The 117,382-nt window shown below is 37.9% G+C and overlaps 5 protein-coding genes across 13 annotated transcripts; 2 read left to right on the top strand and 3 right to left on the bottom strand.

Annotated features, from left to right (window-relative positions):
• The first annotated feature begins 476 nt into the window (after positions 1–476).
• Positions 477–61,884, top strand: mark4b (MAP/microtubule affinity-regulating kinase 4b). Of its 7 annotated transcripts, XM_007245965.4 has the most exons (19): positions 477–1,789; positions 21,790–21,987; positions 23,808–23,861; positions 37,394–37,442; positions 38,810–38,875; positions 40,511–40,581; positions 40,741–40,797; positions 41,334–41,570; positions 42,547–42,666; positions 43,863–43,962; positions 44,204–44,313; positions 44,534–44,723; positions 45,561–45,772; positions 45,977–46,080; positions 50,923–51,198; positions 52,359–52,441; positions 54,885–54,929; positions 55,659–55,692; positions 57,651–61,884. In XM_007245965.4, exons 1-19 carry the CDS (start codon positions 1,739–1,741, stop codon positions 57,982–57,984), a joined length of 2,391 nt encoding a protein of 796 aa, XP_007246027.2. In that variant the 5' UTR covers positions 477–1,738; the 3' UTR covers positions 57,985–61,884. The 7 variants fall into 7 exon arrangements, with proteins under 7 accessions (XP_007246027.2, XP_007246028.2, XP_007246030.2 ...); XM_007245966.4 differs by lacking the exon at positions 55,659–55,692 and having other exon boundaries at positions 478–1,789; positions 54,893–54,929; XM_007245968.4 differs by lacking the exon at positions 55,659–55,692 and having other exon boundaries at positions 478–1,789; positions 57,651–57,863.
• Positions 61,885–63,071: 1,187 nt separating this feature from the next.
• Positions 63,072–66,976, bottom strand: ckmb (creatine kinase, muscle b). Its single transcript, XM_007245961.4, has 7 exons — positions 66,858–66,976; positions 65,381–65,590; positions 64,687–64,841; positions 64,451–64,583; positions 64,034–64,329; positions 63,705–63,894; positions 63,072–63,586 (listed from the first exon to the last, which is right to left on the bottom strand). Exons 2-7 carry the CDS (start codon positions 65,568–65,570, stop codon positions 63,408–63,410), a joined length of 1,143 nt encoding a protein of 380 aa, XP_007246023.1. The 5' UTR covers positions 65,571–65,590; positions 66,858–66,976; the 3' UTR covers positions 63,072–63,407.
• A 10,784-nt stretch (positions 66,977–77,760) lies between these two features.
• On the top strand, positions 77,761–88,669 carry klc3 (kinesin light chain 3). Of its 2 annotated transcripts, XM_007245963.4 has the most exons (14): positions 77,761–77,995; positions 78,240–78,345; positions 82,153–82,380; positions 82,709–82,939; positions 83,108–83,183; positions 83,688–83,913; positions 84,014–84,101; positions 84,215–84,316; positions 84,954–85,127; positions 85,256–85,355; positions 85,847–85,896; positions 85,985–86,115; positions 86,291–86,357; positions 87,235–88,669. In XM_007245963.4, the coding sequence occupies exons 3-14, from the start codon at positions 82,171–82,173 to the stop codon at positions 87,319–87,321; spliced, it is 1,542 nt and encodes a 513-aa protein (XP_007246025.2). In that variant the 5' UTR covers positions 77,761–77,995; positions 78,240–78,345; positions 82,153–82,170; the 3' UTR covers positions 87,322–88,669. The 2 variants fall into 2 exon arrangements, with proteins under 2 accessions (XP_007246025.2, XP_007246024.2); XM_007245962.4 differs by lacking the exon at positions 78,240–78,345 and having other exon boundaries at positions 77,762–77,995.
• On the bottom strand, positions 88,453–97,984 carry ercc2 (excision repair cross-complementation group 2). Of its 2 annotated transcripts, none has more exons than XM_007245964.4 (23): positions 97,812–97,983; positions 97,545–97,644; positions 96,954–97,031; positions 96,782–96,844; positions 96,558–96,671; positions 95,775–95,891; positions 95,543–95,659; positions 94,600–94,723; positions 94,420–94,516; positions 93,740–93,873; positions 93,465–93,633; positions 92,771–92,889; positions 92,613–92,682; positions 92,328–92,397; positions 91,821–91,922; positions 91,149–91,212; positions 90,926–91,047; positions 90,715–90,807; positions 90,558–90,630; positions 90,392–90,462; positions 90,147–90,290; positions 89,912–90,055; positions 88,453–88,880 (listed from the first exon to the last, which is right to left on the bottom strand). In XM_007245964.4, the coding sequence occupies exons 1-23, from the start codon at positions 97,814–97,816 to the stop codon at positions 88,788–88,790; spliced, it is 2,283 nt and encodes a 760-aa protein (XP_007246026.1). In that variant the 5' UTR covers positions 97,817–97,983; the 3' UTR covers positions 88,453–88,787. The 2 variants fall into 2 exon arrangements, 1 of the variants encoding a protein (XP_007246026.1); XR_002649862.2 differs by having other exon boundaries at positions 88,751–88,880; positions 89,912–90,077; positions 97,812–97,984.
• A 2,274-nt stretch (positions 97,985–100,258) lies between these two features.
• On the bottom strand, positions 100,259–102,705 carry zgc:154093 (CRIB and BORG_CEP domain-containing protein). Its single transcript, XM_015604963.3, has one exon. It carries the CDS (start codon positions 102,244–102,246, stop codon positions 101,275–101,277), a length of 972 nt encoding a protein of 323 aa, XP_015460449.3. The 5' UTR covers positions 102,247–102,705; the 3' UTR covers positions 100,259–101,274.
• Positions 102,706–117,382: the final 14,677 nt, after the last annotated feature.

Here is a 117,382-nt window from a genome sequence, read left to right as displayed (position 1 = left end):
CACCAGGAGTGGCTTAAAGTTATCCAAAAGCAGTGTGTAAGACTGGTGGAGGACACCAGGATGCCAAGATGCATGAAAACTGTAATTAAAAACCAGGGTTATTACACCAAATATTGATTTTGTTGGGGGGAGTATTTCAGCCATTTCGAATGTTCTGCAAATAAATGCTCTTAATGACAATATTTTTTTTTTAATTTGGGAGAAATGTTGTCCGTAGTTTATAGAATAAAACAACAAAGTTCATTTTACTCAGACATGTACCTATAGATAGCCAAATCAGAGAAACTGATTCAGAAACTGAAGTGGTCTCTTAATTTTTCCAGAGCTGTGTGTGGCGCCTGCTTGTGCTGAGAGAGGGGTCTTGTTGCAGGAGTGAGCGAATGAATGAATGGGTGAATTGTCTCTTTAAGAGAAAGGGAGAGGGCGTGTCCTTTAGAGGCCCCGCCCATCGGCGATCCCTGACGGCCTTCCTTGATGCTCGTGTCACACGCTGTTGGGAGGGACGGTTGGGAGTGCAGCCTGAATTTCATACTGTGAGCGGAGATGTTCTGACGAACGTCTGTTTGGGATTATATATACATATGTAGACATTTTTATTTTTTTATACATATTTTAGCTGTTTGGAGCGTCTTAGCCTCGGCGGACCGTTGGAGCGGCGGTAGCTAAGGGTGGGAGAGAGAGACATCCGTTTTCTTTCTTGTGTTTCTAGGTTAGCCTAGCTAACCTAACCTAAGCTGAGCTAGTTCACACATCTGCTGCTGCTGCTGGATCCTCAGCTTCTGCTGGGCTACTTTAGTCTTTTATTTATTTATTTATTTTTCCTGGAAATGGGCGCAGATGACTCTTCTGAGGGGACGCTGTGTGTGTGTGAGGGAGTGGTGTGATTTAACCGAGACTCCGCTTTCTTGAAAAAAAATAGCTTATTTTTTCCCCTTTATTTTGTTTGTTTTAATTATTTGTTTTTACCTCTTGTTTGGAGACGCAGGGACAGAGAGAGAGAGAGAGAGGGAAGAAAAGAGAAACCAGAGACACAGTAGAAACCGTGCCTGCGGACACAATAATGGAAACACTGGACTGGACTTGTTTTTATCGTTTGTCAGCAGAGAAAACGAGCCGTTCTTTCTCTCCAGGCAGATAAAGACGACAAGAAGAAAGAGAAAGAAAGGCACAGATTTAAAGGTTAAAGGCTGGACCCCTTCTTTTTCATCCTTTCTCTCTTTTCCCTCTTTTCTGGCTTTTTTCAGTATAGGGTGGTGACACAGCACTGTGTGTATAGCTGTATATATTGTATAGTACTGGAAATGCGGATTGTTTGAGCGTCTACAGCTCTTTTGCAGCTTCTAAAAGGGGGGAAAGATCCCAGACCACCTTCATTCTTCATACTCAAGCCTCCTGCATGACCAGCTGGCTAGGAGCTAGTTAACTAACGTAACTGACTAGCTAACTAACCTAGCCATCCAGCCACAGTCTGTCTATCTGACTGTCTAAGCGAGGGCAGTGGCTGCCTCCAGCAAGAACAGTCCAGCAGCAGCAGCAGTGGGTGTGAGATAATATGCAGGGGGGCAAATGACATCAGATCTGCTTTGTTGGTCCAAACACACACACACACACACACACATATATATGTATATCGTACATACATATATAAGTAGAAGGAGTACGTAACGTGTGGTCGTCGGGAGAGAAGACAAGACAAAAAAAGAGGAGTGAAGTAAAGAAGAAGAAGAGCTCAGGGACAATGTCTTCTCGTGCAGCCCTCCAGCCTGGGAACGACAGAAATTCAGACCATGTAAGTAAAGCCCTTATTGAAATAGTTTCCATTCACTTGCTAAGAGCAATCCATCACTCTGCAGCAATGGAATCGCATTACCTTTAGCTAATAAGTGTGTAGGCTTAGTGTAGAAGGACCAGCTAGCCAGACTATAGGAGGCCAGACAGCAAGTGCTGACAGTTCCAGGCCCACAGTACACAGACACACGCATATTGTGGAGATAGTGATGATTAATTTAAGCAGAATACAGGTTAACAGCCTTGCTGGAGATGTTTAAATGAACATCAGCCACTAGCTCTATCCTTTTCTGGCTTCCTTTTGAAGTAAAAAGGCCATTTACAGTGCTTCTCTCTGTCTCTGGAAATGCTGGCATGATTCAGCACACAGCTAATTATGTCTGGAAAACTGTGGTGGCTATGTCTTGAAAATGTAGTATTAGTGTTCATGCTTTTGTAAGGATAAGCTGATAAGTAAGAGTAAAGGTAATACTGGGGAATATTCAATATATTTAACTTAGTTTAACGTTATTGTCATAATGATAGAAGGTTAGAGGCAAAATCTCTAGTGCAGTAGAGATTTGAATTTGCACATTAGTGCAAAGACAATAGGAAAAACACACAAGGTGGGTGCATAGCCACGATATATGACAAAACACTGAATTTGAAAACAATATTTCAAGAATTCACTACTGCAACAAAATGAAAAGTACAATAATTTTATCAGATTTGTAACAGAAGTCAGTGATCCAGAATGTCATGATACTAATAATGCATTCCATATACAGTATCTCCATATATCCAGGACTGAAGTAAAATGAATAATACTGGACATATATAATTGGTCTCTAGTAGATATATAATATTAAATGAAAACAAGTGCAAGGGGTGCAACAGGGGTGGGTGATATGGCAAGATATTTGAGGATATAATATCATTCACGATATTGGAAAATGTTGGCGATATTATTGCACAGGGTACGATGGCACACCCCTATTAGACAGTACGTACAACATACAGTAAATACATTAAATATTACAAACAATACAATACCTACAACACTATAGTAATAAGGTGTAATGAATATATAGTCCACTTTTAATAATTGGGTAAATGTTTGCTGTTTGCATGAATTGAAGATTTCAGTAGAGTAGCTAATAGGGGTGGGAATCGATTACTATCTCACGATTCGATTCGATTCCGATTTTGGGGGCCACGATTCGATTCAAAATCGATTTTTGATTCAAAACGATTTGAATTATAAATATTTCTGCTTCTGGCTTATGAATCGTATTGAAAAAAAACCCTCCATAATATACACTGGTCCTGGAGCAAGTGGGTGATTCTCACGAAATCAGACTAATGAGGTGGCATTAAGGAGTGTGATGAACAGGTAAATGCTATCAATTTGGGAAACACTGGTTTATAAACATCTCATCAAAGGCTATATTGGAAGTGATTAAAAGTAGACATTGTGATATTTTAAATTATGTATTTTTTATAATTTAGTGTGAAATTCTCAGTACCGCAACGCGTCCATTGCTGAATCTCGGCTCTTCAATTACACAATTTTAATATTTAAAATAAATAAATAATAAAAAACTTAAATGTATCTCATAAAGTAAATTGTTACAGTCAATAAAAATGTATTACTTGGAATTCATTGGTAAAAGAAAAGAAAATATTTAGAAAAATAACTTTGGTCAGAACCAATGTTCTCAGCCTCCGCAACAATTTTCAAGCACCATTTAAGACCACAAGGAACAGAAAAAAAACAGCCATTTTGAGAGGGGGGACACCTTTTAGTATGACACCCAAGATGGCTACCAGGTAAGCACCTAATTTTATACCTCTCCAGATAAATGTTAAAAACTTGGTTGTCAGCGAGCATACACAACTTTTTGTTTCTCATTACCGAAACAGCTAGTTTTTAATGTTTAAAAAAATGAAAATGTTATTGTGTTTTGGGAATTTTTAAGGTTTTTAAAGTCTAAATACAAAAAGCTAGCAAAAGTTTAGCCAGGCATCATGGTGGCCCCACAGAGATCAAAGAAGGTTAAGGTCCCTCATACTCCGCAACAGCCTTCTCATACACCGCAACAATTTAAGGCCTGTTGCGGTAGAGAGATTCACTGTTGCGGTAAAGAGAAATTAATGTTTTAAGTGACATGAACTTATATACGTATATATATATATATATATATATATATATATATATATATATATATATATATATATATATATATATATATATATATATATATATATATATATATTGTTTCATAAAAAAGCCTTTATTTACTTATAATAAACAATATATAAAACAATACATGATGCAATTTCAGATAAAAAACAGATTTATGTAGCAGGGCAGTGACACCCATATAACTTTCGCATAAGATATAAAAATAATATATAAAAATAATAATAATAATAATATATATATATATATATATATATATATATATATATATATATATAAATTTCATATATATAATATATACATTTCATGAAACAACTTTTATTGTTATAAACTGTTAGTAAAGGTTGTTTCATGAAATTTATTTTTATAAACTTTTATTGTTATAAACTGTTTATATGTATATATATATATATATATATATATATATATATATATATATATATATATATATATATATATATATATATATATATATACACATTTTATGAAACAACCTTTATTAACAGTTTATAACAATAAAAGTTGTTTCATGAAATGTATATATTATATATATGAAATTTATATATATACACACATATATACATTTCATTAAACAACTTTCTTTAATTTTATCTTTAATTTTAATTTAGTTGCACATTGATGTTTACATTTTTCATGAGATTAATGCTTAATACAAAGATGTTTAATGAGATGTTGAATTGCTTGTTTCATACTTAAATATTTAATTTCAATTTAGTTGTACATTGATGTTTATATCTGTCATGAAATTAATACTTAATAAAAAAGTTGTTTTATGAGATGTTGAATTACTTATTTTGTATTTAAACATTCCATTTCAATTTAGTTATACAGTGATGTTTAAAGTTTTAAGGAATTTATGTCTAATGAGGTATGTTGAAATTTGTTTTATTAAAATACACAGTTCAAAATAGGATATTTTCACAGCTTGAGTCTTACTGAGAATAATTTTCAACAGCAAATACCACATTTTGTTCAATATTACTACTCCATACAAAACTCAAGAAGTACATCATTAGAATTTGTTATTTATTCACAGCATTCACACTCTGTGTTTGTTGTGTAAAGTGTTATTGTTAATTAAGTAGGAATCCTTGTAATGACTCTCTTTACCGAAACATTGACTCTCTTTACCGCAACACCATTCTCTTTACCGCAACACATATTTATTTACTAATTATTTTACTGTTATAAAACAAATTCTAGTTTATAATGGTATTTGGATAAATTGTATTTCTTCATAGGTCATCTGTACTAAATAAGAAATTATACATGTAATTTTTCAGTTAAATATCCTGAAAAGACAGGACATGAATCATGAAATCTGTTGCGGTAATGAGACAAATCATAAAATAAAAAAAAATGGGAAACTTATAAATATAATATTTTCTGGGTTATATACACATATGAGCACAACTGTTAATAATATCTATTTATAAAGTAACAAATGTGTAACTTTTAAACCATATCTGTTCTGTGTTATCATGTTGCGGTACTGAGAATGTGTGTGCTCTGACTGACTAAAATGGTGCAAAATATACAGAAAAAAATTATAAAATTAAAAAAAAAAAGTATTTCTAAAAAGTTCAGACCCTAGTCTTGCATAACAAAAATAAATTTTATATTTAAATGCCTTTTGAAATTTTTCAAGTGTGAACCCTTTTAAATCTGTTTTTCGTGAGAATCACCCAAGTAATGTGTTACAAAAACAATAAAATGTGCAGGAATGTGGGTCCTCAGTGACAGAGGAATCACTGGGATATCACAATGACGTTAATGAACAATAAATACATAAATAAATAACACTGCTTTATTACCAGGCTACTAGCGGTGGTGTGTAGGTGACGCTGCTGGGCTGATGTGATGATAGCAGTGGAGCGCTAAAGTTCAGGAGCAGCTGCTGATTAACTAGTTAATTTAAGGTGGTTGTATTTCTTCAGAAAGGGGGCAGGAGGTGGAGAAATTAATTCATATTGTCCATTCCTTAATTCCTCTGTGATGAGGAGCTGAAATTAGCTCTGATTAGCTTATTGTTATTTTTCCGTTCCGCCTTAAATGCTGCAGCCCGCTGCCACCTGTAGCGTTATTTAAGGTGGAACTGGAAAGTTAGCTAGTTAGCTAGCTAACAGTTACTGAAACTAACTACTAGCGATCTTTTTTATGCTTGTTATGAAGCATTCTGCCATAAAACATTGAAACTACACGTTAATCTAAGGTAATATAGTGCTTGTTCTGCCATCTTACCGGTGATTCTCAAACACCTACGCTCTGTGTGTGTCTGGAAGATCTCCAAAGGGACAAGCGCTATCCCCAGGGTTGCCAGGTCCAACAAAAATACCCAGCCCAAAATCAGTCTAAAACCCGCCCCTCAGAATCTATTTTGGGACATTTTAAATCGATTCTGAATCGTAGTAAATGAGAATCAAGATTCTTATGTGAATCGATTTTTTGGCACACCTCTAGTAGCTAATGTATAATATGCAAAGGTAGATACACACTATCGCAGTATTTAATTACAAATATGCCAATTGGCAAAATTACCTAATGGGGCCTTAGTTTGGGTTGATTATCTGTATTACAAGTACAAAATGTAAGGTGGCATCTTTAGCATATTACACTTTTGCCATGTTGCCCATCCCTAGTTGCATATAAGCTGGACTGGACACAATGCATAACATCAGTTTCACATGATCAGTGTTCTAGGAGTACTGATGATGATCTAGGCCTGGTCAGAAAAACAGCCTGTGATGTCCAATTCAGTTTACCATGACAGTGATGACATTTTCATATTTCCCAGCTTTACATAAAGTTATTTGCATATTAGTTTTGTTAAGGCATCCATTCTTTTTTTAATATGTAGTATAGCAACTGCTAGTATAAGTACTGGATCTTCTTGCAGGTTGCTTTATGTTCATGACATTAGCATTTAGTATAAACATTTAGCCTTTACTGTGCTGCTTCTATCACTGCACAGAGGAGATCAGCTTGTGCTGAGAGATGTATATCATATATACTATCTACCAAAAACCCTTTTTATATTTTTGCCCTTGGTTAGCAGTAGCTCACATTTTCCCACATATGTGCTTTTAACCAAAATGAATAAGTTTTGAACTATGCATTGCATTACATTAATGGAATGTATATTATTGTAGATATACTATTCAATGCTTCCTGCTTAGAATAGAGCTAATATTGCTGAATTGCTGCTTACAGATGGTTCTATCTTTGGTAGAAAAAAAAGCTAGGCTCTTAGCAGGTGGGTGTTGACTTCACACTTCATTTATAGCCAGTCATCATCAGCCTGCTTATAAACAAAGCTGGCAGGGGAAGTTGCTCCTCAAGACAATTTAAAACAGGTATTTCAGACTTTAAATCAGTTTCTCAACGTATTTTGGAACGTGCACTGGAACATCTGATAGTGCACAAAATATGTAACCATAAAACAGACTCAAAGGGGCCAGACTGAGATACATTCCTCTTAAGTCATGTGCATATATTAATTAATCAGATGCTCTTATCCACAGCAACTTATGAAATGAGTGGGAACCAAATGAATATAAATACTCAGTACCCAATATCGTACCTAAAAGACAGCTCATCAGGTCCTTACAGTCAGAACAATTAGCCAATGACTTGGATTAGAGATATTAAAACAGATTATACACTTAACCCAGCAGCAGAACTGAAGTTTGACCCTCATTGAAATACCTGCAGAAATACCTACAGCGATGTGTGAGGGAACAGCATTTATTTAGTTAACTATCGTAACCAATTTAATGTGATGTCTTAATGATGTGTAAACATACAATTTTCCTCCCTCTGCCTTCCCTCTAATGCCATACTGCCACAGCTCCCAGCGGTCATAATGGTATGTGTAATTAAAATGAGGCAAGAGACTAGATCTAAATAAAAATCCCTCTTATTGCATTGGGATTTGTGTTCCAGAAGAAGGCCGGCTGTAGACGTCATCCATTCATTCTCTAATCATATGCTGTGGGTTCTGAGAAATGCGCTTCAAGAAAGAATGAGGAAAACAATTAACAGGCAGTCGAGTATTTCACATTGTGACACTGCAAATATGCCAGTTAGTTGGTGTTTTACTGCTGTGGGTTTAAAGATGACTTTAGAGTTCAGACAGAGAACAAAATCCCCCGGGACTTTAATATCATATTTTATGAATCCTGTCTGTGGTGTTTACTTTAGTTATAACTTCTGCACTATACAAACTGAGTGTTCAAGTTTGTATTTGCCCGTTCTTTTTTACAAAATACATTTAGTCAGTGTTATATGCAACTCACTAGAAAAACTGAGGCAAAGTAGAGCTTTAGTGTGAAACTCAAAAGAAAGCAGTAGATAAAAAAAAATGTTTACTTACAGAGAGCATTTAATTGGATTCTGTTCGCACTTTAAAATAGTCTTGTACAACTGCAAACATAAAGATGTGTCTGGGAACTCAAGTACTTTTATTAACTGATTAAAATGCTAAACTATTCAAATTGTGAAATCACTTTTTAGGTATTTGTGTGATGTCATGTACTGTAACATATGTTAGATGTTATGATATTTTTGTTCAAGTTGTTGTGGTCGGAAACACACAAATCTCCTGGGGATAACTGCTTTTTTCTTTTGCATCTGTTTTTTGTTGGCATGTATATTTACAACCAAAGCAAACAAAACAAAACAAAGAGCAAAATATGAGTATTATACGCAAGTATTTTTTAAAAGTATTTTAGAATTTTATTTATTTATTTATTTATTTATTTAATTTTTTATATATTTTTTACTATTTTATTTCCTATTTTTTCTATCTAATTTATTATTAAATGTGTTCAATCCCTTTGATGTTATAAATGCCTGGCAACATTGTAAATGAGGGTCCGAGTGAAAATAAACGTTGATTGATTGATTGAATATTAACTACATTAAAAATATCAGTAGAATGTACTCTCACAAATATAAGCATGTGGTGCTGTTCGTTTGCATTTATCTCACAAATACATTATTTCCAATGTAAATTGAAGATTAGCATTGGATATGATTGGGCTTTATCTACTTGTTCATACTGTCGTACATCATACTACTGTCTAAAAATACTACCACAGTATACTGTAGTACTGGAGGCAGGGAGTAACATAAGCTGTACACCTAGCATTTATCTGACTTCTTTACCACAGATAGACTAAGTGAATACAATGCACACTTTTAGATCAGTTATTAAAATAATGTTAAACCTTCAGTCTGAAAATTACAAATGTTGCTGCTGTTAATCAATAGACAGAAACTGGTTAGCATTATAGCTTAGTGGGATCGCATTCTGTTTACCACACAATACATTAAAGTCTTGTTGACTAAAACATAATTTATAAGCATTCAGACTGCTGTGATGTAGATATAAGCATACAGCTGTTGTATGGACAGAAAATTTATATTAAAGTTGTTTTTCTTTTTTCATTTTTTTTTTTAGTTCTGTATTCCAATCGGGAGTTAGCATTTGCTTAGCTACAGAGTTTCCTGATACCTCATTGCATTTGCCATTGACTAACTGACACAAATAATGATGTCTCAAGGTTATGGCATGTTTAGACTTATAGCTGGCCAGATAAGCTAGATAACAGGCTGAATACCACAGTACAAACAGTGTTCAAGCAAACTAAGCCTCAAATCACCCATGTTAAGCAAAGGGTTTTTAAATGATAGATAAATAATCTAGCCGATTTTAGCTACATGCTAACTCCTTTAGTTGATGCTAGCTACATGTTAGCTAAATGTTACCTACTCTGTCTGACACTAGGTACATGCTTACTACTCCAGCTGGTGTTAGCTAAATGTTAACTACTCTATCTGACACTAGGTACATGCTAACTACTCCAGCCGGTGTTAGCTAAGTGTTAACTTCTTCTTCTGATACATGCTAACTATTCTAACTGATATTAGTGAGTTAAAAAAAAGAGTGAAAATGTTTCTTTGCTAGACTAACAAGTTGGCACATCAGCCACTGAGAGGGAAAAAGTCTAATGTAGAAGATGATGTGACCTCATTAGCGTTTAGGTTTGCCAGCTTTAATGAACTGAGGGAAGTAATACATATTCAGGTGGCTGGAGTGAAGCTGGTGTGAGATTGTTTACTTCCTAAACCTTTTATTTGAAGCTGAGATTATAGTCATTAGCTCGTACAACAGTAGGGCATGTAGATTATATGCTTATCATTAGATGATAATTACACAGGTGTCGGGTATTGCTGCGTGTTGTCTGTGGCAGTACTGCATTAGAATTATATTAAAGTTTCTGAAAGAAATTGCCATGTTGATTCATTGCCTTGTTGATTTAAGTCTGAGAGAGATTCTTTTTGTGCTGTATATTACATTAGCAGCACACATTCTACTTAAAAGTGGGTACCTCTTTAAAATAATGCACCGTAATAAAGGGTTCATGAATAGTATGTAAAGCAGTTTATTAATAGTTTTTAATTAGATTATAAATCATTAATAAGCAGTTACAACACATTAATAGAAATTGTACCAAATACTGATTCCACATTCGTTTATACTGTTAAACCTCTTAAAGATCTTACTTTACAGACTTATCTTTTCCATTAGTCATCATTAACATTTCTGTTAATAACTTTATTAATTTAACTATAATAACATATTCAACGACTAAACTGATTTTCTATTTTTTTTTATTAGATTAAAAAGTCATTGTCACTGTTGGTATTTCTATGTATGTGTTCTAAGTACTTATTAATGTTTTTAAAGTACTTAAACTTAATTTATAACCATTAATAAACTCCTTTATAAATTATTTACAAACTCTTTATGAAGGAGCCTTATTTTAAATTGGCACCCAAACGTGTATGAGAAACATTAGATTCTGCCATTGTTTATGTATTACCAAGACCATCTGAAATAACATATCATGGCCAGCACCTTTTGTTTTGTTAGTGAAGACTTTACATTTCTCCATTGTCTTTAAAAACACAGTAACAACATATAACAAAGAGACTCTACGGAACCCAGCAGAGACTAGTGGAAGTGACCAGATCCTAAAGAGAGAGGATCTAATAGCACAGAGCAAACACACTAGGAAGTGTGTCAGGGGAGAGAAACCAATCTGGCAGATTATGTAAACCCCCTTCTCTGTCCACTAAGAAAGAGCTAAGTGTCAAAACACAGAAGGCAGAGTGAGTCTTCACAGGCTGTGTGGGACAGAAGATGATCAAGTTATCTCTCTTGTGCAAGTAGCCCAAGACTAGTCAAGGGTGAACATCATGATGCAGGGGTCTAGACCTTTTGCCCTTATGTGGATCATCTGTCTCTGTGGAAACCGACTTGTCTGTTGAAATGGAACAGGTTTTGCTTGGTCAGACTGGCAGCCATCTTATGTCGTGCTCCATTAGCAAACTAAAACATTGTCTCTCTCCTTGCTTTACCTCAAACTTTGTTCTTGATGATGAACAGAAGTAGTGGTCTGGCTTCTGCTGCTGACAATTTTTTTAAATAATGCCAATAATCTCGCAATATACGAAACAGAGCCTTATTTAAAGCAATGTCCTTTTTTGTCTTAATCATTCGGGTTGTTTAGCTCCGAGTCAGTAAGAGCAGTAAGAAAATTAAAGAGAAGTTCGCAAGCAGTTGTGTAAGAACATGCATTATTACTTCACACTGTGGCGTAGTTACATGGGAAGTAGATACCAGAAACATTTTGACCATTTTGTTTTTCTCGACAAAATGCTGGTCCATCGTTCTAGTTCACAGCACCATGTGAGGGTGGGGGTAATGAACTGGAATGGTAAAGATTTGAATTGGAAATATATTTAATATGTCAGCTGTTTTGTTTTGTACTGTTATTTCCCCACAATAAAATTATAGTTGCAGCATTACAGTTATCTGTATAGTGTCCTTGATCCGTGTATTACCCTTTTCATAGTTTATATACACTCCATAGACTAAACTAACCAGTGTGGTCTGTAGTCTTTGTAGACTTTAGTTAAGAACTGCTTAAATTTGATCCCACAGTCTTTACGGCCTCCGGACCACGGAAAGCTAAAACCTTGACTACAGTCTGTATGGACTTATTAGCAGAACTGTGCAAAATGTGGCCAGCAGTTTCTGTAGAGTCAAAATCAAAACTATATAGAGTATATAGAGTGTAAACTACCAAATGTGTTGTGGTCTATATATGACCCAGCCCCCCAATTTGGAGGAAAGCGCAGTGACTTGGCTCTAATACATCAGCTCACAGATGCCTGTCCCGGCCGGTATCACCTTGTCTTCTCTCGGGCCTCCGGCAGCTGATGGCAAGCTGCATGACCAGGATTTGAACCAGCGATCTCCTGTCTGTAAAGACTCTAAATCAAGACTGCACAAATGGTGACCCACGATCTGTATGTATGCTTAACTAGGGCTAATAAACATGTGGCCTGCAGTCTGCATATGCTTTTAAAGAGGACTAAAAAAAGTGTGGCCTTCAGTCTACATACACTCTCCTCCAGGACAGTCCAAAGTGTGGCACACAGGCTAAAGTTAGCCTATGCTGACATTTCATTTGGATCACCAGAAAGTTGTCCTAACCACAATGGTGCTGTAATTCATCATGTTAAAAGAAACGCTAACATTTAAAAAAAAACTGTCCTACCTTTTTTATTCATCCAGTATATTTTTTGTGTTGTAGACCCTCTGCCCACCAGACACAACATCTGGCTATCCCTGCTCTAAACCAACTGTTAAGCATTAAAATGGAATAGCACACACACAAGAGTTAAAGCAAAGTAAATAATCAGGGATGCCTACCCAAGAACTGGGAATCATTATCTTTTTTTGTAAGTCTGTATGTGTAAGTTTGTGTGTGTCGTCCCTGGCAGGAAATATATTTAAATAAAACTGGACATTTTATGTCCAATTACCCAACTGGCAGAAGAGCCCTCTTTTTTTCCTCAGGGTTCTTCAGGAAAAGCCAGACAACCAGCCATTAGCTGCATACCTCTGCTAATCTAACACAGAGGTCAGACGGGCTGGGAAAGCATAGGCCTGGTGGCTTGTATCTTAGAAACCAATGAAACTATATGAGCTATTTCTGTTCTGTAAATAGGAAAGACAGAAGGTGCAGATCTATTGGGAGGAGGAGTTAGATATCTGTTACGCGAACATCTCGTAACTCTTCTTCATTGGTTGTTAGATTTTTTCTACAGTTTAAAAACACCAGCTGTCCTTTACATTGTGTATGCATTTCTGCATTATTGACAGACTGCTACAAATGGTCAATAATAACTTGCAACCCTCGCTTGCAACCATCTTCCTGATATTATGCAGGACCCACTTTTGCTGCCAGTGACACTTCTGCCAGTCTACCAGTTCTTCTTTCTTAAAACACTTTTAATAGATACAGAGCACTACATACTGGGAAAAGTCCACAAACCCTGCCTGGTGTTTTGGAAATGTTTTGATCCAGTTGTCTAGCCATCAGAGTCTGGCTTGTATTAAGTAGCTTAGATTCTTTCGCTTGCTTATTTTTGCAATTTTTCTGTGTAAGAATTCATAAACGCATATGATAAATCATAAAACAATGGAAAAAAACTGTGTATATATATATATATATATATATATATATATATATACATTGTACTCCCTTTTCTTTGTATATATGAAGTCTTAAAGAGCAAAGATGGGTAGAAGATGTCTAGTTTGTAACAAATACATGAGAAAATGATTGATTGAATTGTTTAAAACAGTTTTCAAATTTCTCTGTCTGCTGTTCATAAAATCATACTAACTATTTAAGGATATGGGCAGAATTCTAATGTGCTTCTAATGTGTGACTTCTCTGGATTGGAGGGTACTAGGATGGACCACACAGTGGAAACTAGTGTAATGTGGTCAGATGAATTAGTCCTTTAGATATATTATGGAATAAATACAAAAAAAATACTATCTTGGAGTTCTAAAATGCAGTATTGGGTGTATATTACCAATAAAATAAAGTTGTACAGACAAAACTTTACATATCTTACTATCTGCTACAAAATGAAAGCAATGTAAAATTGCAATGCCAAGCAGAAATTATTGTGCTTTTCTAGATTTTGCATTTTGTGAACTGTGCACTGTGTATTATGACAGCTCTATTTATTGTCTATGACTGATCTAGGGTTGCATCATGATTTTGCTTTCCGTGCTGATTGTGGCGATTGACAGCTGATGCTGGTGGCGTCCCTTTGTGTATTGGGAGAGCGGTGATGGTGGGGGATGGGCTCTCTGTGCACTGTGCATTTACCAGATGGGTCTCAGCTGGAGCTTTTTGTTTGGTCCTCTCATCTGATGCCAAGGTGAGACTTCTCAAGCTGCCCGAACGCTCTCTGTCACTGGCTGTCAGAGCCCTGCATTGCTTACCATGGCTGCTGGGCCTTGTTACCAAAGGAGAAAAAAAACAACAGCCCCCAGTCATGTGTACCGGCCTTTTAGACTGGGGCGTTCTAGTCACAAAGCATGAGTCAGTACAGAAGCAGTGGCTTAGCAGCAGACTTTATGGGTCATCTGTTAAACAGAGGGAGATTGCAGCTTTTCACAAATGGAGCAATGTTCCCACCCTGAATTTAAATTATTCACACCAAAATGAAAGCGTGAGCTTGCTGTAAACAACGGTGGTCTCGTCTAGACAACGACTGAAAGCAAAAGTCAGAACAGCGTAGCCCTAAATTATCAGGTCTAAAATTAAAGAGCAGTACAAAATTTGAGCTTTTTAGGATTCCTTGCACGTTCTCATGTGCTAAAAACAGTGTCCCTGGCTTCTCTTTTCAGGATGTCATCAGTTATTGAAAAAGTGCATTTTTTTTATTTTAAAACATTAGTTTATTTTAAACAAATGTACCAAATAAGGACCAAAATTGGAAATACACAATGATGTTGATATGACTGGAATCATATTAGAATCAACAGATTACTTTTTAATGTATACCTACATTAGATTAGGAAAATTAGGTTAATAAAAACTGCCTGTAATTCAGACACATGTATTATAGTTATTTTTTATTTAGCTGCACTGCTTTCTTAAACAGGACTGCTTTATGTTCTTTTTAATGAAACTAGCATTTGGTCAGAAATGTTCGTAGTGTGGTATTGTCTGATTTGGATGCGTAGCCCCTGTAACCTGTGGGCACGGCAATCTTGCCACATGTTGTGTATATTGACGTATTTTCATAATCAATTGATTATTGATTACATCATTGAGTCACCCTAGCTCTAATTGTGGTTAGTCAATTGTTCTGTGTTTTGTATATTACTCTGTATATATCTTGTTGTCGACAGATTCAAATGTACAAACAAACATTATTTTTTTTTTTACTTATTCTGGTGTACATTAAGCTGTTATTCTATGTTATATTTTCCACGTTTTCCTGTTTTAATAATGGTAAGGAGCAGTGTGTTGCATCAGTGACACTGTAATCTTTTCTGTAAAGAATAGTATACTTATTTATCTTATTATGCTGGAATTTGGATAAATGGGACAAAATAGATAATGCATATTGTTAACATGACTGAACTTCAGGCCACATATTCTGTATGAGACAAATTACATTTAGCTGTTTAAAACTTTTTCATTCGGTCAGTTGGAATTTTTGGCAGTGTTCTTTGAAGCTTGTTCAGCCTCACAACACAAAATATAGGACCGTCCCTTGTTTATTTGAAATGCATGATCATCATGGCATGAGCAAATTTCGTTAAAACAACTCTTGTTATTTTAAAGTACATAAAAGATATTTTAAAAATAATAATTTTACTTCTTTTATAAAGTTGCTGTTTTGGACATTTGAGGTTTTCTTATGATTGTACAGTCCACAGATATTTGAGTGGTGGCAGAATTCCTGTAATATTGCTTGTCACAACGTTCTGCAGCAATGGCTGCTGTAAACAAGCAGGTTGGTTGTTGTCAAGTCATCACTTTCAGGGAAATGGAGTTTAGAAGAGGTTGAAAAGAGGAACTGTCTGGATTTGGGTGTAACGCTGTTGTGGAAAACAGGACGTAGAGTGGAGAGAGTGGAGGTAGAGTAGATGACTGATGTGAAGGAGTAGCCGGATGAATGTGACAGGATGAACAGACCCTGACCTGTCCCCTCTCTCTGATAGTCCAGTCTTACCCGAGGCAGGATGCTGCTCAAAGGGAAGGTCTATTGTCCAGAGCCGGGTGGGTATGTGTGTGTACGGTCAGGGGACGTCTATGACCATGGGGCTTCAGTTAAGCGTTTAGTACTAAGTTTTATCTAGTCTGTGGCACCAGAGATGTCTTTTGGCTGCTTTAAGCCATTTGATGTCCTATGGTTCCTCATCTGTGGTGTAAAAAACATGATGTGGTTGCGGTTCGAGAAGATAATTGTGGAAAAAACCCAGAATGAAAACAACAGACAGACCATTGGGTTGGAAAGTACTAATGGAATTTAACAGTTGTGTTCATACATAGTTTAAGTTTGTTGATGAATAACGAAGTAAATGTTACCAGGACAAATCACCCCAGGAGGCTTTATTTAGAGAGCTAATTATGAATGTAAAAATGGTAGAGTCTTCCGCTGAGGCGTGCTCACATACTTTATAAGGCAGCTAACGTCATCCGTTTCTGCTCCACCTAGCGTGCCTTTTGTTCCCACACAATCAGCTTACATCTTTTCCATTTAAAGCACTGTATTCTCTCATTCGTGGACAGTTTTATGCCAGGCTGAGCTTTTGTAGGAACAGAACAAATGAACAGTTGCTGCCGTTTGTTTTTCTGGTTGTTCTGCCTACTTTGTAGTCAGCATTATCCCAAGATTACTCTGTGTGAATGTCAATTTTTTTTTTATTTCAGACGGATAATGGACCTATCCATTCTCCTCCCATGTATCTATGTTCTTTTAAGTGCTACTGTTGTGTTATTAGAAAGGTTTTACAAGTCCCTGGCAATAATCCCATTCAATGGGGAAACCGTAGTAAGCAAAATAATATAAATTATTCATATTGGACTACAACAGTGTGGATATAGTTTAAAGCTTGAAATGCTACACTACAGAGTGTGACTGTGTTGTTTGAGCTAAATAAAACCTATTCATCCATCCATTTTAGTTCTTATCCATTTTGTTCTGGTTAGGGTCGCAGTGGATCCAGACCCTACTTAAAATCATTGGGTACAAGGCTAAAATCCCCCCCTGGACATGGTGCCAGTCCATCTCACAGTTACACACACAGCCATCCATTCAAACAGTTTCGCAGTTTAGCACAGCTATTTCGCCTACCAACTGCATGTTTGGTAGGTGGCAGAAAACAACATACTCAGAAGAAACTCATGATGACACGTGGAGACAAGGCTCCTTACACACAATAAATAATCATATTGAAAATAGAAACCGAGTCCCTGGATTTGTGCGCCGCACTCTCTAGTCTCTACTTGCAGTGGCACCATTACACCCTATATAAAACCTAGCAAATTAGAATTATTCACGCAGTCTTTCCTAAAACCTATGCATACTAAGCTCGCAAAGGGTGTCAGCTTGGTTTATGATCCACTTGCTGCTGTTTCTAGTCTTGTGTGAAAAATATAAAGGCTCAGGTTTAGGTGGTGGAAATGACCACAGTTCAGTGGAGTAGTGCTTTGCATCAATGACACTATGTGATGTTGTCTATAAAGGACAATATTAATCTAATTTGACATAAATTTGTGTGTTGTGCACATGGCTAAAGTTTAGCCCACGCACCTTAAAATTATGTGTTTTAACCGAAATTGCTAGGCTCTCCAGTTTCTCATTAGGTTGAAAGGATTTTTTGGCAGCATTCTTCCAAGCTGGCCTCCCTCAATTGGAATGCACGGTCATCATGGCATCCCCTTGTTATTAGTGAGGTGTCACTTTGGGCGTGGAGATCCCACCCCCACCCCGCCACCCTAAACTGCGTTACTCCAAACCTCGTCCTGCCTGCAGTGAATGTCTACCCCCCACGTGCATCTCCCCACCCCCACCCTCCTGAATAAATTGGTGTGGCAATCAGAGAGGCAGGCTGTGGGAGAATCGATGTGCTCTCCTTGAAAGGGAAAAATGAAAGGTGGGGGGTGGAAAGGACAACCACAGACTGTAGTGGTGTGGTGGCTAGAAATGAGAAAAAAATAGCAGCGTGAGATAGGTGAATGTGTGGTATTTGTGTGTGTGTATGTGCGCACACGTATATATGTTTGTTTCGTGAAAGGTTGTGAAGGGCAGAAGGACCTGACTAAGCATTTTTGTGGCTCCTGTCTCATGGAGGTCAGAGCTGGGCTGTAGATAATTGTCAGCCCGGGGGTATGGGAGAGTGACACAGCAGACAGGACACATAGGACGCTGGAAGAATTAAAGGGCCGGTGTCATGGAAAACCTTTTTTTTCCCTTTCAAACAGAAAACTATTCATCGGCCATTCAATATAATCCATTTACGGAAACTAAGCTGCAGAAACAATCCATTTTAATGTTATAAAAGCAGTGTATTTACAGAACTCTTAGCAGTTTATCCCACCTATTTACGATGATGTTATATATGTTTCTTATGCTTCTACAAAGAGAAACAAATTGTTATGGTACTCATTTAAATATACACTATATGTATAGACAAATTAATTTGGGCATCTACTCATTCTTTGTTTTTTCCTAAATCAAAGGCATTAAAAATGATCCTGATCCTGCTTTTGTTGGAGTAACTGTATCTACTCTATCTACGCCTAGTTGAGGCTTTCTACTACATTTTTGATCACTGTTGTAAAAAATCTGATTGTATTCAGCCATAGTCTCAGTAATTTCAGGATTTTGGATGATCTCTACCCCATCTCATCCCTGTTCCAAAGAACACACTTCCACCTCTCCACACCTTAATGCTGGGGGCTTTATGCACCTCTAGTCTGCACCTGGCCTTAGGCATGGGTGGAACCTAAAGTAGCTGAAGCTTTCATTAGAAGGGTTGTTCACAAACTTTTAGACATATATGGGCAGTTTCTCAGATAGATATAAGTCTAGTCTTGGACTACACTGCATTTTAAATAGAGATTTTCCAAAATATAAACTACAACTAGGCCTAATCCCTGCAGCCTGTTCAATTCTGCAGATAAAAATATTAATTTTAAAATACAGACATGTATTTTACAAATCTAAAATGAAGCAGATGTGTTTTAGGTATTGAAACCTACATAAACATCATACAGGGGGGATGCACACACAAAAAAATCAAACGTTAATGATTTCCCCCTTTCCCCCCTTTCCCAAATGATCTGTTCATCCATAACATGATCAGAACCTGACATTGGCTTTTTCACATTTACAGTTCAGCTAAGCAGCTAATGTAGCAGACGAGTAATGGAAACTCATGTGCACCACTTAGCCCTGTGTAAACCTCAGTCCTCAATCATCACACACTTCACTCAAACCATATAGAGTTAAGTAATCTCACACAGGTGATGTGGTTTCTGCAAATGAATAACCTGCTGTCTATAAAAACATAAATGTAAAAATGGACAGAAGCACATTAGAAAGATAACAAAGAAACAGTAGCAGTGATGCTGATATCTGAATTGCATTCATATTTTATATATACTTATTAGTAAACAAAATAAAACATTTAATTTTAGTTTTAGGAAATTGTAGTTTTACCATAAGATCTAAACTAAAGAGACAAACTTTGGACACCAATCTAAGTAATTTTGAATACACATTTAGACAATTAAGTCAGTTAGAGAAATATTAGCATGGAGAAACAAGTGTGCAATGGGTTATATGCATTTTCACTAAATGCATTTTCTGTAAAATCAATATAATACAAAATTTAACATTGTATAGTAGTGTTACCTAAATGTTCTGCTTTTCCAGACTACACAAAGATGAATTAACATTTATTAGTTATATTAATCTGCACAATTGTGTTACTTATGTTAATCAAATTCTCTTAGTTTCATCCAAATCTGAGATGATTCAATATGTTTTGCCTTATTACATTTTTGGCTTAATCCTTACCTTAAACTTGTTTCCTCAATGCCTAGTGTTCAGTATGATTTTGCTAATAGCATAGAAAAAAAACATTAATGTAGAATGAGGTCTTCATGAGTATTCATGTCCTGTATCAAGTTGGAGATCAGTGCTATCAGTGAAAGAAGTGTGCTGCACGTTTATATATGTTTTTCTTAAATGTAAGGAGTTTGGAGGGACGTACAATATGAAAGGGGCTTTAGTTAGGGATGTTTAATTTGAACAGCAAGACCTACAGTGTGTTTGTTGTGTAGACACAACCATCCCCCACCTCCATCCACCATGGTCTCCTTTCATAACAAGCTTCAGATTCAAAGTTTAGAGTCTCTTACCGGCAGACCTAGACTCATTTAGCAATCTCTACTGCATTCAAAAACCGGAATAATCTTACAGAATTAATGCTTGAATAACTCCTTCAATATTTACTGCATGTAGACTTAAGAGACGTATGCCAAGCCATGGTGATGCACATAGGAGGAAAGAATGCTGTGGCGTCACTTAGCGTCAGAGTGCAAAGCAGTTTAATGGTGTAGCACATACCAGAATAGATTAGATCTTAGATGGCACTGAGGTCCTCTGCAGCATCTTCATTCTTGCTTTTTGAAATATGCTGGCAAACAGATCAGCTTGTCTTTCCAGGGCTGTGGAAGCTTATAACACCTGTGTGGTAAAGGCAGAGAGCCCTGTCTGTAATCCAATCAAAGAATGTTTCCCCACAATTTATACCCAGCTGAGCTTTGTGCCATGCTAATCAATTAATCCACTGGGCAAATCCCTCTATAAAAGTTGTCCTTGACTAATTAAGCAGCCATTACACCCGGTCACTTTATGTAGTGTGGTCTGCCAGATGTATAAACATGTGCTGGTCATGCCTCTTAATGCTTATGAGATCAAGTGAAAAGTTATAATGAAACTAAGAGTGCACAATATGGTACTTTGTGAAATGTTAATCCTGTTAAAATGACAAAACACACCACTTCCTCCCTGTCCATATAGTCCGTTAATGTCAACCAAACTGCATGTGGTTGGTGTGGTGCAGTGGATAACACCTCTACCTGCCAGTAAGCTACTATGTGGGAGGCTGGGGTTCAGTTCCAGGACTGGGTGACTATTCTGTGCTAAACCAGTAACCAGTGTCCTTGGGCAAGACTCCTAACAGTACATTGGCCCACTTCTGTAATAGGAATAACCTTGTAAATTGCTCTGATCGCTATTGACTGTTTCTTTGAGTTGAAAGTTTATCAGTAATGTTGCTTTCCATTCGAACACCGATGTCATAATTTCTGAATTCCCCCACATATCAGATTGCCTACTCAGAAAGTCAGCACATCCTCATCAACCCACAGTTATTATCACTTCTATCAATTTGTGTGTCGTTAAATTAGTTGTACAAACAGTGCTGTTCAACTATTCTATCTGTGGACATGTTTCCATGCTATTTAAATGTGCGAAATACTGTATAATGCGTTGTTATTAATTGATATCACTTTTGTAAGGTTAACCAGGAACGGTTTAGGCAGTTAAGGTTCTTTGGAAAGTTTTGGAAGTAATTTGCAGTTATTAGAGTGAATAACTGGAATGCTGTCAACTCTGATATAGGGGTAGGACAGTATACAGATATTGTGATGTATCGTATCATTTTTTTTCGATCATATAATATGGAGTTCATATAAAATGCAGTTTATCGTGATGATATTGTTAAAAGTAGTTAATTGCTTTGTTATCTCCAAGCTAACCACATTCCCTTACAGAAATTACCCAACTTATGCTAACCAGCAGTTCTCTATATGCTTCTCTTCTCTCCCCAGCATGCCTCTCTCTCGTCCAGTCGCTCGGAGAAGGGCTCAGCCTGGTCAAACCGCTCGCTTGGAGCTCGCTGCCGAAACTCCATCGCCTCCTGCTCAGATGAGCATCCGCACATCGGGAACTACCGGTTGCTCAAAACCATCGGCAAGGGTAACTTCGCCAAGGTCAAGCTGGCACGCCACATCCTGACTGGCAGAGAGGTAAGACTTGTGCAAAAATGCGTCATGCTACTTTGCTGCCTTTGTTCATTGTTCATGTGATAGATACACTTGTCATAGATTTGTTACAGGAGTGTCCAAATCTTGTCTTGAATGTTTTTCCCACTCTCATAAAGTATATTGGTTTTACTACTTTGAAGGAATTATTTGACCAGAAACAGGGCATACTTTTCCTTTACTGTGAAAATAGTTGATCCACCAAGCCATTACTTTTCTCCTGGAGCTACGAGAAATTAAAGTTTCCCCATTAACCAATTAGCACCATGTAAATACCTGCCACATAGTTGCCTCAAACTTGTTTTAAGTAAACATAACTGTCCTTTCAACCTGTTCCTGGAGGACCTTAGAGTCATAATCCAACTAATCTGCTAATTAACATGCACTTCCTCAGTTGACAGTAGTGTAATGGAGCAGGAAAGGACTAAAGGTTGCAGGGCAGGGGGTCTTTCAGGACTAAGGCTACACTTACACAGCCGGTGAAAGAGGCCCAAATTCAATCTTTTTCATCATATGTGACAGAGATGTGTTACGACACAAACAGAGTCGCAAGAGGTTTGCTAAAGCACTTTTGGACAAACCAGCTTTTTTTTGGAATAAGGTGCTGTGGACTGATGAAATTAAAATGTAGTTTTTTATGGAGGGCGGTTATTTATGCATGGCGTAAAAAGAACACAGCATTCAAGTACAAACACTTGATACCCACAGTAAAATTTGATGATGGTTCCATCATGCTGTGGGGCTGTGTGGTCAGTGCAGGTACTGGAAATCTTGTTAAATTTGAAGGTCGCATGGATTTCAGTCAATATCCGCAGATTCTTGAAAACAATGTTTAAAAATCAGTGAGAAAGTTGAAGTTAAAGCGCTGGGGCTGGATACTTCAATAAGAAAACGACCCTAAACACTAAACACTGCTCATGCAGAGGAACAAGTACAACGTTCTGAAATGATCATCTCAGTCCCCAGGCCTGAATATTATTGAAAATCTGTTGTGTGAATTAAAGCAGGTTGTTCATGCTCAGAAACCATCAATCCTGACTGAACTGGAGATGTTTTGTAAAGAAGAAGGGCCCAAAATACCTTCAACCAGAAGCCAGACTCTCATTGGAAGCTATAGGGAGTATTCTTTCTGCAAAAGGAGGATCTACTAAATATTGATGCAATTTTTCTGAAGAGGAGCCCAAATGTATGCACCTACTCAATTTAAATAATTATTGCTCATTTTCTGTAAATCATTTAAACTTTATTTCTCTTCTCAAATATCACTGTGTTTTTCTGCTATATAAAATATTTAACTTAAGTTGCTGAATAACTGAAGGGAAATCATGAAAATTATTAGGGATGCCCAAACTTTTTTGTACCACTTTAAATATTTATTCTTTTTTTTTGTTTGTTTACATCTAACAGCCCTTTTCAGTATTATATGACACCCTTTTTGTGTAAAGTGTAATAATCACATTTAAGCAGTTTTTTAAAGATAATTTTGGATCATTACCTTTTCCACTCATTTTCCATTAATGTCCAGGGCAGTACAGCTTGAATCTGTCTGTGCATTATAGTAACCTTTCAGGCCTTCCGGGACATCAATGATCATTCTTACGAAAACTATAAAGATTCTGACCTAGTTTTCTTACACTTTGACCAAGAAGGATCATGAATGAATAATCAGCAAGTATATGGGGTGTGCTGAAATTTTTACACCAATGTGAAATGTGACTTTTTTTTATATGCATGGTAAAAAAAAGTGTAAATCCAGAGTTCAGTTGCTTCCAACCTCTTATTACTTACTTTTATCCAATCTTTAGGTTGCAATAAAGATTATTGACAAAACCCAACTCAACCCAACCAGCCTACAAAAGGTAAGACCTCTTTGTTTTTATGCATTTATGCAAATGTAATGTCCAGCTGATAAGGAACCTTACAAAAAAATGTTTTTACACAAAAGGCAGCAGTGGAGGATACTGTGGACTGCTGTAGGATAAGAACATGAAGAATGTAAAAATGGTTAGCGGTAGTAGCATGTTGCAATAGGCCTTTGTCTTGTATCACAAGATCTGGATCAGAGGCTTTTTTGTACAGAACAAGACGTTTGCTTGGATACTTAGAAACACATTGCCTGTGGAAACATGAACTCTGACCTGTATGTTTTGACTGGAAATCACTCTATTTGGATGTGCCTGATGACTGTGATGGCTATTTTGAAGCAGTTTTATCCAGAGCTATCAGAATGCCACGTAGTTTGCATTGTTAATCTCTTCAGTTTGCATGAAATCTGGCCAGCTCAAGCCCATTGTTCACTGATAACTTTTACACAAGCTGAATGGGATGAAAGTTAATTCATGGGTACGGTGTCATTCCAGATCAAAAGAGGGAAATATGTTTTGTATGCGTTTATCTTCTTAGTTTAAGCTCCAGTACTTACAGTAAACCCACAGAGTGTATTCCACTCCAGCCGTACGTTGACTGAATTTGTATAATAGGCATGTAGCTTACGGTGACAGGTTTCTATAGAGGGCCAGCGAAGGTGCAGCTTAGGGATTTAAATACACACTCAGTTCTCCACAGCCACAGCTGAGTAACAGCCGTAACAGAATACATTCATTTATTCAGTGTTAAATATTAATCTGCACAGGACAGAATGCTCACACCATCCACTGCAAATATCTGCTAAAATCTATTGTTCTTCCAGACACAGCACTGGAAACAAGAAAACTAGGATTTTTTTATTAATTAGCTCTAGAGCATTTGTTTGTAATGTTGGACTTCTTTAAGCTAGCGTTTCCACTTGATCTGCATAACTGTAGTCTGACACAAGAGTATGGACTGGGAAGTGTGCGTGTGAATTTCACACTTCTGATGTGAGAATTGCTGTTAGTGGCACTGATCATTCATACAGCGTTTTGTTGCCAAGGGAGGCCTTGACTGTACTGATCCTGGTCTGAGTGATATTGTGAAAAAGTTGCATTGCAGTGCTTTACATTTCTAAAAACTGAAATTTAGCTGTGCTGTTTGAATACAAATATACACCAAATACTAGGGCTGCACAATATTTCAAAAGGCATGATATTTTTTGCATATTTTGACAATTTTTAAAAACAGTTTTTTAGATATACTACTATATACTAATATAACTAAAGGACCAAAAATCAGTATATTAAATCTTGGCTTTTTACTTCTGAGAGTTTTTTTGGGTTTTGTCAAAATGTCATAATGAATGGACTTAAAATGGAATAAAAATGTTTCAATGACGTCCATTGAAAGGTCATCTTCAGCCAAATGTTCATTGCTTTCCTAAAATCCATAGTTATACACATGTTACAACACTTCTGTAACGTAAGTGTGTGAAGATTTAGAAGAGATGGGATGGAGTTTGGCTGTGTTCTGGCTGGTTGTGTGTTGCTGTGGCTGCTGCAGTGGGACTGTGATCAGGGTGGTGTGTGAGCTCTGCAGAGGTATAGTTCAGTAGTGTTGCAGCAGCAGTCTGGCCGCAGTCTCGTCAGCACTATCTCCCCTGAGTAGAATATACTAGGTGACACCTCCTGGCCTGCTGCTCCACTCTCACATTTTCTCTCTCTCTCTCTCTCTCTCTCTCACTTGCTCTCTTTTTCTTTCTCTGCAGCTGATCACTCCTCCTGCTGCTCCCTGTTTTGTGTCTCACCACATTCAACTTCCCTTTCCTCTATCTTTCCTTCTTTTGCTTCCTTTCTCTTGCACCACCTGTGGTTTTTCCATAATGGTCTTGCTCTCCTTTATATGAAATTCTGTCCCTTTTTTCTAAATGTATCTTTGCTCACAGCAGCCAAAAAATCCGTCAATTTGCAGGTTTTTCCAAAATGCATCAAGCTTGTTAAGGTGTTTACCTGTAGATGCCAGATGCTGAATTTTGTTGTGAGGGTGCAGAAATGATTTTCTTTTGATGACTTATCCGTGAAGGTCATATTTGTGCAGGTGCTGCTACAGACAAATTCAGAACCATGCACAACCATTCTGCTAAATCTTCCTGAACTTATCCGCAGTACATTTAAAACTTTAACTTTTTGGAATAAGTTATGTACTATAAATACAGTAGAAAAACAGAAAAATTAGTTTTCTGTTTCACCAGTGCTGATTAAAACGGTGACTTTCTTTTTTTGTTGCTCAAGCAGTCTGTCCATCAAGACTATGTCATTGACAGCATCCCACAACTCGCACACCCGTCCGGAAACCTGAAGCTATTTAGCTAATGACTTATCTTAAACAAAGCACCTAACCCCACTGTGATCTACAGCCATGTCCGTGCACGATAAATAAATAAATTAGCTACAGGAACTTAGTAGGCACTTTTCTTTTAAGATTTATGTTTGGGCCGTCCCTCACCCACGTGGCCACGGCATTAGACAGTGCTCATCGCTGTCAGTTAGTTAAGGCCATGTCAGCCCCCTTTAACCAGCACGGCAGTAGCATTTGCCGTAATCTTAGAAGTAGCATTAATCTGACACGACCACAGGGCTGGATGTGGGCCAGCAGCTTTATTCTCTCCCCTCTTTCTCTCTCCCTCTTTCTCCTATGACCCTCAATTTAATCCCATTTAGGTGTGGAGGGGCCGGGCACAATCAGCTGACCGTGGACTTTCCCAGCCACTGGGTTTCTGCTAGGCCTGAGAGACAAGACTATTACACAGAGGGCAGGCAGGGGGTGATGCTGGTTTGGGGCCTATCATAGGAGTGCTGCTTTAATAAATAAAAAAAAGGAGTCTTTGGGAGGCCGCCAGGGTGAGGAGCAATGGAGAGGGGGTTGGGTATCCCTCATTCAAGTTCCTGCACCCAGGAGCACTGTTCCAGACAGACGAACAATGGGGGCAGCCGGACCCGGAGGGGGTGGGGAGGGACCTCCAAGGGGCCTAGACATAGGAACCAGCTCCTGTGTGTGCTCCTGAATGTATGTGTGTGTCTAAATATAAAATGTACACGTTCTGTTTACAGTTCTGTACACCTTTGTGGGTGGGAAAATGCTAAGTTTTTTTTATCTCTTTGGGTAAACACAGTACTGTATGTCAGTATGTTAGCAAGTCCTGTACAGCAAGGTTGCCAGTTTTATTTGAAGGCCTGGTGTAGTTGCAAGTTTGCCGAGGAGCAGCGCCTTATATACATATATCGAGTGTTTTAAGCAAGTGGAATAAGTTGTGCCTCTGCTTGGTTGGTATGAGAACCACAGAAAACCACATCAATTATTTTATTTCAATTAAATTAAAAGCTTTACAGAGATACAGGTCCAAGACTCGACGTGAGTAAGCACAAAACAACAGTGGCATGGAAAGACTCCCTCAGACCGAGGGGAAGAAAGAAAATAAGGGAGACCCATCCTCCTCCGGTCGACCCAGACAGCACAATAAGTAACATAACAAAATAACTGGACAGGGAGATAATGAAGAGCTATGGCTAATGTAAGAAAATGTTATGGTATTTTAGACCATATTAGGAATATATATACATCATTTCCAGGAGAGAGTTTCTGAGAATAATAATTTCTTTAAGTATTCCTCAGAATCAGGGTTTCTGTGTTTTTTCCTGTTTAGAAATGAGTGAATCAAGGCATATTCATGCAGGTCTATTTGGTGTCATAATAGATTGTTGAGACAGATACTAATGCTTTGCTTGGATCAGTCTGCAAGTTAAAAGGTTGTGTTCCCCTAGAATTTGATCTAACAAAAAAAATCATTGTTAATTTACTTTGATTTTGTGATGCATGAATTTGTCCAAACAGACCAACAACTGTTTTTTTTATTTAACATTTGTACAGCTTCTGTGACTGGACAAAAGTGACCAGTTATTAGGAATAAATGAACGAGACTTAAAACTGGGTTTAGGTGCATGTCTTTTTATCAGATGGACATGATTCCTCTCCCATATCCTCATCATGTTTGTGTTATAGATGGAGGTGAATCCAAGCTAACAGCAGGGAAAGTTTCTTAAGAGGAGACTATGTTCAGACGATTCTGGAGATTCTGGATTATTGTGGAAAGGCTTGTTAGCTGATTATACAAATATGCTAGAAGCATCTAAAACATCCACATTAGGTACCACAGAAGCAATTTAACAGCACGTGAGCAATTGCCAGAGCCACAGTTGCCTATTAGTAATTAATTCCAAAGCAATCACCTTCCAAAGCAAGACACATTTGATACTTGGTCATTATTGTGCTGAATTTTGTAGGATTCTTTTAGTTTTAAACTCTTTCCATGCAGTTTAAACACATATTGCCCAGTCATCAGTGTTGGAAGTTAGGGGAACACTGTGTAAATATAATATATAAGCTTACTGGCTTCAGACTGAAGATCAGTCATTGTGACACTCACTTGCTGTGAGAGCGATTGTTTCAGGTGCCAGATGCTGTGTTGCCTCTCCTTCATGCAAAACACAACTCGCTATTTGCGTTACCCAGGAACAGTGTGAGACACTGGAGAAGGACTGGGTTGTCCTCGGGTCATGTGATCGCATTGCATGTCGTTGATAGGCTGGAATGAGTCTTACTGATGCAGTCAGTGATTGGGTAATTAGCTTTAGTGCAGCGCTTGAGATGATGAATCGTCTCATTACTGCGGGGATCCCCTTAAGCATCACACTGCTGAAACTATAGAGCAGGAACTGTAGGGGGGCTTCATCTATAAGTGAACATGCAGTCATTTCTATAACATGGAAATTTATCACAGCCCATGACACACTCCTTCCATGCTTGTCTGGTTCTGGGGGCCTGTGTGTAGGAGCTCATGCCCATAAATGTCTAGATTGTGCTTGGTGGGTCATAGAGATAAAATCCCGTGTCAATTTGTTAAATATAATTTAGTAAAAATGTTCACAAACAGTTATCAAATACATAAACAGTATATATTGATTTTTTTTTGTGTGTGTAAGCTTAAAATATTTTTGCTAGCTTGGGGTTAAGTACTCTTGCTAATGCTAGCTACATGCTAAATATTCTAGTTTATGTCAACAACTCTTAACTGTTATTGGCTGGATGCCAATCAGGAATTATGTTGACAACTGTAGTTCATGTTAGCAACATCTCTGGGGAAAAAAATGAGACCACTTAAAAATAATGAGTTTCTTTGATTTTACTAAATTAAAAACCTCTGGAATAAAATCAAGAGGAAGATGGATGATTACAAGCCACCAAACCAAGCTAAACTGCTTAAATTTTTGAACCAGGAGTGGCATAAAGTTATCCAAAAGCAGTGTGTAAGACTGGTGGAGGAGAACATGCCAAGATGCGTGAAAACTGTGATTAAAAACCAGTGTTATTCCACCAAATATTGATTTCTGAACTCTTAAAATGTTATGAATATGAAGTTGTTTTCTTTGCATTATTTAAGGACTGAAAGCGTTTTATTTCAGCCATTTCTCATTTTCTGCAAATAAATGCTCTAAATGACAATTTGTATTTGGAATTTGAGAGAAATATTGTCTGTAGTTTATAGAATAAACGACAAAGTTCATTTTACTCAAACATATACCTATAAATAGCAAAATCAGAGAAACTGATTCAGAAACTGAATGAGATGTATACTACTTTAGCTGATGTTGGCCACATGGTAACCCGATTTCAGCCCAATGTTAACTACTCTAGCTGAGGTTAGCTAAATGTTAGCTACTTTTAGCTGAATGTTGACCATTATTAACCTTAACTAAACTGAACAGCACAGATGTTTCACACATGGGAGCACTTCAGAAACCAGGCTCAAGACCCACCGACATTTATTTAATGAGTCCATTTTAGCTAAAGGACCAAAACAAAAGGACTTAAACAAATTCCTTGTCTTTGGGGACTATTATTATATATAGCTCAAGACTCTGCACAAATGTGTACAATATTTTAATGATATTTCACTTTAAGAACAGATTTCAGACCCACAATCAATCATCAGGCACTGTATTCATCTATTGTTGTAATGGTTAATTTGCTGTTTCAGCAAGGTTCAGATGTCAAGAAACGTGTGCTTAAAATAGCAGACTTAATTTGTATTACATTTTCTCCCATTAAATCAGTCTGATATAGACCGGAAGTACAGCGGAAAGTGGACTACAGGACTTTCAGCTGTTTTAACAAGAGCAGGTTAAGCCGTATCTGCTGCCCTGCATGGGTGTCTATGTATTAATAGCCTAACAAAACTAAAGCTGTGTGTGGAAGTGATGCTATTGCGTTAGCATTAGATACTTTAGAATATGGAAAATTAGCCAAACCATTATATACAGTATATGAGCCAAACACACAACAGTTATAAATAAATTATTGATTAAGTGGTGGGAGGTATGGGACAATAACAAATATATGTGTCCATCCTGTCCGTGTGGTCACACTCCACTGACAATACCAGTGAAAAAGAAAGAGAGTATAGACAACTTCATAAGCTGCTTTGTGTAAATCCCTCACTCTGGTGGTAAAAATGAGCTTGGGGCTTGATTAGTACTGACTGGCTGTGAGTTTGGGGGGAGGCAGTTGTTGTCAGCCAGAGGACAGGGATGGGGGGGTGGGTACATGGTGTCCTCCCCTGCCCCCTGCTCTCCTTCAGCTAATGTCTAATGAGAGAGACAGAGAGAGAGAGAGAGAGAGAGAGAGAGAGAGAGAGAGAGAAGGGGGGGGGGGGGTGACAGGTTTACCAGCAGCCCCTGAGGAACAACACAGAGAGAGAGAGTACAGCAGGCCGACAAGGGGGCTGGTCTAAATACCAGGTGGCCATGACAACAGTGACGTAGAAGCAAACCGGGAAGTCCTGTCAGAGAGCGAGAGAGACAGACAGACAGACAGAGACAGAAAGAGAGAGAGAGACAGACAAACAGAAGGAGAGAGACAGACAGACAAAGCATGAGAGAGTTTAAACAAATAAAACTAAATCAAGAGCTATTCTGGGTTTGTTTACTTGTAAAAAATGCCTTTTTTATTAATCTATGTTGCCATATTCTGAAAAATATAATCATTACTACATGTTTAAAGGTTTGTGACACCCCAGCCTATTAGTACCAGGGATTCAGTTTCATAAACACAGCTTGTATAACATCCATAGAAAAGGGGTATAAAGTGACTATTTGACTGAAGTGCAGCTAATTTTGAATAAAATCACTGTACTAAGTGTGAGGAAATATTTGAGTAGAGCCTTTAGAGAATCTGGTGCTGCTGATGTATTTTGTCTGTGATCACATATATCGCACTACATATTGTATTTTCTGAAAATGTTCTTAAATATAGTAATATAATATTTCTACCATATTGTTCACCCCTAGAGAATCACTTGGATATTGGGGTTTTAGCATAATAACTCGTGGTGCTTTGCATCATTGACACTGCTTGTCCTTGTTAAAGGAATTTATTGATGTTAAAATCCAAAAGAATATCTGTAGCACAATAATATATTAACCCAAAGATGGAAACATTTATAATGAGCAAATCTGTTGTTTGTATGTTTATGAGACAAATAAGTAACGGATATGCCAACAGAGCTTACTGGCATCTTGAATATACAGGGTTTTCTCACATCCTGTAAAAAATCTGGAAAATGACCTGTTAATATTAGTTCACATCCCTGATTTGTGAAACATTTATCCGATTAGAGACTTGAACAATCTTAATATCCAAAATTCTAGTGAAATTTAAGCTTTATTTAATCAATTATAGCAGTTTTTATTAAATTGAAATAAAGGGACGACAGAGATTAACACCAGGCACCAGGTTATCGAGGCAGAAATAAAAAGAAAGGAGAAAGGAGAAATGGAGGCAGACTTATGTTGTTATTATCTTTATAGCTCAGGTGAACAGCTGATGCGCTTGCCTCCATAATTCAGTTAGAGCCTGTCCCAGGGGGACTGTGTGTAAATGTGTGTACATATGTGTGTTTTGGGGGGATGGAGTGTTTTTTTTCTCCAGTGCTGTATAATTTGAGGTCATGTGGATGGGGACGCTTTTGAGTTAGCATTAGCATTACACAATGGAGCCTGAATGCAGGGCTGCTGTGTATGGATGTTTTGTGTTGTTGCAGCATTAGTAAGAGCTTCACGTGTGGACGTCTCCCGCTGCTCACTCTTCCGTCAGGCTGGCTGTAATCCTCTCAGCATTAACAGCAACATTATGTAATATAGCTACCTGTCTTTCACAGCAGTGTGTGAGTGAGTGAGTGAGTGTGTGTAAGATTGTGAGTGTGTGCGTGTGTGTGTGTGTGTGTGTGTGAGTGTTAGCCATATGGGCATGACATAAACAGATTAGTGAGCTGAGGCCAGTGTTTAGTGTGAGTATGCACAGTATGTTCAGTGAAAGCTTTGACGCAGAGAGGTTAAATTCAGGTTAACCAGGGGCTCAGTTGCTCAGAAATTCCTCTTGTTGAAATAACTGAACTGACTCAAAAACAGTACATAATGAAATATTTAAAAGCTGTATTTGTGGCAGTGGCAGTCCGTATTATTTTGTTTTTAAACGGAAAGCAGAAGCATTTCTGAGTGGAGAAGAGACTAAATATTGTGTGTAATGGTACCAGTGTGCTGAAACGACCATAAAATCTGGGGTGCCGGTCGTTTCTGGCCACACCATGCGTCTTTACGTTCTTACGTCACATGTACAGCCTCTAAAAGAGGATCCGGCTCAGTTTTACTGATTGCGAGTGGCTGGTGGAGCAATGGAGACTTCAGAAGGGGAAATTCAGACCTCAGTAGTTCACCCATAGTAAAACTCTATGACTGAACATAACCTGGAATCGGATTCATCTGCTCTGAAAGGAGACCGCATCACACCCGCCCAGTTTAAAATGATTCTTCCGCATGCTCTGTGCAATTACCCATTCTCACCAGAGAGGGCGTTTATTCCCAAAATTTACAAACATCAGCTTTAAGTTACTGGAACACATGCTACTTTATACTACAAGAAAGATTAGGCTGTTGTGGTTCATTTTTATCATAATTTAGAATAATTGTACAACAATACTGTTTAGCTCAAGCTCTACATTTAACCTATGTGTTGCATTTAACATACATACACACTCAGTGGTGATAAGGGCATTAAGAACACACACCTAGTGAGGTGGGCAGCCACTTTAGCATCCAGGAAGCAATGATCAGTGATTATCAGCAATAGTAAAATAAAACTGCTAGAATAGTTTTTTTTAATCAATTTTAGGATGTTCTTTCCTGCCATATTGAGGTACAAGTAAATGATTCACAATAGTACAGAGTAACCTGTACACTGCAAAAGCCTGATTTTCACAAGCCTGAATCACTTATTTATTATGCATCTATTATCTGGTTACTGTCTTTTACCTGCAACTGTAACAGAATACAGCTACTTTCTGTATGCATCCTTTTTACAATGGATTTTCATATACAGTATATTGTAAAAATGATGGGTGCTTCACTGCTTTACAGTACAGTGCAGTTACTCTCATATGCCAAGTGTCATGGGACACCGGACTATTATCATGTCCCATCATGTGACTTTTGCCATATCTCATTGAAGCTAAAGAAGCTAAAGATCACTTCCCTGATGTGGATGTGTGTGGCTACCACTGTTGGGCCTTACTCAAACTAAAAAGTTAATTTACTATTAGCAAGAGAATTGCCATTACCAAGAGCATTCTAAGATAACACCTTACAACTTACGACAAATGTGGCTGTTTCCACGCCACCCTTGAGGTAACATTTTATGATATATTATGTGCATAATTGGTATTACAGTATAAAATCTTTTTTCGCATGGCCTCTTCATTATGTCCTTCATTCTGTATCCCCTCCATGTGAGATGAGACACATAGGCCCATAAAAAAAACATTAAAATGGGTTAAAACTGTTCAAATACCAAATCCTATTAGTTTTAGATAAATAATGTCAGACATACTGTAACAGTGATCATGTAATATTTTATGACCTACATTCTGTTAACATGCAGTCCTGTACACTGGAAAAGTATAGAGGTACTGTAGATGATAGCACTAGTTCTATGTGCAGTGTTACTTAGTAGCTTCACTGTAGAAGTGAATAGTTCTTTCTTTTGCACTGAAGAAGAGTGGTACGGACCCTGCTTTTGAAGTCAGCATAGAAAATGATTGCGATCTTTTATCTGCCCGTGATGTAAATAAAGAGCAGGCCTGCTGCGATACCGGTTTTGTCAGGTTAGAGTGTGCGTGTTGGCGTAAGAAAGGGAATGACTGTGTGTTTCAGAGACTGTGGGACATGTCATCAATCAGTCAGTATTTGGACAGACAAAGAGCTGCTATTTTAGGCCCAGAAAAAGCCTCATCATTGACTGGTCAGCGGGGAATTGCCATTAACAGAGTAACGTAATCCAGGAGCGGGCTTTGTGTCTGGAAAACCAGTTGTGTAGTGTTCAGAGCCAGAGCGCAGATGGAAAAGCAGTTGGCTGGTGAAGCGGCTCTGATCTTTAAAACAAGGAACTCGTGGGAAGTTCTGCTCCTTCGTGCTTGTAGAAGACTTGAAAACAACAGTGCCATGTGGGGTGAAGCAGAACAGCAAAAGCACAAGCTCTAATGAGTTTTAGTTCGTTTCTCTGGAACACTGTTTTCCAGCATCTTTCTAGTTTCACGAGAACAGTAATGCAGGACGACGCTTTGTGAACCTATTTTTGGGGCGACGTCCTATTCATTCATTCGTGATGAGCCTGACCGCTGTGGAGCTGTCTGCTGTGTAGTCTGAAACTGATTTTAAACTCTGGGCTACTGAATCCTGGCACATCCTTGTGAACTGTGGTTTTTGGCCCAAGGTGGAAACATTGTGTTGGCTGTGAAAATAAAAGCTGACTGAACAAATCTAAGCTCTCCAAAGCAGAAGCACAGTAACAGCCTGACGCTCCTCAGAGGCTGGAAGAACACTGCCTCGCTCTTCATCTCCTCAGTTCCTTGGGGAGTGTATATGGATGTATTCTGTCGTCCAGTCCTGAGGGAGCCCTGGGGTTGAGAGATTAGTGAGCTGGGATTGGGAGGCGTTGGATGTGTTAGTTGTGGTGGGGGGTTTTCTGTACACTGATTGAACATCAGTATATGTCACGTTATGAATGGTTCATTTACAGTCACCACCTGGACTGCCACACTGGATTCTCGTCGGCATATGTTGTTTTTTTCTGTACTGGGTTATATCCTATATATCCTATATATACATATATATTATCTATTTTGCTCCAGATGATATATGATCGCATAAGAAATTTCAATGAGTGATATTATATACCACTGATATATTAATAATAAACAAGCATAATAAAGCAGCTACATGCTTTAAAAGGGTGATAAACATTTAGTTAATAATAGTTTGAGTATGATTTTTGTTTTTTGCAATTTGTGCTGCGGCATAATTTGAAATATTTTTAAAATAGCTCTGTGTACTGAGGTATTGTTATTGAAATTTTTGTAATTGCCTTAAATATTGATTAAGTGCATTTTTATTAGGGGTGGGAATCGATTACTATCTCACGATTCGATTCGATTCCGATTTTGGGGGCCACGATTCGATTCAAAATCGATTTTTGATTCAAAACGATTTGAATTATAAATATTTCTGCTTCTGGCTTATGAATCGTATTGAAAAAAAAACCCTCCATAATATACACTGGTCCTGGAGCAAGTAATGTGTTACAAAAACAATAAAATGTGCAGGAATGTGGGTCCTCAGTGACAGAGGAATCACTGGGATATCACAATGACGTTAATGAACAATAAATACATAAATAAATAACACTGCTTTATTACCAGGCTACTAGCGGTGGTGTGTAGGTGACGCTGCTGGGCTGATGTGATGATAGCAGTGGAGCGCTAAAGTTCAGGAGCAGCTGCTGATTAACTAGTTAATTTAAGGTGGTTGTATTTCTTCAGAAAGGGGGCAGGAGGTGGAGAAATTAATTCATATTGTCCATTCCTTAATTCCTCTGTGATGAGGAGCTGAAATTAGCTCTGATTAGCTTATTGTTATTTTTCCGTTCCGCCTTAAATGCTGCAGCCCGCTGCCACCTGTAGCGTTATTTAAGGTGGAACTGGAAAGTTAGCTAGTTAGCTAGCTAACAGTTACTGAAACTAACTACTAGCGATCTTTTTATGCTTGTTATGAAGCATTCTGCCATAAAACATTGAAACTACACGTTAATCTAAGGTAATATAGTGCTTGTTCTGCCATCTTACCGGTGATTCTCAAACACCTACGCTCTGTGTGTGTCTGGAAGATCTCCAAAGGGACAAGCGCTATCCCCAGGGTTGCCAGGTCCAACAAAAATACCCAGCCCAAAATCAGTCTAAAACCCGCCCCTCAGAATCGATTTTGGGACATTTTAAATCGATTCTGAATCGTAGTAAATGAGAATCAAGATTCTTATGTGAATCGATTTTTTGGCACACCTCTAATTTTTATGCAAATAAGGATAATTGTCAATATTGAGGTCAAAAAATACTGAGGTCATGTCCTAAATTTTATACGAAATTAAGATTAAGATAAGACACAGTTATCGGCACAATCTTTTAACCAGCTCAAAACGTGTCCAGCTCTTTTTGCACATACAAATCCATAGGGTTTACAAGACCTTTCCCTGAAAAATCTCCAAGTAGGCTTAAAACTGCTTCAATTTAATGTGCAAATGAAGTCAATTCATGTAATGTTACCATATTATTATCATTAAAAAAGTGTCTTTTTTTAATAGATTTGTAATACAAATTAGTGTTTTGGCTTGGGCTTTGAGTGCCTCGGCAGACTCTGATACTGCTTTGCCATCAGCAGCCAGAGTCAGAGAGAGCACACTCAGTAATTCTCCCACTGTAATGCTGACCAGCACAGGCTTCAGTTGGATGATGTAACAGATCTAGGGATCTGGTGGGTTTGTTTTTATTGATGCTGCATTGGCAGCAGTTTGTAATGTATAAGTGTATTAGAGGAGGCATGTGCTTGTCCTCCATCCTTGTGTCGGGATCATTGACAAGCATTGATGGGGAGCGTTCTGGTGAGTGGGTGGATTAATTGGCTCAGTAAAATTCTGGATTCTAAAAATAAATAAAGTTGTTGACTTACATTTTGCTGAAATGAGATTGTTGGAAGTCAAGTTTTCATGTTTGTTAGCGAATCTTGTTATAAACTGAAAAAGCACAGATATTAGACATGTCTTGGCTGATTAACTGGCTGGGTGACTTTTTTAAACAGACATATACATCATGCTGTTTCTGGGTTCTGTTTCTTTGACTGGTCATTAGTGTTAAACATTCTATAGCTAAGCAGCTGTTTGTTTTTTAGTTTGATTTATTTAGTTAAAGCAAGTGTCACACAAGATTAAATGCAGAAAATGTTTTTTATTGTGTTTTTTGTTGAATAAGACTATAGTTAAAATGTTTATTACTTGCCTTTACATAAATTAGAATGCGTTTCTAACGTGTATTTTTTTTCTCCCACAGCTCTTTCGAGAGGTACGGATAATGAAGGGCCTCAACCACCCGAATATAGGTGAGTCCTGTTTTTCAGGCAAATATTTACAGCTTAAATCAGCATGAACCTTAAACCACTCCCTCCTCCATCCATCCTTCAAGCTGCTGTCCTGACTCAGGCTCAGGAGACTCCTTCGATGTATTGCCCCTGCAGTACTGTCCATGTGTGCATGTTTGTGTGTGTGTGTGTGTGTGTGTGTGTGTGTGTGTGTGTGTGTGAGTTTACAGAGTGTATCCCATTCTACTACCTCAGTGCACTCCCCTACAATCCCCTACCACACTCAACCGTTTTTTTCCCACACTCATCAGTCTGTTGGGCGCAGCCTGATGTATAATATTATGTTTCAGAAGACTGCAAATCACTGTCTGTATGTTACTATGCTACAGAAAGAGACAGAACTACTAGGGTACATGGCTCATGCTTATGTTCATAGTTACTGTTCACAGACCAGTGACCATGACTGTGTGTAAATGACTGCACTGAATACACAAGACTCCACAGTTCAGTAATAGGCGCTGTTGCTGTGGTGCTGCTTTCCCTAATAGACTGTTTAAGGGCTTATTCCACAAATATCCAGAAAAATACCAAAAACGGCTCAAATGAGCATGCAGGCTGAGTAATGACCAATAAAACATCTAGAAAATTTGATGACAAACACCTCAAGGTGAACAATATCTGCTTGTGTAAAAGCCAGAATAGAGAGAGTGAACCTAAAAAATTGAATTGAATTGAATGAATAATATTATTTCATCATATTTGGATGAAATTAGATTGAAATAGGGTTCTGGTGTTTAATTTTCTTCCTTGTTCCTTGAGAAAATTACAGGCAAAAAAATTACCTGCTGTTTTTCACTGAACTTTACTGATATTTTAACTAATCAAAAACAAAAAGCATACAGAACTTGGACATAAATTGTATCCCTAGTTAAAAAAAAAACTAAACTAAAGTTAGGTCAATAATAAAAATAATAAATAAATTAAAAAAATCTAAAGTTAATACTAAAATTATTTAAAAAGATAAAAGACGAAGCTACACTCAACTAAAAAGTTACTGGATCTCTAAAATGATTAACATTGATGAACCTAGTTTTAGAAACACTTGTATGAAAACAGCAGAAACCACATAATGCTGTGATTGCAGGTTTTTTTTATGAGGGTAGTTTTGCAGGGTAATTTTATTGTTTTATCTGTCAACATTAAAACAGTAAAAATAGATCTAGGATGTCTGTCCTGGAAGTGACTGAGACCTCAATGACCAAAAATGACAATATATTGAGAGAGGATCCACAAACTCAAAGCAAATCAGTAGAAATATGCCAATATATATATGAATTAGTATGTGTGCCCGAATTAACCTCTGAATTCTCTGTTTGTTTCTTCTACAGTCCAGCTCTTTGAGGTGATTGAAACCGAGAAGACCTTGTACCTTATCATGGAGTACGCCAGTGGCGGTAAGGAAATGTTCTGTCTATCTGCTTTCTTACAATAAATATACATGCAAAATCCAGACCAAGATCTTCCTATACTTCTAATTGACTGTGTAACTCCTGCCTCAGATTTAGTGTTTACCTTTATGTCAGTTTTGGAAAGCCCTCATTAGATCTCTGCACTTCCAACAAGCTTACTTCCCTCTGGCCCTACTTTGGGTGCTTACTCCACAAACATGAACTGGCAAGCCCTCAGACACACACACACAGAAATACAGCAGCTTCCTTTTATTTTCTGTTTATCCCCTCCAGCTGTGAAACATACATGAACAAACATGTATTCAGACTGAGTACTTGCCTTCACTCACTCTCTGCACGCACACTCACATACAATACATGCATCTGTCACATCAATCAGCTTCTCTGCCCTTAGAGCAGCTCTTTAGCCTATTTCCTCCTTTTTAGCCTATCTGCCCTCCACCTGCAGCATCACATCACACAGAGTCTGCCCTGAGCCCAGCCACAGCTCTCAGAGCAGCCCCCACTCTGACCATTAAGGATATTCTTAGTTACATGAAGCTTATTTTAACTCCAGTGTGTCTCACCCACTCCACTCTTCCACTCTTACTGCCGGCTTACCAGTCTGCTGCCAGCTTAGCCACCCACACTCTCCTGCTGTAAGCCCAATCTGTCCTGGCTGAGACACGTGTGTGATCACGCTAACAACTCTCCCGGCCGGCAACCTGTTCCTTCATCCGCTCTTAAACCTCTTTATGGTCACTCTCTCTCTCTCGCCCTTGATTTCTCACTAAAGATGGAGACCTGTTTTAGTGTACATGGAGGTTACAGACACTGATCTGCCATAACATTAACACTTGTTAACACCCTGCTTGTTTTTTTTTATTGTATTTTCAATCAGCTCTGTTTACCCTATGAGAGCACTTTGTAGTTCCATTATTACAACAATAACTTTCATCAGTTTATCTGCATTGTGTTGTTTAAAGATTTTGTAAATCATTTCAGCAGTTTTTCAGAATGTTGAACATTTTAAATGTTTCTTTATACCCCATTTTACATGTACAGGGGTTGGACAATAAAACTGAAACACCTGTCATTTTAGTGTAGGAGGTTTCATGGCTAAATTGGACCAGTAAGAGCAGAGTGTGAAGGTTGAATTAGCAGGGTAAGAGCACAGTTTTGCTCAAAATATTGCAATGCACACAACATTATGTGTGACAAATCAAAGTTCAAAAGAGGACAAATTGTTGGTTCATGTCTTGCTGGCGCATCTGTGACCAAGACAGCAAGGCTTTGTGATGTATCAAGAGCCACGGTATCCAGGGTAATGTCAGCATACCACCAAGAAGGACCAACCACATCCAACAGGATTAACTGTGGTTGCAAGAGGAAGCTGTCTGAAAGGATTGTATTCAAAAAACATAAAACCACGGCTGCTCAAATCACTGCAGAATTAAATGAGCACCTCAACCTCCTGTTTCCACCAAAACTGTTAGACGGGAAAATAAATTATTGTGGTCTAAAACCAGGTGTTTTAGTTTCATTGTCCAACCCCTGTATTAAACTGTTGTGACGAAGTGATTTGATACAAACAAAGCCTAATACAAATCTTTTGTTTACTCCTCTTTTCTCATGTATCAGGTGAAGTGTTTGACTACCTCGTAGCCCATGGGAGAATGAAGGAAAAGGAGGCGCGAGCTAAATTTCGGCAGGTGAGACATAGTAATCCCTAAGGCCTTTTTTTCCTTTCCTAAACTCCTGAACTGTCTAAATGTTTGTGTTGTTTTATTGTGTATTGTTTTTAGAATATGTACTGACTATGTTTATTTTAATAATATATACATTTTTCTGTGTTCGATTCTTTTTTTCAGATCGTGTCTGCTGTTCACTACTGTCATCAGAAGAACATTGTTCACAGGGACCTGAAGGTTAGTATTATTGCACTGCTACATTATTTTGCTCTACCATTTGACTGATTGTATATTGTTGCTGTCGGATCACAATATTTTATCTGCAGAAATCTTCTAAACCTTCAATGGAAGTCAATGAATAATATTGCACGATATTTTGGAGCAATTGTATTGGTGCATTTCTATCAAATTTGTGATGCAATTTAAAAAAATAACTAATGCAAATTATGTTGAAGTGAAAAATGGTTTAGGTATGATTTATTTCTTTATTTAGATAAACACTGTATTACAATTATGACTCTGTGTTAATGCACATGGATATTTTAATTATATAGTTAAGATAAAATTAGTGAATGTGCATCAATAATCATTAATCAGTTTACCAACACTTTAGACACGGTTTCATACTTCAGATTATGACAAATCCCCCTTTCTTTGTATACCATTAATTGATGTTTGATATCTAATCTCTCACTGTATTGCATTCTGTCTTTCTCATCGTTTCTTCTCTACCTTCTCTTCTCTTCTTCTCTCTATCACCACACCTTGCTCAGGCGGAGAACCTCCTGCTCGATGCAGACTCAAACATCAAGATTGCGGACTTTGGTTTCAGTAACGAGTTCACGCTGGGCAATAAGCTGGACACGTTCTGTGGCAGCCCCCCATATGCTGCTCCTGAACTCTTCCAGGGGAAGAAGTACGATGGGCCCGAGGTGGACATCTGGAGCCTGGGAGTTATCCTTTACACGCTGGTCAGCGGATCACTGCCATTTGATGGACAGAACCTTAAGGTGAGCAAGTTTGTATTTATCAAGTCTTGTTTGGATGTGATTAGTTTAACATGGGGAGGTGAAGAAGTCTAATTTTACTATAGGACATCTTTAAAAAAGTATGACCAATTTGCACGGAATAAGAGATCTCTGTATAAAAGAGGTGGGAGTAGCTACTCAATTTATCCTTTACCATGCTGCTATGCTTAACAATAACTGACCTAAAGCTGGCAAAATTGTTGCCCCCTTTGGCTTGACCTCTGGATTTTAATGTTTTTTCATGTACAGTACCTCAGGTATACCACATAATTGAGTGACCTGAGGTACTTGTGCCATGCAAAACAAATCTAAATGCCTCCTCAAGCAAAAAAATGCAGAAAATCTTCTTTTTCCACAGGATATGATGAAATATTTACTCACATGTAGATTTGCACACAATTAAAATAAACTGAGGTTATTTGAATGGCTTAATTTGCAAAAATAACATTGCACCAGAATACCTCCCATCTGCATGGATATGACACATTTTGTAATAATAAGACGAAATTTTGTAATAATAAGTGTTTTACCTGTACATCTCTCTATATAAAACTAATCCTGTCCAAACAAGGCTTTAGTCTAATATTTGATCAGGATATTAGTCATCGTTTTATCGTTTGTGGGAGTCCATGGTTTGATGGTGGGATTTTGCTTTTGAGTTGTTTTTTTTCCACGTTTTGTAAAATCTGCACTTGCTCATATGTCTCACAGCACATCTTACTGCACTCCAGCACTATTTCTATTTGTGGAATTTGTCTTGAGGCAATGCAAAGCATTTCTGAGGCACATGTAGACACATCTTGCATGAACTGCTTTGCGCTTGTCTGTTGTGTTAAACGTAATGTAGGTCAAGTGTGTTCTCTTTGTCTCTGTGTGCCTGAGGGACATGTAGAGGCAGGCCTGGTCAGAAGGGGTGTTGAATAGATGGCTGGACTCTTCTTTTCTTTTTTTCCATTAGGAGTTGCGTGAGCGGGTGTTGAGAGGAAAATATCGAGTGCCGTTCTACATGTCCACTGACTGCGAGGGCATCCTGCGCAGGTTCCTGGTGCTTAACCCCACCAAGCGCTGCACTCTGGAGGTGAGGACTTACTGCGAAACTTCTGATTATCTGACTTCACATTTCGCTAACGTCAGCTAGAGTAGCTAATATCTAACTAAGATTGTCACAACATTTCCTCAATGATATTTGATAGTCATGATATCATCTATTGTGTTTATTTGTATTTGAAAGATTGTATTGAAGAAAACAAGTTTATATTCATAAAGTTTTAAGAGTTCAGAAATCAATATTTGGCGAAATAACCCTGGATTTCAATCACAGTTTTCATGCATCTGGTCATGTTTTGACCTCCACCAGTCTTACACACTGCTTTTGGATAACTTTATGCCACTTCTGGTGCAAAAATTCAAGCAGTTCACCTTGATGTAATGGCTTATAATCATCCAACTTCCTCTTGATTATATTCCAGAGGTTTTCAATTTGGTAAAATCAAAGCAACTCAATAATTTTAAGTGGTCAGAGCTGTATATTATACACATTTACATGTACTCGTTACTAATTTCTAGAATTGTGTTTGTAACTGACCTAGCCTGTCCAGTTTAATTCCTGCCTGAAGCATTATACGATAGCTGGAAAGGGCAAAAGAGAGGCTACAAAGGTTGTCCACAGCAGGCCATGGCTCTCACTTGAACCAGAATCCCTGCAAGATTGCGAATACTACAGTTGTTTAGCATGAAGCAGATGGTGGACAAAATGCATTCAGAGTACTTAACATCTAGCTAACCTTAGCTAGAGTAGTGAAGGTAGCCAACATCTACAAGAGTAGAAACATGTAGCTTAACTAACATAAACCAGAGTAGTTAACATCTAATTAACATTAGCTAGAGCAGACAACATTTTAACTTACGTTAGCTAGAGAAATTGACATCTCGCTTTTATTTCACCTAGTAGTTAGCATGTAGCCAACACATGAATCTATTATCAGCAAGAATAGTTACAGCTGCATTATCTCTGCCTTCTCTGGCTGTTTCTTAACAACTCATGTTTCAGACAAAAAAAATCCATTTGTATTTGTCGTATTTTACAGTCCAAATGTTGTTTGGCCTGTAGATTTTCTTAAATGTCATGTGGTAAAACCGAACAAGTACCCATTCAAACACTGGGGCCTTGAATAGTTAATTAGTACCTACACCTCTAGTTCATGCTGTTCCATTGGACTGCATCTTTGCTTTTCTAACATAACTTAACAATTTGTCTTTCTGAATCACTCTTAGCAAATCATGAAGGATAAGTGGATGAATGTTGGACATGAGGGCGATGAGCTGAAGCCACATGTAGAGCCTGTTGAAAACTACAATGATCCTGACCGGATAGGTGAGTGGTGTTTATTGTTCTACATATGCCTGTGTTCTCTACTGCAGGTGCAGCCACACCTGCTTCTGAAGAGCTACCAAGCTTTGATCCAGGCTCAGTTTTTTTTCATTATCTGGATCAGAGAGTCTCTGAGACCTGGGTTGGCCACCATAAATGGCAAATGTTATTTGCCATGTTTTTTGTGCTTTTTTATTATTTATTATTATTTCCCTTAAATCTTTTTGCTTTTCTGTCATTACAGATGTAATGATAGGCATGGGTTATTCCCGTGAGGAGATCAGGGAAGCTTTGACCACACAGAAGTACAACGAGATCACTGCTACCTACCTGCTGCTGGGCCGCAAGAGTGAGGTGCGAGTCTTGGATTCAGACCAGCTGGTCTATACACAAAATCACATATATCCTTTTTTTTAAGCTATTTATGATTTGACCTAATCTGTAGCTCATTGCTTTACTAGCATATGGATTTACATGATTACCAGATCAGACAAAAATAAGCAGAAGTTTTATTCACTTTTCTGGCTCTGTCCAACTCTCGCCTCTATACCTATATTCTTTATTATTTACACAGGATGGCAGTGAGTCCAGGTCAAGCAGTAGTTTGTCTCTGGCACGAGTCCGGCCCAGTCCTATAACCAACGGTACCAGTAAACACTCATCCACCTCTACATCCAGCTCTGCCTCAGCTTCAACCTCAACCCACAGCAAGACCCAACGCAGTGCCTCCACCTACCACCGCCAGAGGAGACACAGTGACTTCTGTGAGTCTGCGCACTTATCACTAGTTTACTTGCACTGGCAAAGCTGAGATGATTGGTTGAGACTTATTGGCTAAGCAATAATATACTTATTTTGTAAGAGATTGGTTGAATACATTTGAGACAAGTCTTTCATGACTTGGAAGGAAGACACCTGAAGAAACCTGCTTTAGCTATGAAGCACCTTCTGACTCGAACTTGCACACTCACTTTAGATGGCTGTTTAATAGCAATCAGTAGCTTTTGTGTGCATCACTGAAAGGGAGGATCTGTAGTGCTTGTGTAGGATTACTGTAATACTATAATATTAATATTTAATATAGGACTTTTACCTTAAAGTAAATGTTTTAAACTCATTGTAATAATAGTGTCATTAATGGTGCTACATGTTGCTTGGCATGCTTGCAAGAGCTACGTTTACCTTTACATTTATATAATTTAGCTGACACTCTTATCCAGAGGTTATTCCTTAAACAGGAGTGGGCCAGGAGTTAGGAGTCTTGCCCAAGGACTCTAACTGGTGTTGCACAGTATAGTAACCCAGACTGGGAATTGAACCCCAGTTTTCCACATGATGTGGTAGCTCACTGGCAGTAGTGTGTTATCCACTGCACCACACCAACCAAGAGTCATATTTTATGAAACTTTAAAGAATTTCTCTCTCCCCTTAGTCTACATGCTGTATCTTCCAGCTTGTCCCAAAAAGCATGTATTCTAATAGTGGTGCAAAGCACACATTGGAGCCCAAGAGCAGAATGTGCACATTTTCCATACTGTTGCTTTAACCATACTGTGGCTGTCTGGGTTCTCTGGTTCACATTGTCTCTCTGTGTCTCTCAGGTGGTCCTGCAGTGCCGACAGCTCACCCTAAACGCAGCCCCACCAGTGCAGGCGACTCGGATTTGAAGGAGGAGCGGTTAACTACACGGAAGACTAGCTGCAGTGTGGTGGGCAGCCGTAGTATTCCCCCTTCCAGCCCCATGGTTAGCACTGCCAATAACCCCAACAAGTCAGAGATCCCTGACCGCCGCAAGGAAGTTACTGTAACCACGGTGAGGAAAAACTCTTTAGCATACTGTCTGTATTTAATGATGATTGGTGAAGAATTGTGTAAGATTGTATAAGAATTTTATAAGAATTATTTATAACTTGTTTTTAATCCAATCCTTTGGGGCCTACAGTAAATATTGTATTATATATTTTAATGGGACAAGACTATAAAAATGAAACTTGTTTTTTTTGGTTTCTTTTTTCAGAACAACATCCCAGCAAGTGCCATGACCCGCAGAAACACATATGTATGTACAGACCGCTCCAGCACTGATCGACACTCCTTACTACAGAACGGCAAAGAGAACAGGTAGGAGTGTCTGTGTGATTATTACTTTGTCTTTAGCCTAGTATTTACTCACTGTGGCCTAGAACCGCTTACTTAGACAGGAAGTGGCTATTTATCTGATAAGCAAAACAATCAACCACAGAATGTTATTTTTAATAGGGTATGTAAGGGTACACAGAAGTCATGGTTTGGTTCATACCACTGTTTGGACATCATTTATTATTAACATTTATAATAAATCGAATTATCCATAGTGTTTAATAGACTCCTAAAGTTTTGATAATACAGCCTGTAACTTTTTAAGCAGTAAAATGTAAACATTTGCGTATTCAATTTGTTTCCACACATGTGCACACATCCTCTACAACTGACACTCGTCCCTTATCTGAATCTACATGATATAATTAGAAATTTAGCTACAAATAATTGGTTTATTTACAAATGACACAAACTGAAGAAGATGCCTCTTTTACAGTGAAATAGTTGTCAGCTACTGGAATTGTCTGATAGCTCCTGTAATCCTGGTGAAGATGAAACCGAACTTTCACAGGAAGCGCTGCATTTTTGTTTGTGCACATCAGTTTAGGAGCATGAATTGTTCAGATGAATGTGGAAATAGACTACATGCCAAAACTATTTGCTTACCTGCATTTGTTGGTGTATGGCTTGCAAGCAGTGGCTTGGCCATTGAAACCCTTCCCGTGAAGCTGTCTAGGTCACATGAAGTTTGTAGTTTTGTAATGGTTGACTCTGCAGTAAGTTGGTGACCTCTGCACACTATGCTTCTCAGCATCCGCTGACCCCGCTCTGTCATTTTCATTGACAGAGTGAGTTGGTTTCATCGCTTCCAATCGCTTCCAATTTTTCATATTATATCTGACAGTTGACTGTGGAATAGAGCTGCAACTAATCATTATTTTGGTAGTGGACTAATCTAATGATTATTTTTTCAATTATTCAACCATTATTTATTTATTATTTCTGCGCTTCATCTCTAAAAATGATAGAAACAGCAAAATTAATGATTAGTCCACAATCAAACTTGTAATCGATAAATTTAAATAATTAGCATCGTCGATTATATTGACTAATAAATGCAGCCCTACTGTGGAATACTTAGTAGTGAGAAAATTTCACAACTAGACTTGTTGCAAGGTGCTGCAACCTATCACAGTACCACGCTGTAATTCACTGATCTCTTGAGAGCGACCCATTCTTCCATTAATGTTTGTAGAAGCAGTCTGCATGTCTAGATGCTTGCTTTTGCTGCTTGTAGCCAAGAAAGTGATTGGAGTTCTATGTTTTGGATGGGTGAGTGAATACTCACTAGCTAGTGTAGGTCACGTTAAAAAGATGAAAAATGTAAACACATATCGGATTTGGGACACTTTTACCTGCAGTGTGAATGCAGCCTAAATGATTTCCATTATTTGACAGTATATTATTGTGTCTAAGCTTGTGTCATGTTTAGCAGTGGTGTAGAAAAACAGCCTCCTATTTGAGGTCTGATTTACAATGATCTGTACTTCAGCAGTAGCAGACGGCATCTGTTCCACAGTTGGTATTCTCTGGCTCTGGCTCTCTCTGTCTGTCTCTCTCTCTCTTTCTCTCTCTCTCTCTCTCTCTCTCTCTCTCTCTCTCTCTGTCTGTCTGTCTAGTTCCCTTTCCCTTTCTTTATGTCTCTGGGGCGTAGCAGAAGGCAGTAGTCATGTGACCTTGACAGAGGGAGGACAAGTGGATTGGTTGGGCTGCAGCTCGTGAGGCTGGCTTTGCTGGCGCAGTGCCAGCCTGACCCAGCACTTCCTCCACAGCGCTGTCGGTCAAGCACATGTCTCACCCACGCGCTGTTAGAGAAGTGAAGTCTGTTGGCATGCTTAAATACAGGCTCTTTTATATACACGCGCACACACGTTTCCTGGGTCATCCGTGTGTCTTATATTTACTTAATAATGTGATAAGTTGATGCAGTTGATACAGTCTCTTTAATGCAAAAATTTAGAAAAATGTGCTTGAGAAGTACATTATGCATTTATTATTCCTGCATTATTGAATTTGAAGTTTCTGGATAAAGTTTAGTGAAAAATCTCACTTGCACTTTTATCTTTACACAAAAACTATACTCATTCATTTGGGACAGATTTAGTGTTTGTAGCCTGACTCATTCATTTGGGACAGATTTAGTGTTTGGACTGAAAGCAAGCAAAAATTAAATGTTTACCCCAAGGCTGGATCCTAAATATTCTATATCAAATTTCTAAAAACAATTATAACACTTTTTTAAAACATTTTTTAACATCCCTGCTGGTTTGATTGAGTCATCAAAAAATCATTGTTTAATATAAATTGTTAGGTCTTTTCACTTTTTTTACTTATTTTCACTGAAAAATTTAAGAGAAATATTTAGTTAAATCAGGTTATCACTAGGCCTGTCAAAAGAAAAAAATATATGTGTATATATATATTTTGTCAGGCCTGGTGATAACCTGATTGAATTACTTTTTTTTCTTAATTTTTAATTTGATAGCCACATCAACCATTATGAGTTTTTTCTACAGAGCTGAAGAATACTGTGTAATAAATGGAAAACGCAGGGAAGGGCCTAAATGGGGTTGTCCCAGAAAAAGTTCATATTTAAGGCTCTACTGATGTCTATGAATGTGTGTGTGTATATGTATGTGTGTGTTTGTGTGAGTGTGTGCATGCGTTGGGGCAGCTCTATTAGTGCAGGGTTATTTAGAGCGTTAAGTGATGTGGCCTCGGGCCAGTGGCGAGGCTGAGGCACGGTGTGAGATCTGTTAGCACAGAGCCAATGCCACTGAGGGGGCAAAGCGGGCCAGACACCGAGAGCTGTTCAGCTGAGACCTAAACTGAAGTAACCCAGCCTGGCTCTGCTGCCAAATCTGTTTCTCTCTCATTCACTCGATCTGGATTTCTCACCCAATCTCCCTCAGTCTGCTGCTGACCCATGTCTATCCCCTTATTAAGGTCAGATGGAAATCAAAATTGATCTTTGTTTTTACCTCACAGCTTATGACCCTGTATACCATTCATTGTAGACTTTTTTATTTTATTTAAAACATTAGATCAAATGCTTGTCATATACCTGTAAAAATATTAATAACATTTATCTGCCTCAATATATCTTATAACATTAGCTGTTTTTCCTCAAACCGCCCAATCAATAAAAGCAAACGGAAAAAAAACTAGCTGAGCTAACTCAGAGATTGTCCACAGTGTATTATTTTAAGAATATTACAATGCTACTTCAGCAGCAGTTTAAAAAGATGCGATGGCTGACTTCACATGTGTCGGAGGGGGCATGTGCTAGTGATAGGGGCCTGGGGCATCGCTAGTGATAGGGGAAGTCCTAATTGGGTAATTGGCAGTGTAAATTGGAAAGAAATTGGAAAAAAAGAATATTCTATGTGAACAGACAAATGACTGGCAAGAATCACATGTACGTTTATTATATATTTTTGTTTCTGTGTATTATATATTTTTATATAAGCTTTCTCCTTTTGTCATTTTCTTAACCAACACTTTCTAAGGATTAATTTGAACAGGTTTTGCATGCATGCAGTCGTGCTGAAAATATGCTGTATATGTTTCCACTGGAAACATTAAGCTGTAGTCTGTTTGCATCATGCATAAGATAATCTTAGATTAAAATGATGGGTGTCTGACTATGGTGAGTGCAAATGATTTAAGGGTGAGGCCAAGTTATTTTTATTATTATAAATCTGTGCAAAAGTACAATATACTGTATATACATGAATAAAATACATAAAAATATTACCTGTGCAACAGTGTGTGGTCACTGTTTTACTGCTTTACACACTACAGCCTGTATTGATTTTCTCACAGGGAACTTTTCGACAATAAGTGGAACAAAATGGAGCTTGCATGACTGATAAGAAACGAGCATTATGCATTTGATGATCTGTTGTACCAAGCTGAGATATCCAAACTGTGGTGTAAACCGACTCGAGACATCTACTTATTATTACACCTCTAAATATCTTTTCTGCTCTTTACTCTTTTTTTTCGTCATATATCTTTCTCTCATTGTAGCATTTTACTTATTTTAGTAAAATATTGTCATGTGTTTTAGTACTATAGATCTCCATGTGCCTATACAGAACCTATAAAGTTCTTAAAAGTACAAAAAGTTATATTTAAAAACATTTTTTCCTCATCGTTCCCACTGCATTCTCCTTATTTGCTCTCTGATGATCAGATGTGCAGCCATGTGCGCTTACTGCTAAAGGCTATGCTTTAATTCACCCAACTGGCTGCTTCTCTGCTCTGAGAGAGAGGGAAAAAGAAAGAGAGAAAGAAACAGAATTCGAGGAAGAGAGAGAGAAAGCAGGAGATGAAGAGAAAGAGTGAAATCTCATAGCTGGGTGACTCAGCATCCTGTGCTGGGTATTCGCGCTTAACTGCACAGCCAGCGCTGGCTCACTGTGGGCCCCATCTGTTTGATCTGAAAGCTGATCATATTGCCTCAGGCTTGTTATTGCACTCAGTATGTCATGTACCATTGATTAAAATCATGGCCCTCTCCAATGTGATGGAGTCAGACCAGCTGCATGGAGATTGGGATTGGACAGCTCGAGCACGGCCTCTAGATCTTTAGCACTCAGAGACCTGTTGTGACCGTCACTGTACTCAAATTGTATAAAAGCTCTGTCATTCCAGATAACACAATGCTGGGGGGATTTATAAACCTCTCGTGATAATTAATAACTCTTAAGTTTTTCTCATAAGAATTTTTTCTCATAATATTTTTATTATATCACCCAGCTTTAATGTACTCCAAATAAAATTTTAATGCAGTGTTATTTTCTCATTCTGTCTCCACAGCTCACTTTCACACCGGTTACCTCCAGCCTCCCCCTCCACCCACAGCATCGCCGGGGCAGGAGTAGCCTCTTCGTCCTCAGCCGAGCGTTCCCGCCTGACCCGGGGATCCACCGTCCGCAGCACCTTCCACGGGGGCCAGCTCAGAGAACGCCGGACCCCCACCCATGCCCCGCCCACCTCTCCTACCCTATCCCACGATGCTAGCCCCCTGCCCCACGCACGCAGCCGAGCCACCTCCAACCTCTTCAGTAAACTCACCTCTAAGCTCACGCGCAGGTAAGAGGAGAGAGCAGGATGCAGACCAGAGTCACACACATTCTAAATCCCTGATTTTACAACACTTAAGAGGTTTATTTTCAAAATATAATTTTTTGGGGGTCTTCACCTGTCATCTTATTCTCTCAAAATGTGACATTTAAGTTATAAAATATTTCAACACTTTGTGCAGAGCAGCAGTGTGTCTGCCTAATCGACTGTTTAAAACCGGCTCTTGGCAGCAGTTCTCTCTAATCGATTATCAAGTTTCCTTTCGCTTCTTTGCCAATTGTGGAGTGAAATGTAAAATAGTCAAATGAGCAGAGCTGCAGACATCTTGGATCTGCATTTTGAGACAGACAAGTGGGCGGAATGTTCATTAGGGTGCACAGACTGCAGTAAGCACTAACGCTCTGCTGGATCAGCAATGAACTCACTTACACTATTCCTTAAGCAAATGCACTATATTGATCATTGGCATAATACAAACCCTTGTGTCTCTAAAAGAAAAGAGAAACATTATACCTTTTCTATCTCTATTTTTGAAAAAGTCATTTCATTGTATACAGCAAGAGACAGCTGAAGACCTCTAGACATAAATCCTACACATAAGTTAAATAATATACCAAAACTAACAAATGATCAAGAGCAAATATATTTGAAATTATTTGATTATTGTCAGCATTATTGGCTAACATTGAACCATAACTAGGCTCTTGGCTCTAATAACCAGTTACAACAGTTATAATATATTAGTGTGATCTTTGGAATATTTTTCTGTGTTTTTAATTGGATTTAACCACTTCTAAAGGGTATTATTTGCACAATTCTTACAATATGAGAAAATCACCCAATAGACAGAGATCACTCTCGGTAGACAGAGATCACTCACAGCTGACAGAGAGCTGACACTCTCAGTAGGAAAGTTCTTTAGTCGACCTTCACTTTAGAGAGCTTACTCTGCATTAACACCTCCTGCACTAACTCTAACCAACAGCTTCTAACCCACAAATCCTCACATATCCCTTTCTTCCTTAGTCCTGGCTGAAGTTGGGTGCACTATATTATTTTTCTCCTTGCTGCAGTCTTATTTCTGTAAATTTTCCTGCCTCTTTCTCTCTCTCTTTCTCTTTTGCTTTCTGTCACGCTGTCCTCTTTCTTTCCCCTTTTTCATCTCTTAGGGTCAATCTTGACCCCTCTAAGCGTCAGAACTCAAACAAGTCCGTCTCGGGCTGCCCTCTACCACACGGATCGAAAACAGTTAGTAAGTCTTCTTTCCCATCCTTCCATCTCACCACCCCCCTCCCCACTTCTCCTCCTTCTATCTGCCGGCACCCCATCTTCACTGTCTGCTCTGTTCTTGCCCTGCTGGAGCTGAGTAGAGCTCCCCCTTGTGGCCGTTACCAGAAGAGCTTCCACTCACGGCAGGAAGTGCTGTTGATGTGCATGTGAAACACCATCCGCTGCAGTTTTAGAGGACAAAACAGCCGTAATGGCTTTAAGCTTGTTGTAGATGGGCTGCAGGCCTAGTTACCAAGGGGCACTCTACTACACAGCACCACGACCTGCATCCATCTGCTGTGGCTGTTTTTATTCATCTCCTTTTCTCCTCCCCCTCGCCGCTCATTTTCACACAGGTGGAATGCTGGGCTTAGCCCGCTTCATGTCATGATCCATTATGTGGCTTCCTTGTGAAAAAAACTCTACTGAACCATAAAGCTCTAAAGTTATCCATCCAGTTGAGTTCTTGAGTTCTTCAAAACTTACAGAGGCCATGCGTAAACTTCCTGTTTCAGTATGGTGTTCTGTATGTACCACCTCAAGAGTGCTAGGTTTAGTACACTTTGACAACAGCTTAGAGTATCCTGTGTCTCTAAATCTGGATTAGTTGTGTAACCAGCTCGCTTTTTGTCTTCATTAGGGCCCATGCACAGCTTGAGACTAATTAGAATGGCCAGACACATCTGTTTCCTCTCCGTACAAATACAACTCACTAAGTGAGCTTAGACATGTCCTGATAGTCTTAAACCAGAATGTCCAGAATGTGAAAGTGACCTTAAAAGACAAAAAAAAGGATATTGACAGGCCATGGAAGATGTAAGCTTTATCATGTTTACTGAAGCTTAAGCAGAGGCCTGTATGTGCTACATGGAGCACTGTTGACCTCAAGTGGCTGCAGGCAAAATTACACTTGTGAATGGCTAAATAAGTAATGGCCTGATTTACAAAAGGCATGGTGTTAAAGTTGGCACACATATATTTTGGTAATGGTTCATCAATACTTAATTTCAGCCTTAAACAGCCTCAAAGAATGAACATTTGTAGATGCTAGATAACTCCAGAGTTGCCTTTCCACACATGTAGCATATAAACAAAGCTTTTGCAGGTCAGACGCATTTACCCTAGGGGGTGTAAGAGAATACTGATTTAGAGAATTATTGTAATATTTTGTTTTGCAATACTGAATGAATAAAAAGAATGTTTTATTTTTAGTGTATTTTAATAGTTAAGATTGTTTTTTTTAGACAGTAGTTAATTTAGTGTTGTCTAAACTCCAACCACTAGATAGCAGTGTTGTACTCTGTCATTAGATTTTTCTGTTCTAATTGAATCAAAAATAAAAAAAAGTAATAGTGTGTTTTCATACTATGACAGTTTTCCTAAAATTTGATTTAAACACTCTCAATGTGTCACCTTGCTTACATTATTGAAATACACTGCCTGGCCAAAACAAATGAAGCAAAAACAAAGTCGCCACCTGGATTTAACTAAGCAAATAATCTGGTTTTGCTGCAGTTGTTCAGGTCTCGGTTCAGCAACAGTATGTGCTGAAAGAATGAGGTCAGCTAAATACCTGAATATACTGAATATAGACCAGGTTATTCCATCAGTGGATGTTTTCTTCCCTGATTGCACGGCCATATTCCAAGATAACAATGCGATGAGATCATCCTAGCATCATGAGATCATCATTTTCACACAGAGTCCAGACCTTAACCCCACTAAAAATCTTTGGGATGTGCTGGAGAAGACTTTGTGCAGCGGTCGGATTCTATCATCATTAATGCTGCAAGATCTTGGTGAAAAATGTAGCAACACTGGATTGAAATAAATCTTGTGACATTGCAGAAGCTTATTGGAACAATGCCACAGTGAATGCATTTTTTTTTTTTTTTTTTTTTGCCAGGCAGTGTATATTGCAGTGTATTGTATCTTAACGTATCACATTGCCAAATTCTTTCTAATGCAAAGCCCTGACAGGTACAAAACCAAGATCTAAAGTGAAAGACATATCTTACTAAGGCAGTAGAGTTATATTGTAGTATGTACACAAAAATACAATGAATATCAAGCAAGAATATAATGAATATTATTGCTGTTAGGTGCAAGTTGTACTATTGTTTAGGTAGCATATGCATACTGTGGTGATAAATGCTTTTACATCCCAGAAGCGCTGAATCATAACTTGTAGAACACACCCCTAGCAACAGTTTGTATTTGGCTCTTGGCTCTAGGCTGTGTTGTATATTGGTGATGTGTTTGGATTGCTGTTGTGAAGATGTCACTGTAGCCCTGCAGCGCTCTGGTGTGAGTGTCTCAGCATTAACCTCATTGTTCGGTTGGGTTAGTGGAGAGGGTGGGGGGAGAGTACTAATTTTGCAGCCAGTCAGCTGATTCCTAACACGAACCTTTGTCTTCCTCTTGAGGGTCACAGACGAACCTGAGAGAGTCTGCAGATCTCCGGTCACAAGGTGAGTTTGTGCAGAACTTCACTTTTTACTCCCAATTCAGCCTAATTTGAAAAAAATTGCCATTTCCTTATTAACATTACATTAAATATTTAGTTTTTTTTTAAAGCAAAATTTTAACTTAAATAGTTTGTTTTGTTTTAATGGTTAAATCAGAGCTAATATCAGCCCAGTTGATTTTAGACTAGCAAAATTCCTTCCGAGATTCTATTCACATTTTTATAGACACAGAGTATAACCTTTAGAAGTTTTAATGAATATTTTAGGAGCCAGTTCTCTAAACAAAGATTTTAAGAATATCAGGGAATTTTATGCACCTGTAATTGGTTTGCTCTGGTGTGGATTAGTTAATTTAGTGAAAATCTGAAAACATTTTCACACCTGTAGTTGGTTTGTTTTTACACAGGGAAATCTCTGTACAATATAACATGGAGCAGTGAAGTTATCTGGGTTAAACAAGGTTAAACCTAGCTACAAAATTTGTTTAATTGTTTAAAACTGAACCATTACTGAATGTAATAACTGTATTTATACCTCCCCAAAAGAATTGCATGAATTGAAGTGTGAAAAAAACAAACCAGAGTTCATTTAAACCAGATTTAAAAGTTCAGGTGTGAAAATGCCCTAAATTGACAGTGTAACTTTCAGATCAGCTTAAACCTGTATAACCAAAACTGTAACCAAATCTAGGTCTAACTATTTAAACTGATTCTCTCCCCTCCCTTTCCAAAGCCCCAGAAGCAAAAAGTCAGGTTAAAAATACCAGGTAACATCTGACTCGTGCTTGGTCCCCTTAGCATTGCTCAGAGTATATAGCATTACACACTTACTGAGTGAAGGTTTTGTGGTGTGCACTAACTGTATGAATAATTTAGAATAGACTCCCTCCCTTCATCTGTCCCCCTCTTTTGATCGGTAACAGTGTTTGATTCACAAAGCAGTATCCTCTACACTTTTAAAAATAGATGCTACAAAGGGTTTTTTTTTACACTTAACCCGTATATATTTGTCTGTAGTGGAGATGTGTGAAGGTCATCAACATTATAAAACCACTAAAAATATGGTTTTATGTAGTATATTAAGTTCAAATACTAAATAGAAACAAAGAATCTGGAAATTTTTGTCTGTTATGTAAACACTGGTAACTTACCAAGATACTGACTGTATTGTATAAATTTTTTATTAAAAAATAATAATGTAACATACAAAAAACATGTCTTTAAGACCAGTATCTAAACTGCAAACATAACAAATATACACTATACCCCCAATATACAAATAAATATTTGCAATAAATATCAAAACAAGATCACACTAAAATTACTGCACACATTTTTATTGTTTAAAGGATATGATATGATAAATTGTGTAAGATATGATAAAGCACACCCTTTTTGATCTTTTGATCCTCACCATCCTTCACACTCACACATCACTGCTATAGACATTCATCTTTATGGAACCAAAAGTGGTTCATCTATGACATCACTCATTTAAAGCATCTTTTTTAAGGGTGTAGTTTTTGGATATTGCTTGAAATATGAACTTCATAACTGAGAAACTCATTACAGAACTCATTACCATTAACCTGGAATGGTATGAAGGACATGCTCTGCCCTTTTTAATTAAATGAATGATGATGTTCATCTGTAGTACTATAGTGCTACATCCCTGCTGGTTTTGTTTATTATATGATCATGTGTGATTGCAACAACACGAGTCCATGGCGCTGGTGAAGGTAATTATGTGTTCATACCTGAAGCATTGAAATTAAGCATTTTGTGAACGTGCAAGTATGCAGGCCTGATCCAGAAGATGAAGCATTTGTTATGCATGACAAATTATCAGATGATGGAGAGATGCTGACTGTGTTATATACACTGTATAGTACTGGTATGTAAATTGTAAGAAAACATACAACATAAATAGATAGTGGTTCCACTCTATGCCAGAAGAGGCTGACCAGATTCGACAGGTTTGGTGTCTAAATTTAGATTTTTAGTATTACAGTGACATTACCAGGCTAATGTGGCCAGTAAGTAAAAACTAAAAAAAACATGATTTGTGTTTTTAAATTTGTTTTATTTATTTTATCCCAAAAACAATACACCAGAATCTAGATTATGTAGTTATTTCAAATCTTATCATAAACTTATTTTCGTCATCGTAATTTGAGCAATTAGCTAATCGTCACTGTCACACAAAATAATCTCTACAGCTCTACAGATGAAGAAAAAACATCTTAACGTTCAGTGCAAGGCAATTTAAAAGTCCGTTTGGAACATTTTTTGTATCCATTAATCATGAAATACAAGGTTTTTGCATGACAGTGACAACATGTAAACTACAGAAAAGTAAAGTAAAGTACAGAAAGATAATTAAATATAATATTGTATCTAATGTATCTAATATCTAATGTACAGTTTATTAGCGTATTACTGTAAACCAATTCTATTGTCCCCTTCATTTGCAACGAAAGGCTAATTTATATCCCCCTCTAAATTTTTTTAAAAGTTGTTTTGATATGTTATGTTTTGTTATGCATCTTTTTAATCTATTTCTCTCTCCCCTCCCCCTCTCATCCACTCACCCACCAACGTGCACATCATCTCACCTCTCTTTATCTCACTCATTCATCACTCATCCCAATGCTCCTCCATAAACCCCAACTCCCCCACTCACCCACCCAAACAACCCCCAATCCCCTTCTCTTTTCTCTCACAGTCGCCATTTATCTGGGCATCAAAAAGCGGCAGAGCCCCGGACCCCCCGATGCGGCTGGGATGTGAGAGTTCGGAGTCCACGGGATCCTGCGGAGGTGGTGCTGGCGCTGCGGGAGGCTGCGCAGGGCTGTGGTTGTCAGGTGCATCAGGCCGGGCCCTTTCTTCTGTCCTGCACGCACGGTGCTGCCGGCTCCAGAGTGGCGTTCGAAGCCGAGGTGTGCCACCTGCCCGCCGGCCCCACTGAGACCAGCGGCGTTCGCTTCAGACGTCTGTGGGGGGCACCGCTTGCCTTCCGGGACATCGCCACCAAAGTGTCCAAAGAGCTGGAACTCTAAGGGCTGAGGAGGAGGTGGAGGAAATGGGCAAATGGGACAGAATGAATGAGAATGTGGGGTTGGAACTTGAAACCAGGGATGAAAATGTGCAATTGATTTAATGATCCTGATTCTTTATGTTATGTTAGAATATTTTGGTCTGTTTAAGTCAGTTATTCTAAATTTCTTAAATTTGACTTGAGCTGATAAAACAGCTGCAGAAAATACCAGTAATACACTACTTTTTATGAGCCAAGTATTCATGTGAACATTATAGTAAAAAAAAAAAATCAATACATTTTATATCTAATCCAATTATCTTGTCATATGTCGTCACTGTGTATCTATGGTTTTACCTTTTTTTTTTTTTTTTTACTTTTTGACATAATTTGAACCTGTCTGTTGTATTTGTCAGTTACATTATAAATGGACTAGTAGAAATGCTCCCATATTTTACTTCCATTTAAAGTTACGTTGCTGTTTTAAAAAAATAAGCATTTTGCACAACAGGGATGATATAATATAATACAATACAATAAGATTTGATCAATGCATCTTTACATCCCTGGTAAGAACCTCCTTCTCCACAAATCTGAAGCCCACCCTCCACCTCCTCTAAGCCCAAACAGACTCTGAAACTGATTCTGCCCAAAGCCCACCCCCCACCTCCTCTCTAAGCCCAAACAGACTCTGATACACACCCAAATGCGGAGAGCCTTGTGCCTGCCATACACACAAACACACACACACAAACACACATCCTGCTGAGAGAACTCCCCATTTCCTTGCTGACTTTTACCAGGTGTTTCAGCAAAGTTTTTTTTTTCCAGACACACCAAAAGGTCTCAGCCTTTCACATTATTTCCTTTAATCAGCTGCTATTTTGTTCATTCCTCATTTACTTACTTACACCTAGCAGAAGAATCTGACTTTATAATTAGTACAGATGTAGTGAAGAGCTGCGTTCTGCGGATTCTTCTGTGTATTTTTTCTTTTTTTTGTGTTAACATTCTTCCAGATGAACAGCCTCCTATCTACAGGTGTAGGAGCTGTCCAGCAGGAATAAAAGCAGTCCAAAGCTGTGCTGGAGAAAGGCAACGGCTGATTTTCTGAGCCGCTAACATTGTGTAGCCTTTTTTTTCTCTTTCCTGCGTTTCAGCAGTTGCTTTACTTTAATCTCTTGAATTAATTTGTTCTTCATTGTCATTCAGTAGCACTTTAGGGTTGAGTTAGACACCACCTCTGAACTGTAAAATGGTACAACAAACCTGTCGAGCCAAGTCAAAGCGACAGCGTTCTGCTTGTCTACTGTGAGTATTAGCGCTGGTGAGAGAGGCCACTGTCACATGGCCAAAAGAGGACCCTGCTAAATGGACACAAGACTGCTTACTGTTTACCACTGAATGGTTACAGAAAATCGTGACCTTACAGAAGACAGCAGCTCTTTCCAGCAGAGCTCCCTGCACTGTGCGGAACGGATTAGTACAGCATTTGTATGAAACCCTGGAATGTGCAAGTCTAGCTGTAGCCTTTAAGTCATCTAGCAGTCGTAAATGTACTATTTTTGATAATGTGACAAGAAGTGTCGGGGTGCTAAAACATGTCTGCCAAATTCTCCTGTGATGCTTTTTCTCAGTACTGTTTCTGGTAAATGACTTTTGTTTGTAAGTTTAGCTCCAAAGGCCCCTTTAAAAAACACTGTCATGGTTACTGTTCGAAATGGCTCATTCTAGTGATGTTAGGATATTGTAGAGATGAGCTAACCACCAGATATCCTTCATTAAATCCTGTATAAAGGATAATTATAGCTGTACTGTTCCTATAAGCACCGTTCTGGATTTGCTAAGGCACAAGGGCTATCTGTAGAGATGTATGCACCAAGATATAATTGAAAAAAGTTTTATTTGCAAAAAAATGGAAAATTGTTATTGTTTTACTCTGAGACACGACCACATCAATTCTGAATTCTGTATAAATTGTTTGTTACTATATCTAAAATTGCATCCCAAAAATATGGTGTCTTAAAAAAGGGGACATTAACACCAGTTATTTCTTCTCTGTTACAGTAAAATCTGTCTGTATGGTTGAAATGGAATTGAATTGAACTAAACCGAATTGAACTTGAATTTATTTGATCTGAATCTTTGATTTGCGAATATTAAAAAAAGTATTTGTCTATTGTGGATCACAACTGTATAAGTTCTAAATTCTGTATGAACAAGTTACTCTATTAGAATTTGCACCTTAGATTTTGGTGTTAAGAAAAACATAAGGACACTAGCAACAGTTCTGTTCCAGTGCTTCACTTTTCAGTCTATACTGGTTATACTGAATCGAATTGGACTAAACAGAATAGAACCCGAATTGAACCTAAATTGAATTGATCTAAAGCACTCTATTCTGAGACACAAATGTACAACTATAATAAGTTCTGTATAAATAAGTCATTAATGTATTTTGAATTTGCGTCCTAGAATTTGGTGTCTGAAAAAGGTGAAAACAGTAACACTAGTTCTGTATTTATTGTATTTTTATAACAGTAAAATATGGATTTACTTCACCTCTCAATGTATACTGGTCGTATTGCATTGAATTAAATTGGGCTGAAACAAATTAAATCTAAATGTTATTGACTAACATTGGGGAAAAAATTAATTGTTTTATTGTGAGCCACAACTGTATAAATTCAGAATTCTATATGATTGATTGGCTACTAGATCTGAGTTTGCATCCTAGGATTTGGTGTTTGGACACTAATGCCAGTTCTGTCTTTCTTGTATCTCTGTTACAGTAAAATCTGGATTCACTTCACCTCTCAATATATACTGATGATATTGAATTGAATTGACCTGAATCTTTCTAGCTGTAAACGCCATTATGCCTTTAAAAACTGTACAATGGATCTGTTCACCTAGCTGCATCACAGAATGTACCTAGGTTCTCTTGACTCCTGTTTTATAATCTAAATCCATTCCATCCATTCTGTCTTCTACATTGATGACTTTTTGGCACCTTTTCGACTCAGATTGACAGTGTGAACTCAAAATGCATAACCTCTGGCTTCTGTATCTAGGTGACCATGCTTATTTTTCATTTCACTTTATAGCTCATAACAGATGTTTTGACTAATTAAAGCCTGTCTGTGGTTCCAGCCTGTGAGGGAAGTGAACATACCAGCAGAGCAGCCCAGGTTATTGGTGTAAAGGGATTTGTCCGCTGCAGAGTTAGTCAAGTAAAGCCAAACAAACATGGATGTAATGAGTGTTTCTGCTGATGACCCTGGTAATGAAAGCTAGGACCTTGAAAAGGTTGCTCAGATTCAGCAGAATGTGTGTATTTGTGTCAGTGGAGAGGGTCAGTGAGTGAATGTTGTCTGTTTTTGAGAAGCAAAAAATGACTGTTGCTTTTGGTTTGTCATTGGTTTATAACATGTTAATATAGTCAGATTTGCATCGGTCCAAAAACTGTTACAGTTACAGTAAAATAATACTGTCAGCTGGGCACATAGTAGAGAAGTGGCGTGCAATGACACCAGAATAGGATGTTGCCTTAGTTATCCTGACCAAAAATAGGCATTTTCACACCTTTCAACTAAGAAAAAAAAAGCAACATTTCATGCACACTCAAGTTTTGCTCAATGTTTATGCAATTTCCCATGGGATAATGAAACATTCTAGAGGAGATGTCCTTCATTAGGGTTCATGTTCTGAGATAAACCACCACATGCTGTCTCCTCCGCTCCTGCAAAGCTAACTGACTACTTAAATATGTATAATTCTGTAAAAAAAAAAAAAAAAGTAAATTATGATTGAATTTAGTTTTTTTTTTTTTTTTTTTGGACGTTTCAGCTATTTTTTGCCTTTAAATGTATGGAAAGGGGAACATTTGAAGTGATGGAAGAATAAACTCGCTGAGTTTGAAGCTTTTTTGTGTTCTTTGTGCCAACAGTGGTACTAGGGCTGCATGACATTGGGAAAAACTGACATTGCAATATATATATATATATATATATACACATTTTTTTATTTTGTGATTTGTATATATATTTTTGCAATATAAAAACAGGTAGTTGTAATCTAATGTATATTAAAAATAATAAGGCACTATGTGTATCCTATGTCTTATAAGATATATTATACCACAGTTAGTTCCGACCCTGCAATATGATTGGCTGAGAGGCGTTCTGTGAGTAGCGTTATCAGCGTTATCAGCGGTAATGCACTGTAACTGAAGCTCTCTATGTATTACTCCACCACATAGAGGTTACCTAGCAACGATGGAGCGCTTACCAGCCAAATAGTGCAGCTACAAATAGAGCAGTAATGGAACTATGTTTAAAACAAAACAGATCATATTTTTTCGTCCTTTTTAACTCAATCTCTTTCAATAAGCAGCGATAATGGAACTGGTATAATAGCAATAATACACTCGAGGTTCATGCTATAACGTGTAATATTGGCACTGCTGCGTGCCTACAACTGCAGCACGGAATAGCACTCTCTCTCTCGTGTATTATTGCTTAAATAGATATGTCATGGAAACTGAGAACAGAGAAAATCTTTTCATGTCAAGCAGTAACAAGTTAATTTCATATTTTTATATCAATTGCCAAAAATGATTTTGATTAATATATGACATTGTATATCCTGTGATCATGTGACTATTGTGCATACCCCCATTTTGATGATGCTGAAACAAGGTATGTGCAGCCCTAATTGGTAGCATGTTTTTGATAACTTATTTGATGTTGACCTGGTTTTGTAGTATTACACAGTTTAAAATAAAGGTGCCACAAAGGGTTCTTTAAGTAATGTCGCAAAAGAATCATTTTTGGTACCATAAATAAGTCTAAAGATCCTTTAAAGTTAGAATATATATATATATATATATATATATATATATATATATATATATATATATATATATATATATATATATATATATATATATATATATACTGCATCTTAACCAGTTATCAGTGTCTTTAGACTTACACCATTTACCAAAAATGGAACCAAAGTACCAATGAACCAATGACATATAAGATATATAAGGTATTTTGTAAAATGTTTAACTTGGGTTAAAATTATCAACCATAACACACAGGATTGATTGATTGTTACATGGGGCTTTTTATTTACTCAATTTGTACAACCAAAAAAAGAGTTTAGGTGAAGACAGCATAGTCAGTTTCCCCAGCTATGCGGCGATTTGATCCCAGGATGTTACAGAAAGAACGGGAAAAGAAAGTGACAGTAAAAAGGAGGGAAGAAGGAAAACGTTGTAGGCAACAGGAAAGAGAGAAAGGATAAAAAGGAAGAAGGATGGGGAGCAGGGAGGAGAGTCTCTTGGAAAAGTCGTGCGAGAGCATTTCTCCTGCTTGATGGCGGGGTTTCTCATAAGTACAGATACAAAAAATATGTAAAAGAAACACTACTTCCACTTTACTTCTGGGCAGGGATCATGTTGTCGATGGACTCTCCCTTCTCCAGCTTCTTCTCCATCTCAACCATGAGCTTCACACCGTCAACCACAAGCTGCACCTGCTGCACTTCAGAGGAACCCAGACGGTCAGCGTTGGAGATGTCGAACACACCACCGACGGAGGCAGTGTCCACACCACCTGGACATTACAAGCAAAGAAAGCAAACGGTGAAGCAGACAAACCAAAGATTGCAATGAAACATTAATTTGATTGATTTTTAGCCTTAAAACCGTGCTTGGTTTTTGTTTAAGTGTACCTGTGCCACGCTTCTGCAGACGCAGTCTGGTCAGGATCTCCTCGAACTTGGCGTGTGTGCTGAGCTTGGGCAGCTTGACGTGTACACCACCACGTAGGCCAGTTCCCAGGTTAGATGGGCAGGTCAGGATGAAGCCAAGATGCTCGTTCCACATGAATCCGTGGTTGTGCTTCTTGAAGGTCTCCTCAATCTGTGTGCAGAGTGAGCATAAAACATCACATCATGTATTTCCAGATTAATGGTGCAGCACCACTGATACTGCCAAACCCAAAATCAGATCCAGGCTTGTCCTGCAGAAGCTCTACAGTTGTGTGAAACTAAAGTATTACCTTCTGCAGGCCAGTGCAGAACCTCTTGAAGACTTCCTTCATGTTGCCACCCAGCTGCATGGAGATGACACGCAGATGGTCCTCCTCGTTCACCCAGACCAGGAAGGTCTTGTTGTCGTTGTGCCAGATTCCTCTTGCGTCAGGCCAGTCGCGGGCCATGCCAGCGGCCAGCAGCAGAGGAGAGACGGGCTTGTCAAACAGGAAGTGGTCAGCGATCAGCTGCTCCTGCTCCTTGTCGGTCATGTCCTTCAGGGGGTAGTACTTGCCCTTGAACTCACCGTCCAGGACGCTCAGAGCTGGTGGGCAAAACAGCACAGCCCGGTTGTATAATCTGCTTTTACTACTTTTTAACTCATTTGGACAAATGAAATGTAGGGCCTAAATATGAGCCCTTGGAGTTCAATGACCAAGACTCACCCTCGATGGACAGCTTCTCCACAGCTCTGCGCTCGCCACGGCTGTTGTGGGGGGGCAGGGTGAATCCCTTGAGGCTGCGGCCAGTACGCACACGGCTGCTGAGAACGTAGTTGGGGTCAAGATCATCACCACCCTGCAAAAAAAGGAAGGAGAACATTTGCAGACTGTTAATTACAAAAAAGACCAACCTGGCCTTTGACTTCTGATCCAAAGACATCATGTTTTTTTTTTAATACCTTCAGGTTCTCCCAGTTCAGATCAGTATGATGCTTGTCAGTGGGCTTGTAGCCACCATGACGGTCGGAGATGACTGGGTCAAGGAGATCCTTGAAGACCTCGTAGGACTCCTCATCACCGGCAACGCAGCCGACAGTCATGATGAAGGGGTGGCCTAAAGACAGGGATTGGAGAATGTGGTCATAAAACACAATTCTAATGAAAAATTAAGTATTGCACATTTTGTTCTGGAACTGGTCTGATCAGATCTGATCAAGATACTAAGTATTTTTACTGGCATAAATTATGAATGTAGATGGCCATATTTATATATATTTGCATATTTGGCAATTTTCCTAGGCAGCTGCCCGTTTTAAGTATTCTGGGGATTTAGAGGCCTCTCTGGCTAAAATGGGTAATTACACAGAGCATGTGGAAGAGTACTTTAAAACTTACTGTGTTTGGGTATTTCATTTTCATTTTTAGTTTATTGTGTTCATTTATGAAATACAGTGAAAATGTAGATCCAACAGACCGTTTTATAATTAATATATTAGATGTTGCAGGGGTGTTTATGCAAGGCCACTAATAGCATTAATAAGAATGTTTAGTCCCCTCCCAACGCAGAAACACTACTGCTTTCTAATAATAATAATGATTATTATTATAACAATAATAAAAACAATCTTAGGTACTGAGTGCAGGCATTCTTACCAGGGTTGTCCACACCGGTCTGGATAACGTCATCCACAGTGAAGCCACTTGGAGTAGACTTGCCCCTCAGCTTGTTGTAGATGTCCTTGGTCAGTACCTTGGCCATGTGGTTGTTGTGCAGGGACAGGTCTGGGAACTCCTCTTCAAGAGAGAACTTCATTTTGTAGTCGTTGTGGCAATTCTTAGTCATGATTGCACCTTTTAGATGATCTGTTGAGGAACATACAGTCAGGAGAGAGTGTAGCTGTTATGGTTTGTTTCTCAGCAACACAGGCAACAAATGAATGAAGTACTACTCTGTATGTACTGTTTTTGTTCACATGGCTTAAGCATAGTCATACACTATATATTTTTTCCTATAGAAAACCCCCATTTACAAATGTTGTGTAGTCGAATACAAAGTCTAATTCCTGTCTGGGAAACGGCCCCTTTGAGTAATTCTGGATACTAAGCTAGTTTTCTGACTTTAGCTAAATGCTAACAGTAGCTCAGGGCTATTACTAGCACAAATCACAAGTGAACAGCCTAAGTCTTGTAGTTGTCCTGTACTGACTTATCTTGCTAACTGTAACCAGCACTTCATATTCCCACATACAGTGGTGGGGGCATAACCTGCATGCTCAAATGTATCAGACTTCAGCAGATATTTTTAGCATGCCTGCTTTTAGCATACCCTCACTCCAGATAGCAAATGCAGCTCTCTTGTTTCCAATGGGGTGGTGTGTGTGTGTGTGTGTGTGCATGTCCACACCAAAGTTAGAACTGCATATCAAAGTTCATGTGAGCAAGATATTATTTTAATGTAAGCCTTTTTTGTTTTAATATATTGTTTAGTATAATTGCATAGAATACGTTTAAGGGAAATCACAAATCTATGCAACATTATCTATGAGACATTAGTCTGCACACACTTTGCTCGATGCTGCTACATGTATTAGGTTTCGAAAAGGGATCCAATCCTTGAGACACTTTTAAACCAAACCCTAAATCAGTCTTGCCAGTTTGCCCTTTTGCCACAACAGCTGACCTTGCACAACAGGTGTGGCATGCACAGCTAATTTCAGCCTCCAACAGAAAGATCACTATGTGCAGTTCTCAGATTTTTGTATTGAATTAAATGATTTTGTCTAAATTAGTACAATTATGTGCACTTAAAGTTTTGAATCCTCGCAACATTTTGCCTATTTTCCATTTTTGTGTAAGACAAATAGTCTAGCACCAGCTTTAGCAGTACACAACTGGACATTTTTATAAATTCCATGAGTGAGAAAAATCAAGAAGGCTTTACAAAATGGCATCGAGTCCATATTAATGATATATGAGCCATTTTTGTTTTTTAAAACAACTCTAGCATTACAAATATGAAAAAATAACCCCTTCTTAACGGTTTCATTTCTGTCTTTGCAAAAAAAGTTTGATGTCCCCTGTTTTTCATTTTCCCACCCATTTTGATCTGCAGAGGCACCATTGTGATTACCTGTATGAGAGAAAGAGGTAACAGTCCTTGGGATCAGATCCTGTTCACCAAAGCCAATGTAGGGGTTGCCCAGCTTTGCAAGATGTCAGACCATGGTTTATATACTCAGATGCCTAATGCCCATTGGCTGCTCTTTCCCTGCATGCTCTCAGCCTATTGGAGAATAGTGCTCCCTGATAGCAGGTTTAGGTTCTAAAAGGAAAGAACCTGCATCACAACACCCGAGACGGGGTGACAGCTGTCCCCACCCCTTTACAGTGGCCTGTTCCTTTCTGCTCAGTGGTTATAAGAAACAGAGAGAAGCTTTTAAGAGAATCAGTCAAAGCACAAAACTCACTTCCTGTCTGAAAAGGTTCTGAAGTGTTTTGGGTTGTTAATAGTTTGTGGCTTTCATTAATTTTCTACATACTTTTAGTTTAGTTATATTGCACCAATGACTATAAAGTCCTTCAGGTCTAGTGAAGGATTTGCATGTTATGATTTGCCAGGCCTTGAGTGAGTTTACTGTAGTAAAAGTCTAGTTTTAGTTCAAAATTATGACATACAAGAGACCACTTAAAATGATGTTTCTTTGATTTTACCAAATTAAAAACCTCTGAATGTAATCAAAAGGAAGAGGGATGACCACAAGTTGAACTGCTTGAATTTTTGCAGCAGAAGTGGCAAAAATAAAGTTATCCAAAAGCAGTATGTAAGACTGGTGGAGGAGAACATGCCAAGATGCAAAAACCGTGGTTAAAAACCAGGGTTACTCCACCAAATATTGATTTCTGAACTCTAACTTTATGAATATGAACTTGTTTTCTTTGCATTATTTAAGGTCTGCATTTATTTTGTTATTTCAGCCATTTCTCATTTTCTGCAAATAAATGCAAAAAAATTACAATATTGTTATTTGGAATTTGAAAGAAATGCTGTCCTTAGTTCATAGAATAAAAAACAATGTTCATTTTGCTCAAACATATACCTATAAATAGCAAAATCGGAGAAACTGATTCAGAAACTGAAGTGGTCTCTTCATTTTTTCCAAAGCTGAATTTTAGCTTTTGATGAAATACATTTATTGACAAAAAATGCACACTTTGGGTGACTCTAGTCTGGATGCAAGATAAAACTTGGTTGGTCATGGAGAAATACATATGTCCCATATTTCTTTCCCCCTAGATGTTGTAGCTGGGCCTGTAGGTCCTAAACAGTCAGGTTTCCAAAGCTGATATCCCAGTCGCTCCCTTAAATGTTCATTGAATTAAACCCTTGGTCTCTGTTGGAATTGTCCTGCTGAAAAATGCCAGTTGTAAACCCTACCATGAAAGGCAACACATGACTGTAGGATGTTCTGCACATATCACAAAGCTTTAATGTCACTCATAATACTAGATCCCCAGATCATCACACCAGCAGTTGGGGCAGCAGTGTGTTGCGCCACAATAGGGTTCCGGTCCATGGCAGGCCTTTTTTCTTTTTTTTTTTTTTTTTTATGGCACCACTGCAAATGATGGTAATGGTGACTGGCTTACAGACATCCAGTTCATTAAAACAGCCATCCTTCTTCTCACTCTCTAAGTCTGTCAAAACAATAGAACCAGGTCCTTGAATGTTGTTCTAGCTGCTACAGAGAGCCAGGTGGATGAAATTTGGAAAATTATTTACCACAGAGTAGGCCCAGCAACGTAGCAGCTGCATTTTTTAAAGTCCTGCAGAAGAGAAATGAGATATAAAGAAGGGCCTGCACAAAAGGATGGGGTTTTAATGGTCAAGTCTGGATCTCACTAATGCTTGAGCAAGAATTTTATTTTTTTAAGATCTGGTGATAGATGCTACGAGATTCTGATTTAATCATGTTTTGTTTTGATAGGGACATGGAAAGATTGTAATTAACATAGAAGTTGTTGGAGAAAGCAACAACCAGTGATTTAATGAACAGTTCAAACAAACCTAGACCAAGGACAGATCCCTAAAGAACTCCAGTTGTGAGGTTGTAGTGAGTGACATTTTTTTTAGAATGCGTAACTTGTTGCTTTAGTAATGTGCAGCTTGACACTTAGAGAATTTGTACTTACATGCTACATGTTATACGTCAAGAACTAGTATTGTGTCCCATGACTTTTGTCATGTCCCATGGAAACTACAAAATGGGATACTGTGGGATATGCATGAGAGGCCTCCTGCACTCCTGAATGTGGATGTGATTTGTCTCAGAGACAGTTATCTGTGCACAGACAATATGCTGCAGATCCCAATCATTACCACCCACTGTGCTGTCTAATGTGCATGGGAATGCCTGCAATGCCTATGTCATATTCCAGGAATGGCACTGAATTTTTTTGCACTGATAAAATGATAATATAATAGTAAAAGTTATGTGCACAAAATATCCGCAAGAGTTCATGTTTATATATTGTACAATAAGTTGTTAACTTTAATTATTATAACATGCCTTGCATACCCTGTGTATAGTAAAGAGAAATGTCAGGGGTCATATGTTGCTATTTTGAGAGTTGTTAGGAGGAATCTGAGCTTGTGAACGTATCACTGTAGTTTATGCAATTATTAACAAAGTCAAAGTCACTTCATGTAACTTGGCCTCCTGTGATCAATTACGACAATCAAATATCACAAGTAGAATTATCACAGTGGAGCTGATTTTTCATTTTCACTGCATCGCCCAAACCACAGTAACTTGTTTATAGTTTGGATATAAAACAGTTTGAGGTGTTGGCTGTTGCTCTCATGTTCAGTTTAGCCGGTGCCAGGGTCAAGCTAATGGTGACCTAATATCTGGTTTCATGGTTACATTAGGCACATCTAGCCCAGTATAAATTAGATCATTGCTTCCCAAATTTGCCTTATACGTGTTATTATAAGTATGCTCTTATGAGTGGGAGGCACAGGAAGTGTGGACTCGGATCCAAATATTGCAGTCAATTAACGTCAAATCCTAGATTACTGTTTATGTGGATTCTCACACCATTAGTCTCTCAGTAAGGTGTGAACACTTTAGGACTTCAGGCGAGGGGAGGGAGAGTAAAACGAAGCTAGAGTAGACGTCTAGGCCGGTGCCTGACTCCAAAATTAGTATCCAATCGGGTCCAGCTGCCTGGCTCTGAGAGAGGACAGTTACATAAGAACTGTTATGCTGAAGGTTGAGGGAGAGAGGGGTGCCTGATTGTGTGGGGGTCCCCATCACTGGAGAATCCCCCCTGCACCTCACAACTCTCAGAGTAAGCATCTTGAGAGGAAAAAGATGTGGAGGAGGGGATCTTCACTGCAACTTGGAAGAGCTCTGTTTATGTCAAAGTATCATGTCTCTCTGTAGGTTCGACTTGTAGCTGTTGTATTTAGATGCAGACTTGCATAAGTCAAAGCATGTGATTATCCATGTGATATATGCATTTGATAAAACTAAAATGTGAAACCTTTATTTCAGTGTCAGCAGCTCATTCAGGTCTTCAAATAACTCGTACTGTCCAAGGCTGTTCTACATTGGAATTCCACTCACACTGTATCATGTAATAGCTGTCATAACCTAAATAAATGCATTTCCTATTAGCACTTTTAATTAGCAGTTGAGTTAAATATGGTAATATTTAAATTAACATTGTGTTTGAAGCAGTGCAACCTTGATTAGTAATTTTCTATGGACTACCTTCTCTTAGGTATACTTGTATATGTTACGTAATTGATGACTGTCTGGCCTGTCTGTGTTGTAGGCTGTAGGAGCAAGTAAACCTTTTCTCTGCTGCTGAGAGTGGCTTAATGATGAATAATGGCCGTGGTCACAGCTTAGGTATTAATGTAGAATTATGCCATTAGAAAAGATAGCATCTGTTAATGTTTTAGTTATTAAAAGTCTTAACTGGCTGTAAAATCACAGTATAACGTAAAAGCAATCACTTCTAATGGTGAATTTTTTATTGGAGTCAGCTACATGAAATAATTGAGTTGTTTAAAGTAGTTGTTTTGAGAAGTTATGCTAAGTATATAAAGTAAATAATTAAGCACTCTATATGCGATGTTTTGATTAATTAAGTTTTATTAATTCAGGTTGCACTGCCTCAAACACAATGAACAATCTAAAGATCACTATATTTAACTAAAGCAGCTCAGTTGCTTAAACATAAACATATCTACAGCAAACAGGAAGTGCTAATAAGAAGTGCATTTATTTAAGTTATGACATCTATTGCATAATTAAATGTGAGTGAAATTCCAATGTAGTACACACTTGGACATCTTTAGATCCAATTGAAGAATTTAATGAAATAATTTAGTTGTTTGAAATAGTTGTTCTGGAAAGTTAGGCTAAGTAAATCTAAAGTAAATAATTAAGCACTCTATATAAGATGTTTTACTTAATTATACTCAAGTGTAAGTAAACTATATTAATAAGCATTGAGTAATACATCCAATATCTATTCCATATCATTGCTAATGTCAACTTAATATCTATTCCAGATCATTGGTAATGTGAACGATACAGAATGCATTGGATTCATCAAATGTTTTCCAAAGCAAAGAAAAAAGGTGTTGTGTCATGACAAGCTTTATTGTACCTCACTATGACTGTACCAAAGTGATAAAAATACATTTCTCAAAAAGAGGGATATCTAACATGTTGGTCCATAAATCCTTTGCATATTCGGCTTTCAGTGCTGAGATACTGAAAGCCTTCATACCGCTTCATTTTCATTCTTATCTTCACTTAGGTTTCTATGGAGTTGTCTATGAAGCGGGTCAATATCATTCTGAAAAGACCACTCCAGTCAGGGTAGTCAGAATAACATGGCGATGACTTGCAGTCATCCTTGCCTTCTAAGTGGAGCTAAAACATGACAGTAAAAAATAGTCTCTACCAGAGCCAAGTATTTGAGCCTGTACTGACTCACAGTATCAGTAATACTTGTGATCTGACTGTATAACTTCCAGTAGCCTTTTTTCCTCGTCTGGCCTGTTTACTGTTTACTTATTTTGTGACAAATGAAGGATATGACAGATGAAGGGTTTGAAGTTAATTGCAAGAATTAGAATTTTGTAGCTGGTAAAGGCAACATCAATATACGGGAAAAGGAAGCCCTCTTCCTTTAAAGTAATAGCAGAAACTTTAGAAATGACTTCTTTTTTTCACAGAATGAATGCAGTCCATAGAAGTACCACATAATACATTATGTCAAACATGCTGGAGGTGGTTACTACCAAAACAACCAAAACTCAAATCCTGCAGAAATGATAGAGCGTCCTTCGATCATTAGATCGCTTAGATCAGTTCTCTTTTCATCTTATTTCAAAATAAAAGTCACTTAAAGGCATGCTCAGCTTATTTTTTTTTCATGTAGCAGAGCATGGGTGCTGTTAATTGTTCATTTGAATCATGCAGTACACCTGTCTGGAAGGATCTTAACTCTTAATTGTGTTTCCTCGCTCATTTGTTCTGGTTTTGAATTCGACACCCATTTGTATGTTCACACTTTACAGGCAGCTGTTCCTGAAATGGGAATCCATCCATATCAAGTTACTGACTTTGCAACATTTGGAAAAAGGAAATTATGATCATTTGGCACACACTGACATTTGGTTTATATATTTTCCTGCTCTCACTGTCACTGAATTTGTTTCTTTTTCAAAAATTTCTTGAAAGCTCAGAAGACTAAACTGTGTGAGATATATTTAGCCTGTACCACATGATGCTGTGCTGCCATATGATACCTCTTGTAGGTTTGTGGATCATTTTGCGTGCTGTGTATACAGCAAGTGCACATGTAAGACATATAGATATGCACTGTGTCCCAGTCCTGTGCTTCGGTCTCAGGACATTGGCAGCAGGGTCTGCCAACCCCAGCCTCCAATATAGCATCTACTGACGAGCCCATCGCCCCTACAGCCGGAGTAACCAGATACATATGTTTCAACCTGCCTTCACCCGGTGGCCATCTTTATTTCACTTCATATTACATAAGAAGATGGAGGGACTTGCGTCACATGGTCACATGGTATAAAGCAGGGCTGAATGACTGGAGTCCTGGAGAGCTCATCGAACACACCAGTTCACCATTTAGACTGTTAGCAGAGGGTAGAATCTCTGCAGAGCTGGGCTCCCCCAGGACATGAATTTGACACCTCTGACAGTAACACTGGAGAATACAGGCCATACTGATGTTCGTCCGTTCTTTCGTCCACATTGTATGGGACTAACGTGCATATATTCATATAAATGCCGTTTGGATGGGAAACTCTTCCATTGAAACTGAAGCCTTTCCACCGCCTTCTGTTCCCGGTGCTATGTTTAGTCGCAAGGTTGTCAGTTTCCCTATGCCAGCTAGCCATATTAAATTGCATTGACTCAGCTCAGGGTCTGTCCACCCACCCACCATCCACTGGCCCTTCCACTGACCTCTGCCCCTGGAATTCAAAGGGAATAACTGCACTAAGTGTGGAGGCACGATAGTCACAGATAATGCATTGAGCAGAATTACTTTCCTTCTTGTAACATTTCTACAGGGTGCAACTTTAACCAACAGAGAGCAATGATTAAATAAGGAATACAGCAAATACTGTGGAGAATCCAACTATGCTTTTTTGGAGAACATTTTTAATAAGAAACTTTTACATCCCAAGAACATTTTTTTACAAAGATCTACACACTTGCATATTAGATCATTTCACTTCCTATGTTTTTATTTTTTGTGGTTCTACAAGTGGTTCTTTTTAGGCAGTGGACAATAAATAATCTAATCATGTGGCCTTTGACACTCGTCAAAATATGCAGTGTTAAAAAAAGAACCGAGCTGCATTCTACATTTTTATTACATTGAATGACATTTCTGTAAAGTGAACCTCTCTGCAGATGCAGTGAAAAATACATTAGTGGATGAAGCATAAATTTAGCATACATATTGAACTTCCAAAAACCTCAAATTTGTTTAAAGTTAAAGTTTGGATTTCCTGTGACAGATTGCATTGGGTAAAAAAGAATAGGACCATCCAGTTTGTTATCAGCAACAAGTCTAAAAGCCAGATCTTGAAGCAACATATGCTGCTTGCTATGTCATGGATGCATAAGAGTACCTTATGGGTAATATATTGACCTGCCTGCAGTCCTGAGCGGTCCCCAATAGAGAATCTGTGAACAATAAAGAAAATCTAACAATGACTGTCCTGTACTGTTGTACACCTTAAGCCATGTTTTCAAGAAGAATGGGATGAAATAACACCTGAAACAAACGCTTCATTGCTTAGTGTCTTTGGTGCCAAAATGTTTTTTAAGTGAGAAAGAACAGGAACACAAAGTGGTAAATGCTTTAATGTCCCAACTATTTTTAAAATGTGTTGAAGGCCTGAAATTCAGGAATGGATGCTTAATAATACATTAAATTAATTTGAGAAAACAAAACATGAAATATTTTGGGTTCAGACTGTCTGCAATTACAAAAAAGGCAAAGCAAATGTAAAAAACACTCCCTGGAATGCCCCCTGGGCAGGATGCCAGTCCGTCACATGGTGCTAAACTCTCATTCACTCACACCAAGTGGTCATTTTAGCATTACCAGTTTGCCTGCCACATGTGTTTTTGGAAGGTACACACTCACTCTGTTTTTTTCTCTCTCTCTTTCCCACTCTCTCACACACACACACACACACACACACACACACACACACACACACACACACACACACATACATACATACACACACTGCATCAACACCAGAACAAGCTCTACAGACCTGTGGGCTATACATTCAATCCATGCATTGTAAACACTTAACTGCTTCTGGTGAAGTTGGCCACCATATACACTAACAGCTGAGAGGTGGCAGTCACCTGGTGCTCACACAGACTTGACGCAGATGCATTGATTGCATTCCGCGCTCTTAACACCTCTTAGCTCCCCTCCTGCCCGCTCACACTCTATGGAAAATAATGGCTCTTCCCCCAGCTATTCTCTCCTCTCCTACTTGAAACGTAACACTGAAGACTGTGGAGGAGTAAACAAATCCTCTTTGATGACACCACCTAAACTGGAAAAGCTAGTGTGCTCCCAGTACCGAGCAGCTGAGGTTCCCAGAGCATACAGGTCTTTTTTTCATAGTAGTACATCGTATAGAGAAAAGTGTCAACAATAAATATGTAAATATCCAAAATATATACTCGGAACTGGTCACTTCTTGAGTGTGGTTACAATGGACTTTACAGAAAGGGAGGTGGTACTCATGCCTAAAACAATTAAACTAAATACTGATATTTATAGGCCTGTAACTGTTATTACATTATTTGGACATGACCACAACTGAAACAAATAAAAGTTGTTTGCTGGCCTTAATAATATCCATTATAATTATATCCATTATATTTTAACGAACAGCTTGTTAACGTGAAACCTCCTTTTACCCTGTTCTTCAATGGACCACCACAGAGTGTACATTATTTGGATGGTGGGTCATTCTAAGCATTGTAGTGCTGCTGGAGTTTCTAAAGACCTTAGTGTCAATGCTGAACCAAAAATAATCCACTAACCAGAAATATCCAGCATCCTGTGACCACTGATGAAGGACTAGATTAGAGGATGTCCAACTCAAACTGTGCAGCTACCAATTCAAAGCTTCTATCTCTGATTTCTAACTTCTGACATCTTCAGTCGACCAACAACATAGGAGTGTCTAATAGAGTGAACAACGAGTGTACACAGTGTTTAAAAACTCCAGCAGTTCTGCTGTAACTGATCCACTTGTACAAGTTGAACACACATTTTCAGTCAGTATCACCACCCAAATAATAGCTGCTCTGTGGTGGTCTTAAAGGGTCCTGACCCATTGAAGAACAGGGTGAAGAGAGGATAATAAAGTATGCAGAGAAACAGATACGTCCCTGTGTGCTGTAGTGTAGGTTTAAAAGAAGTGTAGAAACAAGGAGGTAGACATAAAAGTCTGACTGGACTGTGTATGATAGAGACTGTGGTTTTTTTGACCTGGGCTCCCCCCTGTGAGTAGTGACACCTGCCCTCTGGAGCTGGGGTGGTCGGTCCCTCTACCAGGCTGCCCTTATATGGCATGAGTCTGCCTCCCACAGGCCCTGTGTCCAGCAGCTGATCCATCAATCAGCCCTGCCTCATATATCTGCCTGGCCACAGTTGCTCCACTGCATCACCTTCCCACTCCGAGCTCTTACCCCACTGCTTTAGCCCATGCAAACTCACACAGATCACTGATCATATCCTGTAAAAAAACACGTATGCCCATAGTCCACTTGCTTTTCAGTGCAAACCCTAGCAGTATTTTAACTCAGTTCTTTCACAGGCAGGTTTGAGCTGCAGATCTCCACATGCAGGATGGGTTAACTGTCCTGTGAGTCTGATGCTTGCAGCCGTGTGTCCTGACTGGTGTAGCTGCAGCTTGTCAAGCTAAGCAAGTCTGGCGGGACCAGACTAATGCCACTTATTTTACTCATCCGGAGGAACCTCACCCCTCCCTCCCTGCCCTCCCTAAGCCGCTTTGTTGAAAATGTGCCAAAGTTACGTCATTCAAGGACTCCTCCCCCAGCGTCCAGTAACACACACACGCACACTGCTGTATTCAGTCAGTAGTCTGTAAGCTGTGATAAACACAAACAGCCTTTGTGGCCCTGTGGTGATTATGACAGAAAAAAATAAAGCACCTGCTCCTCAAAATAATGAAATAATGAAGACAACAACAAGATATAGACTTTAACTGGCACGCATTTTATATATTTATATATATTATATTACAATAAAATATTTTTGTTTGTCTAAAATAAATTACAGTGCAATAATATACAGTTTAACTTTTAATTTTTAATTATTAATAATAAAGTTATTTATAAACTATATTCAAGTATATTTTATTTTTTATTTTTCTATTGTTTAATGACCTAAAACGATAAATAAATTAAAAAGTTTCAACAGTTTATCACAATAATAATAATAATAATAATAATAATAATAATAATAATAATAATAATAATAATAATAATAATAATATAATACATTTTAAAATATATTCATAATATTAAACTAATTAATAGATTAAACGAATTAAGTGCTGTATGTTATTTTAGGTTAATATTTAAATAAATATGACTTTATTAAAAGTGCTGAATTAATGCTTAATAAACTATAATATATCTTATTTAAAATACATTGTGACTAATGCTATATTTTTTCCGTTAATGCATAAATGAAAAAAGTTATGTTATTGAGAATGTTGAATTAATGCATAATAAAAGTACCTTTGTATCTTAATTAACGCAAAAGAGCCCGTGGTGACGTATGTGTCACAGACCCTTTAAGAGCTGTGTAAAGTTCTTTAACTCATGAAGTCCCTCAGAACATCCTGAGAGCATCACTACAGGGCAGTATGCAAACGATCATCTGTTTTCGACCTTATTTACAGGATGTAGGAGTGCTGGACTAGTGCTAGAGATAAAATTAGCTATTTTTAAAAATGCGTTATTGCTTCTACAACTCTGTTCTATTCTGTTACAACTATTATTTTAACTATTCGAATACTTTAATAAATCGTTGTACGTTCCATATAACTGGTTCTAGCATGATTTTTACAACAGAATGTTAAAATAGTAAAAATGTGTTCCGTCATTTACGTGGCATCAGGATTTAACTGAAACCTTAAAATATATACAGTCACGTGATATTTTTTATCACAATAAGAAAAAAAACATGAGTGCGCTGCTTTATTCTTTTGACAAAATATTTGCATATTGCATCAATATTTAAAACTGGGTCTGGCTCTGTGTATTATTATATTGTTTATATTACTTTAGCTATAATGTATTATTTTATGAGTAGATAATATTAGATAGATAAATGAGAGAAACGCAGCGCGTGTCTGTGTGGTGATGAAGGTGTGGAGGGGCGGGGCCTCCGCTCGTGTCCATCCTCAGGGCGCGGTGCATGCTGGGCAGGAGCGGGTCAGGTAGAGTGCGCGCGGTGTGGAGGTGAGTGATGAACGCACCTGTTTACAGCCTCGCGCTGATACCGCCGCTGTCTCCTCCGGGAGCGGGGGAGGCGTGAGGCGTGAGGAGGCCGCGGGGCTGAGCTGCTTAGCGCCGGGTGGACCGGCTGTCCTCTCCCCGGAGCGTCGCCATCACTTGTTGGGAGCGTGTTTATCAGGTAAGTGCGGTGTTTCCACTGCGCTCCTGGATTAAAGTCTTTACTCAGTTCCTCTCTGTCTGTGGGACTGTAGAGTCGAGTTTAGTCGGGTTTAGTTGGGTTATTGAGTGTGAGCCCGTGTTGTTCTGTAATCTGCGTGGTGAGTGTGGTTTTCAGAACTGACTCTACTGTAATCACTATGGACGCTCTGTTTGCTCTGTCTGCTGTTCGTGGTGTTTCAGGGGCTGGTCTGTTTTGTTCTCAGGCTGCTGAGAGGCCGAGTGTGATATTTTAAGCTGCTGCACTCTGACTGACAGACGACTTACCTCCCATAGATCAGGAGAGAGTCAGTCTTCTTCTGGCTGTTCGAGGTGTGTTTACCTTACCAGAAATGTATACATTTTAGAGAAATGTATACGTTTTAGAGACCCAGAATTGAGTAAAAGTACATTACAGTATATTTAGCTGATATTTTTATTCAAAGCAACTTACAATAATGAGGTACACACTAAAAAAAGGTATGCTGAAAGAGGTATGATATAAGTACTTTCTTGTACAAAAGGTACACTTTTCATAATTGTATTGAATATTGGTCTTTACAGGGTCAGATGTGTTCACTCTAAAGTAAAAAGTCTTTCCTAACAGCAGTAAGTACAGATTTGCACCATTTAACCAGACAAAAGGTACATGTGGTATTCTGTATCACTGTACTAAAAAAACAATATATATCTTAAATATACATTTTTCATTTGAAAGCCAGACCTTTTTGCATCATCAAATCCATATTCAGTTGATGATAATGTTCATTATTTTTATAATCTTTACTCGTACAAAAACATGGGTACAAAAAAAGGCTTTTACTGAAAGGTACTCTTTTGTACCTCAATATAAGATACAGCCCCAGCAACAAGCTTTGTACTCTTTTTAGTACAAAGCTGTACTTAATTTTCTTAGTGTGCACATTAGCAATAGAGGACCTAGAAATCCAAGGCAAAAATAGTGGTTAGTTAGTTTGCTTTTTAGAGGTGTTAGGAGAGTAGGTGCTCTTTGAAGAGCTCTGCCTTCAGGAGTTTCCTAAAGGAAGCGAGGGAGGTAGAGGAATGCTCTGGTAAAGGAAGGAATTTTGTTTAACCATTGGGGAACAAGATATGAGAACAGTACAATGGCTCTGTCAAAAACGTGACTTGAGTAGAATTTGAAGTGTTCTTTAAGCTCCACACACTCTAGTAGAAGTACTATTAGAAGTATACAACAATTTGTTGTACTTAAGTATTGCAAGTAGTTTATTCTAAACTTTACTACTCGTGTGCTGATAGTAAGTGTACTGTGTGTTGTTTTATATATGGTTGTTACAGAAAGTAGTCAAAAGTCAAAAAGCTTGAATATCATATTGCAGGCAGGCAGCAGAGCAAAAGGCAGAACAAGAGCAGAGAGGTCTTTTTAAAAGATCAGCTTGATGACTTGATTCACATCTACCGTATAATGTGGGTTTGGAGGGAGATTGTTTAACCACAGTTAAACTGAGAGAGTTCTGTAGTTGGGAAGTGAGCCTGGAAAAATTATGATGCTAATTATTACAGAAATTTAGCAAATTTTTAAGTTGAAGCAGCAGTCTGTAAGATTTTTTTTTTTTTTTTCAGTGAAAGTAATAGTGTTCCTGAGTGGAAAGCTATATAATATATATGGTGTCAATATGCTTCTGGTGCTATTTCCGCACCTTTTTCTGGCTGTAAAGGTTTAGCTGGTTACCTGAGCAACCATGGTGCTGATACAAGTGCTACTCTGAGCAACACTGAGATAACAAACTAAGCCTTCAGTCTCCGACTGCTCATTCACGAAACATTACACCAAAGAAGCGTAGAATTAAAACTGAAGAGAGCTGGTGGGCTAAAAGAGAATCTGCTCTAAAATCAACAAATTCACTCTGAAGGAACACTGCACCCCAATGCACTCTTTAAAAGTAATTTTAGCATGCTTAGTGCAGTTACACATTCTTACCAAAAACTTAAGAATTTTAAGCACTTAAGTTGTTTAAATTGGTTTAGTGTATATATATGGCAGAGGTAAACCTTTTGAAGAAACCCAGTGTAAAAAATACGTATTATAACTATTTAGCTGTTTTACAGCAATAACAACTTGTCGCTGTTACAAGGGCTCTGTCTCTCAATACAGGTTCAGTACAGTTCAGTATACAACAGTATATTGTGATTCAGTATGCAAAGCAAATACATTGTGATTGTTTAAGTTAATTCAAAATTAACATAGTATCAAAACACAGAATCACTGTCTGACACTCGTCATATGTATATTTTAAGTGTATAATTAAAAATGAATACTGTGACACTGGGAATTGATACAGTATTGCAAAAGAAAATATTGTGATACTTCAGTTTATCAATATTTTCTTATAACTCTAGCTATTACACAAAAAAAGAAGGCAAAACCTACTTAGCTTTTAGTGGACTTTATTTTACTCACCATGACTCAACAACTGCCAGATTCACATTGTCAAAAATTGTTTAAAAAAATGGAAATGCAAGGTTTTTGCATGACAGCGACAGAATATGAGTTCATTACTAATAAATCACATCCATTTAGACCATGTCCTGGACTTTGTTAGTTAGTAGAGATGTTTCATGTTAATCAGTCTTAAGCAAAGACCTCAAATAAACCCCAAAAAAACTGGGTGGCATCTCAGATGCACACAAATTACTATTACTAACTAGTTTTTGTGTTTTCAAAATGTGTTTCTATAGCACTTTTTTTACAACAAATGTTGGTGCAAAGCAAATTTACAGAGATATGAGTCCAAGCCTGTTATTTTTCTTATGAGTGCAGAAGATCAACTTGCAGTGGTAGATGTTTGCATAGCTATGCTCCATCACTATTAATCTTAGTATACAGCATATACTTTATTATATTAGTATATAATGCTCAATTGGGACGCAGCCCATTTCAATAAAGCTTGCAGGTCATACCACAGAAACCTGTTCATACTTTGATTCCAAGAACAGTGTTTGTCTTGCATTACCATTTATAGAGCCAGACAGGTGTGTGTACAGTGGTGTATTGAGACATTAAACATGAATTTTGTGGTTTTCTGTCAAAACACACAAACAGTATGACACACCAGTTCATTACGCTGTCTGCTTCCAGAAATCTCAAAAACACTGTTTTCAGAGTGCTTCACTCAGAGACTATAAACATGTTATTAAAAACAGTGTGGTGACTGGTGAACTTATTTCTGAGGCATTTTCTTTAAAATTGTAAAAAAGTTGTTCATTTTAGCAATCCTTCCTCACTGCCTCTCCACTGTCCTGAGGGAAGTTAAAAAAAGCAGTTTCTGCAGTGTTGATAACTTGATCTCATCTCTTTGAGGCTGAAATGAAAGTGGAGAAACAAGGTCATGTTTGGCCATTGTGTTTGAGGGTGTTTCGGGAATAGGCTTGTTTGTGGACTCTTCTATTTGTCTTAAAGGTGTGGGTAAAATCTTTAACAGGTCTAAATTATTGGTGGTGGAAGCCCCTTAGGAAGTAATGCAGTACTTTTATGTAAATGTTTACATCTATAGTATATTCTTGGTATTAGCATGTGCAGTTTACATACATTAGAACTTGGTTGAATTCATGGGATAGCAGTATGCAAATTGGTAATAAAGTTTCACCTCAGAGAATAGCTTAGGAATGCCGACGCCTGTATAAATTCAGGTGTTCTTTTGTGAGTGAGCTAGCATTTATCTTTACTTTTCTAAATTTATTTTCTGAACATAAAAAAAAATTCTTTCAGAAGGCTTTATTGTCCGTGCAGTCAGATACTTTAGTCAAGCTTAAAGGTAAACAAGAGAAATGTTGTACGTTGTATCTGCAGTATATCTCTTTCACATAACATAATTTCAAAAGCTTTTTTTTTAACTGGAGGATTTAGATAATCACATATGGCTGGACTGTTCTTTGTTGTATTGATTATGGTTAATTTCCTTCACCTTCTTTGCAGCAAATAGTATTTTTTCTTTTTAGTATGAATAATTTTTATTAAGTAACTACAAATGATTGGATAGTAATTAACTAATACGAAACATAATTATGTAGTTACGAGAGTAGAAAACTGTAGGATGTAGAGCCGGTTTAAAGTGCACATTATTGACCATTAAGCTGCCAATACATTTTCTTCACCAACAGAGTTTAACAGTAGGAGCCATGCTTTCGGCAGAGGAGATCTTATGCAGCACGCGGCAGGTGATCGCGGGGCTGGAGGCTCTGCGGGCAGAGAACCGCACGCTGCTGGACAGCCTGCAGGAACAGCTACAGAGCCGGCCGGCCGGCGAGAGCGGCAGCCTGGAGCAGGAGAAGACCGGCATTGTCTTACAGTCTCTAGAGAAGATTGAACTGGGTCTGGGTGAAGCACAGGTACGTTCAAAAGCAGAAGCATTCAACTAGAGACTAGTGCAACATGCAGCAATGTGCATATTAGACCTTGATTTAATAGCACATACAAATGTATTGTTGTAAGAGATTCTTCAATCAAATCAGATTAACACTGAACTTTCTTCTTTGCCTAATAAAATCCGTCAGCTGAGACATTTTTAATGTTGGGATGGATTTTACAGGATTAATGACCTCATTCCTTTAAAATTATACGCTGCGTTAACACATATATCACTGCATTGTCCAGACCTCACTGAATTTCTGAGTTCAATTTGTTACCCTTTTTTTGTTATCACTCGTCTAACTCCAGATGATGATGGCTCTATCAGCACACCTGGGCTCTCTGGAGGCAGAGAAGCAGAAGCTACGTGCTCAAGTTCGAAGACTGTGCCAGGAGAACCAGTGGCTGCGGGATGAGCTGTCTGCAGCACAGCAGAAGCTACAGGAGCGAGAGCAGGAGGTGGTTACACTGGAGGAACAAAACAGACACCTGCAGTTTATGAGCAGCATCCGCAAATACGACCAGGATGAGCCTCAGCTGGTGAGCATTAATACCGAGACGCCCATCTAGTTAATAAGATCTATTCAGTTATGTTCCATTGAATGGAACATCATTGTTTGCTTTCTGAAGAGTCTTAAGGCTTATTTAATAATAAAGTGATCAGGCTTGGATTAAATGCACATTTTATCATTTCTCATTGTTCAACAGGAGGATAAAGACAGTTCTTCAGCCAAGGAGTCGCTCGATGATCTCTTTCCCACTGATGAAGAGGAGCAAACACAAAGCAAGTTTCCTTTTTGTGCTTAATAGGATGGGGAAGAAACGAGAAGCACTGACATTTTTGTCTTGTGATTAGGTCATGATTGTCTTGTGAGCTCCACTGGCACATCTTAAAAGCGCTAGGTTTTTGCCACTTTTGTAGATTAGAGTAGTTGTGCACATCTTGGAAAAACTGCAGCACAAAAGCTTTACAGGAGAAGAAAACAATACCTTCTTAAGAAAATGTGAAAAGGTAAAGACCAACTGCCAGATTAATTTTATGTCAACTCCCTTCACTTCCCTTCCAAATTAAGTTAATTAAAGTTTACCCTCACTTGACAGGTAAAGGGAAGGCTGGCAGGTTCTTTGTTTTTGACCAGATAAAGTCATTAATTTTGGGCCTTATGGTTTTCAATTGCTCTTTAGGAATTAAAATCCACTACAAAAATGTGTGGCCTCGATGACATTGTGCACAGTTAAGCTGTTTCACTGGGTGTTTTTTTTAAAGCTGATCTTTTTGACCTCACAGTTTCTCAGCCTCACAGCAGTGCTGTTGCTGCAGCCCAGCAGGGAGGCTATGAGATCCCCGCCAGGCTGAGAACCCTCCACAACCTGGTGATCCAGTACGCCTCCCAGGGCCGCTATGAGGTGGCTGTGCCGCTCTGCAAACAAGCTCTGGAGGACCTGGAGAAATCTTCTGGACACAGCCACCCGGACGTGGCCACCATGCTCAACATCCTGGCACTTGTATACAGGTAAGAACTTCACAAGAGCATCATAAATGTCTTCGATAGCTCCTATGTAAATTTTCACTCTTTTTAATATTGTGCTATTTATTTGTTTTGCTTTGTACAGGGACCAGAATAAATATAAAGAAGCTGCCAGCCTCCTGAATGATGCACTGGCAATACGTGAGAAGACACTTGGCTTGGACCACCCAGCAGTATGTGTCTGTCTGTGTATTTTGTATTGTTTAAAGTGTTGTAGACAAGATGAAATGCTTTATTGGAATTGCATTTGTCAGTTTCTTAATTGTGAATTTGTAAATGTGTACAGGTGGCAGCTACCCTGAATAACCTGGCCGTGCTCTATGGCAAAAGAGGGAAATATAAAGAAGCAGAGCCGCTCTGCAAGAGAGCACTGGAAATCAGGGAAAAGGTATCGTAGTCAGTCTATAAATGTACATTCTTCAGTAAGGTTTTACTATTTTGTGCCAGAATAGAATCTTGAGCATTTTTAAAATATAAAAAAGGAAAGGTTTGCCTGTTGTTTTAATTGTATATATTTTAGTGTGTTCTAAACAGTTTCCTCTATGCAGACAGAGATTATATTAATGTGGAGATTAAACACTGGTTGAAATATGAATCACAGTATTTGTATAGCTATCAGATCTACTGGACAGGCCAGATGCTTACAGTTTTTAACCAACACAATAGCAGCAGGATAGCAAACAGGGCAATGTGGAGATCTGTGCAAGCGCAGCAGCCATACGAAGCCTTGGGCTTGGGCTTTGGCTTTATTAAGCAGAATGCAATAAATAGTTATCAGAAGTTATCAGTGAATTTTAAACGTTTTTGGAATGTTAATGGAAGTTTCTAGCAAGTCAGACTTATGAAGCGTTGGTGAAGTAAATAGTGTTATATTTATAGTAGACCCAGTTAATGGATGAAAGAAAAATCTATGTTATTATCTACACAGCTGAAGGTCAGATTTCATGTTTGCAGCTTTAACAATGGTTACTGAAAGGTTTTTAGCATGTTTTAGCAGTTACAATACCTGCATTTGTTTTCTTTAGGTGTTGGGAACAGACCACCCTGATGTGGCCAAGCAGCTCAATAACCTGGCTCTACTGTGCCAGAACCAGGGAAAGTACCAGGAGGTGGAGGAGTACTACGAGAGAGCACTGCACATTTACCAGAGTCGCCTTGGTCCAGACGACGCCAATGTCGCCAAGACCAAAAATAACCTGGTGAGAGCCTATAGATCTTTATTCTGAGGTGTTTGGCATTTTCAAGACTATAAACCTGTAGGGGTTAGGTCTCCTGTTTGGTGTACATGAGGTTTATTAAGATAATATCACCTGTGTTTGCTTATCAGGCTTCATGCTACCTCAAGCAGGGAAAATACAGACAAGCTGAAGCTCTGTATAAAGAGATCCTGACTCGTGCTCATGAGAAGGAGTTTGGATCAGTGGAAGGTAAGTTCTGTTATCGCTGATTTTTAAGATAAAGTAAGTAGGTAGGTTTATGCATGGATTCAGAGTGGTTTAAAATTCATTTAATAACTGAAAATGTTCTAACATGAAATTATGGTTTCATTTTTGTGAATTGAGACAAATTATATTTTAAGGCACAAAACCATAGAATTTTCCCAAGTTTAATACATTGAATTAATTTGTTCATTTTAAAGAACTTTAATAAAATTTCCAACACTCTGGATTTTTATGTTTAATTGATTCAAAATGACTTTATTTAGGCTGAGTGGGAGGAGTAAAGGGCATGGATCAATCTCCCAAAATTAAGTTATATTCATAAAATAACTTCACTAAATAGCTACTCCTAACCCTAAACCTAAAACTCATGATACATTTCTCATGGTGCTAGCTCTGTAATGTGACATATTTGTTTTTATAAGAATCCAAATTCAAGTTGCCATATTGATTTATTGTGTCCTGATTTTGCCCTTTAGGAGATGGGCGGCCAGTCTGGGTACATCCAGAAGAGGGGAGCTCTAGACAGGTCTGTTAAACACTGAGTTGACTCCTCTACAATTCTTCTAAAACATATGAACACCATGTCAAACTTAACCCTCTCTCTGTGGGTGTAGGACAGTCTGGGTAGTCTGAAGCGCAGTGGATCTTTCACAAAGCTTCGGGAGTCCATAAGGCGGAGCAGTGAAAAGCTGGTCAGGAAGCTGAAAGGAGTTGGAACACCAGAAACAACCCCTCGGACTCCTGGGTAATTTCTAGTCTTTCTTTATGCCTATTTATTGGGCCTACAGGTTTAACTGGTCATACCATGTGTTCACTAGGTGCACATTGTCTGGATGGGGAATTGAGGGAGCCCCTGGGCGAGTCAGATCTTAACAAAGCAGCCTGTTTCCCAGCTCACTGTGGTTTCTTTTTTTCATCAGAATGAAAAGGGCAAATTCCCTCAATGTGCTGAATGTGGGAGTGAGGGAGAGTCAGGAGGCTGCAAAGGTAAGAACTGAGTTTTGCTGCACCTTTTATGCCTGTATAAAAAGTGTAATATATTGGAACTCTTTAGTTTTTAGTTTTGATATGCAAACATTGCAGACACCATCAAGACTTATTCACAGTACACACATGATATTATAGATCAGAGAATCTTAAATGCCCACACATCTTCAGAAATGAAAAACTATTCATCTGGCACACTCTCAGACAGCGTTAATTTTGATAAAGTTTTAGTTTTTTGACTGAAATGTATAATAGTTTTAAAAATTTCAGTCATTTAGTTATTAGTTTTAGTCTAGGTTTAATCGACAAAAACATTTCTTATTTTAAACAATTACATAAAAAAAAATTGTCTAATTTATGTTTTGTGTTTATATGGTTTTACTATTTTGTGTTTATTTGCAAATACCAGCTCCATGCATGTAGCTACACATAAAAAAAATCTATCAAAATCTGCTAATTACATAAAGGCTATAGTCTTACCTTTTGGTGTCATTTTGGACAATTTTTTTAAACTTTACTTTTCCATGAGATTATAATTCAAATAAAATAGAAATTAAATTGGTATGGTGTATTGTGCCTAGTCTAATCCAGATAGGCAAAAAAATATGTAAGGCTATAGTCTTACCATTTGATGTCATTTTGGAACATTTATACACTTCACCTCGCCTCACTCACATAACAACTCAAAAAACATGTAGGCATTCCTAAGCCATCCATTGAGGCAATAGTAAATGATCAGTTTACATAGTTAACATTTAAAGTTAACATTTTTTAAGACAGCTCTGATATGTAACTTAATTATCTGTTTTGATGAGAAAGCCTCAGGACATGGATGCAATGATTTTAAACTTTTCCTTATTGTGTATTCTCCATCCAGAACCTCAACAGGCTGACAGATAGTCGCGCTCTCAGCTCCAGCACGCAGAGTCTGGCCCGGAGAAACTCTTTAAGTGGAGATGGCTAACCTTACCAACACGTCTTTACAGCACCACCAGGTTCTCGATAAATACCATTCCTCTGGTCTAATTTTCCTATGGACCACGTTTCAGAGCACAATTAGCAATATGGTTCTTTTAGTTAGTTTTTAGCTTTTCTGTCTGTTTGTGTCAGACAAAACAACTAAGACTGTGTTCAGAATGCAGGCAATTTGGATTTCTCAAATCAGATCTGTTGAGATTACTGTTTCCACATTGTTACTTGCAAGTTTTCAGATCGGATTTGCATGTCCGTGTATTACAAACCTATGTTTGTTTTTGTGACAATAAGGTTGAATTTCCAAAAATCTGATTTAATGTGGTTTCTGGTTGTCCATCTGGATACAATGAAGATATGCTAAAAATGAAATTTGTGCTGATAGTCTGAACATAGCCTAAGTTTTTTTTTTTTTTTTTTTTTTTTTTTAGTTAAAGGAATCTACTGGTACATACCAGTACCTCCAGTAACTGTTCTAGGGCCAGTTTAGGCTTCGAGTTATGATCCTAAAAGCTTGTTGTACTAGGAGTCTTAATACATGCAGTTAGGATCTGACATTTCACTTGCACCTAGTTGTTACAGATTTGTAAATTATTGCACTAGTTATTTATATATAAAAGCATATTATGCACACTACAGACTACATTATTCCAAATCTTCTACATGAAGAAAAAAAAAAAACTGAGATGTAGTACTCTACTCGTGCCTGTAAAGAAGGGGACTTATTCATTTTCATATGCATTACACTAATATAGTTTGTTTACTTAGCATTGTTAATTTAACTTTGTTCCATTATTCTTTATCCTTAATGAGTGGCTAGGTTAATTTGCATGTCTGATCCAGGACGTTCAGAGTTCAAAGCTCAACAGATGCCTTTTTGGCTACTTATTCTTACCAGGTGCGCAGCCAAAAGGGCACTTTTTTTTGCACTCTACAGGGGACTAGAGTGATGCTTTTTTTAACCATGGGAGCACTGGAGGGGGTGATTGTCCCCCTTTGCCTCCAATGACTCTTGTGGTTGTGCGCCCTCTACTGGGCAAGATGTGTTTTGTTTTTATCATAAAAGAGACTAAAATGGCTACAAGCACATTTGATCATATATAGGTTCTGTCAGCAGTCAGAATATTGTCACTTATTAGATTTTTTATCTATAGAACTGTTACTCAACTGTAACTTAGTTTCAGCAAGTTTTTTTTGTTCTGTAAATGTTACATTTTGGAGGCAGAAGACGTGAGTGTACATGTATATACACAATATTCTCAAGTGTCTAACCTGACTAATGTCTGATAAAATGGGTACATATTAAGAAGTAAAATAAAATAAACTTTTTTTTGTAGAAATTCTGTATTTATTGCTCCTTCTGTGACTGTAGATTAGTATGAACATGTAAAAAAAAGTGACAAATTTTGAAAAATATATATGTACAAGTGTGTAGGATTTACATCAGCCTGATGAGCTTTAGGCCTGCTGAGCAATCTGAGAGATTTTCTCAAGCATTTCCTCCGACTGTAGCTGTTCCAGAGTCAGCAAAGATAGACCGAGCTGATCCTCCTGCAAAAGCACACAAAGGTAAAGTAACAAAGGCTGGGTTTTCCATCCACCACATTGTTTGAAAATGTGCCTTTAAAAAAACTAAATTGTTTTTTCCCCCACAGGCTTTGGTCTTTTCCACAGTTTGCTATTAGCAATATTTTTAAGTTTTTTATCTCGTCCTAGTTTAAAGAGACATTTGCAATTTTTGGAAAAACTGTGTGTATGTGAATGCTGGAAAAAGGCTTCTCCATCAAAGTGTAAACCTTGTAACAGCTGTAAGGTCAGTAAAGTTTACAATTCTTGTTGTGTTCACACAACAGTTCTTTTGTATTCTTGTTTGGTATACTGGAGTTATTTTAATGCTAGAATTCCAATTTTTTAGTTGTTCCCCCAATAGTTGTAAACTTCATATATGGTGTATACACAATGATTAACTGTTAGATTATACCAAAATGTTTTCCACTACCCTATACTCCTTATACTACTCTCTCATACTGTGCAGACACATCAGTTATTGCAGGAGGCCAGTATTTTAAAAACATTTGGCCCTACAGATGATGTAATGAAGACCCATAAGCTTTTAAAATGTTGATTTTAATATTCTGAAATGGAGTGTGTTTGTGCTCCCAGATGTGTGGTTGACATCATTTGGTGGCACAGAGACTTCAGCCTTAAATAGGAGAAAGTCAATTATCATTCTGCTCATTGTTTCTGAACTGCAAACACCACAGCTATTAAAAATAACAAATGGTGATAAAGAAAATTTCACCATTTTGCTTGTTTTAAAATGTTGCTGATCATTACGATAGCCTATGTTATTTGAAATAACTTTGCGTAACTCTAGTAGATAGAAACAACTTAAGGAGATTTTTCTGTGCATAGGTTTTATAAATTACTTGGATGGAAACCCAACTATCGGAAGAGCAACTAAAAAAACTAATATACCAAACGAGAATACAAAAGAACTGTTGTGTGTGATGTTTCAATAATTGTAAACTTTACTGACCTTACAGCTAGCTAAACCTAGTAAAGAAGGGTGCAGGCCTTACCCGTCTGAACGGCTGGGCCATCTGCCTCAGGAAGTGCTTGGACAGCTGCACAGTCTCATCAATTGTCAGGTTAAGGCTGCCGTCTGAGATGTGCTCCTGGATCCACCGAGGCAGCTTCCCTCGCTTGTCTGCACGGGCGTAACGCTAAGGGCAGAAAGCAAAAATACTTAAATATCAAATATAAAGTGTGTGCCCTAAATCAACCAGACAGCTGAATTAATTTAAACTGGCTTACTTTGTCAGCGAAGATCATGAGGCCATAGTCAGTTTTGCCTCGGATGGCTCTGCCTACACACTGGGCTGCATGACGCATAGCATCGAAGGTCAAGAAGTCGTTTTCTCGGATCTGAAACTGGTCTCGCAGATACTCTAGCCGAGCCTGAGGGCCAGGAGAAGAGCAAGCGTATGAAGAGCTGGTTTATATGCTGCTTTTGTAATTAGGCTTGAAATTGGAATACAGGTCTTAACGACTGAACAAACCTTGAGTATTCGGCTCTGAGTGTAAACGTACGGCACTCCAAACATGATCACAGCTCGTCCAAAGTGATGAACTGTCAGTAAAACGATAATGAAATGTTTTATTTAGCATTTCTAACATTTAAATAAAGCATTTAAAGATATACAGAATTTAAACATGGTTACTCACCAAAATCAATCCCTTCAGACACTTTTCCTCTGGCAACAGAGAGCAAGATTGCTCCTCTACCGTTTTCACAGGCCTGGAACAACAGGTCAGTGGGAAAAGCACATTAAACATCCGTCAGATCACACATGACTCTACTGAATGAGTGGCATCTTCTCACCTCCTGGTACTTCTCCAGGGCCATGCTGGTCTCTGCTGCATCTGGTGTCTCAATGAAGATCAGCTTGTTTCTCTGAATGTTCTCCAGAATTCCCTACAACCACCAGAGATAGAAAAGAAAACAAAAAGCAGTCTGCATAAAATTTTAAAAATAATACCTGGTCAAGAACACTAAAGAACTGTTTATACCTGGTTAATTTTATCTCACATACCTGTTCATACCATGAAGCTACAATGTTTTCCATGTAAACGTAACTTGTGAAAAATGCAACAATTCCATCTGGTACAATGGCAGACATTTCCAGAAGCAGGTTTCCGTAATTGCGGATCACAGCTGTGGATTACAGTGCACAATATATCACGCAACCAGGATAAAAATAGCAGGAAAACAACACAACAAGGATAATATCAATATTTAACAACATTAAAGCTTACCAAAATCTTCTCTGGTCTCAAACTTGGAGCTCATTGCCACTTGGTCATTTCCCCTACCCACAATCTGAGAACATGAAACACTGATTAAGATTCTTTAAATAAAATCTTTACTTTATCTGAATCCGCATCTTTATTACAGATACCTTTAAAAATATTTTCTGTACCAACCCACTTAAAGCATAACCACGTTACATATCACTGTCAGACACAAACCCAAGCGCCATATTGCCCTTCATTACTTTTTGATTTAATGCAAATCTGGCAATATTTTTCTTTTCCTGTAAAGTTTATGTTTTTCTTTTGACATATTTTAGACATAAAGTCTAACATGGACAGACCAAAGAAACATCTACACATTACTAACACACTTCAAAAAGGTACACCAACAAAGAAATACAATAAATAAATATATAAAACCAGATACAGATAATTTGCTGAGCCACTCCGACAAAAATGATGACTGAATTCCTATCAAAATAGTTTGGATTCAGTCAGTTATGGGCATATAATGGCATATAATGGTGAGCTAAAACTATGAGATCTTCATGAATATAGAGTTTGGGACAGACAGAAAATATGATTTCTGCCATTTTAATTATTAATTTGATAAACTTATATTCTTAAGGTTTTTGTCCAACAGGGACATTTTTTTTTTTTTTTTTAAACACTCACTAGAGGGCACAGGCAGGTGCGTGCCAGTGTCATGGTGAAAGAGGCCATGGTGACGGGTCGGAAATCGAGGATCCGGGGATAAATGTCCAATGGAGAGAGAGTCTGACCAGAGAAACACAACTAACCATTATTAAACAGAAATCCAACAAAAAATACACATTTAGCTTAAACAGACCAACTCTGCATCACATATTGTGCAGATTTGTAAGATATGACTCGATAATGATTTAAATTAAATAAGGAATCACCTAAAGCTGGTATAGATGGTAGTAATATTTCACACAACAAGCTCTATAGTGTCTTATTGTCATTTACAATGACAAAAGAGGATTATTCTTTTTCTAACTGTTTACTGTAAAAGGTTTGTCCTACACAGATGGACAGCATGACTCACTGAGATGGTTGATTATAATCTCAGGATTATAAAACAAGCCATAAGTAATCTAATATACATATAGAGGAGGGGGTGAGAGAGATAAAGATGGGGGTTTTTGAGAGGCAGTTTACCCCAGAAGTGATGACGACCGACTGGAACCGCTCAAACACTGGCTTTATGGCGATGGAGGGATCCATACAGCTGGAGAACACACAGGTGAGCCAAAGTTAGAGACAGAACATCCTGTACTCTGCAATCCCGACAGGTTATTAAAATATATGTTCTATACTTAATTACAATTAGGGAAAAATACATATTTCTGGCAATCCACTTAAAGTAAACAAACAGAGTGAATAAAAAAAAAAAAGATCAAGTATGATCAACACAAATACACACTGATTTTAATTTCAACCCACCTGAAGTGAAGCACAGGATTGGCTATTGTTGGTGTTTTGTCTTCAAATGGCTCAATGATAATAGTGAAGCCTGAAAGAAAGGGGTTTATGTTGTTGAGATGTTTTGAGATTGTGATTTCTATTGGAAACACAACAGACACTAACCCATTTACATTTACCTTTGCTGTAGGTGCTGACGAGAGTAGCGAAATGGGAGATCAGAGTGATAGGAGAGAAGTCAGCGATATCTGCAATCTCCAGGGTTCTCAGTAATGAGCGAAGCCTCTCTGCACAGAATCTATTGGGAGGTAAAAGACACAATAGTGAGTATATTTGAATGGAGCGTAACAGTAGGAGTATTTGTACTGAACAGCCACGGTACAGCAATGCTGCTGGAGTTCTTAAACACCTCAGTGGACTGGGAATAGTCAATTAAGCAGAAACATCCAGCCAACAGCATCTTGTGGGCAGAATCCTGAGGTCAATGACGAAGGACTAGAGGATGACCAACATAAACTGTGCAGCAACAGATTCAGAGCTTCTGTTTCTGAATTCACCTACAGTAGCTGTTCCACCTTGAATAAAGTAGGCATGTCTAATGCAGTGGACACAGTGTTTAAAAACTCCAGCAGCACTGCTGTGTCTGATCTACTTGTATCAGCATAACACACACAAACACAAAAACAAACAAACAACACACCACCACCATGCCAGTGTCACTGCAGTGCTGACCCACCACCCAAATCATACCTGCTCTGTGTAGTGGAGTAAAATGCTAACCTGACATTCATGATATTTATTTAATTTACTTGAACTGAAACCACCAGTGATCCAAGTTCACAACATAACACCCAGTGCTAAGACTACACTCACCTGAGCGGCTTGCGATCAATGCACACCTTCTCATAGATATCTTTGAGGAACTGAGGAGAACTCTCCTGCACAACATGGTGGATGCGCAGGCGAGCCTTCAGATACTCCAGGAAGCGCTTTAGGAAGCCCACAAAGTGCTCTGCAGTTCGGATGCTGCCAGGAATAGCCTCTGCAAGGGTGGGGCCAAGGACATTAGCATAAAATTAGCAAATACTGTAAGAAGGTGTTACACATACTGTAAAACTAACTCTTCATTCGTTTTCATTTTAACAAACCTTGGAGAACTTCATCTGGCAGCACTGGATTGGACAAGTAGATGTCTGTTTCTCGTGCAACATTGGCCTCTTTCAGTCCCTCAACAAGCCTTCTGTACTCCTCTCGGAGTTTCGCGGCATCTGTTTCCTTTATTCTTTAACAGGAAAACAAAGGAGCATATAAGTTTTTATATACACAAACATACATATTCAGGGGTCTGAACATTAGTGAGACGGTGCTAGAGATTTCTCAAATGGTGCAACTAAATAAAAAGCATCTGACTGAAGAAAGAAAAAAAGAAAAAAAGAGTCTCCCTGTGGTTCAACAACAGACACACATTAGGCCCATGCTGTGGGCTAAACCAATCAGAGACATTGAAGGGCGGGACCCTTATGGTGTTCTCATTTTTTCTATATTTCAATATCTCACAGTGTTAAACCAGTAATGACATGCTGGTGTTCTGAAATTAACAACTGAAGACCAGAGTAACACACAGACATCACACACCCATCATTCATATCAAACAGCAGAACTTCTCACTCTATCTAAACAGTACAGTAACATAATTCTGGTATTGTGATCTTCATAATAAAAGGTTGTGCTAACATCTTGAAATACACAAACATCTACTTTACTTTGCAATTTTAATATTACATGACTTTACTGCATATTCAATTTCAAAAGTTTTTACCAGTCTTACCTCTGAATAGTATTCTGTAGAGTATCCACATTGGTCTGGCAGCGGTCCAGTGTCCTCCTGGTGATGTTGACACTCATTGAGTCAATGCACACATTGTCTATGAGAAGGAAATCACACAACTATTAATGTTCATTCCTATCCAGTCAGGAGGTACAGAACAGCTTCCTTTATGGCCCTTACCAATGTTGTGGGCTTCGTCAAATACAACAACCGACTTCTTTGCAAGCTCTTTTGAGACCAGGTCTGCAATTTTTGGGTCCAGAAGGTAATGGTAACTGTATACCACTATGTTAGCATGGAGAATCTACAAGAGAACAGTAAAAGCAGAACAATAATCAGTGAGTTTTGTGCACACTGAAATGTGTGTCTATTGTAGTGAAAAATCAAAGATGCAATTATTCAGAGCGTTAAGTGCATTTAATTAAATTTTGGAAAGAAAACCTCCAACAAACACATAGTATCGTGGCGCACTTAAAAAAAAAAAAAAACAACCAGAGGGGGAATGTTGCTAGTAATATTTACTTGTTTTTAATTAATGCATTATTTTACTGCAGCAAAACATATTTATTATCAGTTAGGTAAAATGATCATGAAAAGATTACACAAGGTTTGTTTACATTTAATAAAAGATAATTTAAATGATCATTTAAATAACACGCAAACATTTTGTTAACCCAAGATCAATCTTTAAATTGACTTTATTCCTCTGCTGTATGTGTGTAAACCTTTAACCCTCATTAGTAGCCAGATTTGCACAGCTTCACTGCTGTGGCATTAGAGGCAGTCTGCCAATGGCAATTTGAATAAAAACTTGTTCTTTTAAAAAAAATCTCTTTTCATATTAAATTACAAAACTCACTGTAGCTACAATATCCCTAAATTAATTAATATATAATCACATTTACTCTTCCTCAATCAATCTATTTACACTTGTGTTTACATCTGTCAATATTTCTCTTTAAATTACAAGTGTCAGAAACATTAAAACTAATACGTTAAAAACATTTAAACAAAGTTGTTTATTCAGTCCACTACCACACTCCTCATATTACTCCTCTCTACCTCTCGTTACATCTGATACAAAGCTTCACAACAAACAAGATTTTTCTTTAAAGATACTTACAGAGTAGCGTGCTAGGTAGTATGGGCACCAGCCTTTTTTGCGCCCAAAGTCTTTAAGGTCATCTAGATTATAAATTCCAGAAGGAATTGGCACCTGTCTGCCCACGGCATCAAACTCCTGCACATAGTGGAGTATTTAAAAAAATATAAAACATTGTGGGGGGAAAAAGATTTCTAAGCAAAGGAAAAAAACTTAACTTAAAGCAAGCTGAAGACTCAGTGTTTAAGTTTACCTCATAAAAGCGGCAGACAGGTTGACTTGGATTACTGTGATGCTGGGCTCGAATATACGATGCTGTCAGACTGTGACATTTTCCATCTACCTCCTTTCCGAAGCGCAAAGAGCTCACCTGTAAACAGAGGCAAGGATCAAGCTGGATTATATAAAGAGCATAATCAATGATTAAAGCAGCATTCTGTGACTGTGTTATTTTACTCATGGGCTCCCCAAACAGGTGAAGAGTGTAATTCACTACAGTAAAGACAAATCACACTTTGAGCTCATTCCCCCTTGTGGTACACACAACATTTTACAAGCTGAGAAATGCTGAGAACAGGCATGTGAAAAGGTAAAGTAATATAACAGGATTTTACACAAATATGACTTAAGATAAGCAGTAGTAAGATTTTTCACAAGCCTTATTCTGCCTGCTTCACAAAGTTAAATTGTGCAGTTTCTGCAGTGATTAGATACATCAGATTAAGATATTCAACAGAAACAAAAAGAAAATCTGTGAACTTTTTTGTTCAGAAATTATTCATAAACAGTAATTTACCAAGACTCTCAATCTTAATTATGCTACTTTGGAAAACGCATTAAAATAGTTTTTCAATTAATCCAATTAATCAGATTAACCTACTAGTCCTAAATATAACCTGTTACTTTAAGGTAGAAATGCTATGTAACTCTGAAAATCTATCCCATTGTACGACTAAAAAGGCTTTACACAGCCCAAAGCGCATTAATGTAATGACACTTTCTAATCCGTCATATATGGCAGCAAAGAGACACTTACTTCAGGATGAATGCACAGATTCTTTCTTGAAGAAAGCGCCAGTGCAAGGAAGTTGTTTTTCTCTCCTGTTTCTTTGGTATAGAATTCCATCAGTTTCCTCAGTTCCTCAACCACCTTAAAGAAAAAACGCCTTCTAAATGCAGATAATGCACATGCACAATACACTCAGTGCACACGGTCACTCATTAATGTACAACTGCATTGCATAAGGTGCCGTTCATTACCTTCTCAATCTCAGGCACGGTTCGGGAGCAGTAGATCAGCTTGGTCACCTCGAGAGGGTAGGCCTGCAGGTAGAGTTTAAAAGACCTTTCTTTACTTGCTTGTTAAGCCAAACAAGCTCACATTCTTAATTTTTGGATAAACAATTAATTAAAAAGTAGCACAGAGCCTCACTTTCTGATATGCTACAATAAGAGACAGAAGAGAGATGGTTTTTCCCGTTCCTGAGGGCATCTCCAGAACTCCATGGCCCTAAGGACAGAAAGCAGAGCAGGTCCTTGCTATATAATGCAAAAATATACAGTGTTTACCTTAATAAGGCACATCTATTAAGGTAATAAGATAATAGATAATAGTATCTATTAAGGTGTGGCCACAAGGTCCTTTTGTTTCACAGCTAACAAAGCAAGCAGCTCTCAGGGGTTGTGCACAATATGACTGCTTAAGAAAGGTAAAACGGGTCTGCATACTGTGCGTCTGAGCCTGTCAGCTTTTACTATGAGAATTAAGTGTCTTTTCTTAGAATTATGCCATGTTTGATTAGTCTTGGAATGAGCTTTGATGTAATATTCCATCTTCTTCATTAGCATTAATTTACAGAAAAGCTTATTTTATAGGACGCCAAACATTTTCTGAATGTTACTTTTTTCTACACACAGGTAGTTGTGTGTTTCTGGTGTATATTAGTTTATAAGAGCTGGATAAATCGTGTTTATTTTGCATATTCAGTCTCTGGAGCAGGTGGCTTGACACAACTTTAGATACCTTGGCGTCCAGGGTCCTCTTGAGCTCCAGCATGTAGGAGTACTGTTCTGGATAAATGTAGTCATAAGGGAAATAGACTAACAGCCCTTCAATGTTCAACCTGCAGGAAACATCAAAATCAGGAATATATTAAATACATGACCTGGTTATTTCTGTGGTGGGATGAAGTAAAGGTATTTAAGGAAAAAGCACCGAGACACTTCTTTTGTAACCCGTTAGTTTAGCTAAGTTAGCTTAATAACGGTAGAATTAGTTAATGTAACTCACTTCATGTTTGCTGGTGGCAGAACGCCGTGACTCTGTTTCCTCTCTGAACGTGTATATCTCGCTCCAACAGTGGCGAAATAACATTAAAATAATATCCACATAATTACCAAACAACTCACTACCCTGTACACCAGCTAACAGCCCCCTGTCTGCACGCCGTCGCGTCTAAAACTCGTACGCTCTGTTTTGCAGCTAGGATTGGTTGAACTGCTGTCAACGCTTATTAAACAACCATCTGATTGGACAATTCACCTGTCAATCAAAACACCACCGCGGCAAACCCCGCCTTCCTTTCCGCTCGGTCAGACCGATCTGAACATCATAATAAAGGTTCAAAACCAAAACAAATTAAAAGTCAGTAAAAAAAAGAACATCAAAATATAATGTTCTGTCAAATAAATCCACTTAAATCTGACTTAAATTTGACTTTAAATAGCAGGGTCTATTTTTTCTAATAATGAAAAATACGATTTTCTTGTAAATAAGAATTTCTGCTGCTTAGGTTACTCTAACTTTATGCTTTAATGTATTAATCTTTTTTCGTTTTTTTTTTGTTTTTCTGTTTCTATAAGTACATTTTTGTGCCATAAATATACACCCCTAAAATGAATAAAATAAAAGAAAAAAACTTTGTTTTTTGGACAAATAGCTCCTGATAGTAAAGAAAGAAAGTTAGTGTTAAAATTCTGACAATAAATCAACGTTCATTTAAAGGTTTTAAAAGGTTGGGGCTCTGAAATCCATACTAACATTAGTGGTTTTATGTTAAAATATACTTCCCACAAATACAAATATAAATATTATTGATTTCAGTGCATTAGCGATGGGAAAATTAACGCAAATTTCAATTCAATGTTATTACCTTAATCGATTATAAAATTTCCAAAAACAATTTTAGGGATTTATGGGAAGATAATAACGCAGTAGTTATAACTAATAGCGCTGCTTGTTGGTGGTAAAACGACACGTTTGTCAACAAGTTACAGCACAGAGAGACAAAAAAGACATTTTCCATTGAGTTTACTTCAGGTATACCATTTCTGGCACACCATATTTTAAAACGCACCAGACCTATAAAACGGACTAAATACGTAAAAGCGCACAAAGTGCGTAAAACGCACTAGATGCGTAAAAGCGCACAAAATGCGTAAAAACGCACCAGATGCGTAAAAGCGCACAAAAATGCGCGTCATGCATGAATGTACTGAAAAGCGCTAAGATACAATCATAACAGCAATAAAGAAAAACAAACACATGACTACCTCTTAGGTGTCGATTAATTACGTCTTATTGACCTAATCAATGAATTTGAACCCTGTCACCTAAAGCAGTTCTGGCAAACCCTGATTATGTTTGGCTAGTTTTAGATATATCACTTCTCTAAAACTGGTGTTAATTTCACATGAAAAGACTTTGAAAAGACTCTTCATTTTGTCACGTTTTTACTTTTTGACATAATTTGAATCAGGAAGTTGTTCTTTACATAAGATCAGTTTTAACAACGTGAACAAACATGGATTTTGTTTTTTACAAAGGTTCTAGTGATTTAATGTCTTTTTTTGTATTGTGAAATTTCTCCCTCTTGTACAGCATTGCTTAAAATACGTTTTTAGCATCTGTAATTATTTACCTGTACACTGATATGAAGCAAAATAGGGCTCTAGTCCTTTGGCTCAAACCCTGTTGGGTTTCCTACTTCTGCCACAAAAAGGATGTCCCGCTGTTTAAAGAAGTACAGACTGCTTTTTAGATGTGCCTGAAATTATGGCTGCTTTAAAAATGACCAGGTCCTGTATGGTGTATCAGTTGAAATTTCAACTGTTTTAGGATGGTGATTATTTATCCATTGACACCCAAATAACTGCTTATCTGATGTGCTGATTGGTACACTGGCTGCTTTAGCATGTGCCAGTTGGTGTGCCAGCAGCTTTGAGGTGTGTGTTTGTGTGCCAGCTACTTCAAGATGCGCTAAATGGTGCACAGGCTGGTTTTAAGATGTGCCCTGTGGTGCACCAGCTGAAGTTCTAGCTGCTTTCGGATGAGAGGTGGTGTGACAGCAGCTTTTCTGAGAAGAAAAAAATTAATTAGGCCATTGCTGCCCCTACACATTTACTATATAACAAATTATCAGGAACACAAACAAGATAATTTACTGTGGACAAACCTTCAGTCTACTTGTACAACCAGATGAAATGGCCTTAATTCAGCCAGAAGGTAATCTCTAAAATGGGTGATGACTAACATAGGAGTGATCTGCAATGAACTTGTCTGGTTGCTTCTTAATCCTTGTACTCAACATACAGCTCTTAGTCAGATGACTGGTTACACCTGATGATCTTGCCCTTGGACTGAATATGCAGACAAAGCACCAAACCATACCGATTACAAATGAGGTGAACACAATGTTGGTCTTGATGTTTCATTCATAAAGGAGAAACAACAAAGCGTTGGATTTATAACCTTTATTATAATATTATTTACATGATCGTGGTGATTCAACATCTCACAGTTTAACACATATCAATTATGAGCTTTACGGTGGTATAAAATTCCCTCTTGAGATGAATAAACTGTCTTTCTGAACTCAAACAGGAATCCTGTATGTAGTGACTGAGATTGTAGGCTAGTTTCAGCCATATATTGTTTTGAAAGTAACAAGCTGACTGAACTTCACTATGGATTTGTTCCATTTTTAAGACAGTAAACATCATATTCCCTTTAATATGCTGTTGAAATGTGGAGTGTAATGAAATATATTAGAAGCAAAACACAACATCTGTTTAATACTCAACTTGTTCAGTTCCCATGGGCTGTAACACAGGAACAGATGTAGTTTCCTTTGTTTGTTATCGATGAGTCATACGCTCTATAGTTCGCTAAAAAGAGAAGCCATCTGTTAATGAAGTAATTAGTTGGCGCTGACAAGAGATCACTTATTTACTATTCCAAAATACAAAAATGTATTATTTCCCAGTTATTCTGTCATCCAAAATCAGTCATTATGGTGTGTTGAGAACTTGCTCTTTCATGAGTTTGGCAAGTTCATGCTAGTACAACCTTAATAAAATGTCTAAAGCAGGAGTGTGCAGCTCAGAGTGTCTTGAGAGTCCTGAACAGGATGGTGGACTGAGGCCTGTCTGTACAACCAACACAAAGTTGTGAGGACCTTGTTCCCTGTGGTTTATATATTGAATGTAATAAAGTATAAAATGATCAAGAGTTTAAGACTCTTTAACATACTGCATCTCCAGTTTAAAGGGACTCTTACAACAGAACAGATGCAGTTATAATTCGATGACGTGTTATTATCAAATCATAATCTCTGTGCTTCTCTGAAACCATCTGTTCAAAGAAATTGTCCACTTCTATGCAGGAAAATCCTCTCTCGGAAACATCTTGAATGACAAACCTCATGGAGTTAAACACCCATACAGACACCCATAGTCTAAAGCATGCTTCCAGCTCACAGCTCGCACTGCTCCTCCACACTCTTGTAACGGTCCATGATCCTGAGGACATCCTCCAAGATGGAGGGTCCCAGGTCCAGGTCCAGACCGACAAGAGACTCAGAACGGGACACGCCAGCCGAGAGCACCGGCGACTCACTGCGGTCGCTCCGCAGGTCCTCGTTACTCAGGCCAGCATCAGAGTCCAGGCTCAGACCTCGGCTCGGGTCAAGCGGCCCACAGCCCTCGGACATGGAGTCATCTGAGGAGGCCTCAGAGAAAGAGCCGGTGGAGGGCATGAGGTGTCTGAGTATGGGGATGGATGCTGAGATAGTGAGGTCATTGCAGGGCTCTTTACAGCGGCCCATTGCTTCTTCACACACAGACATGGAGCGCTGCTGATTGTTGTGGTGGTTCTTCTGCTGCTCCTGCTGGTTCTGGTTGTGGTGGTTCCTTTGTAGCTCATGCTGGTTCTGATTGTGATGATTCTTCTGCTGCTCCTGCTGGTTCTGACTGAGGTGGTTCTTTTGCTGCTCTTGCTGTGGCTGCTGCTGCTGGTGGTGTTCATGGGAGCAGTTATCCTCTAAATGTAGACGAGGAGGTTTGGGAGGAGGCTGTTCTGGGGCGATGAAAATGGGCATAGAGATGGTGCTTTTGAGATGAGAGGTGTGGTGGGAATTCCGATGGGAGTCATAAGTGTGGCTTATGCCTTTGGGGGTTACATCAAAAATCCCATCCAAATGCCTGTCCATGCTGTTTGAGCGGACGTGGGGTGGTCTGGCTAGACCAGGCAACATGTCCAGCTTGCCTTGCAGGAAGTCAATGTCTCCAAACATGTCACCCTGCCCATCAGGGCCAACGTGGGCGCTGTGGCGTACGTCCCCCAAAGGAGGGCTGATCATGTCGCCAGAGAGAACATCCCTCAGTTTGAATCTTTTACCCCGCTTGGGTGTGGATGTCTTTAGGTACATGGGCGTCTTGGCTGGCATTCTGTTTCCCAGAATTCAGAAAGAAACACCAACTTCTGCTGTGGTGATGTAGCTGTTGGGTCTAGCAGCTACGAACAGTGGGTGTCAGGCATCAGTCGATTGTTCTTTGGCCCTTAATTGCCAAAACCCCAAAAGAATGGATGGTTTTTGGAATGCAACGTTTTGTCCTATTTGGTCCAATATCAAATGAAAGGCTCTTTTTGGTCCAATATAAAATGTTAGAGCATGACAGACAGTTTCTAGAGCTCACAGTGATGCAATGAAAATCACGTCCATCTGCATTCTTTCATAGCAAGGGAAGGCAGATGTTTCCAATACTTTGTTACTATTTGGTATTTTTGGCTGCTGGCTAAAAGCTGAATCTTCTGGCTGCCTCTCTGTCTGCAGCTCCCTAGAGATCAGGAACTCCTAAGCAGCTCTTGAAATGTGTCGTCAGGAACTCTGCGCTACTGCTGAGGTCTGAGGAACACACAGAAAACAGGACAGGTTTACTACGCAGCAGAGTTAAGTTAGAAAACAAAAAAAAAAACTACTCTCTCAAAATTATACTTTATATAACTCTAAGAGGGATGTTGGCATTTGTTTAGCTTCTGAAAGGGGTGGCACCAAAGACCTTGTTCTAGAAAATTATTTTATTTGTGCGTGCGCTGAGCCCACCCCGCAAGCACGTAGCCTTGTGACTAGAGCTCTGTGGTGACGTTAAGGAAGAGACGGATATTGCATGCAATATTTCATCTTTGATTTTTGGCCTTAAAGCTGAGAGACCCTTATAAATGGCCACTTCCTGTCCCAGTTAAGACAGGACATCTGACCAGGCTAGATAAAAACCTCTGCAAACATGCAGGCCTAAATAAATATTATGTATGAATAACAGGGCTCAAGTTATAATTAGGGATGCATCGATATAGAGATTACGGACCAATGAGGGTCTGTGATCCTTTACATATTCAAAGATCCTATTTATACTTGTCACAATAATTAGACATGACCACAATAACATTTGTTGACCTCAATAATGTGCAATTTATTTATGTTTAATTTATTTAATTTATTTTATTATGTTCTAATTTTAAAGTGTACATGTTCTTATAGTCAACAGTCCTTTAAGAGTAATCTGTAATTGGATTATTATGCTCTATCAATTATTTCTGGCACAATATATCATCCAAATTTAGTTATATAGAAAGCAAACTGAAAATCAGAATAGTGTTTTCCAAATTCACAGAGGCTATACTGGCAATTACCTACCACATCAGTTTTAGTTCCTCACTTGACTGAACATGTGCCATCCATCTGGTCCTCGATTTGACTTTATTAAAATTAATTTGCTTGCTGTATTGTACAGGGGTTGGTCATAACCAGAGCATATGGTCCCATCATTAACAGGTACTATATTTAGTCTTCATGCTCTCAGATCTACACACAGAAGAACTCAAAGACTGTTTTTGTAAATCTGAGTTACAAAGCCAGAGTCTGGTTTGAATGTGGAGAAGCATGAGGCCAATCTTTGTGGCCACCAAGAAAGAAAGACACACCCCAAGGTTCCTGTTAAAGTAAATTTTGTTTTAAAATGCTCTCGTCACTGGCATAACAACAGAGCTTACTTTTTATCTCTCTGGTTTTCTCTGTAGGCCAGATGTTTTTAACATCTGAGAGTTCACAATATGATGATGAGATTTACTTATGTCTAAAGCAAACCTGGGAAATTATTTAGTGCTAAAAAAGAAGTGTATGCACTAGGAGCTGTACTTATTTTTATACAGGGACACAAAATAGGCTGGGATGAGAAATGCAAGCTATAAGTAAGCTAACTGCTGTGCCAAAGTTTTAGGCCTTGTAAGGAAGTGTTTACACATCAGTATAAATAAAAATAAATCAAGTAAACATTGGTGTTTTGTCTGTCTATCCTTGTGGAAGCCTGGTATTTAGAGTTCTCATTAAAATTAAATTAAAAACAATGATGGAATTTAACAAATAAATGGCATGAAGGGCACAGAGAAGTCAGAAACTAGGCCTGTAATGAATGTAACTATTATTGTTTGGATGATATATTGTCTCAGGAATAACTGTGATACACATATATATCCATATATAGCAAAATAGTCACAGCTAGAGCTCAGACAAAAAATTACCTTGTATAAAAGCCTTGTATGTCCCAATCACCATTAATTCACCCTAATTATTTTGACAGACCTAACATACACCAAAACTGTGCTCTTCTAAGTGAATTCATTTAATTGTAACTTTATTTTGACTTATATTTATTAGTTTTAATGAAATACACTGTTTTACTGGCAAAAACACATTGTTGGGGTCAACGGGTCATCAACCATCAACCAGCACTGCTACTGAACCAGTGCTCTGGTGGTTCAGTGAAAGGGGTCTCTGTGTTTAAATGAAGTTTTAACAGGAGAATGATTGAAGCCTGACCTTCAGGACATGCCCTGGAGCAGCCTGCTCCCTCTGTCCCTCACACACACAGGCCTTATGTAATCACTAAACGCGGTTAGTCCCGGGGATCATCCAATTCCCGGATTTCCCCAGTTAACCACTTGGTGCCATCGCTGAGACAGACCTGTGAGCCCCACGCCCATCCAGCTCCTTCGCTATTATTTAGGCCCCATCGGTCAATGGGGCCTAAATAATCAGTTTCTCACCGTTTGAGGCTAAATGCAAAAACATGTAAAAGTAGATGAGAAAACTCTTTTTTTTTTCTTTTTTTTTGTACATTTAGTGCAGTGTAAAAGTTTCCACCATTTTTTTTATAATATTTAGTTTTCCTTCTCTGCCCCTTGCAATCAGAATTTTAGGGGGGAAAAATCGTTACTTTATTTTTTTATCTTTACATTTCTGCATTTTGTAACACAAGTTAGTTGGATTAAACCATCAGATTTGTGTTACAAAATACAAAAATGGAAAAATCTGAAAAATTCTGAAATTTTGTTTAAGAGAGGCTAAAATGAAGTACTAGAAAAATGAAAAATTGGATGAAACCACATTTCTTCTTTACTATACTGAATGGAAATGTTCAGAAAAATGGAACTGCTAAATGTTAACTTACACAGACCCTACATTAATCATAACCTACATAAACTACTGTCTGAAGCTATTATTTCTTATTAATTAGCTTTGTTTACCATCAGAATAAAATATTTAACCATTTTACCTTCACAAACACAGGGAGTCAAACTGAGTTCAGTGGGCTAATGAGGGGTAATGATTCACAACCCTTTAGCTAACTTCAAGTAAACTCAAATTAAAAGAAAGGTAACAGGCTAACACAACAAATAATCAAATAAAAATCCTTACACTGAAAACAGAAACACTTTAACCTAAATATCTATATTTTTAGCAAGCTACATTATGTGTCATCAGAATTAGGGCAGCTCTTAGCTTTAAAAGCTCTTTAACTACATCCCTAAATAACAGTTTTTACAGCATTAAACACCAAGGTAACAATGAAGGTTATTAATAATAAATGCAGCACTTGCCCTTAGCTGGGTGTTGTATTTGTCCGTGGTTAAGCGCTCCAGTGCTCAGCAGGGCAGGTAAACCGCTTAAAGCGCTGAGAAGTCCTGAGGACAGACTCAGACTCTCTGTATCTCAGAGCAGCGGGACAGAGTGAGTGACTGAGGAGGAGGAGGAGGAGGAGGAGTGGAGTCTGCAGGCTGGCAGGGTTATCATTCTTTTCCCACCCGTATTCCGACAAGCCCCGTCTCCTCGCATCGAATTGGCTCACAACCAGCTCGACGAGTTCTCATATTTGCATACTGCACTATGATTGGCCCGTGCAATCCAGCCTCCTACGTTGTTATTGGCTAGTAGTTCATTCTCGCCGATCGGTCAGTCCAGATCCGCCCTCCTCAGCTCGACAGGCGGTAAAATGATCACGTGACCCAGGGCGTTTTTGTGGTCATGGGAACTAAAATGGAAATCAGAAATCAGTAAACAAATATTTTAACTGAAAAAGTTATTTAAGATATATAATAAGATAAAAACAAAGCGACCACATATTTACTAACGTATTAAAATATACACAGAAGGACATTTTGAATTATACATTAACATGTTTAACACTAGCTGTGATTTTATTTGACTAAATAATGAGAAAATTAGCATTGTAATGCAGTTAACATTGGGGATTACATATTTCTACACAACTCTTATTAAACATTAAACAAGATAACAAACATAACAAAATTATTTATCACACTTCTTTAAGTCCTTAAGATTTTTCTTTATTAAGCTTTAGGTGTTAGAAATGTGGAAAAAGTCAATGTTAGAAACATTTAGATTTGTGTTATAATATATTAGGGTAGTTTTTATGCTTTTTAAACTAGAATATTGTGAGTTACTGAGTTTTAATGGAGAAAATAAATGCTAGAAAAGCTCCAAAATTCACCTTCAACAATTTGAAAGAAGCAAATGTGCCATCAGCTGTGTATTTGTGTGTGCATGACCAGGTAAGTGTGATAGAAAGAGAAAGAGAGAGTATAAACCTCTGCATAAATAATACATAGTAAAATAAAACCTTCTGAACTTTTTGTAAACACATTTATGTTGACAACACTATTTTTTCATAAGTGTATAGATTTTTGTAACCTTATTGTTTATGTTCTCCATACATTTCTTTATTTTTATTAAAGCCCATATTGGGGTTATTTTGTTATGATTATAATATAATTTATTAGGAATTTAATATATTTTATAATAATGCCTAATTGGATATTTTTATATGAAAAAAATCTATATTTACAGATTTGGAGTTTAACCATTCATATAATGCTTTCCATAGGTTTTGTATCTTTTCATAATCGGAAATGATGGTCTATTGTTTCTATATTTGTGTCAAATAGGTGGAAGTTCTCAAATTTGAATCTTGTTTTGATAAGATTGTTTGAGGGGTAAATTCCATTAATGTTTTTAAAATATACTTCTTTATATTTAGTGGGAAATTTAAAATACTTACAAATCAACAAACCCACTAGATGCTTAAATGGTTCTTTGATGGTTCTCCAGACTGAAGAACCTTTTAAAGGGATTTATATAGAAACAAAAATCTGTCCTATTGCTATTAGTAAAAATATCTACTTTCCTATTTTCTCACTGTGTACATTATACATAGTATATACAGGCGTATCATGCAACCCTATTCCCAAGGGTATGTTGCTAATGAGTCCTGTGGGTAATTAAGCTCATTTCAGACCACTGAGTGCTTGCTTGTTTGTTTTTCCATTGTTCAGCATTATTAAATGAATTAAAGCTCACTTTTCAGACCACCCAACTCTGCTGTAGGCCTTTCCACTGAATATGGATCTCAAACGGTTTTCACTACAGACGCTTTTTATTATACCCTTATTTATAGTAGCATATTATAGAAATCACAGCTAGCCTTGCGCTGACAAGAAAAGTTTATTTATGTACAACGGAAATCTGAGAGCTTCTAGACAAGCTGGCAGCCAAAGCCCTGCATGCTGTCATTCCCAGCTGGGAATAAAGACCTCTTGTGATAAATTACAAAGAATTATGAGAAGAAGAACAAAATGCAGCAGACCCCACTTTAGAGGCACTGTGAATACAGCCACTGACAGGCCATTGAAACACAGATTCAATTGTGCTTTTTTCTAAATTAGAAACATTTGTTAAACATGCATCCCTTGGATACATTTACAAGTGTACTGGCATTAGACAGCCAATGAATACAAAGAGTTCAGTGAGTTCTGATATTGTCCAGATTCAAGGCTATTGAGTGTAGAAGATCATCCTAAAATTCTTAAAAATTAATAATTATTAGGGTAAATCTCCTTCAAAATACTTGAAACACAAATAGATGATCCTAATAATCTGTGGGTTTCAGTATTACATCTTCTTTTGCTTACCAAAAAAAGTTTTATTGCTAACGAAAACGTTTCATTGATGAAGTAAAAACACCTAAAAAAACGAATTATCCATCATAGACATAGACCAATATAAAACATACAATAAATTATTAATTAATTTAAATGGTTCTTTAAATGTTGTTCTATAAATGACTATTTTTGTTAACTACGAACCTTTAAAAAAAAGCTCTTTTAACCCTTGGTCTGTAGGTTTATTATTTAGCTATTAATCCTAATGCACAAACTATTGTAAACAACTATTGTGAGTCCCACAGAGCCCTATATTTAGACGTATGAAACTGATGTTAATTACGACAGCAATGTAGTTTTACCCTCACAATAGATCATAGAAGATTTTATACAGATTTTTGTTCACCGTGATCTTATTGCTAATTTGAGAAATACCTGAATCTAGACTCTTTGGTCAATGTTATAAATAGAATTTAAGGGGAGAGTGCAACAAAATAAATGGGGTCCTCATAGGAAAACAATTTTCAATGAATAACAAAATGTTTGTACTTTTATTAAGTAAAAACACAGACGTTGAAATTATATTATACTTACATTGCAGTGCAATTTTCCCAAGAGTATTTCAACACCTAAACCAGTATTGCAGCCTTTCCTTGTCTAGCAGTGGCTTAGTCATAATGACACTGGGTTACTGGTGACTGGGTTGTGGGTTTGATATCTGGAGTTGCCAAACTGCCACTGTTGGTCCCCTAAACAAACCCCATAAGCTGCTCACTCTTTCCGGACATGTGCTCACTTTACCATTGTGTGTGTTTACTGCACAAATGGGTTTCATTTGCCTCCAACACAAGTGTGAATGCAGTTGTCCTTGTCTTTGCCACTGGACAGTACCAATATTACGAATATTAATTCAGCAGGAATGGTTCTCAAGCTGTGGTATAATCTCAATAATACACTTAAGGTTGTGCTATAACATGTAATACTGGCACTGCTGTGCTGCTCTACAGCACTTGGCCTGCGACTGCAGCACAGCAGTGACAATAATACACGTTATAGCAATCCCTCTTGTGTATTATTGCTTAAATAATTAATCTAGTGTATAAGGGTATGCCATGTAGACAACCATAAGTAACTACACTGTCTCACAGTGACCAATAAGTTACACATTGTAAATTGGACAAAGCCAAAACAGTAGGCCAGTCGGTGCTAATTTAGTTTTAGTTTGTTCATGGTCAAAAAAATGAACCACTGCTTCATAATCTTCCAGCCAAATTGAAGACTCTCTCCCAGTTGTCTTTGACAGTAAAGTATTCTGAGGGTCTCAGCTTCCTGCTTTGAGAGAATCAGCAGGTCAGATCTAAAAGTCAGGGGTCCCAGAGGGTGTTGAGCTTCTGGTCAGGCCTGACGCAACACAACAGCGCTATGCATAGACCCCTTCACTAGTCTCTCAACACCCCTCCCTGTAGAATTATGCTATGTAGTAAATCAACCAAGAAGCCCATTGTAGATGTGCTTGAGGGAACGTGCCTCGGGCACAGACCACTCAGTTGGAGAAACTCGGTGGGACAACTGACTATGCAAAAGAGAGTGAATTCACAGAGAAAGCCGAGAGGAATTCTGGGAATTTGTGGGCTGCGAGCATGTGGTTCACATTATGCCTTGGGTTCTGTTTTTGCAGAGCTGCACACACAAGGCCGAAGCGCTGCATGCAGAGAGGATGTCACACTGACCAGAGGTGGAAAATGAAAGCTGTAAATCTGTTTTCCTTGTATTTTGTCTCTCTTTTAACACCCACAGCGGTTACACACAGTCGTGGCTAGGCCTGTCACGATAGCTAATTTAGCTTGTCCTGAAATTATTGCAATAAACAATATTATTGCCATTTTAGAAGCATTTTATGCCAGAGAAATGATGAAAAAATATAGTTTGTTGGAGTCTCTACTGTCCATGGATAACTTTCTACTAGATTTTGAAATAATTATATGAGGATTTGATTGATTCAGTGATACGATTATTAGTGAGGTCATGATTTGGTTGATCACTTTCGTACCTCATCCCAGAAGTCACCCCAGAAGTTTTGGATTTAGAACCATAATTCCAGAGAACACAGTTTCACTGCTCCACAGTTCAAATGCCTCTAGTCAATGCATGACATTAGATATGGGGCCAATATGTTCATGTTGATCTTCTCCAGAAAATGATCTATTGGCAATACATCTCTACAGGGACTAGACAAGCTGTGTGTGCAATTGCACATCTGTGTCGACAAAGTGCGCAACTTAAAGTAACTGAATGCAGCTGAATTAATAAGGCTGTCATTTTTTTCAAATAGTTAATACTGTATTGGTGTGAATGGAATGGCAGTGAAGAGCAGTAGGTAGTGTGTGGTTCTGTGTTTTTTTTGTCTGTGGGGGGTTTGGTGTGTTCTCCTGATGCCTGAATGGGTGCACCAGTTGTATTCCACCTCACAAAAACACATGGTAGGTGAATTTGCTGTGCTAAATTGGCTCTCCAAGTGAACTTATCATTGTGTCTGTTAACCTGTAACGGACTGTTGGCCTTGTGTCCAATTATTCCCAGAAGGTTCAACTTTTCCTTTGTACCCATCGCTGAAGAGGAAGAATCAGCTTTGGTCTGTGACCAAAATAAATGACTACTCCCTCACAAGTATTGCACTACATATGGGTGAGGAGAGATTATTTAGTTCACTCTAAAAAAACAGAAGTTAATTTGGACACTTCTTATTCATTAGCATGCATCAGCACTGGTTGCATAAACACACATGACTGTCTGAGCTGTGCTTAGAGCTTCGTACAAACAAAAAATGTGTTAGTTACTTCGATTAGTTATTTGGAAACAAACTACATGATAAAATATATAAAATTCACAGCATCTGCTCCCTCATCATTTAGTTACAAGGCTCACATTGCATTCTGTTCAACAATCAGCTCATGTACTGAGCTATGCTGCTAACTTTAAATTACGAGTACTCTGCGTATCCAGCCATTTCTAAGTATGTATTTTTGTGTGCTTTGTGTTCTTGCCAGATGGCATTTTTTGCTGCTTAAGTTGCATTTCAGTTTCTGGATGTGTCCCAAAAACGAAAAATTATTAGTCTGTAATTTGCTAAGGAAAATTAATGGAAATACCCATTGTAAAAGATGCTGTTTATTCCTACAATACTACATTTTATTTACCTGTATTTTCATATAAACAATGCACCTGGTTCTGTTTTTGTAAATATAAGGCAAGAAATAAGTAGTAAAGTTGTCAAATCATTCATAGTTCATTTAATACAAACAACACTTTGATACTGATATGTTGTGAGGCTTGTATACTGTTGTATGGTAGTCTTAGCTAAGCTGTATAAGTCTGGATAAAAGTTCCTAATCTGAAATGCATATTTTATTTTCTACAAAATTATAATTTAATATAATAAAATAGCAAGTACACAGCATATCAATGAGTCTTCCATTCTTCATGCTCTTGATATTAATACTGTTTGCTTGTCTAACCTAGCAACAGATACTATGAATAAGTCAATTTGTGAGAGGAGAATTATTAGGACCATCGGCAACAATACAGAGACTGTGAGCCTGATAACTCTGTGGGTGAAAGGATGTTGTAAAAGTGTCAGCCCTTGACAAACAGGCTCAGGATCCCTAAACGGACTGGAGACTCAGAAATAGTCTGTATTTGTCCTGCTGGCCATCCTGCAAGTTTCCTCTCAGTGCCAATCTTGCCCTTGCCCTGTTCGAGCACAAACAGTGCGTAGGGTACCGGACATGGATACAATACAAAACACACACCAAAATAGAGCAGCACAATGAGGGGCGAGTGTTAAGATAATTATATTTTCAGTCCGGGCCCGCGATGGATCACAGCAGTTCTGCAAATATTGGTATCAGAGGAAACGTGGTCCCTGAAGGTGTGGGTGAAAGCTCACGGTAGTAAGGTAATGAAAGAGGAGCTGGGAAAAGCCACAGCTCAGTGGGAAAAGATACAAACACAGCTCACGGTCCATTTAAAGCAGATAGCTCCCAGAAGGCCGAGGGGGGGAGGAGAGTCTAGAATCTAGAATGGCTGTGGGAAAAGAGGGGACTCGGTTTAAAATGTCTTAGATTAACAGATCATTTGCCTCATTATACAGCACACAACATTCTTCTAACACTATAGGCTTTTTAGTCACACTTTATTTGAAGATCATGTATATAAATTCATAAAATGCAGATGTCCACATGAATATATATAGTTTATTTATAATAATTTATTAAGTGTACAACAAGATTTATGATTCTTCTTTAATCTCTCAATAAGAACTGTACACTTAATAAATTATTATAAATAAACAATATATTAATGTGTATATATGCATATGCATTTTCTGTGTTTATATAAATTATATATAATTTAGATTTAGTTTGTATTTTATTTTATTATGTAGTATTTAACCTGTAATTTAAATACATTATATTTAAATGCTTTGTACATTATAATATTGTATATATCATATTATTGTATATTATTGTATATAATATGATCATTTTTGTATACAGTGCTTATTTTTTGTATGAATATACATATTACCACCGTCACACAAAAAGTCCTTTTTCACAATGTCAACTATACAGGGAAAAAAAATGTATAAAAAAAAAAATATATATATATATATATATGTATATATATATATATATATATATATATATATATATATATATATATATACATATATATATATATATATATATATATATATATATGTATATATATAGTCATATTTGAGTATTTCTATTGATCGAGTCATTATGAAAATGCAAAAAATAGAATTCTTGTTGGATGGCTGTCAAAAGGATCTGGTGAAGATGCAACATGTTAATGACATTCTATCAAATGTTAGGTGTGCTGTATGCCTTTGTTTGTATATTTGAGCTTGTATGTATGTATTGTATTTTTGACAATGTGTTGATTTAAAAAACAACTCGGAAAGGCTGTGCACCAAATTTTTTTTGGGGGGGGGCTAAAAAAGTTACAATTAATTGGTACTAGAAAGAAGTCCCAAGCATATGTTCACTAATAATGACAGCAAAGCTTAGTGTAATGCATAGTGTCAAATATATTTCCATTAAACACTCCATAACCGTATTAAAAAACATTGAGCTTTTAAAAAAATGGCACAGTATATGATTTCTGGGCTATTTTTAACCACTTCCTACCATAAAATTATATTACATAACTCTGTTTTCATCTACTTTTTTTCATTTCAGCTTGCATCCGATAAACTGAGCTTTTTTCCACCAAAGGAAGCCACAGGTTTTGTTTTTAAGCCTAAAGGGACACTGAGTCTCAGAGTCTTCCCAGAAAGAAAAAAATGTGCACAGGATGGAATTCCTCAAAGAAGGGGGGAGGTGGGGGCAGGAAACGGGATGAGGAGGTCTGAGGGAGGCTCAAAGTTTAGATCGCATGGGAAATGCAAACAAGACAGTTAAACACTTTTGGAAAGACAAACCAGGGATGGGGCTCTGAGTGGTCCAGTGGCCTAAGCGCTGCCACTATGATCAAGAGATCAACGGTTCAAATCCTGATCATATAGCTTGCCATCGGCTACCGGAGCCCTAAAAAAGCACAATTGACATGCTCTCTCTCCCCACATCATTCTAAAGGGTGATGTCAATCAGCAAAGGGCATCTGTGAGCTGATGTATTGAAACTGAGTTGCTGCGCTTTCCTCTGAGCATGCTGGGTACTTGGCAATACTGCATCAGCGGTTGGAAAAAAGGTGATGGCTACATTCACATGTATTGGAGGAGGCATGTGCTAGTCTTCACCCTCCTTGTGAAGTGATTGTGTTTTAGTCAGATGAACTAGCATTATTATGTTGAGTTACTGGCCAGTACAACTAAATAAACAAAATTAAATCTAAAAACTTACAAATGTTTTAGCATACTACTCATATGCCAATGCTTTTTCATCAGTGTTGCTTTGTACAATATACATTGGGTCCTGGCACCATATTTAAGCATAGTGGGTATGTCCTTCTCCTTACTTACCACCAGTGGGTTGGCTGTTGCCCAACGCTAACTTCTCTTGGATGTGTCTTTGTTTTTTACTGTATATATTGGGTAGCTTCCAGGCTTGTGTTGCAGACTGTAAGAGTAACTTACCTTTGTTTGGCCTGGTGCTATAGTGTTCACTCTTCAACTAGCATGTAGTTATACTGTCAGTGTTGGCAGATTTAAAACAATATGAAAAATATAGCATGTATTTAACATATAAATTGAGAATATCAATACCAAATTTGTATTAAGTTGTCTTTAAACCCACAATACTTGAAATGAATAGTTGAGTAAATGAAGCGATTGAGAATTAACATAACCTATCTGAATCAAAGCAAAATGATGCCTTGACTGAGTTAAGTCAACATATATGTTTTTGCAGTATAAGGTTGTGTCTGTCAACTGGGTAGTGGTTTAAGCCGCACAGAGATCATAAAAGTAATGTGGAAAAAAGTGGTGCAGTGGCCTGAGAAGGCTCCACGTGACTTACAGAGGTCACTGCTACAGAAAGGCACACAGGGGGCATGTGGTAAATGTTTAGATTTTGTGAAGTCATGTGAGCAGACTGTTTGGCATACTCTCTTAAACTAAGCATGTAATTAGACTTGGCACAGATCTGATACCGGGCATTTATGTGATGTCATTTGGTAAGCTGTGTTTATCTCCCTATGGGGAAGTAAAATGCCAACTAACTGTAATATTCAGTTAAATCCACAGATATTTTAACACTTCAGTACTGTAAGTGTGTATCGGTCAGACCTTTTATCTGAATCAGGCCATCAACAAAAGTTCTGTGAATTCAGCTAAGAGAGGCATATTTATTAACCTGGAGATGTGTGTAGAGTAACTTAAAATAGAAGCAAGTGTATTGATGCTTTGATTAATTAATAACTCAAGTTAAAGTAAAAGACTCTTTAAAATACAGTAGAAATAAAGAAGTAGTGGCCTACTTACTTCAAACAGCATCTGTTGCCAAGCAACCAGTGTAATATATTAACAGCAAAAAAGGAACTTTTTCCTAACTAAATACTGATGACTGAGTATAAACAGTTGTTTACGACTCCTTATGTCCTTATGAGCAAGTTTGTTCATTCGAATTTGAAGGTCAAATTGCCGTTTTGACAAGATATTTTTAATCACTGATCAAATCTTACAAAGCTGTCTTGAATAATAAAAAACTGTTGTTTTTTTGTCTTGTTTAGTTCGAGCTGACAGAAAGGCTACAGTAACCAGATAACCACTCTGCATAGTTATGGTGAGCAGAAAAGCATCTCAGAATTTACACTTCTTTTAGTAAAGAAGAGAAGGCTGGGGCTTGGAGCTTAGATCAGGCCCAAAAAAACACAGCCTGACCCAACTCAAGCCCGTACACGTTCTGTCCGAGCCTGACCCAGCCCAACCCATAAATTATAATTCTGAGCCATCGCCGATTTAAACCAAACATTATTTAGTAAGTAGAGCATTAAAACAGAAATTTTACAGTGCAACATGTAAGAAGCAAAGCCCTATCCTTAAAGAAAACTAGTTGTTAAGGAACTCTAAAGTGTAATGTGTACAAGTGGGGGGCAGAGCTGTTGGATAACATTCAAACTTTTTTTTGTTGATTTGCTATATTGTGATTATCATGAGATAGCTTTATAAAAAAAATCAAAAATAGGCCTCAGTGGGAACATGTTTACCAAAACTGGACAGTACTAGTGAATACTCGCAAAATGTATCCTACTCTAATAAATCTCGCTTTCTAGATAGATACTTTATTTATCCCGAAGGAAATTTAGGCATCCAGCAGCAACAACACAGCACAATAAGAAACATATTCAAACATAAATTAAAACAAAGAAGAATAGAAAATACATAAGGCTATGAAAAAACGTCCTATACGTAAAGATACATCTGTAAACGCGTAAAGCAGTGCAGTAGATGTTGCTAATGGTCATTAAATAATTAAACAATTAACAGAGCAAAGTGCAATGACATTGCTTATGAAAGTGACTGATGTGACATAGAAATATAATATAAATATGCATCTGTAACAAATATAGTTCTAAAAAGAGAATGTGAATATGTGAATACCCAATCATGAGTAAAGTGTACTTGGATGTAAGTGAGGTAGGGGAAGTGTTAGTCATAATGTTTTCATAAACCACATGAATCCATATACATGAATTGATAGCAGAAATGTGCTGGTTGCTATTATGAAAATAATAGTCTTACCGAAATACATTTTTTTTTGGTTGCAAAAACCAAAGTGTGGGAGTTGTACCTTCTCCTCCCTACATGCAACTGAGTTGACATGGGTGTGACAAGTTATGCACTTCTCTGTTAGCAACAACCTTCCTCCACACTATTAAGCTAGAGCTGAAAGGTTGTCCACTACTGGAGACAGAGGAGAGATTGACTTACTAGCAGCGTAAGTAGACGCCTCTGAATGACCTATTTCAACTGTAAGAAGATCAAGAATGCTATATATACTCGAGCCTTCCCTCCATATAATGTTGCCTTAAGAGGATTACAGGTAAAAATAAACAACACTGAATTCCTGTAAAGGCGCTGCTCAGAGTCTTTGAATCAGTGATGAAGAGACAGGTCTGTGAAATACAGCGACAGTCGGCTTCAGAGAAAGGCTCCGCAGGCTAGACAATTACAGCGCTGAAGTTTTAAACAAAGCAAATGTACTAAAATAACCACAACACCCTGCTTTATAGGATCACAAACCAATTTTAGCTGCTGTTAAAATCTAGGCCAGCCACCCCTGCTGAAACTTATTACACCCCCATAAAAACCGAGTACAGCCAAATTTAAAACCTGGTACTGGGTGGGGAGATGCTTTAAAAGCACAAACACATATAAAAAACAAATTTGTTTATGATTAAAAAAATGACACAAGAAACAAATGACATAGCTTCTTTTCTAATTACTATTAAGTTCACTATCAGACCTGAATTATTTAATACACAAGACACACTAAAATAGAATTTATTTTTGATTATTTTAAACTATTTGACATAAGTTTGATGTTAGTGACTCATTTCTAGTTTCCAAAAAAATAGAATATAATTGAAAAGTTACTTTATTTCAGTAACTCAGTTCAAAATGTGAAACTCATATTATATAGATGTATAACAGGTTTATTTTAAGCGTTTATTTATTTTATTGTTAATTATGTCTTACAGCCAATGAAAACCAACATATCAATGTCTCAGTGTCTGGAAAAACGAAATCCAGTTCCAGTCAG

The sequence above is a fragment of the Astyanax mexicanus genome, chromosome 18, assembly GCF_023375975.1.
Source record: "Astyanax mexicanus isolate ESR-SI-001 chromosome 18, AstMex3_surface, whole genome shotgun sequence".
Taxonomy (NCBI): Eukaryota; Metazoa; Chordata; class Actinopteri; order Characiformes; family Acestrorhamphidae; genus Astyanax; species Astyanax mexicanus.
The sequence above is the reverse complement of the archived record's forward strand: the minus strand, read 5'-3'. Positions and strand labels throughout refer to the sequence as shown.

What these genes read in the sequence shown, in the direction of transcription:
- klc3 (XM_007245963.4), top strand. Translation starts at nt 82,171, where the DNA reads ATGCTTTCGGCAGAGGAGATCTTATGCAGCACGCGGCAGGTGATCGCG. An exon ending in ACCAGGATGAGCCTCAGCTG is followed by an intron (nt 82,940 to 83,107) that starts GTGAGCATTAAT and finishes ATTGTTCAACAG; the next exon opens with GAGGATAAAGACAGTTCTTC. An exon ending in CCAAGACCAAAAATAACCTG is followed by an intron (nt 85,128 to 85,255) that starts GTGAGAGCCTAT and finishes TTTGCTTATCAG; the next exon opens with GCTTCATGCTACCTCAAGCA.
- ercc2 (XM_007245964.4), bottom strand. An exon ending in TTATTGTAGCATATCAGAAA is followed by an intron (nt 96,845 to 96,953) that starts GTGAGGCTCTGT and finishes CTCTACCTGCAG; the next exon opens with GCCTACCCTCTCGAGGTGAC. An exon ending in GCCAGATGAAGTTCTCCAAG is followed by an intron (nt 93,634 to 93,739) that starts GTTTGTTAAAAT and finishes CCACCCTTGCAG; the next exon opens with AGGCTATTCCTGGCAGCATC.
- zgc:154093 (XM_015604963.3), bottom strand. Translation starts at nt 102,246, where the DNA reads ATGCCAGCCAAGACGCCCATGTACCTAAAGACATCCACACCCAAGCGG.
- ckmb (XM_007245961.4), bottom strand. Translation starts at nt 65,570, where the DNA reads ATGACTAAGAATTGCCACAACGACTACAAAATGAAGTTCTCTCTTGAA. An exon ending in TGAACTGGGAGAACCTGAAG is followed by an intron (nt 64,584 to 64,686) that starts GTATTAAAAAAA and finishes CTTTTTTTGCAG; the next exon opens with GGTGGTGATGATCTTGACCC. An exon ending in GGAGAAGCTGTCCATCGAGG is followed by an intron (nt 64,330 to 64,450) that starts GTGAGTCTTGGT and finishes TTTGCCCACCAG; the next exon opens with CTCTGAGCGTCCTGGACGGT.
- mark4b (XM_007245965.4), top strand. Translation starts at nt 1,739, where the DNA reads ATGTCTTCTCGTGCAGCCCTCCAGCCTGGGAACGACAGAAATTCAGAC. An exon ending in CCTCAACCACCCGAATATAG is followed by an intron (nt 37,443 to 38,809) that starts GTGAGTCCTGTT and finishes TTTCTTCTACAG; the next exon opens with TCCAGCTCTTTGAGGTGATT. An exon ending in CATGGAGTACGCCAGTGGCG is followed by an intron (nt 38,876 to 40,510) that starts GTAAGGAAATGT and finishes CTCATGTATCAG; the next exon opens with GTGAAGTGTTTGACTACCTC.